Source organism: Salvia splendens, chromosome 13, assembly GCF_004379255.2.
Source record: "Salvia splendens isolate huo1 chromosome 13, SspV2, whole genome shotgun sequence".
Taxonomy (NCBI): Eukaryota; Viridiplantae; Streptophyta; class Magnoliopsida; order Lamiales; family Lamiaceae; genus Salvia; species Salvia splendens.
Window position 1 is genome coordinate 3,234,594 of NC_056044.1, and position 129,341 is coordinate 3,363,934.

General features: G+C 39.4%; 12 protein-coding genes across 17 annotated transcripts; 10 read left to right on the plus strand and 2 right to left on the minus strand.

Annotated features, from left to right (window-relative positions):
* Positions 1–6,515: 6,515 nt before the first annotated feature.
* LOC121760283 (mitochondrial import inner membrane translocase subunit TIM17-2-like) lies at positions 6,516–9,215 on the minus strand. Of its 2 annotated transcripts, none has more exons than XM_042155932.1 (3): positions 9,044–9,215; positions 7,124–7,887; positions 6,516–6,869 (listed from the first exon to the last, which is right to left on the minus strand). In XM_042155932.1, the coding sequence occupies exon 2, from the start codon at positions 7,814–7,816 to the stop codon at positions 7,139–7,141; it is 678 nt and encodes a 225-aa protein (XP_042011866.1). In that variant the 5' UTR covers positions 7,817–7,887; positions 9,044–9,215; the 3' UTR covers positions 6,516–6,869; positions 7,124–7,138. The 2 variants fall into 2 exon arrangements, with proteins under 2 accessions (XP_042011866.1, XP_042011865.1); XM_042155931.1 differs by having other exon boundaries at positions 7,124–7,930.
* Positions 9,216–10,681: 1,466 nt separating this feature from the next.
* LOC121761484 (XIAP-associated factor 1-like) lies at positions 10,682–15,564 on the plus strand. The gene is made up of 6 exons (XM_042157128.1): positions 10,682–10,903; positions 11,112–11,186; positions 12,215–12,350; positions 13,850–13,987; positions 14,058–14,179; positions 15,204–15,564. The coding sequence occupies exons 2-6, from the start codon at positions 11,140–11,142 to the stop codon at positions 15,367–15,369; spliced, it is 609 nt and encodes a 202-aa protein (XP_042013062.1). The 5' UTR covers positions 10,682–10,903; positions 11,112–11,139; the 3' UTR covers positions 15,370–15,564.
* A 355-nt stretch (positions 15,565–15,919) lies between these two features.
* LOC121762284 (probable rhamnogalacturonate lyase B) lies at positions 15,920–20,298 on the plus strand. The gene is made up of 15 exons (XM_042158109.1): positions 15,920–16,132; positions 17,000–17,070; positions 17,210–17,331; positions 17,470–17,526; positions 17,606–17,725; positions 17,801–17,926; positions 18,005–18,146; positions 18,225–18,395; positions 18,466–18,621; positions 18,690–18,796; positions 18,884–18,974; positions 19,088–19,386; positions 19,493–19,609; positions 19,780–19,906; positions 19,967–20,298. Exons 1-15 carry the CDS (start codon positions 16,084–16,086, stop codon positions 20,201–20,203), a joined length of 1,992 nt encoding a protein of 663 aa, XP_042014043.1. The 5' UTR covers positions 15,920–16,083; the 3' UTR covers positions 20,204–20,298.
* A 618-nt stretch (positions 20,299–20,916) lies between these two features.
* On the plus strand, positions 20,917–27,981 carry LOC121762440 (probable rhamnogalacturonate lyase B). 3 transcript variants are annotated; one of them, XM_042158317.1, is made up of 16 exons: positions 20,917–21,031; positions 21,849–21,903; positions 23,524–23,645; positions 23,949–24,008; positions 24,364–24,483; positions 24,555–24,674; positions 24,927–25,068; positions 25,171–25,341; positions 25,534–25,689; positions 25,795–25,901; positions 26,146–26,236; positions 26,371–26,512; positions 26,651–26,807; positions 26,914–27,030; positions 27,302–27,428; positions 27,521–27,981. In XM_042158317.1, exons 1-16 carry the CDS (start codon positions 20,934–20,936, stop codon positions 27,764–27,766), a joined length of 2,031 nt encoding a protein of 676 aa, XP_042014251.1. In that variant the 5' UTR covers positions 20,917–20,933; the 3' UTR covers positions 27,767–27,981. The 3 variants fall into 3 exon arrangements, with proteins under 3 accessions (XP_042014251.1, XP_042014252.1, XP_042014253.1); XM_042158318.1 differs by lacking the exon at positions 20,917–21,031 and adding an exon at positions 21,050–21,069; XM_042158319.1 differs by lacking the exons at positions 20,917–21,031; positions 21,849–21,903 and adding an exon at positions 23,174–23,188.
* Positions 27,982–34,195: 6,214 nt separating this feature from the next.
* LOC121759941 (putative late blight resistance protein homolog R1B-16) lies at positions 34,196–37,115 on the minus strand. Its single transcript, XM_042155522.1, has one exon. It carries the CDS (start codon positions 36,979–36,981, stop codon positions 35,008–35,010), a length of 1,974 nt encoding a protein of 657 aa, XP_042011456.1. The 5' UTR covers positions 36,982–37,115; the 3' UTR covers positions 34,196–35,007.
* Positions 37,116–51,862: 14,747 nt separating this feature from the next.
* LOC121761488 (cell division control protein 48 homolog C-like) lies at positions 51,863–59,113 on the plus strand. 2 transcript variants are annotated; one of them, XM_042157131.1, is made up of 10 exons: positions 51,863–52,801; positions 53,654–54,207; positions 56,446–56,598; positions 56,996–57,124; positions 57,223–57,321; positions 57,782–57,856; positions 57,959–58,023; positions 58,131–58,332; positions 58,696–58,818; positions 58,899–59,113. In XM_042157131.1, exons 1-10 carry the CDS (start codon positions 52,024–52,026, stop codon positions 58,968–58,970), a joined length of 2,250 nt encoding a protein of 749 aa, XP_042013065.1. In that variant the 5' UTR covers positions 51,863–52,023; the 3' UTR covers positions 58,971–59,113. The 2 variants fall into 2 exon arrangements, with proteins under 2 accessions (XP_042013065.1, XP_042013066.1); XM_042157132.1 differs by lacking the exons at positions 58,696–58,818; positions 58,899–59,113 and having other exon boundaries at positions 57,959–58,019; positions 58,131–58,260.
* Positions 59,114–59,542: 429 nt separating this feature from the next.
* LOC121762785 (probable rhamnogalacturonate lyase B) lies at positions 59,543–66,424 on the plus strand. 2 transcript variants are annotated; one of them, XM_042158776.1, is made up of 16 exons: positions 59,543–59,743; positions 60,502–60,556; positions 62,822–62,943; positions 63,025–63,084; positions 63,182–63,301; positions 63,390–63,509; positions 63,694–63,835; positions 63,936–64,106; positions 64,192–64,353; positions 64,447–64,553; positions 64,630–64,720; positions 64,828–64,969; positions 65,045–65,204; positions 65,495–65,611; positions 65,688–65,814; positions 66,069–66,424. In XM_042158776.1, exons 1-16 carry the CDS (start codon positions 59,673–59,675, stop codon positions 66,321–66,323), a joined length of 2,022 nt encoding a protein of 673 aa, XP_042014710.1. In that variant the 5' UTR covers positions 59,543–59,672; the 3' UTR covers positions 66,324–66,424. The 2 variants fall into 2 exon arrangements, with proteins under 2 accessions (XP_042014710.1, XP_042014711.1); XM_042158777.1 differs by lacking the exons at positions 59,543–59,743; positions 60,502–60,556; positions 62,822–62,943 and having other exon boundaries at positions 63,061–63,084; positions 63,171–63,301.
* A 749-nt stretch (positions 66,425–67,173) lies between these two features.
* Positions 67,174–68,164, plus strand: LOC121760350 (putative germin-like protein 2-1). The gene is made up of 2 exons (XM_042156032.1): positions 67,174–67,288; positions 67,650–68,164. The coding sequence occupies exons 1-2, from the start codon at positions 67,174–67,176 to the stop codon at positions 68,162–68,164; spliced, it is 630 nt and encodes a 209-aa protein (XP_042011966.1).
* A 1,818-nt stretch (positions 68,165–69,982) lies between these two features.
* LOC121761708 (putative germin-like protein 2-1) lies at positions 69,983–70,948 on the plus strand. The gene is made up of 2 exons (XM_042157341.1): positions 69,983–70,097; positions 70,267–70,948. The coding sequence occupies exons 1-2, from the start codon at positions 69,983–69,985 to the stop codon at positions 70,779–70,781; spliced, it is 630 nt and encodes a 209-aa protein (XP_042013275.1). The 3' UTR covers positions 70,782–70,948.
* Positions 70,949–89,439: 18,491 nt separating this feature from the next.
* LOC121760351 (putative germin-like protein 2-1) lies at positions 89,440–90,274 on the plus strand. Its single transcript, XM_042156033.1, has 2 exons — positions 89,440–89,554; positions 89,760–90,274. The coding sequence occupies exons 1-2, from the start codon at positions 89,440–89,442 to the stop codon at positions 90,272–90,274; spliced, it is 630 nt and encodes a 209-aa protein (XP_042011967.1).
* Positions 90,275–93,630: 3,356 nt separating this feature from the next.
* Positions 93,631–104,316, plus strand: LOC121761172 (NADPH-dependent aldo-keto reductase, chloroplastic-like). The gene is made up of 8 exons (XM_042156773.1): positions 93,631–93,713; positions 94,499–94,630; positions 95,002–95,052; positions 103,150–103,226; positions 103,307–103,394; positions 103,487–103,762; positions 103,836–104,078; positions 104,214–104,316. The coding sequence occupies exons 2-8, from the start codon at positions 94,511–94,513 to the stop codon at positions 104,298–104,300; spliced, it is 942 nt and encodes a 313-aa protein (XP_042012707.1). The 5' UTR covers positions 93,631–93,713; positions 94,499–94,510; the 3' UTR covers positions 104,301–104,316.
* Positions 104,317–116,865: 12,549 nt separating this feature from the next.
* Positions 116,866–118,847, plus strand: LOC121761186 (NADPH-dependent aldo-keto reductase, chloroplastic-like). The gene is made up of 7 exons (XM_042156794.1): positions 116,866–116,997; positions 117,344–117,394; positions 117,481–117,557; positions 117,635–117,722; positions 117,839–118,114; positions 118,205–118,426; positions 118,621–118,847. The coding sequence occupies exons 1-7, from the start codon at positions 116,878–116,880 to the stop codon at positions 118,705–118,707; spliced, it is 921 nt and encodes a 306-aa protein (XP_042012728.1). The 5' UTR covers positions 116,866–116,877; the 3' UTR covers positions 118,708–118,847.
* The last annotated feature ends 10,494 nt before the right edge of the window (positions 118,848–129,341 follow it).

Here is a 129,341-nt window from a genome sequence, read left to right on the forward strand (position 1 = left end):
TGGATGACTTCTCAAGAAAAGTATGGCTCTATGTTATGAGGGAGAAATCTGATGCTTTTGTGAAGTTTAAGATATGGTGTCAGGAAGTTGAGAATGAGAAGGGAAAGTCACTCAAATGTCTGAGAACCGATAATGGTTTGGAGTTTCTGTCAGCTCAATTTGATGAATTTTGTAAATCAAAGGGGATCAAAAGGCACCGCACGGTTCCAAATAATCCACAACAAAATGGTGTGGCCGAGAGAGTAAATAGAACCTTGCTTGAGAGGATAAGATGTATGCTCCTTGGTTCTGGAATGCCCAAGACTTTCTGGGGAGAGGCTGCTGCCACTGCTGCTGTCCTCATAAATAAATGCCCTTCATCAGCCATAGGTTTCAACACACCAGATGCTAGGTGGTATGGTTCACCCGGTGATTACAGCAAGTTGAAGGTGTTTGGATCAAGAGCTTATGCGCATTAGAGATAAGGAAAGCTGGAGCCCAGAGCCATCAAATGTGTCATGTTAGGATACCAAAGGGGTGTGAAGGGCTATCAGTTATGGTGCACTGAGCCAGGGAGAAACAAGGTTGTGATTAGTAGGGATGTCATTTTTAAGGAAGATGAGATGCCATTCTTATGCAAGAAACCAGAGATTACTCAGTTCGAGGTGGAGCCAACTGGTGCAGATGGTTTTGCTGATGGAGAGTCAGATGATGAGGAGAAATCAAGTGATGAAAGTAATTCACAGCAGGGGACTGCAGAAACTCATGGACATGAAGTCAGAATCCCAACACCAAAGCCAAGTAGGCCAAGGAGACAACACAAGCTTCCAGCAAGATTTGCAGACTATGATATGATGTATTATGCACTGACTGTGGCTGAGAGCATCGATTATCATGAGCCCTCTACTTACAAAGAGGCAGTGAGAACTCCAGAGAAGGATAAGTGGCTCAAAGCAATGCAAGAAGAGATCGACTCTTTGTACAAGAACAAGACATGGGTGTTGGTTCTCAGGCCGAAGGATCAGAAACCAGTGGGTTCAAAGTGGGTCTTCAAGAAGAAGATAGAGGCATTTCAGAATGATAATGTGAGATATAAAGCCCGTTTGGTTGCAAAGGGTTATACACAAAAGGAGGGAATCGACTACAATGAAGTATTCTCTCCCGTGGTCAAGCATAGCTCCATAAGACTTCTGTTGGCTGTCATTGTGCAGAGGAATTGGGAATTACACCAGTTGGATGTCAAAACGGCATTCTTGCACGGTGACTTGGAAGAGACCATATACATGGAGCAGCCCGAGGGGTTTGTCAAGAAAGGAGATGAAGAAAAGGTATGCTTGCTCAGAAAAAGTTTGTATGGTCTCAAGCAAAGTTCCAGACAGTGGTATCTGAAGTTCGATGAGTATATGCTGAAGATTGGTTTTGAGAAGTCCAGGTATGATGATTGTGTTTACATCAGAAAAATGAATGGAGAGGTGTCAACTTATCTGCTGCTCTACGTCGATGACATGTTAGTAGCAGCTCCTAATTTAGCTGAGATAAAGAAGGTTAAAGTCCAGCTGCAAAAGGAATTCGATATGAAGGACCTTGGAAATGCCAAGAAGATTCTGGGCATGGACATGGTTAGAGACAGAGGCAGAGGTGAGTTGAGGCTGACACAGAGAGACTACCTAGATAAAGTGCTGAAGAGGTTTCAGATGCAAGACTCGAAACCAGTCACACTCCCTATGGCACAGCAGTTCAGGCTCAGCAAGGAGCAATGTCCAGCTACTGATGCACAGAGAAAGGAAATGGTCAAGATCCCTTATGCTAGCATTATTGGAAGTATAATGTATACGATGGTTTGTACCAGACCTGATGTGGCCCATGCCATGAGTGTAGTGAGTAGATTCATGGCTGATCCCGGGATAGAACATTGGCATGCCCTTAAGTGGTTGATGAGGTACCTAAAGGGGACAACAAATTATGCTATAGTGTTCAAAAAGGGCAAGAGTCAAGGTGGAGATCAGTTGATCAGTTTCTCAGACTCAGATTATGCAGTGAGTTATGACACCCGAAAGTCACAATCTGGGTATGTGTTCACTCTAAATGGTGCTGCTGTGAGTTGGAAGTCCTGCCTTCAATCAGTAGTGGCTCTTTCTACTACAGAAGCAGAGTACATAGCTCTTGCTGAGGCAGTGAAGGAGTCATTTTGGCTGAAGGGGATCCTTGAAGACTTTGGGATTAAGCAAGATTCTGTGGAGATAAAGTGTGACTCTGCAAGTGCAATCTGCCTAACCAAGCACCAGACCTTTCATGAAAGGAGCAAGCATGTGGATGTGAGGCTTCATTTCATACGTGATGAGGTGAATAGAGGAGCAGTGAGGGTGACAAAGGTGTCAACGGATGACAATGCTTTAGACATGCTAACAAAGGTAATCCCCAGCACCAAGTTGAAATATTGCTTGGAACTGATCGGATTAGAGCAGAACTAGAAGAGGGGAGGAGAGGAGGCGACTAGAACTCGTTCACCAGTCACAAGGTGGAGATTTGTTAATGCATGGTGTGAGCTGATTGAACAAGTTATGAAGCTCGGGGACCTACATGCAATTAGCTATGTGAAGTTAGTTAAAACGGTTAGAATCGGAAGTGAGCTTTGTGTGTGAGCTAAGCCATTCACCGTGTAGCTGGGAGAATATATATACAAGATCCTAGCATAGCATAGTTAGTTAGAGAGTTACAACAACACACTATCTTTGTGAGATCTTTCTCTACACTAGAGAGTTCCGAGAGTTGAGATCTTCTCAAGGTTGAGTAGGGAGATTTGAGTGTGATCATTGATTGTAATTCATTGAAGCTCTCTTCTTGTTGTTGAGTGAATATAGTAGATCGTCTCCTCCGTGGATGTAGGTCTATTTACGGCCGAACCACGTAAACTCCGGTGTGTTCTTCATCCTTGTTTATCGCTTACTTGCAATTCTCCAACACTCGATCAACTGCAATCACAGATGAAAATGTGAATTTTTAGGGGAAAAAATTGAAAAATAAATTAAAAGTGGAGAGATAACGGATATAATTTTTTGGGAAGTGGATAAATATTTTTTTAATAGGATTTTTTAATTAAAATCCATTTTTTTTAAAAAAAAAAAGAAAATTGCCAACGTTATTGTCGTTGGCCAATCAGAGGAGGACACGTCAGCTGCTCGCTGGCACGGACGTGCTCGATGCATCGAGCAGCGCCGTGCCAGCGGCGAGAGCGCAGAGGCGGACAGCGGGTGTCGTGCCGTTGGCACGGACAGACTGACGTCATCCTTCAACCGCTGCGGATGCTCTAAGAGCATGTCTTGCGGAAGAACACGGATGTGTGTGTTGTGCTCTTGCGGAAGAGCAAGGAATTAAAAATGAATAAAAGTGGGTCTGGACCCACATTCCGTGCTCTTGGAGAAGAGCACGGATGTGGATGCTCTAATCAGGTCCAACCATGATACTCCTTCGTCTGCAATTGATAGTCCCATTTTGACTCGACATGAGTTTTAAAAAATTATTTGACTTTATAAATAAAAATGGAAAAATGAATTAAGTGAAATATTGAACTCACTTTTATATATTAATTTTATAATAGAATATGAGTACAATGAGTTAGGTGAAAGATGGATCCATCTATTTACAACGGAAAAGGGAATGTAAAAAGGTGAATGAAGAAAAGGATATAAAAAGCAATGTGGTTATCACTCGCATCTATTTCACTTTCTATAATGGTCGCCTCTCCCAATTGGGAAACACAATCACTTGCTGTTCTAGTTATTATCATAGTTGTGGTTGTGTCACTAACTAGGCACCATCGGATTCATATTTGCGTGTAATATTATCCGGGAATGGTACTCGCGCCGGACGAGCGATCACCATACAACTCTCCAGCGATTTAGAGACGCCGGCGGATACACTCCTCTCCCTAGTTGACGTGATTCTACGAACGTCGTCGGATAGGCCATACTAGCCAGCTTGGCCATGTTATACCTTTGCAAAGTCTAAAAGAATCATTATCTGTTTTCTTTGGAGAATTTACCATCCAAATGCATCATATATCATCACTTTATATATAGTTCTCCTCATTATGTGCATAGTTTATTTATTTTATATATGTGCTTTCAAGTGTTCTCTAGTTGTCAGGCCTACAATAGATGAATGATGTATTATTAAGCTAAACAGTCAATTATGTGTGTGTTTGGTTTATTTCTTCTATTAAGTCATTTTCCTCAAGTTACAATAAGCATTTTCAAATTCTGCACCTAAAGCCATCAATTTTAACCAAATTTTATAGTTAGTAACACGTGTTTGAGGTCACGATTGCCATAATATGAGATGTTCCAATTACAGGAGAGTACTATACTTGTTGAACTAAGAGTGCATGCTATGTTAGCAATGAAAATGCTCTCTTATTAAGCATGCTGCGTGCAGATTAAAAAAAATAAGTATGTTATGTAGTTTTAATGTCTTGTGTGGAAGATGTCCTGTCCTTTTTTGTCGCATATTGACTCAATCACAATGAGATTGGAGTGATGAAATCAATGTAAATTGGGTTATCATTGTACATCCTATGTTAATAATGATTGTAACAAAACCGGCCGATGACAACATGAGTAGTTGGCTGTCATAAAAAGCAAATAATGAAAAAAAAAGTCTGTCTACTTTGTTTGAATATCCATATATATGAGTCGACATCTCTCAAGCTTAATAGAATTAGGAAGAATGATTGGAAATGCATCAAAAAAGAAACTCTATGATGCTGTTGTAGGACATGGAGATGCAACAGTACTGCAAGAATGGCTGAACAAGAATCCGAATCTTGTTGGTGAAGTTTCATTTGCATGTTCACGAAATCTTCTACACGTAGCAGCGATGCATGGGCACGAAAGCATCGTTCAGGTGTTGAGATCCCGCGAAATTCGACACCACTTCACATTGCAGCTGCCAACGGGAGTGATTTTGTAGCCACAAACTTGTTATTAATGGCTCCTGAGACTTGCTGGTGGCGAGACTGTCGCGGGTTCATATCGCTGCCATCAATGGACATGTCAATATCTTGGAGAAGTTGCTTCGAATTAACTCACCTTCTTCCATGGAGAGGGTGCATCGTGGAGATACCTTGCTGCACTTATGCATTAAACACAATCAGTTGGATTGCTTCCAAGTTTTTGGTGGACAAGTTGGGAGAGCTTGTGTGGGCAAAGGATGATGATGGCGACACAATTTTGCATTTGGCTGTTAGATTCAATCAACTCGGGGTAACACAAACTCTATAACAATTGGTGCTTTCATTTGAATTCCAAATTGCAATAATCATTGAATAAAACCATTCCTTGATGTCTCAGACCGACCGATACTTGGTGGAACATACTAAAATCGAGAAGCAGGCACGAAACTTGTTGGGAAAAACAGCGCTCCAAATCTTGAACGAGAGCCCACACAGAATATACTATTCAGAAATGAAAAAACTATTGAAGATCCCGTCAACAAATAAAATATCAAAGGTATTCCCCAACCTGACCGACACGACAATGGTGGCCTGATAGCCACCATGGCATTCCAGGCCGCCATCAGCCCTCGGGCGGGGTGTGGCAAGAAAACACGACATCACACAAGGCTGGCGATGCAGTGATGGCATATACTCACCCCAAACTGTACAAACAGTTTGTTCATGCTAACAACGCAGCCTTCGTTTCATCAATCATCACAACCCGACAGCCATCTGGACGCATTCTTTTCTTGTTCATCTCCTTGTTTGCAATGTGGGTGTCGCTCGCATCTATTGCACTCAGCTATGGAGCTTCTATAACGGTTGTCTCTCCTAACACAGAAACACAATCACTTGTTCTTGTTATAATCATAGTAGTTGTTGTGTCGTTAGGCATCATCGGATTCATATTTTTGTACTCCCTCCGTCCCGCACTACTCGCACTTATTTCCTTTTTGGGCGTCCCAAGTTACTTGCACTCTTTCCATTTTTAGTAAAAATTTTCACCTACAACGGTCATTTTTGACTTTCCTATACACTCATTCCTTAATCTCCGTGCCGGAAAGGAAAAGAGAGAGTAGCCCGGGAAGGAGGGAGTATAATATTATAAGGGAGCGGCACTTGCATCGGACAAGCAATCCAGCTGCCGGAATATTAGAGACATCGACCAATAGAGTCCTCTCCCAAGTTGGCCGTGTTGTTCGAAGCTCGGATTCTGTAGAATTAGATTGGGGAATTATCAGTTAATTATGTTTATATACTATACTACTCCTATCCTTTCATTAGGTTTAAACTTAATTACTTTTTCATTCTTACTCTTTTACTCGATGACAACTTCGTGTATGTCGTAAAACGAAAAATATGAATATAGGTATTAGGTTTTAATATCATTGCGTGAATACGGATCAGGGATCAAATTAAACTTAGAGCCAAGAAACATTTTGACGAATATATATGTTGCATTAACTTTCGAGCTAAAATCACTTTAAACATATGATAATTGTCTTGAGCTATGTAAATCATATACTTCATATACTACTATAAAGGAAAGTGCAAAGTTTTTTGTGGATTAGTCGGCAGAATAAATCAGGAAACCAAGACAACAAAAGTCTCTTAACAAAATTGGGGCAACATGCCCTAAATTTCGCTGCAGTAGGATCTCTATCATGTCTTAAAAACTTTCAGGCAACTATGGCAACTACAAGAATCTAATTCACGAAGCGAAGAGTGTCGAGTTCCTTAGACGAAAGACTCATTCTAAATCCATACTATAAAATGCCTATGAAGAGGCAACAATAGTCGATACCAACAAAAAACTGAGAAGGAGCTTTTATTATCACCAATCTCCAAACTCGCGTACATCTCAATGTTGAAACCCGGTTGCCATTAGCAGATAGTCCTACAAAATCATACAAGACAATCAAGATATATCGCAATAGCACCATACTATGAATAGTACATGATTGCCATGTTTAAAGCAGTGTATCGACAAAAACTTGAACAAACTACTTTGTCCTACGAGTTCAGTATTTCAGATGCCAATCATAAATTCATAATTAATGCAACAATGCAAGATCAAAGCCAAGTACCAACCAATTAACAATTTCACATTATAGATGCTAAAGTAAAATGACACTTAAATATCCCACCAACCAGATAGTCCTCTCTTCATTTGTACTCGAATGATGGAGGAGTTGGAGCATCAAAGCTCTCTAAGACCTTTGTCTTGCTTCCATCACTAGAAGTTGTCTCCTCCTTTCCACCAAAAAGGCCTCCAAACCATGAAGAAGATGATGGAGACGAAGAAGAAGATCCTGCGTCCATGCTCTCAACATTTACTGAAGGTTGACCAGGAAATTGCCCCATGGGGTGTCCAGGCATACCAGCCACATTCGGAACAGGGTCTTCCATCGGAGGGAAGTTCTGTTGTGCACTCATAACTTTGTTTAACATTATCCCAGCTCCTTCGATCAAAGCAAGTAAAACACCACCAAACAATGCTGACCGTGAAGCAGCACCCATTCCCTGACGCATCTGCAGAAAACCGCCAGTTGCTGCACCTGCTATGATCGAGTTCCAAGGATCCTCTTTCTGCCTCATGTAGACCATTGTGCAGTCGAAGGTAGAAAAGAGCCCACCCCATACGGCAAAACTACCACCAACACGAGGAGCATTCATGCGGACTGCTTGAGTACCCCCAATCAAACGCTCACCTTTAGGTGAGTTATAGAGTCCTTTCAAGAAATGGAAAGCTCCACCACCAACAGCACCCATCCCAAAAGCTCCACCTACGTCATCAAAGATACGGTCTGGGCAAGGTTCTCTAGATGTTTCTGGGGTGCCCATGAGTCAAAGCCGGTAGGAAGTGAGACAACAGATCTTGTAGGAGATAAAAAGGTACGCAAATTAACTATTCTCTGCACTTGTTCCAAGGTATTCGGAATGATCACAATCAGCTCCCTTATAAACAGCAGAAGAATTAGAGAAATTGATTTGAAATCAATTTGGATGCTAAAATATAGTGTTAAATTACAACTGTCTAATGTTTATTCAGAGTTAACTATGTCATTATTCTGGAAACAAATTCAAATTTGTCAGAATATAATTCTTAAATTATTTTCTGCCAAAAATGTAAGGCAGCATTGAGCAAGCACTGCCAAAAAGGCATCACTAATTTGATACATGCGATAATCAGAACAAATACAATACAATGAATAGATTACAATTTGGTTAGTAGAAGTAGCATTCCAAATTCAAATTTTAGAAAGTTATTTTATGATGTAGTATTATCATAATTTCATAACAATTTTACACCATCGGAAATTATGCTATTATTTTACTTATTTGCTTGTGAAGGGTAGAAAGTATTGACAAACAAAAGAAACTTCTAACAAAGCTTTTCTGGAGAATTGACAAACAAAACGGTCCTCATGTGATTATGAGCTCTGCTAAACCACTTTGCCTGACGGTTATTTTACTTATTTGCTTGTGAAGGGTAGAAAGTATTGACAAACAAAAGAAACTTCTAACAAAGCATTTCTGAAGAATTGACAAACAAAACGGTCCTCATGTGATTATGAGCTCTGCTAAACCACTTTGCCCGACTGTGCTACTCATAAATAATAATTACAAATTCTGCCTCCTCCTTCCAATCAGTATCCCAAAATCACACAGTGAGCTTTCATCTCTCTTCATTATCCCTCAATCACAACTCAGACAACCCGTATTTCTATGATTCTCTTGTCACCAATCAAATAATTGACTAAATAGACATGAAACAGAAACACATACACATATGATAAAACAAAAACAAAGATTTATAATCTCAGCTCATACTCCTTCTCCAATCATTTAGGGACAAAAAACGATTGCATATTCGTACATGACAACGAAATCAGAGGTTGTGTAATTCAAAATTGAATTGAGATCTTGTCAGAAAAAAAATCATACAAGAATAGCCCCCAAAAAATTAAAAAGAAGACAGAAATTGTCGCATACCCTTTATTTCTGCGTGTTACAGAAAATCGAAAAATTTGACTAACATACAAATTTGAGAGACGGTCACTGACTCACCGGAGGATGCGTCGAGAAATGAGGCAGCGGTAGGGAGATCGACGGCGATTGGGGAGGAGGAGGTGGTGGCGGCGGTGGCGGTGGCGGTGGCGGCGGATGCGAATTGCTAGCAGGGCTAGGAATTAGGAGTCTCGTCTTTCGCTTCTTGTTTTAGGGAATACCGAAATACTACTATTGAAATAAAAGATTTATACGTATTTAATTCTTTGAAAGGAAATTAAAATTATAATTTTTCGAGGAGAACTAATTTTAATCGAATGCCTTTCTTATTGCACAAGCTAGTGTTGTACTGTTGTTTAAGGATTTAAATTTAAATTTCAAATGCGACCTTAATTTTCTATATAATGGAGTAAATTTTACTTTTTAGTTTGCAAATTATTAATTTACTCAATTTTATTTCGTCGTTGTTGCATTATTTAAGACGTTTACTCAATTTTATTTATAATTAGATTAACATATAAATTAGTACTCCCTTCGTCCCTATATAGTAGATAAATTTCTTTTCGTCACGAGGTTTAAGAAAAATTACTTTAAATGAGTTAAGTAAGAGGATAATAAAATATAAAGGAAAAAGGTAGAGAGATGAAGAAAGAGTAAATTACTTTTTTGCCAAAAAATGAAATGGCACAACTACAGTGGACAACCTAAAAAAGAAATACGACTCAGCTACAGAGAGAGGGACGAGACTACCTAAAAAAGGAATACGACTCAGTGTTAGAGGAGGGACGGAGTGAGTACATTTTAATGTTCTTCTAAGAAACTCTCATTTGAGGTCAAGTTTCTATAATTGTTTTTTATGCAAATAATCAATTTAATAAAAGCTGAATCAACAATCCGCAAAGTAAAATAAAGCAAAATACTACTACAGTACTATATAAGATTAATAGAACTTAAGGCCATCCACAATAGGAATAGCCCAGCAATAGCCCAGCCATAGCCTAGCCACTGCCACATCATCAGCACTAAAAATCCTCCTGCCACATCATAAATAGCCCAGCCATAGCCTAGCCACATCATAAATAGCCCAGCCACATCAATAACCACATCACTAATAACAATTATATAAAAATGAAATAATTAACAATCACACAATATACGGAATTTAATTTACGAGACATATACGAGAAACATTAATAATACTATCCACATCACTATTAACAAATATATACAAAATGAAATAATTAACAATCACACAATACGCGAAATTTAATTTACGAGACATATACGGGAAAATGACGAACAAAGCGCGTATATATAGTGTTTCGAAAAAAAAATTTTATTTTTTCGCGCTAGGCGGTGCGCTGGGCGATCCGGGCGCTGCAATAGCGCCGAACGGACCGCCCAGCGCACCGCCCAGCGCCACGCGACCGCCCAGCGCTGCGCGGTTTCTCTCTCCAATCACCCGCTGGGCGGCTGCAATAGATCGCCTAGCGAACCGCCCAGCGCCGGCGCTCGGCTGGGTGGTCGCTGGGCGCCTATTGTGGATGGCCTAAAGCCCTCCCCTCTTCTTTAAAGCGAGTGATATATATTCCGGATCCCTTCATTTATGAAATAATAGAACACATTAAATTAATAAGATAATGATGGTAATTGTGGTTATAACCTATAACTATAGTAATACGGCCCGAAATTAAATCATACGACTTGGTGTAAAACACACTTTCTCTCTCTACTCTCACTCCATTTCTCTCTCACACTAGTTCTTGAGGTCCCCCAAAGTCTATACGTATATATTGGTAGTAAAACCTAAAATCCTCTCACCTAATTTCCTCTACATTAATAAATTTCCGTATTTTGCGCAATCTGTTTAACCAATTTTCCTACCGCTCGATCTGATCGTCCTTACACTCGGAGCGCAAGGTTGTCAATTCTTCTTCTTCCTCTGATCATTCTCGGATTTTGTTTCTCATATTTTCCCGTGCGATAAGTGTAATCATATTACGATTCAATTGTGTTAACCTAATTTTTCGGTGATAATTGTATCGTTGATTTTGATTTTGATTTTGATTTTTTTTTACATTTCGTGTATGAATTTTGTTTAAATTGCTACTTCTTTCATGTGCGACAGTGCTTTCCTGTTTTCGAGAGGGGGAAAAATGGCTGGAGTTTCTGATGATCACGTCACTAGCGTATGCGGTCACTGGTTAGTTTCACTTCCGATTTCCTTCTTGTTTTTTCGAGAGATTTGCCAGTTTCTTTTGTTTAATGATGATTCCGAGTTTTATTTATGTCATGGTCAATGTTTTTGTAGTGAATGTGGAAAATTGCATATTATGTGGTCAACGTTCGTCTGATTGTTTCGTAGCAGTACATGAAATGTCGAGATTAATTGTGCAGCTGGAAAATTGTGGCTCAATTGAGTAATTACCGAATAAGTTTGTGTCATCTGCCTCGAGCTGTATCATGATTTATGTTACTATATCGCAATGCTTTGCTCTTCACTTTTTGATTGCCGAATTTGAATGCTAGTGTGGACTCTCGGTGAGTCTTTGGTCTGTGTCATCTATGCTGGCACGTATATGCGATATGTGCATGTAGATATTTATTAGCTGATTGCATTGATATTATGTTATTCACTTATTCCACCTTATATTTAATCATCACTGATCTTTGGCCTTAGCCTGACGTCTAGGCTCCCTTTCTAGCTAGAGAAACCATCACTATTGGTTGTACTGGCATGCCGAATCTTAAAACGTTACTGAAAACAGTACCTCAATATACTATCCCCCGCAGAATTCTTGTCTCTTCAACTTTTTTGCATTATTCCCTCATTGTTCTGTACATAAATATGTCCAAGCTCAGCATGTTTTGTATTAGGTGTGGTATGTCACGATGAAATAATTTGTTTTGAGTATTATCAATTATGTACTTGCAATTGCGTAGTACTGAGCTTGGATTTCCTAGTTTGGTGTTTTAATCTAACCAGATTGCGGTAGATAATCCAACAATCCACTACCCTTGACTGCTGACTTAAGGCTTTTGAGTTGCCTCTCTGTTATATTTTCTACCTACTGTTTAACAAGCATCAATATTTTCACAAACTGTCAAATATGTATTGTAGAAGTATTCTGGTTCATTTGCATCATTCATGCATGATTAGGTATCTTTATTTTTAGTTCTGTCTATTTCAACTTTTGAAATACCCAATTTTGCTGAAATTATCCATTGCAGTGACAGAGCTATTCCAGCTTCCAATATTGACTTGCACTTTGCTCATTGCTCTCGGAATCTGGAGAAATGTAAAGTATGTGATGATATGATTCCCCGTAAACACGCAGAGGAGCATTTTCTGAGTACCCATGCCCCGGTATACTAGTTTTTTTCTGCTGTTTAAATTCTGTGAAATTCATTTAGGAAATACTATACATAAAGAGCATGCATTAATTTTCCTTTCTGCAAAGTACTTACATTTTGTTCTTGAAGGTTCTATTGGTGTAAATAGTTTCTATGAGAGAACAAACTCAGTTTTCTTGATGCACTTGTTTTATGTAAATGCCTTCTTGGCATATTCTTGCTCATGGATCAATTGCTTATACTCTTGGATCAGTTGCATGCTAATCTACAAATGTGGTTTCCTGGATGTATTTACCTCTAAAGTTGGCAATAATTTTGATTGGTGGTTTTACTCTAAGGACTTGTTCATGTTTGTTTGCACAATTCCTTGTCAAGTTCGCATCATTCATCAAATTGCAGGTCTCTGTCACATTTTCTTCAAGTAGTATATTTCATATGATTGAACGATTCTACTCTTATGAACTTTTAGTGCTGCCACAGACACCAATATAAGTAATTCATTTGTAAAATTAGGGTGTAAGGTTACTTCTGTTAATTTGAGTATTAGACTTTGAACTGATGGTGACATATATATGGGAAGAGTTTAAGATACAGAAATACTTGTCATGAAGCACTGCAATTTTGCTTTCACAATCATGGATTTTGGGTTATCTGGCACGCTAAGTAAACTTTTGGGATTCATACTTATCTGCATACCATGCCATCAAAAACAAGTAAACTATGGATAGTAGCGCATATTCATGTTATATACTCAACATGTGCTTAATCATCATGCGATTTAGTAACTAGACCAAAACTTATGGAATTAAAAAGCAATATCACAGCTGAAGCATGAGATATCCGAGGTGGTTCATGGTGGTGACAAACAAGAACGTTGATGTTGGGCTAACTCAATTAATAATATTATGCTTATCACTCTATGTTCGAGTGTCTAAATAGATGCTCAAGTGAGGGCTCACTGATGTCATGACAGGGCAAAGGTCACAGAAGTTGGACTTGTGATTAGTACAACTGTGTCAAGTGTTCAATAGGGAAAAAGTCATATAAGTCGAAATGTTTGATATTGATTTTCTTTTGGAACATTGGACATTCAAGCGATTGCGGCTTTAACATGGAAATGGTTTAACTCCTTGTCTCCTTCATCATATTGCATATATGGGTGTGACGGATGAACATAATATTGTATTTGAAAGAATGAAAATCCCCTTAAAAAGATAAATTGAACGTTACGGGAATGAAAAACTTGAGAGGGAGAGTCTGAGAATTGGACCAGATGCATATTAATAAATCTACTATAAATGTGAGATCAAGCAGATCTGCAGAACTGCAATACAAAATTTCTTTGGTAATTGAGTCTCAATTCATGAAATCAAAATATTATGCATTGGTATCTCAACATGTCCTCTACATGCAATGTTGATCTTCATTCTCTTATTTTAATAACTTTTTTCCCGGTTCATATCAAATGTATAATATACTAATTGTTCTCATGGTGCTTCAATTACTTGGCAGGTCTCTTGTTCCCTGTGCAGTGAGACTATGGACCGCGATAGTTTAGATGTTCACAAAGGAGAGAATTGCCCTAAAAGAATTGTGACTTGTGAATATTGTGAATTTCCACTGCCTGCGATTGATCTATTGGAGCATCAGGTAGTAAACTGTTAATTTGATTTGTGGTATTCTTCATTTGCTTTAATGAGCTATTCATCGGTCATTTCAGGAAGTTTGTGGAAATCGGACAGAGTTATGTTACATGTGCCATAAATATATAAGACTTCGAGAGATGCATAACCATGAAAGCAGATGCACTGGTGATGTTAGTAACGCAGCTGAATCATCAAGGTAAGAAGAATCTGTTTTTAATTTATTCAGCTTTTTACTTATGTTTCGTTAGTAAAGTTTGTTTATGGTATATTGAGATATAAATTCATTCCACCTATAAGAGGCATGTGGAAATTTGACCTTAGTGATTACTGCAATGACTTTTGATTAGAAGCTAGTCCCAACAGATAAATGCATCACAACTAAAGAAAAACAGCTAAATGTACCGAACTTGATGTACGCTGCTTTACATGTCTTTTTATACTAGGAATGCAATGATATGAAATTACTTATGTAAAATTAATTGGGCAAAGATACATTTTATCCTTTGCCATCTCTGGCTTTTAATTGCTTTTGATCTGCTGTATTTCTTATTCGATGTTTGGTTTTTTTTTTATGACTTGAAAATTATTTTCCAATTTTGAGGCAGATAGACTGGATAGATAGATATACTTTGTTCAAAAGGCTACCCTACTTATGTTACATGTGGCAAAAAAATCATTGAGAACATAATTTTTTTTCTTTTCTTTAATCATCATGAAACAAGATGATGAACAAAGGGATTTTGCTTTACAACAATGGGGCTTGAGTTAATGAAAGGGAATATTATCAAGTGTCAATAGTAATCTGTGCTCTTAAATCATATTTTCTATGGTTAAAATGTATCTTGGATATTTTATTCTGGATGGTTCGTTTTTTGAGAGGAGGGATTATTCATGCCACCTGAATCTTCCCTCGAAAATCATCTGAAGTGGCCACAAGGTTTATCATGGACCATCACGAAAAGTAGATGCATTACCAGGCTAGATAGTTTTGTTTATCTGAGCTACTGAAGAAGAGAATGTTTAAGAAATCTTCATATATTTGTTGCAGTTAATACCTCAGTTAAAGCAAAATTGGGTGTATAAGTTTGTCTTTCAAATTATATCTAAGTTGTATATGAGTTCTCTCACAAGCATTGCGGTTCCTTAAGATTGTCAGTTGTGGTTTGTTTTCTGTTTGATTGCATCACATTTATTGAAAAAAGGATATGCTATCTTTGCAGGAACGTAAGGGCACCGGACAGGGAAAGGGGTGCAGGTGCCCCAAGGAGGCAGCCGCGTGAGTTCTCACTAAGGCGCCTACTGTTTACCATTGCAGTAACCGGGATCGCTGTTCTGTTAGGTTCACTTTTCCTCCAGAGGAAACCAGACCCGACTCCGGTGAACTAAGAATGCATTTACTGATTACACCCTCTTACTGTATGGTTTTACAAGACGGTCTAATGTTGGTTGCGCCTGTATGGATCTTTGTATCAAATGAGAGAGTTATTGTTCCATTCGGTAAATAGGTTTATTTTGTAAAGAAAGGGAAACCGAATCCCATTTGAACTGGGAAAGAATAAAGCATTCGTTCTTCTTCCAAAATGCTTACCTCTTGTCATTTCTTATTCAACTTATGGCTGAATCTTTAAAAATTGGCACTTCCAAAATGTTCCCATTTTTGCGGGATTCCAAATTTCGAATTGTTTCCACGTTTTTTTTCTATGTCGGCAGCAAGTCCACAAATCTTGATTAATATCAGCAACTGTCTGATTTCTCATGTTGTCTTGAAATTTGATTTTTGGGTTTCTATCAATTTGAATAAAGAAAATTATGAAAATTAATTAAAAATTTTACATGCCTCTCTCTCTCTCTCTCTCTCTGGAACAATACAGTGGTTTTTGTGGTGCTAAATATGAGTGATGGTTGGTTTAAAGCATTATTAAAAGTTGGAAGAAAGTGGTGGGAGAGTGACGGTTGTTAAAGTGGGAGTCTGAGTTTCCAAAGAGAGAGTATGAACAATATCCAAATCTGTAAAAATCAAACATCCACAAACAGAAATTGAAGAGTAAAAGAAATTATATCTCTCTCATCTCTCTCTCTGGAATACTCACGCCCTTTTTTATGGGTAAATTTAAGAAAGCAATCAAGAAACTTTGGAGGTGTGCGTCAGGTAATTATATCTCCACTACTAATTAGTAATTTAGTATACCTTCACTTCTACGTTCATTTTTATTTCTTTTCTTTATACCCACCACCATACTTTTTTTTTCCTTTGTAATTATGTGGAATTTCTTCTTCATTTTCTGATCGTTAAGGAATTTCTTTACATTTTCTCGTTCCCAGGTCTTGCTATTCATTGCTGTCACATGCAACGTCTACAATGACGAATTATTTGCTTTTCTTATTCCCTTTTTAAGATTGCTAAAATTGTATACCAACGAATAAAGACAATGCTGATATGCCGAGGAATTGAATTTCTATGACTATAAAATGATTAAATCTATATATCCTGGATTACTTTTGGATTTTCAGTGTTGGCTTTTTTGTAATATGGAAGCTTTTCTCTTCCAAAGTTGAATAGCAGCTTCTAAAGTGTAGAAGAAAACCGATTACTTGCAGTTATTAATGTGAATAACCCATATTGATATAGTAAAAAAATTATCAGTAGAATCTATAGTGAGATTTCAGAAACTTGACATTTGTAATGTAGTCCAGTTGACATGATTTCGCATAATGGCTTGATTTAAAAGAGATCAAAATTCTTGAAAGCTATATCAAATCCACCAAACTAAAGCTTAAGGTTTAAACATAGTGAATGGAAGTGCTTTCTTTCTTGTTAAGTGAAGCCAAAGCCTTTTGTAAATTGTAATGTAGATGGTGATATTACAATACATACACAAAATATATATAAATATGTGTGTATGTGTCTGAGTTATATATTCTGATAAGTTTGATAACTGGTTAATAATACAACATAAGAGTCAGGAAGCAAAGGGCGGCCTCTTTTGTAGGATAAAGTTGTCATCTTGCTGTGTAGGGACTTCGGAAGCTTGTGGAGTCGGAGTCATGTCGCCTATAGGTTGTCGTTGGTATATTCAAGATAATCACGTAAGTTCCGTTTGGTCTCCTTTCTTGTTATCAAATTGACTAAGACTTACAAACTGCTTGTTTGCTGTTTAAATGCCTTATTCACAAGCACGAAGAAATGAAATTTCTTATCGATGTTTTTGTTCATGGTCTATCTCAGGTGGTCCTGGATAATGGCATACTTCGAGTCACATTATCGAACCCGGATGGGATTGTCACGGGTGTGTGTTATAACGACATTGACAATATGCTAGAAGTTCTCAACGATGAGAGTAACCGAGGGTAAGCAGAAGCATAGTGATTCTTGAACCACTTTTCTTATGTGTAATCTTTTATGGTGGATTCACTGTCACGAAGGATCATATAATTCCAAGATCACGAATTGACTGTTGAATGTTCATTTTCGATGAATGTATGTAGGTACTGGGATGTCGTATGGAATGCACTAGATGGAAGCCGGGCAGGAGTCTTTGAAGTGTACGTTATTGTTTCACGTATAGTATATGGTTTTGTGGCATTTATACCCGTTTTAAACAGCTTCTGCACGACGATATAGGATCAAAGCCACAACTTTTAATGTTATTAAGGAAACTGAGGAACAAGTAGAGGTGTCTTTTTCAAGGCCATGGGATCCCTCTATGCAAGGGAAGCTTATTCCCTTAAACATAGACAAAAGGTATTTCTTGTCGCCTGTGCACTAGCTTAGAAGCACTATTACATGTAATGTATGATGAAATTGATGATTTCGTAGGTTTGTTATGTTACGGGGCTCCTCAGGATTCTACACCTATGCGATATACGAGCATGTTGGTTCACCTGAATGGCCTGCTTTTAGCCTTGGAGAAACCAGGATTGCATTCAAACTTCGAAAAGAAAAGTGAGGTTTTTAGCTTCTATTAGCTGCCTTGATCATTGATAGTAGACAGACGATGATATGATGCATCGACATTTGCAGGTTTCATTACATGGCTATTGCAGATAACAGGCGCAGATTCATGCCCCTACCAGATGACCGACTACCAAACAGAGGCCAGCCTCTCGCCTATCCGGAGGCGGTCCTACTGATCAATCCCGTTGAGCCCGAGCTCAAAGGAGAAGTGAGCTCATCTTCACTTTCTCTTTTAAGTTCTGCATCATGTTACACAAACATAAACTTGATGTTTCATTCATCCTAGGTCGATGACAAGTATCAGTACTCGTGTGACAACAAGGATCTGAAGGTCCATGGCTGGATCTCCATGGATCCTCCTGCCGGATTTTGGCAAATAACGCCTAGTGATGAGTTCCGTTCAGGCGGACCCCTCAAACAAAATCTAACATCTCACGTGGGACCGACAACGCTGGCTGTAAGTTACCCCCTTTTCCATTCCATCAATGTTAGAGGTTAAGATTTCTACATGGTTTGCACTTTTGCAGGTTTTTGTTAGTGGTCACTATGCTGGGGACGATCTGAATCCGAAGTTCGATCAGGGAGAGCCATGGAAGAAAGTGTTTGGACCCGTTTTCATATACGTTAACTCCGTGATGGATGGACAAGATCCACTCTCACTGTGGGAAGATGCCAAAAGACAGGTTCACATGTTTAAGATTGTGTTTGAGAAGCTAAATATCAAGTTAACAGTTCTTACATTCATCTTTAGATGTCGGTCGAAGTCCAAAGCTGGCCTTACAACTTTCCGGCATCAGAAGATTTCCAAAAGGCAGACCAGAGGGGTAGTGTCAGCGGTAAACTATTCGTTGCAGACAGGTAATACTCCCCTCCTCGTTTATATAGACGCCTATACGTACATATATACGAGCGTGTGCTCGATAAATGTGTACTTTTTAATCACAGGTATGTCAGTAGTGATAACATTCCAGCAAATGGTGCTTATGTGGGATTAGCACCACCAGGAGATGCTGGATCATGGCAGAGAGAATGCAAGGTTTCTTTCTTTTCTTTCTTTTTTTCTCAGATATCTATAAATTTGGCCAGATTTCAAGTATCTTGAAATTATTTGCTATAAACTTGCTTGCTGCTTGGAATGTGTATGGTTAGGACTACCAATTTTGGGCAAGGGCGGACGAGACGGGCTATTTTTCCATCAACAATGTCCGGACCGGGAACTACAATCTTTACGCATGGGTCCCCGGCTTCATCGGAGACTATAAGAATGAAACTCCCATTACCATTACATCAGGTGGTCAGATCGACGTGGGAGAGATAGTATATCAGCCTCCTAGAGATGGTCCGACCCTCTGGGAAATCGGGATCCCTGACCGTACTGCTGCAGAGTTTTACGCCCCGGACCCTGATCCCAAATATGTCAACCGGCTCTTCATCAACCATCCAGACAGGTTAGTCTAAACTCCTTTGCTTGCTTTTGTTTCTCCTATGTTATGATGATGCAACATGATCAGTTGATCGATGAATCCGTGTTTTTGGAGTCGAATTCGTGAACAGGTTCAGGCAGTATGGACTCTGGGACAGGTACTCGGAGCTGTACCCGAATGAAGACTTGGTTTACACGGTTGGAAAGAGCGACTACACGAAAGATTGGTTCTTTGCACAGGTTAACAGGTCCGGTTCTAACTTTTCTATAACGCACGAAAATGTCCCAACGTTAAAATTGTAGTGCCCGGTCTTAACATGCTCTAACGTTGGGACATTTTCGTGTATCATTGCTGAGTGAGTACAATGTACATGCTGCTGATATGTTCCGGTTCTTGCATACCGTGTCATGTCTGCAGGAAAAAGCCAGACAACTCGTATCAGGGGACAACGTGGCAGATCAGGTTCGCGCTAGACACTGTCATTCCAAACGGAATCTACAAACTGCGTGTGGCGATTGCATCTGCATCCTTAGCTGAGCTACAGGTAAAGGATTGGGATCATGGCTGTTGTGTCGAATCAAACTGAGTCTATTCGCTTTTGCAGGTTCGAGTGAACAACCCAAAGGCGAACAGACCGTTGTTTTCGAGTGGGCTGATCGGGAGGGACAACTCGATTGCTAGGCATGGAATCCACGGGCTGTATTGGCTGTACAGTGTGGACATACAAAGTGGTGCACTTGTGCAAGGTGACAACACTATATTCTTCACTCAACCAAGAAATCAAAGCCCTTTCCAAGGCCTTATGTATGATTACATTCGACTCGAAGCTCCTCCACAATAAGGCGTATAAGTTTTCGTATTTTTTTCCGGTGTGTAAATGTTGATGATGCACTCGAATATTTCATCAGATATACTACTCCATCCGTCTCTACATTATTCTCTCTTTTACTATACTATTTCTTCACTTTAACTACTTATTATCATTTTTATAAAACGAGTGCAGTAAAGTCAACAGGACTCATAGTGTGGGACCGGGGAAGTAGTATTTAACTTCACACAACTACGAATTCAATACTTTGTGAACTACTTACATGCCACATTTTAGTCATTGTGATTAATGAATTGTCTATGCCTATTGTATTTGCCAAACAAAAAATGTCATAATTCCTCTCGATTTAATTCAAAAATTGATTGCAAATCAATCACAAAAATAGACTGTGAAAAATATGAAAGGATAAATCAAATTTGCTCATATAATAACATCATTTCCGTTTTTAGAACCCACATATTCAATAATTAATATCATCAGATTTTTCATTACTTTTGTCAATCTTTTTTATCCAAGAAATTCCCTACCGTTGACTAATTAGATTTCTCATAACTAAACGGCAAATCACAATAAAATCAATTAGTATATGAATACTTATTGCAACCAATAGCATGATTGTATTCTTGATTTTTTTTGTTTGTTTGAATTTTCATCAAATAAATAATGCGATGCAGACTATATTATACATGAAGAAACATCATTAGAGAATTTGGGAAGATTGGAAGCAACGTCAAGTGTGAATATGCTACACATTATTTTTCTTATGTTTTATGGTTTTGTTAGATGTTTTGTGAAGCAACCTGCAGCAATATATATTATCCTCAGCTTGTGGCTATTAAGGTTTGTCATTTTTCCATTCTTTATCTTCATTAATCTAGGTAATTTTTGGGAGATTATGATATCTTTGTTATTGTTTTGGCAAAATATTAGTTTCTCTTCTTTTTCGATTCATGGGTGAAGAGAGGTTGAGCTTTTATTCGAGAATAAATAATCATATTTCCGTATGTAAATGCTTAGGAATTTTTGTGGCAGAAAATATGATCGTTGGAAAATAGCTTAATAGCATTGTTTGTTGTCCTTTTATGGCTTTGCCTAACCTACGAAATTATTTAATTTAAGCTATTTATACCCTGGAATTTAAGCTTATTTCGTGATAATTAAGCATATTAATTAATTATAAATACAAGTTTAAGGGAAACTTTAATCAATATTTGGGAATAAAAAGATACATCTAAACATAGAATATTACTAGCTAGTAGAGTACATAATATGATTGTTTTGAGAAATTTTTATTTTTACAAACCCAACTTTTGCCAAATTCTAGTTTTATACAATTATAAAATATGCATGTTAATATTTAACTTGCGATTTAGTATATATTTAGCTCGGATTAAAACTCCGACGAATATTACTTGCTAGTTGCTAGCTAATTGATGTCATATCATTTAACTAATGTCGCATACTCACTATTAACAAGTCATGCTAGTACTAACCGGATTAAATGAACTCAAAATTTAGTAATTATCACAAAATATTTTTAAATGAACAGTACATGAATAATACTGGATTTATTAAATTTAAAAATTTACATCCAAATTATACTAGTACTAGTATATATCAAATTAAAATCAAGATTTGATAATTGTTTGGTTGACAGGCTGGATAAGATGTCTGGAAATGGGGATTTGGAGTTACGCATTCACGAGCATCATGTAAGACTCTCTCGCCAATGAAATTTATTTAGTACTGTATTCAATGACAAAAAATATGCCCAAATCAAAGTTAGTATAATTCCAAAATTAATCAATGCATGTATTTTCTGAGAAATAATATCATTTTCTATCATTATGCTACTCTATACACACTACAGTGTTGAAATTCTTAACCAGGACAAATATTTCGTTACTTGAGAGTTGGATATTATAATTGAGAATCATCATAGAAATTCAATTGATTTTTTTGTGTAATTTCTTTATAACCATGTCAAATTAACGATGATTATACTCACTTTTGAGTAGTAGTAGTTCATAAAAATTTGCATACTACTCCCTCCATCCCCATTAATTGTCTATTTTTGCAATTTTCGTCCATCCTCATCAATTGTCTATTTTCACTTTTTTACCATAAATGATAAGTATGCATCACATTCGACTAACTCTTTCCACTTACATTTTATTATAAAATTAATATATAAAAGTGAGACTCATATTCCACTAACTTTTTCAACCTATTTTTCTTTACCTTTCTTAAAATCTGTACCGGAATTAAAGTGGATAGTTTTTGGGAAACCGAGGGAGTATATTTTAAGTGTTAATTGATCATAAGTTAATAATTCAATATATATTAGTAGTTGAATTTGCATATACTATTATTGTAAATATTTTTATTTCAAAAGAAACTTACTAACAATTCAATATATATTAGTAGTTGAATTTGCATATATTATTATTGTAAATATTTTGATTTCAAAAGAATCTTACGAGTATTTGAAAAAACCGATCTGTGCAAACTATTAGGTGGAAGATAATTGATAGATGGAATAAAAAATGATAATTACACACAGATTTCGAAGGATTGGAAATAATATCATTTTTAGTATCTCTTTATAGAAGTAGTGATATCTTTGATTTGTTCCACTCAGCAGTTATAGGACTTGTCTTTACAAAATTTTCCAAAAAGTAGTGATATTTTTAATTGACTTGTAGTGAGTTGAAAGTGATTGTACAAATTTACTAATCCCAAGAAGAAATAGATTAAATAAAAATTGTTTTTAGCACTAAACCATCTATACAAATTAAATTAACTTTAATATTACTATTACCTTGCAACTAGAAGTACAGACCATAGAACAAAAATTGATTTCGAGTGATATGTAGTTTTAATTGATTATTAGGTATAAACTGAGAGCGAAATCAAGTAATACTGCAAAACAAATCAGAGCTAAGCAGCATCGTGTAGAAATTTGGAATTTAGTATTGTCATCTCTCCAAACAGTTGGTGAGCAATTCGAAAATTTCATGGATGCTCTGCTTATAACAACACAATTTTTGTTTTTTTGGCATAGTTTTTGTATTGATGATTTAATAGGCTTAAAAGTGTGCTGCATTTCCAAACGTCTTGTTTACATTTTGATTGTTTCCTGTGTTACTGTGATGAATAGATTCTGAGTGAAAATTCTCTCAACTGTAACTTTGCTTGTATACATTATTTTGTCGGTATCATGCTGCTTGAATCTTTGACAGCAGGAAGAATAATGGTTCTTGCTGGTTAATCCTGAAAATCAGATGCATTTTTAATTGTAAATGAGTGAGAATTTGGTGTGTATAATGCAGATAGTAATTGACAATGGAATACTTAAGCTCACTCTGTCGAAACCGGGGGGACTTATCAGAGCCATACGATACAATGGAATCGATAATTTGCTCGAACTTCGTAATGAAGAGCTCAATGGCGGGTATACCTCTTGTCTTTCACAACATTTGGTTAGTCGAAACTTTTCAGAGTTGATGGCTATGGTTTAGAGTAAAAACATTGAGGAATGTGGTGAATTCCTTCTTTCTTGAACACATGCTCACTCTATAGTTAGGCTTGTGATGTTTCTGCATCTAATTGCTTATCTATTTTAGCATCTTAACATGCCAGAAAGTTCATCTCCAATCAAACCGATTTGCTGCAATTCTGTTTTCTCATGCTGTAGATGTATTTTGGTAAGTTCATAACTGAGAAATTTGGATGAGTTGTGACTGGTGAATTACAGGTTTTATGACCTCAATTGGAGTGAAGAAGGGGCTAACAAAACAAGGGGACAGTTTGATGTGTAAGTCTTTGACATTTCCTCTATACTTTGTGTTGAAGACTAATAATAAAGAATGCATAGTCTTACTCTCTTAGCGAAAATAATTCGTTCAGTAAAAGTATTGTGTTGATTTGAGATGTATAATAGAATCGTCACTACGTCAACTACATTCATAGGAGGCTATTGAATGGAATAGTTGCAGACTAATTTTAATGTTTTTATGACCACTCTCTTAAGAGGAAGAGCAGGTTTTCTGCACATGATTCCTCCTTATCAGTGTGCACTAAATATTTTCCAAATTTTTAGTTTGGGTTTGCAGTTAGAGACACACTGGCTATATTATATCTCTAATTGAGAAGCTCTGTTCTTTGTTTAGGATTCAAGGAAAACACTTCAGCGTTGTCGTAGAAAACGAAAACCAAGTAGAGCTTTCCTTCACAAGACCATGGGATCCTTCAGTTCAAGGAAAACAGTCACCACTAAGTATAGATAGGAGGTTCTCTATTCTCACTCACTATGTTCCTATGTCTTTCTTATTGAGGATGGAGTAATCAAGTTCAATTTCAGGTTTGTGATGCTCCGTGATCACCCAGGATTCTACTCTTATGCCATATTTGAACACGCAGAGGACTTTCCTGGTTTCAACCTCAATACTGCCAGGATTGCATTCATGCTCAGAAAAGACAAGTAAGATCCCGTTTAAATAGTATTTAACTGCAATTGAGTTCTAAATGGTGATGTATGGTTATCAAAGTAGCCCAATAAAGTTGATTCCAGCCATTCAATTAGGAGTTATTCCTGTCAAATGCATCACAAAGTAGTTAACAAATGGCCTGATGCACTAACTTGAGTTTCGGAATAGAGAAATCATAAGTTTGCAAAATTGATATGTAGAACTTGATATACGTATAATTCATGAAAGTCTCTTCATGCTACCAGGTTTCATTACATGGCTGTGGCAGATAATAGGCAGAGATATATGCCCCGACCAGAAGATCGACTACCCGGAAGAGGTCAGAACCTGTCATACCCAGAAGCAGTTCTCCTTGTTGATCCTGTGGAGCCTGAATTTAAAGGAGAAGTACAGTCAAACAGCCTCTTCCTCAAGAAAACTTCTGAAGGCTATGTTTTCTTTATGCCGAAGCAGTACTGTGTCTTATCCTAATAAATCTGTTCTGTTCAGGTCGATGATAAGTACCAATACACATTGGAAAACAAAGATAATAAGGTGCATGGTTGGATATGTTTTGACCCACCTGTTGGCTTCTGGCAAATTACACCTAGCAATGAATTCCGAAATGGAGGACCCTTCAAACAAGACCTGACCTCCCATGTGAATCCTACCACTCTTGCAGTAAGTAAATGCTATTTAAAGAGATTCCTGGTAAAAAAAATTTGTATGTTCAGAATTCAGATAATCATAAAACTTCTATATAATTAACATGTTTGTATACTGAAACAAAAACTAGTGAAACAACTAGAGTATTGCTGATTATTTTTCTCCATTTTTGTAAATGATTAGAACTTGTTTTAAATTTCATATCAGATATTTGGCACATCACACTATGCGGGAGTGGATCTGTTACTAAAATTTAAAGATGGAGAAGTATGGAAGAAAGTTTTTGGGCCAGTATTTATATATCTCAATTCTGTTCCAGAAGGAGAGGACCCCATTTCCCTTTGGAATGATGCCAAGGAACAGGTAACTAGTTGAACCTGAAGGAGATAATAATTGAACTGCATATCATTCTCTGGAATGCTTGTATTATTATTTTGACTTATTATCTGAATTTATTTTTGTTCCTAGATGAAAAAAGAAGTGGAAGCATGGCCCTACGATTTCCCAGCTTCAGAGGATTTTCCTAAATCTCACCAGAGGGGTGAAGTAAGGGGTAAACTGCTTGTATATGATAGGTACCTTTCTTTATAACCTCTTTTCCCCAAATGTTGTTGCATGTTGTCCTGCAATTTTCGCTCCTCGTTACTTAAATTTAGTTGTTACACGGCACACATTCCACTGACCTATAGTTTCAACCGAGACGATATGAAATGTCTTTCAGGTTTAACCTTGATAATCATATTCTGAACTTTTACTTTCCTCTCATACATCACTTATTTTCCTTTTAATGCTCTCTGTTGTTTATGTGAACTTGTTCAGGTACATTAACGAGGACAAAGTACCAGCCAGAGCAGCCTATGTTGGTGTGGCACCACAAGGGGATACGGGATCATGGCAGAGGGAATCCAAGGTAATGATGTTACTTTCTCTAGGCTTTATGTGGAAGACAAAAAAAATAAGAAATGAACATTTGCCTTATTCCTTTCTCTTTAACCCCATTTTCGCTATTCCTTCATTAAAATTGTATCACATGATATGATGCAGAGGTATCAGTTTTGGACCACTACTGATGAGAAGGGTTACTTTTCCATACCTAATATAAGAGCCGGTGACTATAATCTTTACGCATGGGTGCCTAAATTTATTGGAGATTACAAGTATGAAGTAGCATTAAACATTACCCCAGGTTACACTTCTTGCTAAAGTTTCCAGTTCAAAGTATAGTATATGCAATCAGTAATTTTTCAGTAGTAGTTTCGGGAACTGAATTCCTAATGTAAGTTGATTAGAAACAAATTCTTCTGACAGTGTCTTCTTAATGCAGGGTCTTTCATTGATGTTGGTGAGCTTACATTTGAGCCACTGAGGGATGGTCCTACTTTGTGGGAAATTGGAATCCCTAATCGTACTGCAGCCGAATTCTATGTTCCTGATCCTAACCCAATGTACATCAATAAACTATATGTAAATCATCCAGACAGGTTAGAAATATTTTCCTTGATTTACTTGTTCTAGTTAGGCTATAAAAACTATCCCTTTTATACCTTTGCATGAATTATTTCTTTCATTGATGTTTTGTCTTTGCAGGTTTAGACAATATGGACTATGGGAGAGATATGCTGATCTGTATCCAGATAAAGATTTAGTGTACACGGTCGGAGTAAGTGACTACACAAAAGATTGGTTCTATGCTCAGGTCACAAGGTAGTTTATTCAATATGTAATTTTGCCATTCTTATTATTCACATCTATATAGTTTTGCACACATATACAGCAAGTGAAACTGTTGTATTTCTGAGATTAATGTTTCTAGTTATTTGGATTATTTTCATGTATTCAAGTGGATTGTTTGTAGTGTTATTGAAGGATGTTACAGAGAATTAGGAATAGCCAATAAAATCTTTCATCTGCCTCAGATGCTATGGTTGTGTTTTGCATTCTGTTTTCTCACTGCTTTTCAATCTTCCTCGAGCAGGAAAATCGGAGACAATGAATACACGGGCACAACATGGCAAATCAAATTCAGCATTGACTGGTTGATTGAAGGAGGTATCTACAAACTCCGGCTGGCACTTGCATCAGTCCACAATTCTAATTTGCAGGTTTGAATTCAGAAGCATCAATGACTATCTTTCAATATGATGATTGCCATACTGTATTATTCCTCAACAAATTTTGATGGAACTCTTTCCAGGTTCGTGTCAATGATGCTTCTGCAAATCCTCCCTTGTTTTCGACTGGAGAAATCGGGGGAGATAATGCAATTGCTAGGCATGGGATTCGTGGAATCTATTGGTTGTTTAGTGTGGACATACCAGCTGTTCAACTCATACCTGGGGAAAACACCATATACTTGACACAGACGAAGAGTGAGAGCCCGTTCCAAGGCATTATGTACGACTACATTCGTCTCGAAGGTCCGTATCACATAGATTCTTAGTTGGCTCGAAGCAGAATTCGAGCCGTCCTTTCAATAACACTCGAGTGGTTCGATGCATTCACCACTGTCCCCTCTCCCCTACTCAGCTCAAAATTATGGTGAGCAATTCCAATTTGTTTGGATTCATGTAGAGAATAATCCTGCCTGGTATAATATGCTCTAGTCTTGTTTTCCATTTGAGATCACTTTATTGGAATATGAAATTTGTTTTGATCCATATGGTGATATAGATATAGGCACAATCATTAGCATGCATGTAACTAGAGCTTAAGGGCATCCGCAACACATACCCTTTTTCCCTTTATAGTGGGATGAGCCGCGTGAGGGCCACGTTGCGGGCGCTGGAGGTGGGCACGACCAGATGACACACGATGATGTGCATTGTCTCATGCCACAGGCCACATGCGAGTGCGCCGTACACAAGCCTCCAACCAATGGTGTCGGCACGCAATAAACGCACATGTTGGCTAAATATTAAATACCAGTACATGCTTATTTGTAAATCTGTATCTATCTATACATATATAAAATGCGAGTTTTAGAAGTAATAACATCGTTGGGAATTTTAAAAAAAATCTAATGGAGTATATAAATTATTAGGATCAAATAATGTAACATAAAAGAAATATTAATACGGCTCTTCATTTCGTGTATGATTAATTGTTCACTAAAACATAAGGTAATATTAAAGACATTCACTACCACTTTTATCATTAATCACCCACTAACCTATTAACTTTGAACCGCCGAAAATTCACGCTCCACTTCAAACGATGCCAAAACTACATTCTCACTATTTCTTGCCGTGAAAACAATTGAATCGTATCGCACGGGTGAGATTAGGGGTGGGGAAACGGTTCTCGGTTCTTGGTTAAGTTTTAGCATATCAATGGAAACAAATACGAACTTTTGTACATTAGTTTATGTTATGTGTTATACACGGATGGTAGACTGAAATTAATTAAAACTTCTTCTAAAATGGAGGATTTTTCCACTATACCATATACAAACTGGGATGATGTCGGAGGCCTTCAGTTGTTGAAGTTGGAACTTGAACGTCGCGTAGTTAAGCGTATTAAGTTTCCAAAAGTTTATACGGTAGTTCCCTTTACTTTTTGTTGAGCTAATTTAAATTTGGAAGTCTTCAATTACTGTCGAAATTACCATCATATTGTTAAGGGCATAAATATAGTTTCTTAACTACATAGAGTAGTTCCCTTTCCTAAATTACTGATTTTTGGTCGTCTCATTTAGCAATTTGGTATGTCAAGTTTTTACATACTTGTATCTTCAAGTCTTCCTGTATCTTATGTTTGCTCTCCTGTCAAATTTGCACAATTTTACATCATATATCTTGTGACTAGCCAGCTAAAAATTGTTGAGAATAAAAGCTTGGTTAGATAAGATCTCCCAAATATCTTTTTTTCTTGATCAATTCTCGGAGCTTAGCATTTTCTAAATAAGCTATCTTTTTAGTCTCTTGGGGAAATCGGGGTGAAGAACTTGCCGAACTCTTTTTTCCTTTATGGTCCTCCGGGTTGTGGAAAGACATTGATTGTCCAGGCTTTGGCTAAAGAAGCAGGAGCGCATTTCATGCATATCAAGGTTCTCTCTTTTGTTACATATTTGATCTGAATATGGTTGGTAACCATTATTGATCATTGCTTCTTATTGTCTTAAATTCTCCATATAGGGCACTGAACTATCAAAGTTTTCCTGGAACAAGTTGATGGTGGAAAATATTTTCAAATGTGCAGAAACTCACCCTCCATGTATAGTGTTCTTTGATGAGGTACTTTCTTTTTTACTTTAAGTTCCAATCTTGGTGATAATGGTATTGTTCCCGAGGGCTATTCTTAAAGGGATGACTGCCTTAAAAGTCATAAACTTTCACCAAATTCCGGTTTTTCCCACAACCTATAAAATTGGTGTGTAAAGTCACAAACTGCTGGTATCTCCCATTTTGACCCGACCCTGTGTTTTCCGGTAAATAAGTGTCCTATGTGGCATGCCTGAAAGTTGACATGGATGTCATCGGAAAATCGTAAAACGACATCGTTTTTAATACCTAAAACGACGTCGTTTCATCGTTAAGTTTGCAATTAGGTGTAAATTCTCAAAATCAAACATAAAAATTGAATCATCCTACAAATCGCGATTCATCCACCCACTTCAATCTAGATTTTTCTTCCCTCTGTGGCGAACGATTCACCCGTAATCACGTGGGCAATATCAATTCATTACCATTTGTTAACAAGGTAAGATAATAGCTTCCATTTTAGGGCTTGAAATCTCGATTTTTGAGACATCACATTTGAAATCCCGAATTTTGAATATGCGATTTAAGGTTCTGTTGGTTTTAGGGTTCAATTTTTCGTTTCTGGATTGAATAAACTTGTTTCCCGATTTGTGGTTGGATTGAGGGATTTCGAATGTGCACTTGGTATAATAGTTCAGGACTGTGGTTTTGAATATGCAATTGGTTTAATAGTTCAGGATTGTGGTTTTGGTGTAGGATGTCCCCGACTCCGCAGTCTTCCGAGCAGAATGACTTGGTCGAGGTTTGAGGCAGTGGTCTGTGATCACGGTCTTGAAGCTGATGTGGTGACATCAAATACAGATGTCAATCCCGGACGACGCTTCTATCGTTGCCAAGTTTGGAAGGAGGACGATTGCAAATTCGTTCGTTGGATTGATACATCGTTGTCACCGAATCAAAAGTACTTTTAAAAAAAATTGAAGATGGATAGGGACAGCGTGCAAAGAGCATTGAGAGATAGAGTTGCTATGCAGGATGCACTTGACGAGAGCACCCATTCCAAAACCGCTGAAGTTGAAGCACTCCAAGGTGTTGTCGCAGATTTGCATCATCAAAACCGGAGCTTAAAGTTTGTCATTTGCATTTTATGTATCACCATTTTGATACTGACGTAGCTTATCCAACGATTGTAGTAGACTATGCAAGTTGAACTCCAATGTAATACACTATACAGAACCAAGAATATTGTAGTGATTTTTCCTCTATGAATGCATTGAGTTATGAGTTCAAATATAACTTATTGTTACTCTGTCCCTTTGTTACAGCATTTAGTAATTATTTTTCTCTATGAATGCATGGAGTTATGAGTTCAAATATAACCAGTAAGCTATGGTACATTAAGAGTTCCGTCCAACAAAGAAGAAGAAAAATAATAGCAAGGGGAAGCTATGGTGAAGCTTTTGATGAAAAATATGGAATTGACTTCAGTTTAGTACCCAAAACACCTTGTTTACACATAATAGTTTGCTGCCACAAAACACATGGTTTACACATAATTTAGTACCCAACCACATATAGTTTGGTGTTCACAAAACACATTGTTAAGACATAGTTTGGTGCTCACAAAAAAACATTGTTTTTTCTTCCAAATACACATTCAACATCTTCAACCATTGTTGTTGCTTTGCTGCGTGGGGATTGAGCCATCACCTCCTCCAGAACGTCCTCCAGCACGACCTCCACCACCGCCTCCTCCATGGCCTCCCCTTCTTCCAGCTCTCCCCGTAATAGCGGTGGTACCACTTTCGGCATTAGATGGTGTCCCCATCCTGGCCTATAAGTTGAGTAATTGCAATGTTAGTAATAACTAGTAATAAAATAGAGCGTAAGTTGATTAAAACTAGAGTTTAATACCTTTGGCTTATGTTGCACTTCAACTGGATCGTTTTTGCAAGTTCTAGAGTTGTGGCCTTCTTGGAAACACTTATGGCATGTCATCACACATATCTTCCTCATTCTATTGGGTCTGGCTGGATCTTTCTCGAATGGATCCCTCCTTCTCACCTTCTTGGGCCTTTTGGACATCTTCCTCACAGGTGGAAGTACAACAGGGTACCCCTTAGCAGGAGGCCTGAGCTTCTCCCCATTTAATGCTGGCAACCCATATCCATAAGCCAACTTGTACTTGATCAATGAGAAGTATTCATGGGCATAATCATCAACATTCTGCTTGAGTAAGTGAATAACAGCGCATGCATGAAGACAAGGGATGCCAGTCAAATCCAATTTCCTACACACACATTGCCTTAAGGAAGGAGTCACTACAAACCTATCCTCAAAGTGACCAACTTCAAATTCCCCCCTACTGCAGGAATGGTGGTATAATTTCTGCTTTCATATACCATAGCTTCAATTTTTGTCCTCACTTTTGGACACACAGTTGAATTGATCCCAACACTCTCCATTTCTACACTCTTTCTATAAAGTCTCTCCATGAGTGTGATTCTCATTTCATCTAACATGTCTAACACATGTTTACTCTCCTTGCCTCCAGAATATAAGCATTGAAACATTCACAAACATAGTTAAGAATGGCATCAGAGCATTGTACAGGTGTTAGAAAAGCCTTACAGAATCTGCTTGGGTTCTTGTCCATTAAATCAACAAATGCAATCTCATATTCTTCCATATAAGTACTTCTAACCAACTTCCAGAAAAGCTGCTTCAAAAGTGAACCTTTGTGAGTTTTTTTCCAGTTTGCATAGATATGTCTTGCACAGTTTCTATTTTCAGCCAATGGAAGTAGACTCTGTAATGCATTTTCAAGTCCCTATCAAGCAACATTGTAAGTGACAACATAACAAATTAGACAACAATTGCAAATAATACATACATATAACTGACATAAATAATAAGTTAGCATAGTATATACCTTTTGTTGATCACTGATAATGGCAATTCCTACTCCTTCACCCAATGTGAACTCTTCAACAAGAATTTTAATGAACCAAGTCCAGCAAATCTCATTCTCAGCTTCAACCACTGCCCAAGCAATGCGATACATTTTATTGTTTCCATCAATTCCTACAGCAAATAACAATATTCCACCAAGATATGTCTTAAGGAAAGCACCATCCAGACCAATCACTTGTCTACATTCCTCCTTGAAACCTTTCTTAGACAACTGAAACCAATGTACACAACCTTAAATACAACACATATATCTACATGTAGTTCAAACCGCCCTTCTCCGTCAGACCTACCCAACTCCAGCATATAACTCCTCAGCTTTGCATAATGAGCTCCCACTGTTCCTTTAGCATGTCAATTGTCTTTCTCTTGGAATGATATAACCTCCACTTGACTGCATCAAATGCAAACCGCTGCATCAAGTCCTTACCCAATTCCTTACAACTGAACTCTGGTCTAAGTCTAAACACATGCAAGTATTTTCTAGCAACCCAATTAGATGTCACAATCTTGTTTCTCATAGCCCCAGGACATGTGTGCTCCGGTTCAAGTTTCTCTATTACTACAGAACCATTTATCTTCACAAAACTTCCAGAACAGAACCATTTGCAAGGACTTTTGCATTCTGTCTCAAATGCCTTCCTACTTGCTCTTTTCAAGTGAATTTCCCAACCATTCTAAACTGCATTGTCTGTCAGAGCATCTCTGGCTAGAAAACCATCAATAAATCCCATTCCAATACATAATTTCAAATGCTTATGATCACACCTTGGATCATACATCACTTTAGCATGTCTTTCCATCTTTCTTCTCCCTTCATCCTGAGAATCATTTGAGCTAGAATAGATATCACCTTCTTCTGAATTCTCATACTCAAACACATAGTCACTTCTTCTGCCCTCCACCGACTAGGCCATATAACATGTCATCAGTAACAACAAACTCTTTCTCCTTTATTTTCTTTTTCTTTCTTCCTTCCCTGTGTGTATTCCTCATCCTCAGACACTAACTCCTCAACCTCCATGTCATCATCAATTTCTTCATCTTCAGAAGATGGTATATAACTCTCATCATCCTCACTATCATATCCCATACCCACTCCCATACTTTGATCAGACTTATCTCTCACACTCTCATCAGGTCTAACTCTCATTCCCACATATACACTTGGAGCTCCATCAGGTTTCCTACCTCCTACATCCTCACCCAAATTCTCAGCATCAGAATTCCTACATCCCACACTCTTACCTAAGTTTGAGGAAGTTGATATGCTCGGATTTTGTACTGAGTGTCAATGTTGCATTACATATCCATTATTTGCACATTTGATCTATTTTGGTATTTTGACGTGTTTTGCGATAAATGTGCAAAATAAAGCCTAAAAAGATAGCAAACGGTCAAGTTGGAAATTTGGAGTTTTCGAGCCAGCCAGCAATCCGCTGCACCTTTGCCAGCGACCGCTGCCCCTGTAGCGGTCCGCTTCGGAAAATAGAGCTGAAGAGGAGAACACGCCCAGCGAACTTCGTAAAACGGTCATGGGAAAAAAATAAATTTAGTCTAAAATTAAAAAAAAAAAAAAAAAAGCTCAGACCACCCCCCACCCACGCTGTGTGGCTCACCCTTGCAATGAGCGTATGGTGATATTTAACTCATAATGTCTTGAAACACTTTATAAGCAAAGACACACCTCAAGGAATGTATTTAGATTTCACGAAAGCACATCATGATATTCAATCGAAAATGATCAAACAGAGATCTCATTAACACAAGCATAGACTAGTGTAAACAAATTCTAGCATAGACTCAACTTGTGAGAGTATAATTCCATGCAGTAGAAAATACTAAATCAATGAAAACACATAAACAAGTTGTGCACATCAACTCCCTATCCCATTCCATAATTACTCATTCCTGAATTCGGACAACTTCTAATCATCACGTGAAGAATGGAAGTCGACCTGAACATATCCTCTACTCAGTCGAGCCACCTTTATTTCTTGAGCAGATCTCAGAGCAGATGCGTTGCAATCAACCAATTCTATCGTTTTAAGTGTAGTGATATTGCCAATTACTGCAGGGATCTCTCGCAATTTGTAGCAGTGCCTAATAACCAGATTTGTCAGCCTAGGGAAATGTCGTCTGCCGGCTTTCCACCACTGTATACCCAAGTCTTCAAGCAGCAAGAATTTCAGCTGTGGGAAATCCTGGCCATCTCCCTCCTGCTTCCACTCAGCCCCGCGGAAGGCATGCCACCTCAGTTTAAGTGATTCAAGCTTCGGTAGAGTGGCAATAACCTTCATATTATCCCACGAAAGCCCACACCCACTCAAAGACAACTTTGTAAGAGAGGCAGGGAGAGAGGGGGTGTGAGATGCTACTTGAGACGCAAAATCAGGACACATAACCACACATTTGAAAGATTCAAGGCTTTCAAGATTGGCAAGATGACTGAGAAAGCTGAAGTCTTCAGCACCATCCAATGCTGGTGATTCAATCCGAACTCCTAATATTTTCAAGTTGGGAACTCTCTTGAAAATTTCTGGGTGCAGCTATGAGAGCTCACATCCAGAAGCGTTACAAGGTTTTCTAGCTGTATGATAGTTGTTGAAGGATCCGGCAAGTTTCTCCCCATTAACTGGAGATGCCTCAGTTCACTCATATTCCAAATTTCTAGCGGCAGACGCAACACAACCTCAAAGGTTTTGCTGCTGAGATGTCGGAGGATAATCAAGAACTGAAGGTTCCAAAGCCCACATATTTTGTCTGGGATCTCACCAGAATAGGTGAGAGCAAGGTACCTCAAATGAATTAACTTGAGAATCTCATCAGGGAAGCTATAGAACTGGATTTTAAGAGCATCCAACACCCTCAGCAACTTGAAATTGAAGTGCACCCACAACGGATACTGCTCTTTTGCACCATTAAAGAGCAGAGACCTGACTGGTTTTTTCAACTTCAACTCATATTTCCCCTCAAATTGGATGTTTTCACGAATGGAAAACCGTCCGTGTGTACAAGTTTCATCAGGGAAAGAGCTGGTGTAGTCATTTACGACATGAAAGAATTTCTCCTCCTTAGCCTTCTTCTTTAGAAACTCATAATAAACCCCATCTACTCGACAAGTACTGATCTTGCCAAGAGGACTCTTCTTAGAAACCACAACGAAACCTCTTTCCACAAGCATAGACAAACACCCTTCCCCCATTTTCTCCGGGCTATTGAACTGCTCATTACACTCAATAAATCCTTCAGCAATCCACAATTTGAGTAGCTTCGAGAGGGGTATGTCGTAATTATTTGGGAATATCCCCATATAGAGAAGGCAAGCTTTAGCATATTGGCGCAAGCTCTTGAAACTCAACGACAAGACTGCGTCTATGAGCTCATCACAGTCGCCACAGTCATTGAGAGAAGAAGCTGCAATCGCCCAATCCTTGGGGCCAGCCTCCATCAAAACTCCCCCAATAGTTACTATTGCTAAAGGGATACCTTTGCAGTTTGTCGAGACGCGCTTTGCAGTTGTCACCAACTCCTCTGGGCATGCCTTGTAGCGAAAGACCTCGCTTTGAAGCAAAGCCCAGGATTCTTCTCCATCGAGGGGGAGGATTTTCATGAAATCCCCTCCATTCTCAGCCACTTCCTTCATCCTCGTGGTTAACATGACTCGACTTCCTATGTAGTAATCTGGGAACAACTCCTTGAGATTGTCCCAGGCCTCAGGATCACATACTTCATCCAACACAATGAGATACTTCCCCAGCCTCAGATTTTTGAAGAGAAGCTCTGCCAAGTCGTCTTCTGCAATCTCTTGACCTTTCCCACTGTCAAGCTTACTCATCGAGCGCAGAACGCCCAGCAGAATTTCCTTTTTGCTATAATCTTGTGATACCTTAACCCAAGCACGAAATCTGAACATGTTTACAATCTCTGGATCGTCATAGACAGTTTGGGCGAGACGGGTCTTACCAATCCCACGAATCCCATATATAGGAACCGCTGCGAGCTTGTCAGATCCGCCCGTGAGCCGAGATTTTAGATTGGTTAAGTCATCCTCACGCCCCACAATCAAGTTCCTGCGGCTGACTTCTGGTGTTGGCGGCATCAGCAAGGGGAGGGGGCGCTTGACGTTAGGGCTGATCTCCTTGGCCTCTTTCGCGATTGAACCAACTGTATTGTTTACTTTCTCCAAGGCTCGAGAGAAACTCCGCATGTAGTTGTCTTCTGCCCATCCTGAGCTTTCTGAATTGGGGATGAAATTCAAGAGATTGGAATCTAAAGCGTCTTCAGCATCGTACATCGCCACTCTGATTAGGTCTTCCAAATATCGGGCTTTGGGGGAAATCGTTTCGAGGAAGTCTTTCAAGAAGATGAGATTCTCTTGGAGATCGCGGACTTGGGATCCAGGATAATCGATTTCTTGAAATGGAAACGGATGTTGGAGCTCGACCAGAGTTTTCAAAACAGAAATCACGGCAGCGTAGGCCATTCTCTGGTTTTTTTCTCCCTCTTTCTCCCTCGCTTAAATGGAGTGAGTTTTGTTCTTTGACTCGGTGGCTGCTAGCTTTGAATCCAATTGCTGCAAGTGTGAAAAGAGCCTAAGATATGTGGTGTACCCCAGAGTAGCATAAGTTGAGGGGAAAAAACTATTGACGATTACTTGACGGACGTTTTTCACTTTTTCATTTGCATACGGCTATTTTAGTCTATTTACATAATCAAAATTTATTTCTCTCTCATGTCATGACACCATAATTCTCACTTGGAACGTTTCTCTGTCTCTCGTGGCATCATTAACCCCGTCCCCATTTCCGGCCCCAAGTCCCCTCCACATCATCATTCCTTTATAGGTGCGGCCTGTCAGTTGCGGCCCAGGCCCCAACTGCTGTAACCCTGCAGGTTGCGGCCCGAGCCGCAACTAATAAATGACACTATTCACAACTCCAACCTATTTAACTCGTAAACGCAATTCGTTGAACAATTGAAATCGGGAAAATGCATTGTTCATTAGAAATTAACATTACATTACTAGACGAAGCAAATTTGAAATACAAGAAACCCGGGCCACGACTACTACTTCTTCATTTGGGCGCGAAGGTAGGCGATCATCTCACGGTGCAACTCGAGCTCCTCGTCCGACATCTTCGATGTATCCCTCGATGTCAACTCCGTCAGCTGGCTCATCCGCCATGTAATATTCATCTCCGACAAAGTGTCGGCCATCTTATCCAGAGACGGATTGGTCGGCGGTGGCACCATAGCGGAGTTGCTCGCAGCTGCCTTCCCCTTTGCTTTCCTCTTGGCCGCCTTTGTTCCTGTCGGGCGGCTCTGAATGCTAGGAGAGGAGTAGAAGACATCGTCGTCCGTCACGTTGAGGTCGATCGCCGGACCTCCTTCGCTCGAAGAGTAGTTTCCGGAGGCGGAAACTTTGGTTCTCTTCGCCGCCCCAGTTGCCGCCGGCTCGGCACCGCTGGTGTACTTCGGGCTCTTCTCGACGAGCTTCCAAACTTCGAAGTACTTGAAGGTCTTCTTCCCGTCAGTGAAGAACGCCTCCTTCGCCTTCTCGACGAGGTCCGCCTCGCTGTGCCCGCTCGGCCACATACGGACTACGTTGGCCCACTTTCCGTTCCACTTGCTCATATCCGCCTGGACCCGGCCCCAATGCTTGCGCAGCTTCACGTAGCTACGCTCGCTCGACCCTTCCGGACGGCCAGCGTTATATTTCTGCGCAATCCGCTCCCAAAAAGCCTTGCCGGTCTGCTGGTTGCCGATGATAGGAACGCGGGATTGAAATGGATGGAACGCATGCTCGTATTTATAGACATCGAATTTTAAAAAAATACAAAATTGGATTTGCGTCCCGGCCCGAAGACCGTGTAACGCTAGGCCGGGACGCGGAACTTGCGGCCCGTCACCGTGCAACCCCGTCCCGGGCCGGGACGCGGGACGCTCCCCAGGCCGGGCACGCGTCACCGGGACGGGCCTGAGCCGTGCCGCCCTTCCGTGTAATGCATGGGACGGGCCGGGACTCGCAATTTGCGGCCCGGCCCCAAGGGTTACAGATGCTCTTATTCTCAACCTTCACTTGCTTATATTCCTCTCATCTCTCTGCTTTTTTTCCAATTTCTCCGCAATTCAGTCGAGTGTTAAAAGAAGATGGCAAAGGTGATCCGGCCACTGTGTGCAATGTGAAGTTACCGAGTCTTGATGAGCAATGTATGAGTGCTGCTTGTGGTACATGAGAGAAATCAATTAACAACCCCACACGAGTTGAACTTGTGAATGTGCCAAATGTGACAGCTAAGGTGGAGGACCACCCTTGTACTTGGAGAGACGTGTTGATCAAAGGATTGAAGAAGAAAGATGTTTTGCGGAGTTAGTTTTGATTAAGGTTGTAAACATGTTTTAATCTTGTACTGAATAGATTAGAGAAGAGTTCTAGATAGTTCGAATGAGGAGTATATGTATGGGATCTGTGAGCATTTGTTTTCAGGTAATGAAATAGCAACCTTTCTCTCAAACTATTTTTAGCATATTTCCGTTTCACTTTCTTCTTCATGAATTCCACAAGATGTTTTCATGGTATCAGAGCAGGATCATTTTGATCATGTCTCTCCTACCCCTCTAGTCTAGTTTCTTTGTATCTTTTCTAAAAAAATGGCAGAGGCCAATGAATCCATACCTCTGGCAACACCGCCACCAATCTTTTCTCAGTTACCTCCCATTTTGATTAAGTTGAGTGATGGAAATTTTCTTATGTAGCAGCAACAAGTAGATGTTACAGTTTATGGCTATGGCCTTCAAGGATTTATTACAAGAGAGACTGATTCTCCTCAGTAGTTCATCTCATACCAAGATGGAGAGTCAATGGTGTTAAATCCAGCCTTCATAACTTGGCAGAGGCAAGATAGGAGAGTAGTTGGGTGGCTCCTGTCTTCATTGTCTGAGAATGCTCTAACCTTGGTGGTAGGGCTCAGATCTGCCAGAGATATATGGAGCGCACTGGAGACCAACTTTGCAAGCCGTTCCACAGCCAATGTGATGCAATACTGACAACAAATGCAGATATTAAAGAATGATGGAATGTCCATGACTGAGTATTTGGGTAAGATGAGAATTTACTTTGATTTACTTGGATCTGTTGGTTGTAGAATCTCAGAAGTTGATCAAGTGCTACACATCTTGAGAGGACTTGGCCAAGATTATGATCTTGCAGTGTGTGCAGTGACTTCTAGATCAGATCCATGGAGCATTGGAGATGTTAGTGCATTCTTGCTGAGTTTTGAGTCCATAATGGAATCAACTAGGGCTCATTCCATCAGCTCAGATGCATCTCAACCTACATTAAATCTGGTCCAGCAGTAGTCTGGACAGAAAAGGGATCAACAAAATTTCAACAACAAGTTTGAGCCAGGAAGTGGAAGAGGATTGGGAGGAAGAAATCAAAGAGGTGGTCGAAGTGGAAGAGGCTATGGCAGAGGAGGTAACAAAATTGTTTGTCAGCTGTGTGAAAAGCCCGGTCATTCTGCAGCAAAATGTTGGCATATGTTCGAACACAACTATACACCACCTCAAGTTCAGTTCAGAGGAAATGTCCCCCCAACAGCAACAACAAGGATTTTTTAATCCTTCAGCTCACCTGGTTCAATCTGTGCCAAGATCTCATTGGGTTCCTTTTCTGTTGAAGCTCCATCAGAGTTCAGTAATGGCTCAAATGCCTCTTCAAGCTGGTATCCAGACTCAGGAGCGACGCATCATGTGTCTAATGATCTCAGTAACCTCAACATAAGTACTGAATATATTGGAGGTAAGAATCTCTTGCTTGGTGATGGAGCTGCTGTTAACATTGCAAATATTGGAGAAAGTGTTTTTAAATCTCACTCAGCTAGTTTTTCCATAAAACTTCATCTTAAAAATCTCTTACATGTTCCTAACATCACTAAAAACCTCCTAAGTGTCTCTAAGTTTGCTCAAGACAATTCTGTCTTTTTTGAATTTCACCCAAATTTTTGTTTTGTTAAAGATCTGTGCACCAAGGAAATTGTGCTCAAAAGAACCCTTGAGAGAGGCTTATATCATTTCCTAGTAGATCATACCCCAATCAAGCGAAGCACTATCTCCATCTCACCTTCCAGTCAAGAAAGTCCAGTTGTTCATTCCCTGAGATTGGTCAACTCCAAATCCAGCAGTAGTTCAAGTCATTCTCCTAGTCTAGATTTGTCTTTATGGCATAGTATATTAGAACATCCTACTCTAGATGTAGTTAAACTTGCTCTTAACAGTTGTAACATTCCCTATGATGCAATGAAAGAATCTTCACTTTGTTATCCTTGTTGTATATCAAAGGCTCATAAACTGCCATACTCTCACTCTCTTTCTCAGTATCATTCATCTCTTGAGCTTGTTCATAGTGACCTTTGGGGACCATCTCCTGTTAAATCTAGAAATGGATATTCATATTATGTTTCCTTTGTTGATCATTTCTCTAGATTTACTTGGATTTTTCTTCTCAAAAATAAGAGTGATGTTACTGTTGTTTTCAAGCAGTGCAAAGCCATGAGTGAAAACCTTTTAGGAGCAAAGATATAAATTCTACAGTCTGACTGGGGAGTGAGTTTCGAGGTCTAGTTCCTTTCCTCAAAGAGTTTCCTGCCCTTGTACCTGAGACGCTCGGATTTTGCACGGTTTACGGCCATTATTTGGTCCGTTTTGAATGACAGGGTTGCATTACATGTCCATTATTTGCATATTTTGTGTATTTTGGAATTTTGACATGTTTTGTGAGAAATGTGCATATTTGAGCTTAAAAAGGGAGTCAAAACGCGAAGTTGGAAAATATGGAGATTCAGGTTGCGTCCGGCGACCGCAGCAACACACCTGGCGACCGCCATATCCGTAGCGGCCTGCTCCGGAAAATCATGCATGGACTGAAGACACGCCCGGCGACCGCCGGACAATGCGTGGCAACCGCCACCCAAGAGTCAGAAGCTTCGGGCGATGCACGGCGGCCGCTGGACCTGTTCGCGCGCAGCAGTCCTAGTTCAAACCCATTTTTCTGGCGATTCTGAAGTTCGATCAGGGCGTTCTACATGTCATTCACGTTGTTACCAAGATGAAAAAGGATGATTGGGAAATCATATCTCACCTAACTTTTATTTTCGATGATTTTCAGCTGACCAGTCACAAGATATATGATGGATGTAAAATTGTGCAAGTTTGGCAGAGGAGCAAAAATATGATACAGGAAGACTTGATAATACAAGCATGTAAAAACTTGAAATATCAATTGCTAAATGAGACAATCGACCATCAATAAATTAGGAAAGGAACTACCTTATGAAGTTAAAAAACTATATATCCTTAACTATATAATGGCAATGCTCACAGTAATTGAAGGCCTCCAAATATAAAATAGCTCAACAAAATGAAAGGGAACCACCTCATAAACTTGTGAAAACATTATAAGCTTAACAATGCGGCGTTCAAGTTCCAATTTCAACAAATGAAGGCCTCCATCATCATCCCAGTTTGTATATCGCGTGGTGGAAAAATCTCCCATTTTAGCATATGGCCAAACCGTCTCATTAGCCTCCTGCCATAATGTATATACAATAACCAATAGGAGTATATAAAGTTCATATTTATCAAGTTTCAGGGGGAATTTGGAAATTTTGGGAGATACACTATGAAAATAAGGTTGCTAGATAAGACAATGTTAATTGGACAAGGTGAAACCTTATGTTATTTTAACAAAACAATATGACACCGAAAAGCATTAAACCATGCACAATCCAACCAATTAACTCAATGCGATAAGCTAAAGAAGTTAGAATTGGCTATCTAGTTGTCATCACACATCAATAGATCCTTCTCATATTTTTACATTACTCTTGTCAAGTAACTCAAAGAGAGAAAAAAACTCTTTTTTAGGATACCAAAATAAGAAACAAAAAAATGGGAAATTATAAATTAATCAAACATCAATACTGATATAATAAATGAGGAGAATATGGAAAATTATCTACAGAAAATAAGGAACACAACAAAACCACTGAACAAAGAAGAAAGACTCTAAATAGCACCTCCGCCACACTTTACTTTTGAGTCATTTGTTTTGGGCACAGGGATTTGGAAAGTGGTGTTTAATGGTTAAGTACAATTGAAAATAAAGTATGAGAGATAATAAAGTAGGAGAAAAAATAAAGAAGGGAAAAGAATAGAGAGAGATCAAAGTATGTATTTTTTGGCATTAATGGAAATGGTTGAAGCAACATGGAACCCAAAATGGAAAAGAATCCAGTAACATGGGACAAAGAGAGTATAATACTCCCTCCGTCCCATAAAAATAAGGGCGTTGGGTATGACACGAGAATTAAGACAAAATTAGTAAAGTAAGAGAGATGAAGAGAAAGGTATGGTAAAGTAAGAGAGAGGATGAGATGGTAGTTAAAGTAGTGCTAGTGGATAGTGAGACCTACATTATTAAATTGATATAACTTTCCAAACATAAATGCACATATTTTTGTGGGACGGACGGAAATGGAAAGTGCACATAGTATTTTTATGGGACGGAGGGAGTATAAAATAATAGAAAGTAATTACTCCAAGATAATGCCTTCAGCATGGCCACACCTCCAAGGAGGGCAATACACAGCTTGGGCCAGCAAAACTCTACTAATATCTGGAGGCTTTAAACTGAGAAACATACTCTACTAAGACTCCTTTTGAAATAAAATTCTGAAAAACTAAACACTCCTAAACCTACTCAAATTTGGAAAGGATAACTAACAAACTAAAAGATAAATTTGAAAAAGTCTGTAGAGAAGGCATGAACAAGGTGTGTATCAAATACTCAATTCTTTTTTTACCAACTTGTAGGGAATCGTCGAGTGTCAATCCGAGATCCTCCAGGTCTTTCCACTGAAAATGGTTTCCCATAAGCTTCATACCCATCTTCAAAGCCCCTTTTTGTAAGCTCTCATTCTAATGCCATCATTAAAAGAAATCATACGAGACTTATTTACTAATTCTACAACATATCCTGCTACAAAACCCTAAGTCAACCTAGCTAACTCCTCAAAACCAAAATCAACTTCGAACTTATATTTACTGTTAGAACTGATAGTATGCCATGCCCTTGATATTTTTTGGAACATCAACATCTAAAAGAAATTCACGATCAAACCGCTTCCTTAAGGCAAGGTCAAGAGCATTAGGTTTAATGGTTACTCCAATAGTCAGCACACAGCCACCAGGTCCACTATTAGATCTTTCAGAATCAGAACCGTAAGTCACAGGTTGCACTGCCACGAGCTTTCTGATTCTGAAGTCAATGCATCAATTTCATCAATGAACACAATAGATGGTGCTTTCTTGTATTCTCTGGAGAACAACTCTAGGATACCTGAACATGGTTTTAAAAGGTCAAATGGGAAAGAAATGGAAACAGTGGATTATACAAAAATCTAGAGATTAGGCTGTAGAGAGTAAGAAAGCTTAGTGACACAGTGGATTAGCAAGAGAAATCGAAGTGAATCAGAGGAAGTCTTAATAACAAAAATGAACTAGAAAAGTTAGCCTGAGTGAAGAATTTAGTTTATTCACTGAGATTAATTGCACTCATGTGATTTCCGATATGGTGAGCACAACAATATATAAGAGAGTGAAACCAACTGAGTTGTGTTTGGTTGAATACAATTCTACATACATTCAATTTTGCAAACAGGCATCCCAATCACATACAGAAGAACCAAGAGTCCAAGATAGTATATAACCCTGTTAAGAGTGGAATCTCCTAACGAAGAATTCAGTGAGCAAGAAACACGTCGGGACGATCCGGCGCCCAGGAGGTCTGGGTCGGCGGTTGTTTCCGGCGGCAGCTATACGCGAGCGAGAGTCTCGTCGTCAGCGATAGGGTTTGCGTTCCTTGTTGCACACGGTTGGGCCAGAAAGTTATGATTTTTATTGATATCTCATAATGAACGACGTGGCCCTATTTATACTAAACCCTAGGGTTGATTCGACCTATCCTAAACATTCGGGAAAGAATCAACGAAGAAAACCCGAACGGGGCTTATAATTCGCCCGACGCAATTACAATAAAATAATCGATAATTCCTACTTAATAATAACGAAAAAAAAGAAAGCAAAAGAATTAAAGAAAACAAAAATACTCTACTGTCTAATGACGTCTTCTACTTCGCGACGTAGTTGATCAGCTTCTGCGGAGGTTTGATGCGGTCTCTTGGCCTCAACGATCTTGCCTCCGCGTTAGTCACTTCCCTGTTCTGCTGCCTCTGTTTCCCGGGCCTCTTGGCTGTCTGTGGTACGTTCGCCTCCGCGGCCACCTCCGCGGAGGGTGGTTCTTCTCCCTGTGTTGTCGGGATATCCCTATCAACTCCCCCCCGGTTAGCAGAATCCTTGACCTCAAGGGGGATGTTCGGAAAACGTCGTTTGACTACGTCGAGGGGCTCCCATGACGGTGAGTCCGTCCCGTCCGACCATCGCACCAACACATGCTCCGTGGGTTTCCCTTCGTGCCACATAACCTGGGAACCCACAACGGCTATAGGGGTCGCCACCGGCCTGCTGCCCATGAACGCCTCCGGCAACTCCCTGCGGGGAATCGACTCCTCATCACCCGCGACGAATTCACGTAGCAAACTGACATGGAAAACGTCGTGAATTCTACTCCCTGACGGTAAGTGACGGGCCCCACGCGTTGCAAAACTTCAAAAGGGCCGTAGAAGCGCCTGGCCAACTTGGCCGAGAGCGGTTTGGCCACGGAGTGTTGGCGATAAGGTTGGAGCTTCAGCCACACCAAGTCCCCAACCTCAAACTCCACATGTCTCCTGTGCTTGTTCGCTTCCGCGCACATCCTCTGTTGAGCTTTAACCAAATTCGCTCTCAACTCGGTAAGCAACTGCCCGCGTTGCTGAATCAAATCCGCCACTTTAGGAGGCGTGGCAGCTGACGGCGGGGAGGCTACCAGCAGTGGCGGTTGACGACCATATAGTGCTCGGAAAGGAGACGTCCCTAGCGCCGCGTGGTGGAAGCAATTTAGCGCGAGTTCAGCCCATGGCAGGAAATTGCCCCACTTAGACGGTCGATCTGCCGCAAATGCCCTAAGGTACTGCTCGAGGCCGCGATTCCGAACCTCTGTCTGTCCATCCGATTGGGGATGATATGCCATTGAGAAATGCAACTTCGTTCCACTCAAGCGAAGCATTTCTTCCCATGTCGCATTCAAGAAAACGGAGTCCCTATCCGAGACCAAGGTCTTCGGAAACCCATGATGTCGGACCACTGTAGTGATGAAGAGATGTGCGACCCGTAAGGCGTCGAACTTAGCCGGCAACGGGGCGAAGTGTGCATACTTGGATAGGCGGTCCACCACGACCATAATCGTCGAGTATCCTTTTGATGGTGGCAGACCGGTAATAAAGTCCATCGACACGTCTTCCCACACCTGCGACGAGATCGGCAGCGGTTGCAACAGACCCGCTGGCTTTTGGGTCGAATACTTGGTGGATTGGCACACCGCGCACGCTTCGACGAATAATTTGACATCCTTGCGCATCCGCGGCCAATAGAAGCCTGCCGACAGGAGACGGAAGGTGCGGTCACTGCCCGAATGTCCCGCCATTGGAGTACAGTGATGCTCTGTGAGCAAAATTCGCTTCAGCTTTGAATCCGGACTAAGGAGGATCCGACGATTGAAATAAACCAGCCCGTCGACGAAGGACAGGTGTGCGGGGGCCGTGTGCGCCGCGATCTGCGCTACCAGGCCCTGCAGATCCGGCAGCTTCGCGGTCTCTTCCCGCAATTGCTGTATTACCTCCGGAATAGGGTGGGTCATTGCTGCGAATAAAGCAGCCACGGACTGCTGCCCTTGTTCCAACTCGGGAGCGGGTTCAGATAGGTCCCGGTCAGAAACGTGTTCTCGATCATCGTCACGTCTCGAGAGGGCGTCTGCTGCTTTGTTGGTGCTCCCTTTCTTGTATTCGATACTGAATTTAAACCCCATTAATTTTTTGATATAAAGATGCTGATCCGGGGTCTGCACTACTTGTTGAAGTAGATCCTTTAGGCTCTTCTGGTCGCTTCGGATAATAAATTCCCGGCCGAGGAGATATTGGCGCCATTTCTGCACTGCTTCTACTATGGCGTAGAGCTCCTTATGATAAGTTGAGGCTACCCGGCGACGTGGCCCAAGCTTCTTACTGAAATAGGCGATGGGATGTTTATCTTGAATCAACACCGCCCTTATGCCGACATCCGAAGCGTCGGTCTCGATGCAAAACGATTTATCGAAGTCCGGTAAGCTCAAGACCGGAGCCGTTGTCATGGCCCCTTTGAGAGCAACGAAAGCTGCCTCTCCCGCCTCCGACCACCCAAATGCTTCTTTCTTTAACAGGTCGGTTAGGGGTGCCGCGATCATGGCATACTTAGCAATGAAACGTCTGTAGTACCCTGTTAAACCTAAAAACCCCCGCAGTTGTTTGACCGTTTTTGGTGTCGGCCACGAGATCATGGCCTCTATCTTCGCGGGGTCGGCCTTAAGGCTGCCGTCTGAGACCAAATGACCTAAGTATTCCACCGTCGTGCTGCAGAATGAACACTTGGACAGTTTGACGAAGAAGTGATGACTCTTTAATAATTCCAACACTTGATCCAAATGAGTGCAATGTTCATCCAACGTGGGGCTGTACACGAGAATGTCGTCGAAGAAGACGATGACACATTTTCGCAGTAGGGGTTGAAAGATCCCGTTCATGGCTGCTTGAAATGTCGACGGGGCATTTGTGAGGCCGAATGGCATCACTAAGAACTCGAAGTGACCATCGTGTGTCCTGAAAGCCGTCTTAAACACGTCTGCCTCGTGCATTCTTATCTGATGGTAACCCGACCTCAAATCCAATTTAGTGAAAAAATGTGCACGGCCCAACTCATCAAAAAGTTCATCTGCTGTCGGTATTGGAAAATGATCTGGTACTGTTGCCATGTTCAATGCTCTGTAGTCGATGCAGAATCTGAACGAACCATCCTTCTTTCTAATCAACAGGACTGGCGAGGAGAAAGGACTTTGACTCCTTTGAATAATCCCTTGTGTGAGCATGTCTCGCACTTGTCGTTCGATCTCATTTTTCTGAAAATAAGGATATCTGTAGGGTCGCACATTGACTGGCTTCGCATTGGGGAGCAAATGGATCCGATGGTCATACTCGCGCCTTGGTGGCACCCCCGTCGGTACCTCAAACACCTGGCGGAATTTTTGCAGAACCGCCTGGATCACCGGCGGTGTGTCCTGGGGAAATTCCTCCGCCGGGGCTGGACCGGTGTCGTTCATATCAGGGTCTAGGTGGACTATCTCGTAGAATTCGTTAGCCGTGGAATGGGCAGCCAGTACTGCCAACGACTGCAAGGTTATGAGCCGCGGAGAGGGCTGCACCCCACGAAGTGCCACCTGCACTCCATCCCGGGAAAATTCCAAGGTCTTCCCCACAAAATCAGCCGAGATTTTCCCTAATGATTCCAACCAATCCATCCCTAGCACAATATCTGGGCCATGAATCTCCATGATGTGCAAGTCTAGCAGGAAGTCGATGCCCTGGATAGAGAGTTTGGTCCTTCGTGCTATGTGAGAACAAAGCAACGATGCACCGTTGCCCACATAGACCCTAAATGGCCGAATCGGGGTCAAGCACAACTGGAGCTGGCTCGCCACGCGTGGATGGAGAAAGTCATGATTGCTCCCTGTATCAATTAAGATGCTAACTGTAGTCGCGCCGATTGTACCGATGACGTTGAAAGGGCGAGATTTGCCAGACCCCGTCAAAGAATTGAGATGCGAGAGGTCCGCTGTGATCACCGTTTCCGGGTCGTCGCCGAGGTCAGAATCATCCAACTCCACGGTCCCCTCGTCCTCGCCTACATAACACAGCATTTTAAGTTTGCACACGTGCCCCGGCACCCATTTTTCCGGACAATGGTAGCATAGACCTTTCCTTGAGCGCTCCGCTCTTTCCGCATGTGAGACCCGGATGGGTCGGAATCCCGGCTTTGCTATCTCCTTATGCTGCGCGGCTGGTGGCAGGCTGGTATGGTCAGCCGTGGTAGGGTTAGCGGAGGCGCCCGAAAAACGGGGTTCCCGACTGCCCCACTTGCCTCGGAACTGCTGTGAATGGCGCCCTTCGTGTGACGCTGCCAGCCTTAACGCCAAAGCCATTGCTTCCGCCAATGACGATGGTTGTTGTAACTCAACCTTCTCCTGTATGGGTTCCTTGAGGCCCGTGATGAATATCGGGATGAGGGCCTCCTCGGAAATTCCTTGCACCCTATTAAGGTAACGATCAAAAGCATCGTGATACTCCGCGACGCTGCCCGTCTGTACTAGCTTCGATAAGGGTCCCGCACAATTACGGAAACTCTGTGGGTCGAACCTGTGGCGAACATCCTCCAAAAACTCAAGCCACGTGACAACCGGGTTGTTAGTCCTGTAATTAAAAACCCATTCTGCGGCCGGGGGCTGGAACAACATCACCACATAGTGGAGGCGATCTTCATCCGGCATCTGTAAGTGGTCGAAATAATATTCGACTCTAGAAATCCAATTCGAAGCGTCTGACCCATCGAAGCGCGGGGCCTTCATGTCCAGGTCCCGCGGTGTGTCCATTCTGCCCGTGTTGTGAGTACGGCGGTGGGAGGGAGAGTCCCAAGACGTCGACTGACGATACCCACCAAAACCGCGATCCAGCTCCGGAGGAAAGCGCGACGTCGGTCTCTCCCAAGCCGATCCGTATCTAGAGCCTGGACGTCCGTGACGATCAGGAATGCCCTGATGCCGAGACGCCATCAATCCTTCCCGCCGCGGTTGATCCCGAAAATCCACCCGTCGTCGGCGGATGTCCCCACCACGAGCGCGCCGGCTGTGGTTGAAAACCGAGGGACATCCCCGTCGGAAGCCATGACCTCGCGATGAGGGCGATGCGGAATCACATCCGTATCATCCGAGAAATATGGTGGATCCGGATCCGGGAGGATCGGAACCTCCAAATCGTCAACCCGTCGGTCCGTTGCCTCCAAGCGACATTCTAATTTGTCAAAGCGTGCCATAATCCTCTCGAATCCTATGGACATCGGATCAGAGGAGCCGGAGCCGCCAATGTGTAGGGAGCTTGATTGCGGATCTGACGGAGGCCGTACGCCGCCGTTGCCGCGGCGAGGAATCGACGCCTCGCGATGGGGCTGACCTGCCAGAATTTCTTGAGCGTTGCCGCCGGTCAATAGGCCGGCCGGTGGAAGAACAGAATCGGTAATATCCATGGTGAGTACGCAATGAAAGACACCAGTTGTTAAGAGTGGAATCTCCTAACGAAGAATTCAGTGAGCAAGAAACACGTCGGGACGATCCGGCACCCAGGAGGTCTGGGTCGGCGGTTGTTTCCGGCGGCAGCTATACGCGAGCGAGAGTCTCGTCGTCAGCGATAGGGTTTGCGTTCCTTGTTGCACACGGTTGGGCCAGAAAGTTATGATTTTTATTGATATCTCATAATGAACGACGTGTCCCTATTTATACTAAACCCTAGGGTTGATTCGACCTATCCTAAACATTCGGGAAAGAATCAACGAAGAAAACCCGAACGGGGCTTATAATTCGCCCGACGCAATTACAATAAAATAATCGATAATTCCTACTTAATAATAACGAAAAAAAAGAAAGCAAAAGAATTAAAGAAAACAAAAATACTCTACTGTCTAATGACGTCTTCTACTTCGCGACGTAGTTGATCAGCTTCTGCGGAGGTTTGATGCGGTCTCTTGGCCTCAACGATCTTGCCTCCGCGTTAGTCACTTCCCTGTTCTGCTGCCTCTGTTTCCCGGGCCTCTTGGCTGTCTGTGGTACGTTCGCCTCCGCGGCCACCTCCGCGGAGGGTGGTTCTTCTCCCTGTGTTGTCGGGATATCCCTATCAAACCCACACAACCATATACGCCAATTTTTCAAAAAAATAAGAGTCCATAGGCAAGAAGTCAGGAACATTCGCTTAAAACTGGTGGTAACCTATTTCTTAGGTCATGAGAATGAGAACCCATCACTGTTCTTGGCATTCTTGTCTTTTCCTTCAAGATCCTTATAATTTCTAAGAGATTCCTCCCAAGGGAATACATTGGCGGCCCGGGAAGGATTCGATGCTATTGGCTGTCCCAGTCTCACGACGCTTCAGAAATGTACTGCAGCAATCCGCCAGTTTGCTACTGGACAAACAGTGGATTTGTTCGACAAGTACCTGCACATTGGGTACAACACTGGGAGACTGTGACACTAGGAGACTGTGTTTGATGAACTTCTGCAAAGGAGTCCGGGCAACCTTCACTGACGAATATCTCTGGAAGCCAAACACCGCAGACTGTCAGTTTCTGCTCCAACTTCACGAAGCCCGGGATGCTTGGCAGCGTCGATTGCATGCATTGACAATGGAAGAATTGCCCTGTGGCGTGGAGGGGATCATACACGAGCGGCCACAAAGGCACCCGCCCCACCGTTATACTCTAGGCCGTTGCCGACTACTGGCTATGGATTTGACAAGCATTTTCAGGCTCTCTGGATCGAACAACGACATAAACGTACTCAGTCAATCCGACCTCTTTAGCGAAGTTTTGAATGGTAAAGCGCCAACTATCAACTTCACCGCTAACAACCGCTCCAATATAAAATTTGGTACTATCTTGCCGACGGTATCTATCCGATGGCCAACCTTCGTGAAGACGTTCAATAGGCCGATAAACGAAAAATAGGCTCTTTTTACGTAGAAGCAAGAGGCTGCTCGCGGAGATGTGGAGAGAGGTTCGGGGTTCTACAAGCTAGATTCCACATTATCAAATCCCCGACTCGTACATGGTTTATGAAGACTATGATCGACATCATGTATACATGCATAATCTTGCACAACATAATTGTCATCGACAAAGGACCTACTGCGGAAACTTGATTCGACCCTGAAACTCCGGCAGGCTCTACCGCAAGTAGTCCGCCTTGCAGTGGAGTGCATCCTTCTTTGCAAGAGCGAATGTGTGTTCGGGCAAGGACACGTGATTCTATCGCCACGCCCAACTATAGGAGGATCTAATGGAGCACATTTGAGCAAAATTTGGCAACCGTTAGACGATCTCCGCATTACTTTCCATGATTATGCAGATTTCAATAAGTTGTAGTATTAAGATTTCAATTATGTATTTTTCGTATTTTCGGATGTTGTAATTTCTGTGGTTTTTAATGATCTCCGCCGATCATCGGCCTTCAACACGTGATTTTTAATTTTTTTATTCCGTAATTTCTACAACAAGTGCATCACATTTTTTTCATTTCCCGCCCCAACATATTTTCTTCCCTCGTTTTTCTCCAAACTTTTTCTCTGACGAGAACCCATTTGTAGCCTGCATAGTACAAAGCGTCCTGGCGGAACAACGCCGGCGAGAACGGCAGCAGGAGGCGGCCAAATTACCACACACTACAACTTGCAGTGACCTAAACATGGGCTCCAGTCACCGGGAAACTCCTATTTCCGGCGAACAATTGAGCATGGCCGGATTAAGCGACCGAATCGCCAAGTGTCTCCTTCAATGTCAAGACCAAACTCTGCGCTGTCTCATCGAGTCCGCCGCCGCCGGAGCCAAAAACCTCAGCGACGCGCAAATCGTGCAGCTCATCTGCTCCACCTTCCCTCTGACATTCTCCCACCCCAACCGCAACCTCCTAATCGAACGCGTCGCGAAAATCACTCCGCTCTGGTGCAGGAGAGTGAGCGCCGTGGACGAGCCAGCAGCGAAAAGGCCAAAATTTGACCAAAGTTGGAATGCGAATCGGCAAATTGAGGTAGCTAAGGCTTCTGCTTCAGCTAGTTATTCTGATTCTAACGGTCAGGAACTTGATTCTGCTAGGAGTTATAGATTTGGTGGTTGTGGGAGGGATAAGGATGCGAATGAGGATAATATGGCGATAATTGGGGATTTTGTGCAAGGAAATAAATTAGGGGTTAGCATGACAGAGGTGAAGAAGAATGAGGTTAAGTGGCCAATGTTTAGGGATATTGGTGGGCTGTATTATATATTGGACTGTTTGAAAGAGGAGGTGATTGCCCCGATGTTCCAGATGAAGCTACTGTGTCACTTTGGATGCAAACCTACAACCGCAATTCTGTTACACGGTCCACCGGGCTGTGGGAAAACCATGCTTGCTCGAGCCATTGGCAATGAGACCCGAGTGCCGTTCTATGAAACGTCTGCTGTTTCGTTGAAGTCTGGAGTTTCAGGTATTGTGTTTTATGTCAAGATTGCCGCATTTTGGAACTTAATTGTGTGTTTTCTGTAATGTTGTTGTTGGAATATGAATGTCTATTTGGGGTTGCACTGTTGGACATAATCATGTGAATTGTGTGGTGTGTTTGCTGGAATGCTGGTGTCTATCAAATGCAGTTTATTTGGAGGGACTGCATTATACGGCTTATGTTTGCAAACTGTGTAATGCTTTTGTTGGAACACGGATGGCCACTGAATGCAGGTTATTTAGAGGGATTGCAATTGCATCCTATGACTTAATTGTGAAAATTGTGTGATGTATTTGTTGGAATGCTGGTGTCTATTGAGTATTGAGTGCAGTTATTTAGAGGGACTGCAATGTATGGCTTTTCTGTGCGATGGTGTGATGTGTTTTCATTATTGTGACACGTTACTGTCAGCCTTAAGCACATGTTCTTCCTTATGGAGTCTTATTTGTTTAAAATTGGCTTATATGGACGTGTGGGTTATATACTTATATGCTATCTTGTTTTTTCTACTTATATACCAAAAACAGCTCAGCTGGCTTCACTCTCTTATACATTTCTGTTCACCATATCCGGAATCACATGAATGCAATTAATCTCAGAGAATCATATGCTTAACTTTGGCTAACTTTTGTACTTGTTCATTTTGATTAAAGAAGCTTCCTTTCACTTCGATTTCTCTTTCTAAACCACTGTGTCACTAATCTTTCTGACTTCTCTACATTTTTAACTCTATATTTTTTTATAATTCACTTTTCTAAGGATAGTGTTTAATCGAATTAATCCTCAACCATCATACTTTGCATTCTTTCCCATTTGACTTTTTTGAACCATGTTCAGGTATCCAAGAGTTGTTCCGCAGAGCATACAAGAATGCACCATCTATTGTGTTCATTGATGAAATTGATGCATTGAATTCAGAAACGGAAAGCTTGTTCCGATGCCCAGTAAAACATTTGATTGCTTGCATGAAGGAACCTGTGAATGACGGTTCTGATTCTGAAAGATTTAATATTGGACGCGATGGCTATGTGCTGACAATTGGAGCAACCAATAAGACTGATGCTCTTGACCTTGCCTTAAGGCAGCGGTTTGATGATGAATATCTTTTAAATGTTCCAAGTGAAATTGAACGGCATGGCATACTAACAGTTCTAACACGTAATGATAAGTTTGAAGATGGTTCCGATCTTGGGAAGGTAGCAAAGTTTACTCAGGGTTATGTAGCAGGAGATTTGGTAGAACTAGTAAATAAGGCTCGTATGATTGCTTTCAAAGATGTCTTTTATTCGAGAACTTGCAGAAGGGATTTTGAAGACATGTATGAGGCTTATGGAATACCATTTTCAGATGAACAAATAGAGGAGTTCGTATTAACCTTGGAGTGTTTTATGGTAATCCTCTTGTACTCCCTACAAGTTGGTTCAAAAGGAATTGAGTATTTGATACGCATCTTATTCACTCTCTCTACGGACTTTTGTCTAGTATTTTTAGTATGTTAGTTATCTTTTCCTAATTTGAATTGGTTTAGGAGTCTTTAGTTTTTTAGAATTTTGTTTCATTTAGGAATCTTTAGTAGAGCCTGTTTGTCGGTTTCAAATCTCCATAGAATTTTGTTGTCGCAAGCTGTGTGCTACTGCCGATTGCCGTTTGTTGCCCTCCTTGGAGGTGTGGCCCTTCTGAAGCTGTTCAATCATTTTCTATTCAGTTATGTTATACTTCCTCGTTCCGATGTTACTAGAGTCGTAATCCATTGTTATGTTCCATGTTGCTTTAGTCATTTCATTTCCATTTATGGCAAAAAATAACAAATTTAATTGTTACTTTGTTCTCTGTCTTACTTTATGCTCTCTCCTAATTTTTTTCTCTTCTACGTAACCATGAAACACTATCTCTTAAATCCCATACCCAAAAGAAATGACTAATGTAACGAGGGACAGAGCCAGTACTCCCTCTGTCCCACTCAAGATGTCCACATTCTTGAGTGGCATGGGATTTTAGGAGTTGTTCGATGAAGTAAGTAGAGAGAAAAAAGTAGTTAAATACTCCCTCCGTCCCGGGTTAGTCGCATGTTTGCTTTTCGGCACGGAGATTAAGGAATGAGTGATTAGCAAAGGCAACAATTGTGGCTGTAGGTGATAATTTTTACTAAAAATGGAAAGAGTGCAAATAACTTGGGACGCCCAGAAAGGAACATAGTGCAAGTAACACGGGACGGAGGGAGTATTTTAATGAGAGGGAGAGAGAGGGATTTATTTCCAAATATAGAAAGTGGACATCTTGGGTGGGACAAACTAAAAAGGAAAGGTGGACATTTTGAATAGAACGGAGGTAGTACTATTTTGGTCTTTAGATTTCCCGTTTAGTTGGCTGTTGTGTTCCTTATTCTCTATAGCCGATTATCCATCTTCTCCACCTTTACTCCTATCAATACAGATATGTAATTAATTTATAATTTTCCACTTTTTTGTTTCTTATTTTTAATATCATAAAAAGAGTTTTTTTTCTTTTCTTCTAAAACTATAAGTACGGACCATTGCACCCCCTTTTATTTGTGTTACTTGACAAGAGTTATGTTAAATATGAGAAGGAACCATTGGTATGTGATGACAACTAGATAGCCAATTCTGTCTGGGCTTGTTGCCTTGTTGGTCAGTAATATGTTACACCCTACCTTCATGCTATTCTATTTGGCGAGCAGACGAGAAGTGTAATATATAAAAACCATCATTCTGTTTGGTTTGATGGGTGAGGGTAGAGGGTAGAGGGTCTAGGGAAGGGGGCAGGGGAGTACATGCCTTGATATGTGTATTAACCTAGGGCATAGGCAGAATTGTGGATAAACAATAGGCATATTGATAGGGACTCGGAACAGTTACTCGAGCCATCCAACCAAGCCCGCCCAATCAGCTCGGCAACAGCAACGTCAACAATCTGCCTTTTTTCCTATTTACCATATCTTTAAGATTTAGCATATCTTTTATAATTTCATTGAGTATTTTATAGGTCTTCTAGATTTAGATTCCTCTCCTATTTAAAGGAGATCTTGCAAACAATGAATCATTGAGAAATAAGTATAAACTTATCTCATTCTTGGTTCTGGTGGAAATCTCCCCCTAGCACCTCAGTTCGTGGTGCTTAGGCTCGATAGGTCAAGGACCTATCACATATGGAGGGGTTTCATTTTTGCTACACTTTTCAAAATTCTTCATGTTTCTTGTCATGTATAGGCATTCGCATGGATGTGTGACAAGATTGCCGTTTTTCTTCTCTAAAATAAAGTACCTTCCCCTAACTTGGGTCTGGTGTTGGTCTTTTTGTTTCAACTTCTTTAGCTTATCGCATTGCGCTAACTGGTTGGATTATGCTCGGTTTAAAGCTTTGATGTGTCATATTTTTTTTGTTTAACTTACATACAGCTTCTATCTTGTCCAACCATCATTTCCTTGTGTAGCTACCTTCTTTTCATAGTGTCCGTCTCTCAAGTTTTCCAAATTATCCCTGATAGTAGATTTTTTTTATTCTTGTTAAGTTTTGGCATAGGCATATCCCTTCAGCGAGATCTTTTGTTCATGTTAAAACTTTTTACGTTTCACCATCGGGCATAATAATTGAAAACAAACTTATGGCAGGAAGCTAATGATAAGGTACAACCAAGTGCTGAAATGGAAGATTTTAGCCCCACACCATATAAAAACTGGGATGATGTTGGAGGCCTTCAATTGTTGAAATTGGAACTTGAACGCCGCATAGTTAAGCTTATAAAGTTTCCACAGGTTTATGAGGTAGTTCCCTTTCCTTTAGTTGAGCTGATTTATATTTAGAGGCCTTTAATTACTGTGAGCATTACCATCATATGTTAAGGATTATATAGTTTCTTAACTACATAAGGTAGTTTCCGTTTCTAATTTATTGATAGTTGATTGTCTCATGAGCCGTGACTCTCATCTAGCAATTCCGATTTGGTATGTCAAGTTTCTACATGCTTGTGTTATCAAGTCTTCCTGTATCATATGTTTGCTCTTCTGACAAACTTGCACAATTTTACATCATATATCTTGTGACTAGCCAGCTGAAAAATCATTGAGAGTAAAAGCTTGGTGAGATGAGATTTCCAGATTATCCTTTTTCTTGCTCAACTATCCGAGCTTAACATTGTCTAAATAAGCTTATCTTTTATAGTTTCTTAGGGAAAGTGGGGTGAAGAACTTGCCGACCTCCTTTTTCCTTTATGGTCCTTCGGGTTGTGGAAAGACATCGATTGTCGAGGCTTTAGCTAAAGAAGCAGGAGCGAATTTCATGCATATCAAGGTTCTCTCTTTCCTAACATTTGATCTTACTATAGTTGGTAATCAATATTGATCATTGATTCCTTATTGTGATAACTGATACTTTTGTTCTCAATATAGGTGGATGAACTTTTGAATTTGACGTGGCCCGAGGTGCTTGTGGAAAATATTTTCAAACGTGCAAAAAGTCAGCCTCCATGTGTAGTTTTATTTGATGAGGTACTTCGGTTAATCTGTTTTACTTAGTCCCGAGCTTGTTGGTAATGGTATTATTCCTACTGTGTAAAAGCTCACCCTCCTTGTAAAGAAACTTATTATAAATGACATGCAATCAACCTAATAAAATAGAGAGATAGTATCCGTAAAGGCTTTGTGGTTTGCTTTGTATTTGAACAAGAAAAAAGGGACATTAAGCTGTTCTCAAGTAATGAAATGTTCACTTAGGTCTCCTTAGTTGATACAAAGTCCTAGCATTCCTAAAATCGCTAAGATTTATCTCTGGTCTTTTTGTTTCTTTGTCTCCAGCACTAGCATTTTACAGGTCTTAGATATGGCGTCCTCTCTTTTCCTTTCTTTTTCTAAATATGTTGGCTAAAACATGCTCAACTCAAATGCAATTTATGTCTCGGTGTTCATTGAATGATATAGATCTCTTATGACCAACATCCTTTTCCATCAGTTGGACCTACATAATCTCACAGACAAAGATCTAGAGAGGGACAAAGATGCATGGAAGTCGGAGATATATGATCTGGTCCGTAAATGGCACTTTGCAAATGTTTTTGCTATTAATGTATTCATTATTTAGCAAATCTACGTATTAAGCTAATATGGATGACAATATCTTCTATTGCAGATAGAATGTTATATCAGTGATATAAGAAAAGAATCGCGTGTTTATGTGATTGTAACATCAAGTAGGTATGGGGTTCTTCATGGTTGCAAAGGAAGAAATATTTTGCTCAAAGAGTTTATCCTCTTTTCATGGGCCCTTATTTGTCATCTCTTACCTTGCTGACATATTGCAGGCTAGAGAATCTGGAGCGTATCTCGCTCATCAAAGAAGATTTTGGTAGGATTTTGTATGCTCCTCTTCCTACTCCAGAAGAAAGAGGAGAGATATTGAAGATTCTTGCTCGAAACAAGCCAATAGATCCCGAAGTGGATCTGATGGCTCTAGGAAAAGACGCCGCTTGTGAAAATTTCAGTGGCTCTGATCTATTTGCATTGGTAAGTATCATTCTTGTCAACTCCTTATGAATGACGAAAATTGTTATTGTTCTTGTTTAACTATAATAGCTGCATAGGTTAAGCAAATAAAAAGGAATAAAAGGGGAACATTGCACATCTTTTATGTGGTAAAATTTCAAATATACTCCATACTATGGGTATTCCGTAATTCTATCATGAACTATCGATGTAATATTAGTTGACCAATTTGCAAAGACAGTTTGAGATTGTTCTAAAAAATGTGATGATTCATGATACATTTGTCTAATTAGTTAACATCAGTATAATGTTTTGGCAACGATTTTCTCTCATATGTAGTAAGAGGGGAATAATGATAAGTGGCATTTTTTTTAAAAAAAACAGGTGGCAGAAGCTTCTAAGTTCGCCATTGATCGACCATTATTGTCCTGTGGGGGTAACATGACCATCAAAAATGAAGATTTTGAGGCTGCGTTGGCTGAAGTCTCCCCTTCTCTCTCAGCCAAGGTGCTGCTGGATTGCTTCTATGTTTTCCTCCTTTATCTACACGTTTCTTCGCATCACGTCTTTGATATTTTTGGGTCCAGGAACGCAACAAATGGGCGCTACACGCAAAGAAGATTGATGTTGCTCATGGCGCATCTGCGCTGGACTGGTAGACTTATGTTAACTTATTTTTGTGTGCATGATGTGAGATTCCTTCTCATCTTTTGTTGCTTGTTAGTAACATCTTAAAAATGTATGTCCATGTGAATCTAATCTCATATTTATTGACATATAGTACTATGTAATTTTGTTAGCACTAAACTTGTATAAATATCATTTAGTGCTTCTTGGCTTGTCCGATAATCTCTAGTTATTGAGAATGTTGGTGTCGATATTGGAGTCGAAGATATCGAAGAAAGTATGTCAATTCCATAGTCGATTGGATGTGTGCACTTGTGGTCGTTGGTGTACGCATTTCTCCATGCCGTTGGACAATATTTTTGTTCACAATGCATTCAGTCAATGCTCCCAAATTTGTCTAGGAAGTCATGACCTGCCTCGTATATATGGAGCAGTTGCTGATAATCTTTGACGACCTCATATATTAAGCACTTAATGTACATCTCAAATGGCGTGGCAGAATCATTTCAAGTATACTTAACAAAATTACAAAAAATCTCTTGAAAATTTTCAAAATTGATGAAGTAAGTCATAGGCTATAGCGTGTATCCGTGACTATGTCCATGGGAAAGGGTGAAATTTTAACACTTAGCGTAGCTTCAACGATTTGAAATTTCAAATTTGGTTAAATATCCCTTTAGCCACAAATATAGAGTATATTTATTTGATTTGGATTTATTTAGCCACAAATAAATATGCTCTCTATGAGCTGTTTTGTGAAGCATCGGTTCTCTGCATTATACATTATCACCTTTTGCATTTTAAGGTAAGTAATTATGAAAATGTTGTTATTGTCTAATTTATCATTTTTATCTAATTGGCTGAATATTGTGAAACGATTTTATATTAGATATTATCAGTTTTTTGTTATGTTTTTTAATCTGTTATGCGCTTGTAAACCCGTTTATCCAATGCTTCAATATTCAGTAGGTAAGTTTGTGTTATTATTTCAAGAATTATTACAGAGTGTGGCTACCATTTCACAAGTTGCCTCTAAATTATTTATTTACCAAAATTACATATATGGATGAGATTAGGTAGAAGATTTTTTCATTCACAATCATAATTAAATCCCAATCTATACTACTGGTGATTTGATTAAACAGATGGTCATGATTTATTTTCATGCTGTTAAAGATTTCTTCATGATAATTTCTTTTGTGTCAATTCCTTTTAAAGGTAATTCTAATATTATAAAAAAGCAAAATATAATCATTCTAGCTAATTTTACGACAAATAGATAATTTTGTTCTTTTAATTAAATATTTACCAGTTTTCTAAATTAATTTCGAATGATATAAAAGTGTAAAAAATATTGTTTATATAACATTTTTGTTGAAACATTTTCTCAAACATTTGGGGAGCATAGCTCGATGGTCTTGAATCTTTAGAGTGGCCGTAAATTAAATTGCTAAAACTTTATGATCTCTGATTAAATACAAATGTAATCAACTCTCAACTCTTAATTCGTTGTATTAAGGATTGAGATTGAATCATAATTTAGAGAATGTTTTTGGTTAACAGCTTGCGGAAATCATCGGGCAATGGGCTACTTCAATTAGAGGTTCAGCAAGATTATGTAAGATTTTATTTTTATGTTTATTTCTAGCACTAATATTTTTTAATTGAAGTTTTATCGAACTTATGTCTTGAAATATAATTAACCCAATTCAATAAGGATGTTTTATTCAATACGACTATGCAGCCTAACCAAACTATGTTTGTAAATAATAATGATAATGATAATAATAATAATAATAATAATAATAATAATAATAATAATAATAATACTTATATATATTTATCATTTTCCATTAATCCCGAATAGAGACTATGGCCATTAATTTATTTATTTATATTCCTTTCACGAAAACTATTTTGAAATCAAAATTAAATTACTATTTCATTTTTATTTTTTAATAATCTATCAAATATTTTTAGATTTTTGATGTATTTATTTTTTAGAAAGTGAATGGAATGGATGGGCAGATCGTCAAAGTGTAGTTGTTTAACATTACTAGTTTTTCTTTGGAGTATTTATCAACTTTGGAGTTTTCTTTTGCGTAACAATATAGAAGTTGCCGTAAAAGGAAACATTATTAGTTGGCATACATTAGTCAATACATGTATGCTTTCAGCAACAATCAAAAGTAATCTTTACTTTTTATTGCAGCAAATCTTTAACAAGCATGAAAATTAATCATGACCATCTATTTAATTAAATCACCAATTACAATTAATCTTTAACAAATAATCATAACAGTATAAGTGGACTATATATCTCATTTTCTCACTAAATTAAATAGCTGTAAAGTAGAAATAAAAACACAATCGTGTCTGCTTTTGAAGGTTGGATTATTCCTTTATTCAATCTCTTATTTTGGTTAAATGCGTATTTGTAGTTTAAGTAATGAATTAGAGATCATAGCGAATAAATTTTTTTATGACTTTATATTATACCAAATGCATTGGTGTAAAAATGTTATTAGTTCAAACATATTATCAAGTCGTATGTCAGTCAACTATAATTACAAAAAAAAAAGAAAAAGAAAGAGATTGGATATAATATTTTTGTAATTGAGATTGACTAGATATACCAGCTAGCAATATATTCGGACCACTAATTTTACTCGTAGTAGGAGTAGCTTATATGACCTCATGTACATATTTACGAAATAATTTGACACATTTTAACACAATAATCATTTTTCGTAGTTGATAATCTACAAAATTTTATTTACTATGCTAAGTTGCTAATCATGGGCGGACCCAAATGGAGGTGACTAGGGGCTAAAGCACTTAATGAATTTATTTTTTAAACATTTTTCTATATATTTTTTGTGAAATTTATTGATATTTAATGTAAATTATTGTGTAACAGCCCTTACAAATGATGAATATTGTTTAAAAATATACATTAAAAAAAATAGAAATCCCAGCCCATATCGATGTATATTTCTGCGTCCGCTCCTGTTGCTAATCACAATGTCAATCTGTATATGACTACATTTGTGTTAATTACATATTAAGTTGAAATTAATTTCAACACGTGAATTTCTTTTGTAATTTAAATAAATGGATATTGACATCTAATATCATCAAACTTTCAAAAAGTTGGTTTTTCCCACGAATTTTAAAATTGGCAAATAATATCACGAACTTTACCCCTGAGTTTGTTTTTTCCCACGAATGAAAAAATTCCCACAAATAATATTATGATACGGATTTTTTTTCGTAATTTCAACAATTTTGAGAGCTTCAAGTTTTTCAATCTTTGAAGATAGTTTTTCTTGAAGCACAACCTCCATAATTGTTCTTCAATCTATTAAAATAACATGAATTTTTTCATTTGTGGGAAAAAATAAACCCGAGGTAAAGTTCGTGATATTATTTGTCAATTTTAAAGTTTGTGGAAAAAATCCAATTTTTTGAAAGTTTCATGATATTAGATGTCAATATCCCTTAAATAAAAGATCCCGGAAAACACAGCCAACTATTTATACTCCATATTTTTTTACCAATTATACTACTCCATGATTTACGTAAGTGAAATGCATATATATAGATTTATATATTCTTTAATATTTATGTATTCTTAATTTAAAACTACATGCGATACACATTACTATTATTTATAAAACGTTGGCGAAATTTAAACTTGAATACTTGTAGTAACAAATTACACTTACTATGGCCGTCTAATATTTCTACGCATTGTTTGTTTTAAGGTGATCAATGATGGTTACTCATTTATTTATCTGGAAATGCAGAGACTTAAATGAGAGATGTTTTATAAATTAAGCTGAACTATTTTTGTCGTACTTTTATATATATTTAATTGCAGGTGGTGTTAGATAATGGATTGCTCCAACTTACCTTCACAAAACCAGGAGGCCATCTCATTTGCATACGCTACAATGGACTCGACAACTTGCTTGAGCTCCACAATCCACTGCTAAATGGAGGGTATACAAAATACACACACACAAATATATAAATTTTAAGTTATTCATTAATATAATCCAAATGACATATGTGTATATGCAGGTTTTGGGACCTTAATTGGAGCAAACCTGGCACTTCAGGCACTCGAGGAGAATTTGATGTGTATGAAATTCTAATACTTGAACATTATATGCATATGCTCGAAAATAATAAAATTAATTATGTAATATGAATTAAAATCACCAAAGTTTGGGTGTAGTGCTAATGGAACAGATTTCCAAGTTGTGGTACAAAATGAGGAACAAGTAGAGCTATCCTTCACTAGAAAATGGGATGCTTCCATGCTAGGACAGTATGCCCCTTTGTCTATAGACAAAAGGTTTCATTTTTTCCAACCTTTTTTTATCTATCTCTGTCTTGATTTTCACATTATGATGCTATATGCTAAATTGTGTGGTGATTCTAAGGTTCATAATGCTGTGCGGCTCGTCTGGTTTCTACTCGTACGCCATCTATCAACGCGATGAGACCATGCCAGCGTTCTACTTGAACGAGGCCCGGATCGCCCTCATGCTCAACATAGAAAAGTAGCACTCATTTTCTTGCGAATTCAAAAGTTTTAAGATCCTCTGTCCCTCGCACTCAAAGTGATACATTTCTTATTTGGCACAAATTTTATGTGTTAAGTCGCGTTTCCATAGAAATATGTCAATTTGAGTGGGATAGAGGAGTACATAGATATGATGTTAACTTGTTGGGGTCAAATGCTAGGTTTGTGTACATGGCCATGTCAGACGACAGACAGAGGCGTCTGCCACGGCCCGAGGACCGTGTCCCTCCACGGGGGAGGGAGTTGGCATTCCCTGAAGCAGTTCTCCTAGTTGATCCAATAGAGCCAGAATTCAAAGGAGAAGTAAACAATAAATTAAAATCCATTTTGTCACATGTTATGTTATACTACTATATATGCACTAACATTCTAGCTAAAATGATGCTGTTGTATACATACATAGGTGGATGATAAATACCAATACTCATGTGAAAATAAAGACAACAAGGTGCATGGATTCATATGCACTGATCCCACTATAGGGCTGTGGCAAATCAGCCCAAGCAATGAGTTCAGGACTGGAGGGCCTATCAAACAGGACCTCACTTCTCATGTCAACCCGACCACATTGGCCGTATGTTCGTCTACTCTGTTGAAAATTATCATGCATGTTATATGAAAATGTCCTCAAACCACACTGCCTCTGTTTTTTATTGCAGATGTTCGTGAGCACTCACTACGGAGGGGAGGATCTAGTGGTGAAGTTCGGAGACGGGGAAGAGTGGAAGAAAGTTTTTGGACCAGTTTTTATATACCTTAACTCAGTGTCTGATTATACAAATGATAGTAATGCTTTTTTGTGGAGTGATGCTAAAGACCAGGTTTATTGTTTGTTGTCTTTCTACTTAGCTCATTTTTTCCATTCATTTATATATATGAAATTGAGACCTGTATATATGTGTGTGTGGATCCAGATGAAGAAAGAAGTTGAGAAATGGCCATATAGCTTCCCTGTTTCAGAAGATTTCTTACATGTTGATCAAAGAGGGAGTGTTTGTGGTAGATTATTTGCTCAAGACAGGTTAGTTGGATTTGGTCTATGATAATAAAAAAAGATTACAGATTTGGAACTCTTGAATTGTTACTATAAATGTAAGGTACATTTCTGAGGGGAAAATAGCAGCAAAGGGTGCTTTTGTGGGGCTGGCTCCACCAGGAAAAGATGGATCATTTCAAAAGGAAGCAAAAGTATATACTACTACATATTTTAATTAATAAATGAATATCTGTATAAGATATATCCCCTGTTTTTGAAAAAATATGGTGAATTATGTAAATTCATAATGTATTTTCAGGGATACCAATTCTGGGTAAATGCAGATGATGATGGTTATTTCAAAATTACCAATATTAGGCCTGGAGTTTACAATATCTATGCATGGGTCCCAGGCTTCATTGGTGATTATAGATGTGACAAAGATATAGTTGTGGCACCAGGTTTAAAATTAATTTAATTATTTTTTAAATTTAACTTGGTGAATTATTAATCATAGATTAGATCTGAACTTTCAGGCAGTTCAATAGATCTGGGCGATCTTGTGTATTTCCCTCCAAGAAATGGAGCAACACTATGGGAAATCGGCATCCCGGATCGATCTGCAGCCGAGTTCTACGTTCCTGACCCCGACCCTATGTATATCAACAAGCTACTTGTAAATCTCCCTTCACACAGGTTAGATATTACTAATTTACGTTCGTAACCTAGCACGTTATCATCAATGCATGTCACGTGTACTTGAGACTATGCTTGTCGCCAAGTAATTATTTAAATTTTCGAACTAGCACGTTATAATCAATGCACGTCAAGTGTGCCTGATTCTATGTATATCAACGAGCTACTTATAAATCTCTATTCGTTTAAGTTAAATATAATTACTATATTTTCGAACTGGCATGTTATTATCGATGCACGCCACATGTATATACACGATTATGATGCAAATGAATTCCTAATCACTGCAGGTTTAGGCAGTATGGGTTATGGCAGAGGTATGCAGATTTGTACCCAAATCAAGACTTGGTTTACACTATTGGCACTAGTGATTACAAGAAAGATTGGTTTTATGCTCAAGTTACAAGGTGCACTTTCTCAAACTAGACATATTTTGCAACATTTCATAAAAATTTCTAAGTTTGTAACACGAAAATGTAACAGAAAAATTGGAGAGAGTGCATATAAAGCAACAACGTGGCAGATAAAGTTCGAATTGGACGAGATCGCAGAGAGTGGTAAATACACACTGCGGATCGCTCTAGCATCTGCAACTTTCTCCATACTAGAGGTAAGTTAAGCCATTGGCAATTCTATCACTATCTTTATCTCGTCATTTGTACTATTCATGAGTCTTACTCATCGTTTTACCTCTAATTGCTTAACACCCGCAATCATGTTATTGTCTCATCTCATTACTTGTACTAATATATGCAACATTTTATATACTAAAGGTACGAAAGTAATGTATAGTAGCTTCCCACGGGGATTAGGTACGATCTCGTTCTAAACAGCGTACTTGATACATGAAAGGGGTGATCGCAGGTGAGGGTGAACAAGAATGGGCTAGGCGAGGCGTTGTTTTCAAGCGGATTAATTGGAAGCGACAACACAATAACAAGGCATGGGATTCATGGGCTTTATTGGCAATTCAATGTGGAGATGGAAACATCTCTTTTCAACGAAGGAGATAACACAATATACCTCACACAAGCTAGAAATTTCAGTGCTTTGCATGGAGTCATGTATGATTATGTTCGACTTGAGGCTCCTTCTTTCACCTCCAACAAACTGGCTTGAAGAGACAGAGAAAAAGAAAATAAATGTTCTAAATTATCTCCTTAATTTCTTATGTTTTGAGTGAACACTAATAAACTAATAATCATTTTCAGTTCTTAGTATATGAATTTCATTTCAAAAGTTGGTGCTAAAGTATCCATACCTACTAAATGCTGCATAATCTATTTATATTCAAAAGGTTGAAATAAAAATTCACCGACAAAAAAATAAAAATGATTTTTTGTGAAATATTTGAAGTAGTTGAAGAATTAAAAACATTTGAACTAGAATGGAGAGATGGCTAATCTAATTAAGTTGAATAGTTTGATTCTCTTGCCAACTTAAAAAATTACCTCACAACTGTTAACAGCGGTTTGGACCTCATCATCAAAATTCTGTTGCTTGTCGGATGTAATTAAGCATGCAATATATTAAGTTTTGTTTGACCATTTCTTAATAAATATGGAATTAATCTTTAATAGTACTTCATATAATGGAAGCAAAAAAAACTTTTGACCATTTTTTTTAATAGTAAAAATGGAATTAATCTTTAACAATTCATTATTCATATTATGGAATCAATAAATTAATTCAATATTCCATCGTGGCATAATGGAACTCGAAGCGAATGGTTTTTACTTTCATATAGTTACTTATTACCTTCGCACTTATTACTTATTACCACTTAAGGTTGCATACAATTTAGCTTTTATTGATGTTAGCCAATTTTATTTGGACCATTTATTTTATTAATTAAATTTATTTTATATTTTCAAGATAGAATCTTGAAAATATAACAACATTTTGATTATCTCACCTATAAATAGGTCGTTTTATCGCTTATACTATAATAAAAAAGAAAATAAAAAAGATGACTGGAGTTATAGTTTTATTCAGCACTTTAGCCCTTAATTTATTGTGTTTGGCTTTTGCTTTTGATCCTTCTCCCTTGCAAGATTTCTGCGTGTTAGATGCCAAAAGCCCCGGTAAGCATTGTCTCACTTCTATATATCACTATATACTTTTGGACAAATTGCCGAAAAATCATGAAATTTAGTTAAAGTACGCTCCTCGACTTTTCAAATCAACCTACGATTTTAACATTTTATCAAATTTTCTATAGCAAAATATTTTGGTTTTCCATTAGTAATATGTTATTGATTTCGCGCAAACACGTTTCAAGCTGCTGAATTACTTCGTAAGTATATTGCGAAAAATGATGCCCTCGTATAAAATTTTAGGGTTGGTGGATAGATTGAGAAAAACTATCAAAATTCATTGTTTATACATCATATTTTTAAAGTTGCGCAACAAATCAGAATTTGAACAAAATTAATGTTTGTCTAGGATGCAAGAAGCCGGAAACTGTTACAGCCGCCGACTTCTTCTTCAGCGGGATGCATTTGCCATCCAACACAACTAACCCATATAAGGCCGGGCTGAAAGTAGCCGCAATCCCGGGCCTGAACGGTCAAGGGCTGACGCTGGCCCGCCTTGACTTCCTACCAGATGGCATCATCCCACCTCACTATCACCCGAGGGCGGCCGAGATTCTCACCGTTCTAGAAGGTTCCATGGAAGTCGGATTCGTGACCTCATTCCCTAACTACAAACACTACCCTAAGGTTCTTAACAAGGGCGATGTCTTCGTCGTCCCGGTTGGGCTTGCCCACTACCAGCGCGGCGTCGGGAAGGTCAACACGGTGGTTCTGTCGGCGGTCAACAGCCAGAACGCCGGAATTGTGGAAGTTGCCGGCAGTATGTTTGGCGCCAAGCCCGCGATTAACAGTGATTATTTAGCAACGGCTTTTAGATTGGATAAGAAAACCGTGGAGCAGCTTCAGTCCAAGCCTTGGGCATGAGTGTCGTAGAAATAATTACTCTAATAAAAATAGTGAACTAGTTTAAATTTTGTTTGGAAATTGATATATTGAGATTGCGTATTTTCGATTCCTAATTAAATAAAGCCTTAAAAAGGCATAATAATATCTCTCATTCTCTATCACAAACAGTCCTCCCTCATATCTCTTTCTTTCTCTCCCATAAATTAACACAATAGTCTGTCATTTAGGAAGCAAAAGAAAGTGTTCTAAGTTGAGGATAAATTATTGAATTTTTCTTTGCAACTCTGATCCTCTTAAACCAACTGCGCTGCCCCTTGCAGACAGAAATTATTTAAACTTTTGTTTTGCTAGGACGTTTCTATTTGTGTCGACCTTTAATTTTAGTTGAGACACCAAGAACTAAACCACTTTTTAAAGTGTTGGTGATATAGTTAGAAACATAAATTACCATCTTTATTTGTATTAAAAAATATCTTTATCCATTTTTTTTCTTCTTGTAGTATTTATATTTTATGTGTAGCGTGAAATTCTTAACTCTCAATGGTATTCAATTAAAGCACAATGCAACCTATCATCCCCAGACTACGTACGGTAAAACTAAAATCAGCAATCACATGTTGGGGTAATATTAGTTTTTCCCATCTTAAGTCTCATGAAATTTAATTAATGCATTTTCATGAAGTATTTCAAGAACTATTGATGAGTTCTAGATTTCCCTCGTACTTAAACTTAATTATGAAAATCATGAACTTTGATCCTGTTTAGAATTTCCAAAATTAACGATTATGACGAAATCGAATCATGTGTGGCCTTTAGCAATTCACACATAGCCTTACCAAATCGAATCATATTGAAAAAAAGTAAAAAATGTACTACTAATAAACAGACTAACTTGGCCACCGAACATTCAACCATAAATTTTGTCTAACAACATGATGAAATTTATACGCTCGTGAACTATAGTTTTATTTTGGCTGAGGTTTAATTGCAATATTTCACTACAAAAAACTTAAACTTCAAGGATAAAAAAATTGAGACGGAATTACTAGCATTTGATTTTTTTTTAAGAAATCATAATTTAGGATGCAAAAGAAAGCGTCCCTAAATCGAGTACAAATTATCTTAATCTTTTTTTTTCTATGAGCTTTTATTTGTCTTTTATTATCGTTTACATATTCGATCGTTGATTTCTAGTCTGATTAGTCCACCTAAATTATCCGACGAGCAACTTATGATTCGGTTTTGCTAGAATCGCCAATTGTAGAAAAATTCAGAATTCAGATGTAGTTCATAATATTAGCAACCTAGCCCCTTTCACCAATTAAAAATATTTGAATTGAAGGTAGACTCGGTTAATCTAAAGTTGAGAATTCTAAAATCGAATCCGAAGAACATACATGCATAACGGTCGGGTGTGATTAAGCATTATACTTAACTTTTGACCAATTCTTAGTATATATGGAATCAATAATCTTTAATGATTATTACTTATTTCCATTCAAGGCTGCGTACAATTTGGCTTTTTTGGTGTCTGTCTATTTTATTTCGGTTTCCTAATTTTTCTTTATTAATTTACTACATTTTGTCCGAGTAGATTAATCTTTTCGTTTGTTGTTCAAGGATTTTTCTTTGTAATCTATTTATTTATAGTATAAAAGCCAAAGTCAAAGAATTTATTTATATGGAAAAACGTTACAGTCAATTATTATGGAAATAACGTTATACTATCTTTGACTATGGGATGAGAGTTGTGTAGGCGTGTAGCATATGATTTTGATTACCACCCTATAAATAGGTTGTTTTATCCCATAAACTACAATCAGAAGAAAAAAAAAGATGGCTGGAGTTGTAGTTTTATTCTGCACTTTAGCCCTTAATTTATTGTGTTTGGCCTTAGCTTTTGATCCTTCTCCTTTACAAGATTTTTGCGTTTTCGATGCCAATAGCCCCGGTAAGTATTGTCCCACTTGCATATCACTATATAATTTTAGACAAATTACAAAAAATACATTAATTTTAATCCATGAATTTTAACATTTTTCTCAATTTTTCCATGACAAAATATTCCGATAATTTTCTATTAGTAATATGTTGTTGATTTGGCGCACCTATGTTTCTAGGATGCAAGAACCCGGGAACTGTTACAGCCGACGACTTCTTCTACAGCGGGCTGCATTTGCCAGCAAACACGAGCAACCCCTACCGGGCCGGGCTGAAAGCAGCCCGTATCCCGGGCCTGAACGGTCAAGGGCTGACGCTGGCCCGTCTCGACTTCCTGCCAAATGGATTCATCCCGCCCCACTATCACCCGAGGGCGGCTGAGATTCTCACCGTTCTAGAAGGTTCCTTGGAAGTCGGGTTCGTGACGTCATACCCTAACTACAAACATTACCCTAAAGTTCTCAACAAGGGCGATGCCTTCGTCGTCCCAGTTGGACTTGTCCACTACCAGCGCGGCGTTGGGAATGCGAATACGGTGGTTCTGTCAGCGGTCAACAGCCAGAACGCCGGAATTGTGGAAGTTGCCGCCGGTATATTTGGTGCCAAGCCTGTGATTGACAGTAATTATCTAGCAAATGCTTTTAGATTGAATAAGGGAATTGTGGAGCAGCTTCAATCCAAGCCTTGGTCTTGAGCTTTTAGATTGAATAAGGGAATTGTGGAGCAGCTTCAATCGAAGAACTTGAAACAATTTATACACTCGTGAACTATAACTTTTATTGGGCTGAGGTTAAATTGCAATGTTTACGTGAATGACATCGATTACATCTATTCGAAATGACATCTTTATTTTCCTTGTCATATTTGTCCACCTAAATTATCCGATTAGCAACTTATGTTTTTTCGACCAATTTTAAAGATCATGTGAAAATTCAGAATACCAATTTTAAAGATGATGTGAAAATTCAGAATACGTCTATAGTTCACTACTTGGAATTCTTATGTAATATCCAATTCCACAATATCTTATAATTTTGTTACTATATTTATTTATAGTGACATACAAATTATTTTCTAAAAATATATATTTAACCAACCATGTAAAATATGCAGTACAAAAATTAATATATAACATATGAGTCTATGAGTCGAAGAAAACGTACATGATATGAATTGGAATATATTAAAGAAGCCTAAAACTAAAGACGATTTGAATTGAATTAAACGGAAAATAGGAAAAAGAAGTTAACGCAGTCTTAAGGGCCTCGGCAGAGCCATCGATACTCAAATCCGTTGCCACCCCGACCACCGTCCCTGGACCGTATTTGCAACTGCCACGAGTCCAATAGTTAGCGGTCAACTCCAACCTCAACCCCACAGTTGATCCATTGGAAATCACTCGTCGCGCATCATCTGATACGATTATATCTTCCGAAATATCTTTCATATATCTATTATTATATTATCATATCTTTTTCATATCTTTATTATCTTGTTCACCAAGTTAGGTTATTCATAGGAGTATTATAAATAGGACCTATTGTTATTCTCATTATTCAATCAATGAAATCATAATTATTGTCTTTTATCTTTATTTAGTTTTTCCGTTTAGAATTTCCGATTGTCGACAGAGCACGGTTTCTCTGCGACTTTATTTATCTTTTTTCACTTGATAAGGGTTTTTCCCTTATCAACTGATGCTTATATTGCGATCTCACCATGACTTCCAACGATGAAATCTATCTATCTTACCTATGTGACCAGATAATGGCTGCCTGCAACAGAATACACAAGAAGTTGGACGAGATTGATGAACAGCAGCACGCATACCACGAACAATCCTCCGATTGGCCGGTTGCATCTGCTGTCCCACAACCACCATACGACCGCCGGCCATTAGTCGACGCAGGGTTTCACCCACCGCACACTCAACCGCCCGACCCCCCGGATTGGCAGCAGCCATACCAGCCTTACAATTGTAGCGCAATTGATCAGACCTTCTGGAATCCCCGCCCACAACAACAACCCAATCCTGATCCACCAGATTGGCATTGTCACTCACCGACCAACAATCAGCCCACATATACGGCGCCACCATACGACCAATCGTCGTTAGTTGATGCGGGATTTCACCCACCGCCTGACCGGAGGATGGAGGTGTTTGTTGAGATGGAGTCTCATCTTGCTGTCATCGACCGTCGCGTGGACAGCCTCCATCCGCCTGATTTTCCTGGGCCGGAACCACCGAATGCTCACTCGGATTGGCAGCAGCCCACCTCAGGACTATTGTCGGGGTTCAACCTACCGCCACAGAGCCAACCGATTTACCCTCCGGTGGTTTTCCCGCCGCCACCACGAGCCCCGATGATTCCTCCGTGCAGCCCCGAAGACCAACGAGTTTCATCTTGTGAAGTAATCTCTCCACCGAGTCGACAACGCTCACCAACGGCGCCGCTGCCGGCCGCTGAGGCCCCGCCTAACGCTGACGACACCCAACATCCATTGCGTCTACATCTCTCGTGTTCAATGAAAAAGGAATGGGGAAGGGGATCGCATGACAGTGATGGTGAATGGAGATATTTTCTAAAGAGACATTGTAATGAGAAAGATGATAAGTTGGTCGAGCAGAAAGAGAGTGTCTGTGAAGTTGAACAGAAGAGGACTGAGTTGTTTTCTTTAAACCTAGAGAACAGAGAAGATAAAAAGGATTTTGATGTAAAGTTCAAGGGGGTAAAGGAAGCATACAAGGCCTTGAAATTGGAGGTGAGGTATCTAACCTCACTTAGACGAGCAGGGCTAGTGTATGAATTGACTAATGCTTCAAAACCCGGCTTGACTCGCATCCAACATGGTCCTTCCTTAGTAATTTTTGCTGGAAATGGTGAATGGAGGTGTTCAACTATTCGGTGTATGTTTGACCTAGGAGGCTTCCTTGACGCTCATGGTTTCCACCTTGAGGACAAGGTGGATTTCAACCGTGGGGGAGTTGATACGATTATATCTTCCGAAATATCTTTCATATATCTATTATTATATTATCATATCTTTTTCATATCTTTATTATCTTGTTCACCAAGTTAGGTTATTCATAGGAGTATTATAAATAGGACCTATTGTTATTCTCATTATTCAATCAATGAAATCATAATTATTGTCTTTTATCTTTATTTAGTTTTCCGTTTAGAATTTCCGATTGTCGACAGAGCACGGTTTCTCTGCGACTTTCTTTATCTTTTTTCACTTGATAAGGGTCTTTTCCTTATCATCATCCCACGGCGAGTCACGGACCACGACCACCGTCGTCCGATGGACAGTCTTTCGCTGGTTGAATTGAGGGACAACGCTGTGGCCGATGACGGAAAAGTCATAATACAAATTAATGTTGATATCATCGTAACAGAGAGGAACTAAGGATAATACTCTCTTGAATTTGAGGTCTATGAAAATATAGGTATTATTGGGGTTTGTGGAGTTTATAGAATTTTCTCGAATATGTAGTTGTTGTATATAGAATTGAGGCTCTACGCCCATGGAAAATAGGGCTGTAAGTGCAGCCACCAGGGAGAGGAGCAAAGTAAAGCCCACGATATTGATGATGAGAATGTCTCTATCCATGGGAATCGGAGAACAAGGGTGGAAACCTAATACCTTTAAATTTAAAATGATTGATGAATTTTATACATTACATATTACCCTTACAGGATCCTTTTATAATGCTTATGTAGGAAAGAAATCAGGAGAATGATACATAATTGATACATAATTGATATATAAGGATAGTTTTCCATAGATAGATGTACCAATTAATGTAAATTAGGTTTACCATGATTCATGAATTTTATACATTACATATTACCCTTACAGGATCCTCTTATAATGCTTATGAAAGAAATCAGGAGAATGATACGTAATTGATATATAAGGATAGTTTTCCATAGATAAATGTACCAATTAATGTAAATTAGGTTTACCATATATTGGGTAGAATGTAGCCTATATAAAGTGTATGATCCATCTACATTAAAGTGAATAAGAATGAAAGATATTACCGACTTCTACAGCTTATAACACCATAGTTCAAAACTAAGACTAAATCTACATCATTAGATTTTGAAATGAGTAGATGAGATTAAAACTCACAAATTTCAATAAATAGTAAACAAAATATCAACAAAAAGGTAATATCGTCATTATGTTATCATATGATCATTTTCGTGGGTGTTTTTTTATATGAACATAGTGTATTACAAATATCAACAATATGACATGACATTATCAACACAAGTACAAGAAAATATCAACACAATTTTATTGATATTTTACCTACACTATATTGAGATTTTGCATACACTATATTCAGATTTTGCATACACTATATTGAGATTTTTTTGGCATTTGTTGATAAAATCTGTTTATCAACATGTACGAAAATTGAAATATAATTTATCAAATTCCATCACCCGAACATCGTCGGAACATATGCAATTGAGATCTCGTTGGAATCCTTATAAAATTATCTTTAATTGGATATTTTTTTTGTGAAAAAATAATTTAAATCGAAAGAATTACGTAAATTTAAAGTTTTAAGATGATTTTGATGAGAGAATTGATATTAATACCCTTTAAGTTTATTTAATAATTTTTTTAATTTAAAATATAATTCTTGTGGATTATTTCAACCACTAGATCTCCTAATCTAATGGCTAAGATTTGCTCTTAATTTGTTATTGCTAATTAGTTACCAATTGATCACTCCCCTACGTTTACGAGAAAATGTTCTCTAGTCCGGACATACCACTCAAGATGAGTTGGTATGCCTAACCATTAATATTCTGACAATTGGATCGACAAAGAATTACTTACAATAGAAATTGAATTATGTATAGAAAGTTTTTGAAATATTGCAATCATCAAATATATTTGTATAAGTACAAATTCATACATATATTTTGCATAATTTAAAGATAAATCATAAAATGTCATGACATTTCATCCTTTAATTTTTCCTCTTTCATATTTATATGTATACATATACGAAAAACACTAATTTAATGTGTTATATTTAAATTTTATCAGCGTATTAATTATTTTCTGATTTATTTCAGCAGTTCTAAACTTGCGTTATCATTATTAATCATCCTATAAACCTTAACAACTCTACTTTTTTTCCTTAACAACTCTACTTAATCAAAAGATAAATTGTTTGTCTACTAGTATTATGTTTTCAGAATGTATAAATAATCCATTTTGATATTTTTAAATATTTTATTGAATTTCTGATATGTTAAAAAAATATATTAAAAATTAATATTAATTAATTAATATACAAATAAAATATAAGACATAACAATTTTAGGAGACAATAATATCGTCGTATAACGATAAAATGATGAACTACATAACAAAGTAAATAAAACAATAATTCATAAGTTCTGAAAAATAATTTTACTTTATTTGTAAACAGCCTTAAAAGTACATAAATAAGAATAGTAAAATAAAGAAAATAAAATAGTAAAACAAAAACCCAACAAAACACTCACCATCGGTTGTAACTTCTCTCCCCTGCTTATTTATACCGGAAAGGCCGAAACTATCATTGACTCTTTACCTCAGCCTTAGTTTCCTCTTTAGTCTCCAATTTGATGATTTATGTACGTGCACATAAAGAATGTGATATTTTATGTTCTTTGTCTTCGTTGCTCCCTTTCGCCATTTCGTTGACTTTGGGTGTTTTCTTTGCATGAAACCTATGGAACTATAGTTGACTCTTTACCTCAACCTTACTTTTCTCCTTAATCTCCAAACTAATGATTTATGTATGTGCGCAAAAAAAATGTGATATTTTATGTTCTTAATATTCTTTGCTCCATTTCGCCATTTCGTTGACTTTGAGTGTTTTCTTTGCATGAACCCTATGGAAGTTGTCGACAAACGTACAATTTTAGCTTCCAAATGTTATAGACAGTCAGCTTCTGTGATTTCATTATTTGAGAAAAATAACTATTATAGCTAAAGTGGAAAATATTCAAACAAAATTAACTAAAAATAAAACAAAATAACAATAAGAAAAAACTTAATTATGAACTAAAACACTAAAATAGAGAATGATCCTCAAAATAAGATTTAAAAGAGCTCCCGTCAGCGACAACTGAAGTTGAATCCTTTGAGAAAGCAATTTTTGAAATTTATCTAATGTTTGCACTGAAAAGATAATTTTACAATGAAAGAACATGTATTTATAGTGAAAACTTACCAATAATCCTAAAACCTTTTAGATTCCACTATACATTATAGAAACAAAAATTACATTTTCTAGATAATCAATAATAATTAAAATGAATATTAATTTATGATTTTATCAGTTGGATACATTTAGTCATAGATTTGAAAAGTCAAAACAAGCATAAATTGAAAACTCCTCATAAATCATTAAATTGAATTATTTAGCTACACCGTAATGTTAAGAGTGAACTACATAAAAAGTCTCTGACGTTTCCATTTGTTACACTGCAGGCTCCTGATAAAAAAATATTGCCACAAAACTCTGATCTAAAACATAATTACATATCATGTTTTTTCTGACTAAAAACCATTCGTCCCTAAAATGACATTGTGAGCATATCAAATGGAAATCATGGAAATCTGCAGTGTAATGCATGTATTGCGTACTGCTAATTACTGGAAAGGTTCGATGCACATCCAAAGTCAAAAGTGCAATTTCGGTAAAAATATAAATAAATACAAAAGTGATTTGCAATTTCATTTCGTGGCCAACTGAGCTCTTCTTTGTATACAGTATCACATTAATAATTAATGGGACGATAGTTTTTGCAACAACAAAAGGAAAAAGAAGAGATATCTGATATGAACCCATATTATTATTATTATTTAGTTTAGATATTATATGAATTTAGCATATCTTTTTCTATATCTTTGTTTTCTTATTCATTAAGTCAGTAGTAGCATTATAAATAGGATAGACTGTTATCTTTTCTATTCATTCAATCAATTAATGAAATATTTTCTCTACCAAAGATAACGTGTATTTTCCAATCCTAATTTTAATTCCCTCCGCCGATCCTAATTGGACGCCGGAGTATTCTATCAGCCGCCGAGTTATCTGCCAGACGGGAATGACTCCCGCGCACAGAAACTCCACCATCATCCGCCGAGCATGTTGGCCGCCGGAAATTTATCTCCACCGCCGAGCGAAACTCGCCGCCGGTGCTTGTTAAGGGAAACACCCTTAACAACTGGTGCTTTCATCGTGATCTCACCCTCCCACCATCTCGAACCGAAGCTACACCGCTGCCCGACGGAAAACATTCCGCGCACAGCAACTACTTTGGTTGCCGAGTCCCGCCTGTCCGCCGAGCTCTAGCCGCCGGACAACTCTACTTCTGCAACGCCCGACGGGAAGGATTCCCGCGTGCCGCGTCGAAGTCAGACGATCATCACCACCATTTCTACCACAACCACGATTCAGTCCGTCGACATGTCATACGACTACGCCGGCTATTGCCATCGTAAATACAATTTCCCTCAACCCGTGCAGCCGTTTCACCCCTGCCACACCCGACAGCCCACTTGCTGGGACCCACCCTGGACCCGTCGGAGAGAGCCCACTTGCTGGGACCCACCATGGACCCGTCGGACCACTGCATATCAGCATTCTTCATCCTACGAGCTAGATATGTACTCGCCATCACCGCCCAAGCGCCGACCTACCTGTTGGGACCCACCTGTCTATCGAGACACACCAAGGCAACGCCCCTTCAACAAGGTCCCGGTGTATGATCAGCCGCCACCCAAGTACAGGCAGGAACCCGTTTCCAGTAAACTAGATCGCGTTTTGGACAGATTGGACAAATTCGAGGCTTGGAGAGACAACACAGATCACCGCTTCGAGAAGCTTGAGGAGTATCTGAGGCGACACCAACATCTTCATAATGGCCGCGCCAAGCAGCCTACATACCGGTCACCGCAGTCCGACCGATTTCTGAGTCACGGCACAGCTCCGTTGACTACCGTTGCCCCGCCACGGTCCGGCGTCACGCATCGGCCACAACAGTCCAGCAAGTTTATTGATTCGGGGGAAGCAGTGTGGTCTACCCAATACTCCCAATCTCATGGTTCGATCACTCACTCCTGTCCAACAAGCGGCCTTAGACGATTACAACGAGAAATTACGTATTTATAGGTTAGAGCAAGCCGCTTTGCTCGCCAGTTTGAACGGGTCGTTTGAGGAGAACATTCAAGATGAGAATTTAGCCGAAGAGAAAACTGATAATACTCCCACGATAGTATTCGGTGATGAGTTTCCCAATGACTACCGATGTTCACAATGATGGCCCTCCTCCTGATGTTCCAAACAACGAGTCCCCTGGAGAGTTCCTCAAGAACAAAGGGATTGTCAAGAACGACAATGAGCCACCGCAAGTGCTCGTTGGGGTATATGATGAGAAGATTGGTGAAAAGGAGGAGACATTGCTAGAAGATAAAGAGGAGGATGGTTCTATTGGTGAAGTGGAGAAGATAATCGCCTCACTCAATGTTGTTCAAGTGTCATCCAAAAATGTTGTTGGAAATTGTTGGGGCAAGAAAAGAGATGGTGCTTATACCGATTTGCCTGTAATTGCTTGTGTCAATGTGGATTTGAATGTCCGTGATGTTCCAAGTATGAATCATCGATCAACATCGTTCGACAAAGATGCAAGGTTGATCCCTCCGAGTAATGACATGCCATGCTTGGGCATTCTGGAAGGCGTGGACAAGCTTTTCGATTTGGCAAGGAATTTTTTCGACAAAGTTGGGTCTCCTTTGTTGATTTTTTATGGAAGTGAAAAAGGGAAACGTTCATCTGTTCGGTGTGTGTTTGATCCAGGAGGAGTTGCCTCGCCGAAGCTTCTGCTTTCAACTCTCCTTTTTACTTCGTTGTTCCCACCTTGAGGACAAGATGGATTTTAACCGTGGGGGAGTTGATACGAACCCCTATTATTATTATTTAGTTTAGATATTATAGGGATTTAGCATATCTTTTTCTATATCTTTGTTTTCTTGTTCATTAAGTCAGTAGCATTATAAATAGGATAGACTGTTATCTTTTCTATTCATTCAATCAATTAATGAAATATTTTCTACACCAAAGATAACGTGTATTTTCCAGTCCTAATTTTTGATTCCCTCCGCCGATCCTAATTGGACGCCGGAGTATTCTATCAGCCGCCGAGTTATCTGCCCGACGGGAACGACTCCCGCGCACAGAAACTCCGCCATCATCCGCCGAGCCTGTTGGCCGCCGGAAATTTATCTCCACCGCCGAGCGAAACTCGCCGCCGGTGCTTATTAAGGGAAACACCCTTAACAATATCATACTATATACTCCTAATATGCTGACTTCAGCATTTGGTTTTGCTCTAAGTAACGTCGTGACTATTTTTTATTATGCTGCTAATCATTATTAATTAGTTAATAATATCTGTATAATTCAAAATATATGTTACACTTGTCAAAATAAAGACAGCCCCCTTTATGGAGTGCATAATTATTCAAATTTTATTTCTTAAAATTTCACCACTCTCTTGTTAGTCGTGATTCTTGACATATCACTTAATAATAGCAACGAAAATTAAAATAAAACAATATTCCATATGATTTGGATTCGTAAGTCGTAACTGTTTAATTAATTAGTGTTTACTCAGCTGAAAAAAAATCTACACGTAAAATTTAAAATAGTGAAATAGTGTTTTTCTAAGATAATATACTTTATTCTTAATCCGTTCAATAATTAATGGAGTAGTTATATTATTCTATTAAATTAATTCTTTGATATTGTTAATGTTTAGTATTTAATGCTGTTTTTTATCAACTATCATAAGATTCAAAATTATGGGTAGTGAACAAATAGAATATGACGAGCCCATGAATTTTATTCCTTATTATTCAACGAATGTTTAATATTAAATTTATTAGTAATAATTTACTGAATTTCAGACAATAAAATTTACCTAATTCAAAATTAGAAGATCATAATTTGCGAGTTCAATAAATTATGCAGCAGGTTTTTATAACTGTATATGTTGCAATAGTAAAAATAAGTTTCACGAACTCAACATAAGCAGCTAAACATAATAATCTACTCCATATTTATATAAATAAATATAATAAAGGTGAGAATCAGTAAGAACTAAAATGTTCGAAACAATAGATGCAAAAGCGTAGTTTGCATAAGTGTAGAAATTCTTTTTCACATGCACATACAAATTTCTCAATATTTTCATTCTCATCTAGTTATCTAAACTAATGCTATAACTCAAATGTGGAAATGACATGCTCCACTTTCAACCATGAGGTAGATTATTCAATATATTTTAAAGTAGAAGCGAAACATAATTAAATCTTCATTTGTTAATCCTTGGTAATAAACTACTGGTAGGGTTGCAATATCGAGTATTCATTTGAACTTTGAAGTGCATCATTGTTGCATGAGTAGGTGGACATTGATATTTGATAGAACCACTATTCTCAATAAGACTTAATTAGTTATTTATTTCATTTATTTGTGAATCGTGGTTTGACAAAAGTGCATGTACTGATTTGACAAAAGTGCAGAGCTAATGTATGCAAAAGTGTAGGTGTGTGCAGAGTAGGCCTGCAAGTGTCGGTAACATAACTGAAATGCCCTTCAAGGCATTTGGGCATTTTGGTCTGAAAAATGGCTACAAATATACGATATGTGATTATGTTTAAGGTCAGAGTCTTGTGGCGATATTTTTTTTATCAAGGGTCTGCAGTGTAACAAATGAAAAGGTTAGAAACTTTTTATGTAGTTGCTCTAATGTTAATGGTATTCACATTAATTTGGTCATAGATTTCAAAAGTCATCAATTTTAATTTTTTTCCCACACCATCAGCAGTTACATATGCCTACATTATCTTATAAGTGGCATTTACTTTAGGGAGTCATTATGTGATTTAATAAAACGTTATGTAACATTTTACAACCATCACCCAAAATTTCCAAATTTTCAAGATATTGCCCAAAACTTATAAATATTTAAAATGATAGTCAAAGCTCGACTTATATATATGTATAATAGATAGATACAATTCCCTAGTAATTTGTTGTGTACAAGGTTGCGTACAATTTGGCTTTTATTTGTGTCTGTCTATTTTATTTCGGTTTCTTAATTTCTCTTTATTAATTACTACATTTTGTCCGAGTAGGTTAATCTTTTCTTTTTTTTCATTTTTTTAGATTAGTCTTTTCATTTGTTATTTAAGGAGTTATCTTTGTGATTGATTTATATATAGTATATAAGCCAAAATCAAACAATTTGTTTATATGGAAAAACGTTATATATACAATTATTATGGAAATAACGTTATACTATCTACTACACCTTTGAATATGGGATGAGAGTAGTGTAGCATATGATTTTTATTACCACCATATTAATAGGTTGTTTTATCCCATAAACTACAATAAAAAAAAGATGGCTGTAGTTGTAGTTTTATTCAGCACCTTAGTCCTTAATTTGTTATGTTTGGCCTTGGCTTTTGATCCTTCTCCTTTACAAGATTTTTGCGTTTTCGATGCCAATATCCCCGGTAAGCATTGTCCCACTTGAATATCACTATAATTTTGGGCAAATTGCAAAAAAAAATGAATTTTAGCCAAATTTTGGTCCGGCAATTTACAAATCAACCTATAAATTTTAATATTTTTCTCAATTTTCTCATGATAAAATATTCTGCTTTTCTCAATCAACCTATAACATCTTGGTGATTTGGTGCACCTATGTTCCTAGGATGCAAGAGCCCGGGAACTTCTTTTACAGCGGGCTGCATTTTCCATCAAACATGAGTAACCCCTACCGAGTCGGGCTGAAAGCAGCCCGAATCCCGGGCCTGAACGGTTCTCATCCCGCCCCACTATCACCCAAGGGTGGCTGAGATTCTAACCGTTCTAGAAGGTTCCTTGGAAGTCGAATTCGTAACTTCATACCCTAACTACAAACTATACCCTAAAGTTCTCAACTGTCAAATACCAAGATAAGAATTGTCAAATACCAAGGTGAGGAAAACGGCTAGTACCAAGTACCAACCACTTGATAATTACATTACATTTATTAGGTAGTATTTACCTAGGCGTACAATTAAATAGTGGGAGTTTCTAAGAGTTGTAATCTCCCTATAAAAGGGAATGACTTGTATCAAACAAAACACAACAAAAAATACAATCTTAGCTATTCCTCAATCTTTGCCACCATGTTCTATCTTCAATACAATGCCTCTCTCGATTACCATCTTTAAGATGGTATCAGAGCAGGTTGCAACGGTGTGGGACTCAGAAAATTCTCATCACCGCCCCAGATATACCTTTCCCGGCCCTTTTTTAAACTGCAAAATCAGAAAAAACCATGTCAGAATCTGACTCAGAAGCTACAAACACCAACCAGCCACTGATGAATTTTTCAGGAGAGTTCGCTGCCCAATTGGCCGAATTCCTTAGGCAAATCAGTATACCACCAAAAGCTCCAGAACAGCCACCTTCACCCTCAAACCATCTTGAATCATTGGGGGAAGTACATCTCCAAAGCAAATTGAATGGAGACAATTACTCTCTATGGACAACCCTAATGGAACACGCAATCGGAGGGAAGGGTCTGTCGTCTCACATCGATGGAGTTACAGATCCTCCTCCAACGAGTGATCCTGGTTACCCGAAATGGAAGCAAAGAGACCATTGTTGCTTCAACTGGATTATAAACAACATCGAAGCCAATCTTGTCAATGAAGTATCACAATATGCAATGGCTCGAGACCTATGGCAGGGTCTGGCCATTACATACGGAAGTGGAACCGATCCTTTCCAAGTTTCAGACCTACATCGGCAAGCATACAACATGAAGCAGGGAAATATGAGCCTCGAAAACTTATGGAATAAGTTCCAGAAGCTCTGGATTTCCATCGACGAAATGGATCCAAATCCGATGGATACTCCATCAACTATTCAGAAATACAACAACAACACTCAGAGGCATAGATTATATCAGTTTCTATGGGCTTTGGATGAAAGATATGATACGATAAAGAGAGAGATCTTAAACAAAGATCCATTGCCCACTGTACAAAGTGCTTACGAACTGGTGAGACGCGAGTCGGCCAATGAACGGGTTTACAAACCCTCAGGCGATGCACAGGAAGGCGGAATAGGTGCCGGATTAGCAGCAATCAACCGAAACCGACCACCACCGCCACCCAAATCCTCTGCAACTCCGACCGACAAGAACAAAATGACGTGCAGCCACTGCGGTGGGAAGAAGCACACCGCTGATACCTGCTTCCACCTCCACGGATTCCCCGATTGGTGGGAAGACATGAAAAATAACAGACAGAACCGGAAGCGGAGGAGGCAGAGCAACGGCGGCGGTGACCGTGGGGGGCCGAGCTACCAACGCCGAGAACTCGGCGGGCAACATCGGTCAGTCCAACACGGCGGGGAACGGCGGCGGACAGCTCAACAGGCCCGGGCACCACGGTTTTGTCGCAACGGGAAACGGCGGCGAGGAGAAAGCCGTCGCTTCGGTCTCGGTCGCCAGGGTCTGGTCCGAAGGTAACCCGGCGTCGAGTTTCATCGGCACCGACGGAACATCGACAGAGAGGGAGGAGGAATTGAGGGCTGGAGAGGAGAAATGGGTGGAGGCGGATGAAATTAGGGTTCATAGGGGAGGATTTTCGATTTACACCCCCAAATCAAATATTTTGCATTTCCACCCCCAAAACCCTACTAAAATCCAATTCCCCCCATAAATCTTCTAAATCCCCCCCCCCCCAAAACCCCGCGTTATCCACTTTACCCGAAACCACCCCCATACCACCACAAAACCCCTTTTTCACCCCAAAACTTTCGAAAACTCCACAAATACCCCAGAAAATTCCAGAAAATTCCCCGTCGAATCAGACGATCAGTTTTTTCAACCTAATATCCCGTGTCACAACTCGTTTAAAGTCTTAGCCTTTACCTCATCCACCATAGTCAAACAAAAGGAAACTCAATGGATTTTTGATTGTGGAGCTACTGACACGATCTCCTTCGATCCAAATGACTTCTTCACAATGTCCAAACCAACCAAAACCTATGTCCAAACAGCCACGGGGGATTTCGCTCGAGTCGAGGGGGCAGACACTATCAATATTTCTCCAACTCTCCGGCTCTCTAACTGCCTCTTTGTCCCAACTTTCTCACACAAATTATTATCCGTCAGTCATGTGACAAAAGAGTTAAATTGCAAATTACTGATGCAACCCTATTGTTGCGTGTTACAGGATACCAAGACGGGGATGATAGTTGGGCGTGGCACTGAACGAAGCGGACTGTACTATGTGGATGCGATAGCTCACCAAAGTGCGGCGTTACTAACCCGTGAAGCAACTACAACAAAGGCTTGGCTTTTACATCGTCGGTTAGGGCACCCTTCTTTAGGATCTGAAATTATTGTTCCCTACGATGATCTCTAGTGTGCACTCTCTTGATTGTGAAACTTGTCATTTGGCCAAAAGCCATCGTCATTCTTTTAAATTAAATAATACTTGAGTGTCTACCCCGTTTTCTCTGATTCACTCTGACGTTTGGGGTCCTGCTCCAATCACTGGGGGTCAGGGTCTCCGTTATTTTCTCCTGTTTATCGATGATTTTTCTCGTATGACTTGGGTCTATTTCTTGAAAAATAAGTCTGAGGTTTTTGGAAAATTCACCCAATTCTACAGTATGGTCCAAACCCAGTATAAACAAAATATCCCAGTCTTACGGTCCGACAATGGAGGGGAGTATATAAATGGCAACACGAAAACCTTCTTTCTGGAAAAAGGGCTTATCCACCAAACGTCTTGTGTATATACACCTGAACAGAATGGGGTAGCAGAACGGAAAAATAGGTATATCTTAGAGATCACCAGGGCTCTCCTCATTGAGTCCAAAATCCCCACATCCTTTTGGCCAGAAGCTATAGCCACCTCAGTGTACCTTATGAACCGTCTTCCCACAGGCATCCTCAACTTCAGAACTCCCATTGATACATTTATCAACCATGAAGCCATACAGAAACCAACCTATCCCACCCTTGATCCAAAAGTCATTGGTTGTACAGTCTTTGTCCACATCCCAAAACATTAAGCACATATATACTACCATGAACTGTGATTTTGTTGAGGGTGAATACCACTACAGCCAATCTAGCGGTCAGGGGGAGAGTCAACCACATAGTCCAATTAACGACCCACTAAATTGGCTATATATCCCAAAGGATACAATCCATCATCCCGAACCTATACCAAGGGAAACCGAGCAAGGGGGAAATGAGTCAAGGGAAGAGGAACCCACTCTAGGCACAGAAATTGTTCCATTCGAGGAAACAAGCCATATCAACAAGCTATCAAAATCCACTAGTCAGGCCGCAGAGTTTGGAGACATCACCCAACCATCAAATCGGTCTTCGAATCCTGAGGTAAACGATTCTGCAGAACTCAACACAGTTCCATTAGAAATCACTAACACTAACAGGATAAACCAAGAAGGGGACAATGAAAAGCGGTATAAACTACCACACAGAAGTACAAGGGGAATCCCTCCCAAAAGGTACTCTCCAGATTGGAAAGGAAGGAAGACAACATATTCAATAGCAAACATAGCTCAAGGTCACCTCACAGAGATGGCACGAGCATTTGAGGCGGCCCTGTATGAGGAAGAAGATATCCCTCAATCTTTCCAAGAAGCTGTTAAGCACAAACATTGGAGGGAAGCCATGAAGAAGGAAGTTGATGCCCTGATCAAGAATGGAACGTGGGAGAAATGTAATTTACCAGAAAGGAAGAAACCGATCGGATGTAGGTGGGTTTTCACCATCAAAAGGCGTGCAGATGGATCAATCGAGAGATATAAGGCGCGATTGGTGGCCAAAGGATATACTCAAGTGTATGGAATTGATTACGACGAGACTTTCTTCCCAGTTGCTAAACTTGACACGATCCGGGCATTACTGTCAGTTGCAGCATGTAAGGATTGGTCGCTACATCAATTTGACGTGACTAATGCATTCCTCCATAGAGAATTAGGTGAAGACAAGGAGGTCTATATGACAGTTCCACCTGGATTCGAGACCGAATTTGGTTCCAAGCAAGTGTGTAGATTGAAGAAAACTTTATACGGCTTGAAACAGTCCCCAAGAATTTGGTTTGAAAGATTTTGCCAAGCTATGGTCAAGCATGTGTTCAAACAGAGCCTTTCTGATCATACACTTTTCACTAAAACGAGAGGAAATAAGATAACTTGTCTCATCATTTATGTCGATGACATGATCATCACATGGGACGACACAGAAGAAATCAGCAACCTCAAGACCAATCTGTTTAAAGAATTTGACATGAAAGATCTCGGTCCTCTAAAATACTTCTTAGGAATAGAAGTGCTAAGATCTAATCATGGAATATTCTTAAGACAGAGAAAATACGTCCTCGACCTGTTGGCAAAGACTGGCCTCTTAGATTGCAAACCTGCCGACACACCAATGATACCGAATCATGGGTTAAAAATTGTTGAGGGAGCTGAACCTGCAGAACGAGAGAAATATCAGAGGTTAGTTGGGAAATTACTCTATCTATCACACACCAGGACAGACATTGCATATGCAGTAGGGATTGTCAGCCAATTCATGCACCAACCGCAAGAAGAGCACATGAATGCAGCCTTACGAATAGTAAGGTACCTCAAAGGCACACCAAATTATGGGGTGTTTTTAAGAAAAGGGGAGGACCTTGAAGTAGATGGCTATACAGATGCTGATTGGGCAAGTAATCCAGGCGACAGAAAATCAACCGGTGGGTACTTTACCTTCATAGGAGGTAACCTAGTTACTTGGAGAAGCAAGAAGCAAAAGGTTGTAGCCTTATCAAGTGCTGAAGCAGAGTTCTGAGGTATCAAGAGTGGACTCATGGAAATCATATGGCTAAGGAGATTACTTACTGAGATCGGTTTTCCCCCAAATCGGAAAAGTAAGTTATTCTGCGACAATAAAGCAGCAATCAACATATCATAGAACCCAGTACAACATGATAGAACCAAACACGTTGAAGTCGATCGCCATTTCATTAAAGAAAAATTGGAAGGTGGAATCATAGAATTCCCGTTTGTTCGATCTGAGGAACAATTGGCGGACATCTTAACCAAAGCAGTGAATCCCAGAATTTTTAGAGAAGTTTTGACCAAGTTAAACATCGGGGATACCATCGCTCAACTTGAGGGGGAGTGTCAAATACCAAGATAAGAATTGTCAAATACCAAGGTGAGGAAAACGGCTAGTACCAAGTACCAACCACTTGGTAATTACATTACATTTATTAGGTAGTATTTACCTAGACATACAATTAAATAGTGAGAGTTCCTAAGAGTTGTAATCTCCCTATAAAAGGGAATGACTTGTATCAAACAAAACACAACAAAAAATACAATCTTAGCTATTCCTCAATCTTTGCCACCATGTTCTATCTTCAATAAAATGCCTCTCTCGATTACCATCTTTAAGATCAACAAGGGGGACATCTTAATTTGTCGTTCCCATCGGGTGCGTGAACACAGTGGTTCTGTCGGCGGTCAATAGCCAGAACACCGGAATCGTTGAATAAGGCTTCTAGATTGGATAAGGAAACTGTGGAACAGCTTCACTCCAAGCCTTGGTCTTGAGCTCCGATCCATACTTATTTAGTTCTTATGATTAATGCTGTTTAATTGCGCTTTATATAATTTTTGAAGCCGTCTCGAACCACGTTCGTTCAAATATTGATTTTTAGTACTATTTTTGGCGAGTGACTTCACGTTTTACTAACTCACTTCATTTATATTTTTACTTAATTTGCATGTCCCATTAAGTATGAAATATTTGTTTTGTGGCATGAAATTTTAGTTAATGCTCATTTCCATTTTATGAAAAAAATAGTATATTAGTTTTAATGGGACGGTCGTATCTGTTATGAATTCCACACTTCAAAGGTTTGGCGATGCCACTAGGCCCGAAAATAGGGGAAAGAGACTGAAACAAGATTTAAACTAATGTGGAAATTAAAGTTGGAAATAGACTGAAATTAAAGAAAGCAATTAAACTGGAATACGGATTGGGCAACTCAGACATAGTCACAGTGGTGAGAAAAATTAACACTTGGTGAAAATTAATTTTTTCGAAAAATAGATAGAGTGAGAAGGAAAGATGCAGTCTTTGCACGAACATTCTCAGCCAAATGATGCAAAATGAACTGAGTTAAAGCTACTTAAACTAAATTCCAAAAGAAAGCTAGAAACTAGGAATGTGACAGCAAAAAGGTGGTCTCAAAGCTTATCTAATACTCCCTCCGCTCCACAATAAGAGTCACTGAGTTTTAAGAAATGAAAAAGTTAGTGAAATATGAGACCCATTTTTTATATTGATTTTATAATAAAATGTGAGTAGAGTGAGTGTGGGACTGACCAAAATGACAAAGTTTGACTCTTATTGTGGGACGAGGGAGTAGATAAACTAAATAACTCCTAAATTTTGTCTAAGAACTTGAAACAATTTATACACTGGTGGACTATAACTTTTATTGGATTGAGGTTAAATTGCAATGTTTGCGTGAATGACATCGATTCATCTATTCGAAATGACATCTTTGTTTCTTGTCATATTTGTCCACCTACATTATCTGATGAGCAACTTATGATTTGATTTGGCGGAATAAGATTATTATTTTTTCGATCAATTTTATATATCATGCGAAAATTCAGAATACGTCTAAAGTTCACGATATAAGCAACCAATAGCTCCTTAGACAAACAATATTTGAACTAAATTGAAATGGTTAATCTAAAGTTAGAAAATTTCAAACATGGAATCCGATCAACACAATCAAGAATATATGGATAACCTTGAACACACATAAACGGTCGTGTGTGATTAAGCAATATACTTATAACTTTTGACCAATTCCTAGTTAATATGGAATCAATTTTTAATGATTTATATAATTCCATAGTAATTTGTCCGTATTTGTTACATATCACCACTCAAGGTTGCATACAATGGCTATTATTGGTGTCTGTCTATTTTATTTCACTTTCCTAATTTTTAATACTTAAATTTTGTTCGAGTAGATTAGGATATTAGAAAACGTTATATTCCATTATTAGGGAAATAACATTATGCTATTTGATTATTAGATGAGACTGTGTAGGTAGTTTAGCATATGACTTTGATTATTCTATCAAACACGCCTATAAATAGGTTGTTTTATCCCATAAACTATAATTAAAAAAACAAATGAAGATGACTGGAATTATAGTTTTATTCAGCAGTTTTGCCCTTAATTTATTGCATTTGGCCTTGACTTTTGATCCTTCTCCTTTACAAGATTTCTGCGTTTTTGATGCCAAAAGACCCGGTAAGCATTCTCCCACTATCATTTCACTATTTAATTTTTGGCCAATTGAAAAAAACATGAGTTTTAGTCAAATTCTGGTCAGTGCTGCGATTTTACAAAATAATCTATATATGAATGATAACATTTGCTCAATTCTCCCACGACAAAAAGTATTCTAATTTTCTATTAATAATATGTTGTTGATTTGGCGCACTTATGTTTCTAGGATGCAAGGACCCGAGGATTGTTACCGCCAACGACTTCTTCTACAGAGGGCTGCATTTGCCATCAAACACGAGTAACCCCTACCGGGCCGGGCTGAAAGTAGCCGGGATCCCGGACCTTAACGGTCAAGGGCTGACGCTGGCCCGCCTCGACTTCCGGCCAAATGGATTCTTCCCGCCCCACTATCACCCGAGGGCGGCCGAGATTCTCACCGTTCTAGAAGGCTCCTTGGAAGTCGGATTCGTGACGTCATACCCTAACTACAAACATTACCCTAAAGTTCTTAACAAGGGCGATGTCTTCGTCATCCCGGTCGGGCTTGTCCACTACCAGCGCGGCGTCGGGAGGGTGAACACGGTGGTTCTGTCGGCGCTCAATAGCCAGAACCCCGGAATTGTGGAAGTTGCCGCCGGTATATTTGGTGCCAAGCCTGTGATTGATAGCAATTATCTAGCAAATGCTTTTAGATTGAATAAGGGAATTGTGGAGCGGCTTCAATCCAAGCGTTGGTCTTGATTGTTTTAGAAGTGATTACTCCATTTGTTTATTTTCAATAACATGAAATAGCTCCATGATTTTTTTCCTACTTTCATATTGCCATTTTCTTCCAAATATAAATTCAGAATGTCGACTAGTTTTCTCGAACCAAGTCTGTTACAAATGATATTTTGAGTTAATATATAATCTGTTTTTTTTAAAAGAATCATTAATCAAATTAAGACGAAAATTGTCTTATGGTTAATTACTAAATTTTCGACGGTTTGCACACAGCAGCAAGCAACCCACAGCTATTTGAGGATCGAAATATATTCCACTTTGAAGATAAACATTTTTTAGGGATCGAACAAACAATAATTCGCAAAAAAAAAAGGAACGTCTATTGACATTTTTAAATTTAATTAAGGATATTAATTTGTATTTTTAAATATACTACCAACTAGCTTGTTCAAACTAAATTAAAGGGATGCAAATGGAAGCGGCTTATAAAAAGAATGATTAAGACATAGTTGACAAATTAGTCATTAACTTAATGTCTGTTGTTAGATCACACGGGATCATTAGAAGATCACACGAGATCACCACAAATCAAGGGAGATTATTTGGAAGAATATTGGACCATAAATAGAACATAGCAATAATGTTAGTTTAGGTTCACCTTATTTGTAATATCATAGCCTATATAAATCTGTGTTCATTATACGATGAATAAGAATACCTTTTCCCTTATTGAGTTTCAACATGGCATCAGAGCAAGTTGTCGAACTTGGCTCAGAGAAGTCTCATCATAGCCGATAATCAACATTCTATATAAGTAATCACCTGAATTCAATCAACGCTATAATCAACATTCTATATAAGTAATCACCTGAATCTGATATCATTCCTAAAAATATTCATTTCCTAATCAAAATCAAACACTGAAAAGCCATTGCTAAAATTGAGGGGAGAACACTACAGCTCTAAAACTCTAACCAATTAGCATAATCGAAAGAGTAATAGAACAAAGGAATGAAGATATTCACCTCGATCTCAATTGAGAGTAAAACGAAGTCAGTGAGAGGAAAAACCGCTGGAAAATTAAATTAATTCAAATTATGACTGAAAATAATGAAATTAAAAATGACAGTCTGTGAATAATAAATGCTCAATTATCCAAAAAGGAAGGACGGCCAAAAAAGTTCATAGGATCCCTTAATTCATCAGGAAATGAATGTTTTTTTGGATATTCTAATTTATTGGAATATGAATTCGGATAATATAATTCTTGATAAAATATTTATCTTGTGTTTAGAAATATCAAGAAAAACTATTGAGATTTTGAAAACATAATAAAATTCATTATTATTATGATTCATGATTTTATATAATTCAACTATAAAATTGAAAATGCAGTTGGCATCTTCCCCGGCCCCTTCCCTTGCGCTTGGCCGCCTAAAAAAGGAAATTTTAATGTCAGAAGTTGTAAATTTTAATTTTTTTAGAATTTGTAATATTTGTGTTTTTTTATAAATTTTAATTATTTATATATTTCAATTTTACAACTATTTAAATTGAAAATAATGTAAATTAGTTGAGACCACCCAAAAAGAGAGAAATAATGATATGGCAAGGGGTGAGCGATGGATAGTGGAATGGGTTGTCGATGTACCTAATTAATCTTTAAATAATTTGAGAAGAGGAATGGTTTGTTGATGCTTGACATAGTAGGAATCCTTAATTAATCTAAAAATAATTTCAAATTAAATTTTATCAGTGACGTTGTATGTAACCACTAGCAACATATAGGAAAGTACTTGGACTCCCTCGTCGGCTTTCAGCCCATAAAGATAGGGCCTCCTTATGGGCCAAACTAAGTATTTTTATTTTATTTTACTTATTTTTAACTATTTTATTTATGTAGACAAATATTATGCTCCTAGTAATTAGTACATATTACTCCACCGGGTCCTATTAAGATTTTGCTAATTTTGGTCGGTCCCTATTAATTATCTCCTTGTACTTTTATTATTTTAATTTATATATCTTAATCCGATCCACTAACTCATTATATTTGTAATTATTAGTCTTTTTGTCTCATAAAATTATATTTCATTTTTTTCATTTATCTCATAGATATAGTCTATAATCATTCATATATAATTTTCCATATAGATAAACACTATTAATAATGTAGATTTTACTATCCACTAATAAAATTATATTTTTTTCTTTTTTATTTTTAATAATTATACATTAAAAATCATACGGTTCTCAAATTTATCTATTTTTATGATACACTTATGGAATAATTAATGAATATTTTCAATTTTTAATAAGTAATTAAATATGTAAGAATTTTAAAATTAAAAAAAGAAATGTATAAAAAAAGTAATTTAAAAAATAATACTAATATTATTTTTATTTTAAAAATTAAGTCATTTTCCAATTTAATTGAAATTCAAAATAAATATAAAATTTTAAAAATTTAGAAATTAGATTACTCTTTTTCTTTAATAAAGAAAGATAGTTCTAGAGAAAACTGGAGCTCGACACGTTACTAACGAACGTGGCAGTCTACTCCGTATATACACGAAAGCTTTCTCTCTCAGTATAAACACGCAACAAAGCAGCAGCTTTCTCTCTCCTCAAATGGAAGAATCGCCGCCGCCGCCGCCGCCGCTGCTGGAGCGGATGAAGAAAGGATTAGTGGGGTTTGGTGCGTCGTTGGGAGAAGGGTTCGGGTACGCGAAAGCCGCCGTGGTGGGCTTCACCAAGAAACTCACGGCCAAGTCGGAGGAGGACGCCACCGCTGCCGACCTGCAGACGGCCAAGATGCAGGTCGCCGCCGCCGACCACGCTGAGGATATCAAGAGGAAGGCTTGACACCTTTAATCTTCTCATTCTTCATAGTATTTTATATATTTCCATCTATACTTCGTTTTATTTTATTTGTACATATATGAGTGTATGCTACTACTTTCTTTCTTTCTTTTTAAATAAAAACTCTTTTCTTTCTTTTTCTTGATTCGTTTCTTAAAAATAAAAATTATTCATTTTAAGAAATTGACCGCATTCCATTTTAGATAGTTTATTCATTAATTTATTATCCTACATAAAATAATTTTCATGAAAATCAAATATTACGAATAAATAATAAAGCATTAAGAGTGTAATTTCGAAGAATAAAAAACGTATCCATTTTGGTGGAGACCTGTGTAAGAAGTTGTAAAGTTTTGACGCACTACACCCGCAATTGTTAATGAGTAAAATTAAAACTTAATTAATTATTAATGAGCATCACTACAGAATTAGAATGTTAACTAATACACGGTTAAGATTTATTGCGAATACCAAAATTGCGACATTTTGATTACTCCATTTAACACTACACTCTAAAAAACGCTCTCTCTCGCTTTCAAATTCGTCGCAAGTATCTCCGATTATCGTCTTAATTCATTGATATCTCCACCTTCAAGTAAGATTCTCGTTTTCTCTCACTCTTGTGTGTTTTAGAATATAAATATTTTTTCGTCATCTGTTAATCAGCAGTTGTTTGGAATTGGGCTGGATGAACTGAAAACAAATTTACGATTTCTTTAAGTTTGTGTCTTTGAGATTTTTTTTGGTAAAATGTGAGATATCGATTTGATTTTTTTATTTAGTTTGATTGTGGTGATTCGCGACTGAACTGTTTTGGACTTAGGTTTATTTCATGTGTGTGTTTGAGTGGAATTGAACAAATGTATATGCATATTTCCCCCAATTTCATTTGTTATGCATTAATAATCACTGAAGATGCTGCAAAATCCACGAAGAATGGAGTTTTAGTCCATTTGCAGAATTTAATTGATATTTTTAAACAGTGAGGAGCAGGCGTTAAAACGTCTTACTTGTATCATCAATGAAGAAAAAGAGAATCTTTAAACATAAGTATTTGTTACTTATTTTGATATTAATTAATGCTTACTAATTAAATACAATCGGTAACTTTTTAAATAATGCTCTGTATTGTTTACATTTTTAAGTTTATTGTACTTTCATAACTAAATTAAAATTTTAGAATAAAATTAACATTCGTGATAATATACATATCTTTTCATAGTATTTATTTACTCCGATAATAAATTAATTATTACACATTACTACTTTATTGTGTGAATCAAACAGAAAATTTGAAATAATGACATATTTTCGAATATTTAATAGAATTTAAAGAATCATTTTCCAATAATTTTTTCTTTACACTCTTGAAAAAAACAGACACTAATTCGAATGGCGGAATCGATTCGGCATTTCGAGCTGAACAACGGCGCAAAAATCCCGTCAATGGGACTCGGCACATGGAAGGCTGATGCTGGAATCGTCGGCGACGCCATCACCACCGCAATTAAGGTTTCTGTTGGATCTCATTTTTTTATATTATTTCTCTTAACACAACTCTCCCATAGTAATGCTATAATATCTAAACTGTGCTAGATCATTTTTTTCTTCCCATAGCATGTGCTCTAATTTGGTGTTCGATTAGTATGAAAACCTTGCGCGATTTAGTTAGAAAAGTTGAAAAATAAATAGAACATTATTTATCTCTCCGTTTAGAACCTTAGCAAGTAGCAGTATAACTCTATTAGGAGTAGTATTTTAAAGGATGACTAGTTCAGATTCTAAAAATTGTAGTAATACATTGGCATTAAATTTAATAATTTGTTCAATTTTGTGTTATGAAGTAATGAAACTAATATCGAGGTATAATTATGGAAATGCAGGCTGGGTATCGGCATATTGATTGCGCTCAAAGATATGGCAATGAGAAAGAGGTAAACCTATATTATTGGGAAAATCGGGTTTATGGGGCACTTTACACTAAAGATTACGTAAATGTACCCATTTTGTTATCTATTCCAAAAATGGGAAAAACGCCAACCACATTGGCGTTTCTATTAGTAAAAACGCCAACCTCATTGGCGTTTATCTTCGCGTCGTATTGGAGGTGTATTTTCGCCAAATACAGCGACGGGAAAAAACGCCAATGAAGTTGGCGTGTATACCAGGTAAAACGCCAATGTAGTTGGCGTGTTTAATTAATAAAAACGCCACTGAGGTTGGCGTGTTATGCTTAAAAACGCCAATTTGAGCGGCGTGTTTCTGTTGAACCATATCCTTATCAGATCTCCCCCAACATCGCGACCATAAACACTTTCCCTCCCCAAAACGCGAAAACCCTTCCCAAACGCATAAAAACCTTTCGCTCGGGTCGACCCGGTGGTGGATTTAAGCGTGGATATTTTGAATTTGGCTAATTCTTTCAACCATTAGTCCTTCTAATCGGTTAGTATATCAAATTTTAGACTCATTCTTCTAAACATTAGTCTTCCAATATTTGATTGATTGTTGTGATAATATATATTGTAGTGTAATTAATATAATAGTTTGACCAATTATTATGGGTACACTAATATTTTGATGGATTATTATGATAGTATATATTTTAATGGAAATATTTTGACCAATTGTTATGCTATTATATGTTATAGTATATTTTATGGATTGTTATGATAATACATATTGTAGTGTATTTAATAGAATTATTTTGTCAATTTTTTGGCTGACTCTACATAATGATGAATGTAAAAATAATACATATTTATTTGTGTTTTACATTATTGCAGATAGTATGACGTGGTGTGTCAATTTATATTGGGGTGGAAAGATAATTCCCGGAGCAGTTATTTCGTATGATCCTCCTTTTGCTAAAGGATTCATTATGTTGGATGAAACAATTTCGTACGATGACCTTGTGGAAAAAATTTGTGAAAGGATGGGGATAAGCATATATGAAAACAATATTCAAATAATATGGAAACGTACTATATGCTTTGGATCCGGAGTCACGTTTATAGGTGTTCAACTAGAAGAAGTATGCATGCAACTAATGTTTAGTGAGAGTATGGTTATTGGAGGTGTAATTGAATTATATGTTGAGTATTCGGCAATTACTCAACATCATAGTCATCATGTCATAAGTTATGATGCTGGTACGTCAACGAGAGCCCAAGAACCATATTTTGCTGCAACACAAGATTTTGATGTTGGTACGTCTACGAGAGCCGAAGAACCATATTTAGCTGCAACACAAGATTTTGAAGCTGGAGGCGTGCATTTAGGGGATCGTGACAATTGTGATGTGGTGGAGGACATAATAGGTCCTGATAAAGCCGACTTTCTTGATCCACAATCACCTTATAATTCTGAAGATTCCGACACGGTTAGTACAGACTCAGATGGTGATCCGTCGGATGATGAACAATTTGTTGCTTCAAGACCATCCATTCCACTTGGAGAAACAGCAGTTGGAGAAACATCAGTTGGTGGAAGGGCAGTTGGAGGAAGAGTAGTTCCACAGTTCCCACAGCCTGGAATCAACTACTTTCGCACCTTACCAGGTCCATATGATAGTTTTGATCCCAAAAACTTTGAGCGTGATGATCCCAGTGTGCATTATTGGAGTGAAAAGGATCCTACCAATGTCGGTTTGCATACTAAATTTAGAACGAAGTTGGAATTGAAGGCAGCTGTGACTCATTGGCATTTGGAAAAAATCCGACAATATACAGTTGTTGAAAGTAAAGGAAAGAGATGGCATGCAGTTTGTAAGTGGCCACAGGGAAATCCGAAAGATAAGTCCTTACCGCCATGTTTGTGGGAGTGCCGAGCAACACTGAGGAAGCATGATGAACACTGGCAAATTAGAGTGTTCAGCACTGCTCATACTTGCATGGGGGATCGTAACTATAATGGTCACGCTAATCTTTCGTCGGGTATGATAGCGTTGAGTGTTCGCCATCAGATAGAAAACGATCCTTGCTACAAGGTAAAAGCAATTGTGGCGGATATTGAAAATAGATTTCATGTCAAAGTTAGTTACAAGAAAGCATGGTATGCTCGGAGGACAGCGATTGAGCTTGTATACGGTGGATGGGAGTGGTCGTTCAAAGTTTTACCAACTTATTTGAATGAAGTGCAAAGACAAAATCCTGGCACAATTGTGGAATGGATGCACGATGACATATTAAGCAATGGTATGAACAAGGTATTCAAGTACGTATTCTGGGCTTTTGGACCAGCTGTGGAGGCTTTTCAACTATGCAAACCAGTTTTAACGGTTGATGGAACTCATCTACGTGGACGATGTCGAGGTAAAATTCTTATTGCCGTTGGATTTGATGCTAATAAGAAATGTTTGCCTGTTGCATATGCCATTGTTGATGAGGAAACCAAAGAAAGTTGGAATTGGTTTATGGAACGCATTAGACTTCATGTAGCAAAGCATGAAATATGTGTCATATCTGATAGGCATGTGGGAATCATAGATGCAATGAATTCTCCCATATGGAAAGAAGAACCCAATGTGGGTCATCACAGATTTTGCTTGGTACATGTTAGAAAGAATGTTTTGCAGAATCACAAAGGTATCATGGTCAAAAGACTTGTTTGGAAAATTGGTATTGCTACCAAGAAGCGCAAGTTTAAGATCAGACGTCGTTTACTTCGAAACGTCAACAACGAGGCTTTGCAGTACCTTGATGCCGTGGAGTTAGAAAAATGGAATCTGGCGTATGACAAACACAAAAGATGGGGTGAGGTTTCCACTAATATGGTGGAATCTTACAACAATGTGTTGAGAGGCGCAAGACAACTCCCAATTAAAGCTTGCATTGATATGATATTCTGGAGGACAATAGAATGGTTCAATGACCGGTCAATTGCATCAACACAGTGTGCCACACCACTTACCCCGTGGGCGCATGAAAAGGTGTGCAAAAATGATGCAAAAGGTCAATTGCATAATGTGAGAGCACCCAACACAATTGCAGGGCATTATGTGGTTCGAACAAAGCGTCGAATTGGTGGAAAGGGCGCTAATAAGTGGAAGGTAAAGTACTTGGACTCGCACTGCAAATGTCAAAAGTGGCAGATGTGGAGACTTCCATGTTCACATGCAGCGGCAGTTGCGCGTTTTAGAAACGACAACATGCTGTCGCTTGTTGATCCCGTATACCGCACAAGTGTTTGGGTACACCAATATTCTACGGTGTTCAATCCACCCAGACACCAAGATTATTGGGCCGTGCCTGAATGGACTTTGCAATGTTCACGAGCTCAGTTAATGCCTAAAAGTCGCGGTCGATACCGTACTACTAGGATTCCTAATCAGATGGATGTCCGTGAAGCTGACCAGCCACGAGCCCGACGCCGATGTAAACATTGCCGTCAACCAGGTCACGACAGGCGCAACTGCCCGAATGCTCATTCAAGGATGGATACTCAGTTGGTAGATGATGCCGCTGACGATTTTTTGCATCCACCTCCACCAAGGATGGATAATCAGTTGATAGATGATGCCGCTGACGATTCTTTGCCTCCACCTCCACCAAGATATGCAGTTCGAGGTCGTCATTCTGTCAGTCACACTGATGATGTCGATCACGATTTTATGCCTCCACCTCCACCAAGATCTGCAGTTCGAGGTCGTCACTCTGTCAGCCACACTGGTGGTACAGGCGAACACATCGGTCTCAGTGATGTCCCACATTCTCCACCTCGGTCTTCTGTGCGAGACGAATATTTTGGGGTTGATTTAGAGAATGTCGTTGTGCGAGAGACTCCTCCGTCTAGACTCTCAACCGCCAGAATCGGGAAGGGGATCCGTAGCTTTTTTACGCGGAAAAGGCGAGACAATTGAACGTATGCATTGTGTAATATTGGATTTCTGTATTTAGCAAGATTTGGACTAATGTATAGGGTAATATTTGTATGTACTTATATATTGAATAATGATGAAATGATTAAAAACTCTTAGCTGTGGGAGCGTTTTTTTATAGGACACGCCGATGTGAGTGGCGTGTTTGAAGAGACGCCTACTTAATTGGCGTCTTTTCACTTTAAAACGCCAACGTGAATGGCGTGTTATTACTGAAACACGCCAACGCGACTGGCGTGTTTGTTCAGAATGTCCGCTTTCGGCGTAGAAAAAACGAGCAACGAAAAAACTAACTTAAAAACGCCAATGCCGTTGGCGTTTTTAAATAACACGCCAACGGCAATGGCGTCTTATTAAAAACGCCTCAGCCGCCTGCTCGGCACCTCAGCCGCCTGCTCGGCACCTCGGCCGCTGGCTCGGCATCTCGGCCCCCTGCTCGGCACCTCGGCCCCCCTGCTCGGCACCTCGGCCCCCCTGCTCGGCACCTCGGCCGCCTGGCTCGTTCCGTGCACACTCACTTAAAAACGCCAACGGGAATGGCGTTTTTAAATAACACGCCAACGGGAATGGCGTCTTATTAAAAACGCCAACGGGAATGGCGTGTTTGTTCAGAATGTCCGCATTCGTCGTAGACAAAACGGGCAAAAATATAAACTAACTTAAAAACGCCAATAGCATTGGCGTTTTTCACAAAGACTTACATTCACAAAAACGCCAATATCTCTTTATTTGCCTGTTTTCATTTTCATTTCTACTAGGAAATAATAATTCAGACATCCAAATACTTAATCATAAAGACTTAAAATCAATGAGTTCAAATCAAATGAAAAAACATCAATATCAAATTACAGTAATATCAAGAGTTCAAATTAGTTCAATCGTCACGACGTTTCCGCATAAACAGACGCCGTATCCCCTTCCCAATAGTAGATGTAGATCTAGGGATCCTTGAGGGAGGAGTATCTTGAACAACAGCGTTCTCAAGATCCTCCTGCACAGACGACCGCGGTGGAGAAGCGGGGACATCACTGAGGCCAATATCTTCTCCGGTACCACCGGTATGGCTAATAGAATGACGGCCTCGAAGTGCAGAGCTCGGTGGAGGTGGGTCCTCAAAATCGTCATCGGAGTCGTGTACGAACTGAGATGACGACTCTCCGCGGACGGTTTTCTGCTTGGTTCGTCGTTTTGCCTTTTGCCTTATGGGTACGTCCACGTCTATTGCAGAGCGCTGCGAAGGAGGGTAGTCCATCAGCTGAGGCTCCCCGGATATCTGCAGTCCTTCTTCAACCATCCTCGAAATGGTTTCCATATCCGGACAGAAATGTCCTGTCGCAGCTCGACCACTTAGATAGTGACGTATTTTGTGAAGCGTCTCCACCTACAATTTTTCAAAGTTAAGTACATATCATAATATGAATTTGAATAAGTAATCAGGGTTTAGTTAAGTATGAATAATGTACCGTAAAGTTATGAGAAGATGCGGTTTCGTGGAATCCCTCTTCAGCATGCACGCCGGGTTTGGTTAAATACACCACAGTGATCTGGCGAAACCAATTCATATATTCTTCCGTTGCAACAGGCTCAGTACTGTCCTCCAGATCAGTCCATATCGTAAAGTGTCTGTTGTCCCACTCCTGTATATAATTGGCGTGCCATTGAACCCAATTCCGACCAGCTTTTCCACGGCGATCCTGTTTCAAAAAATCAGAACCGTGGAACCGGGGGAGATCCGGGATATACGGTTGGACAATCCCGAATTGGCGCAACACTCGGTGTGGCAGGTGTGGCTCAGCCAGATTCCAACAAATAAGCGTTGTGATCGACATCCATATAGGACGACCGGCATCACAACTTTCCGGCAACTCCCGGTGGAGATAAGGCCTCCAAATAAACTACATGTGATACAAATTTTTCAAAATAATTTCCATAAAAACAAAAAACAAAAAACCAAAAACATTTTATAAATATATGAAGTACCTGATTAGGATGCATCATGGAGAACTGATCTCGGAAATTTTCAACACAATGTCCGGGTGCTTTTACATATGACGCCGGGCCATTCCATCTAAAAAATTTAAATTATGAGCGAAGAACACGAAAATTGATGAACATTAAGTTTAAAAACGCAATTAATGAACAACTTACGCGCTTGCACATGGTAGATAGTCTGTATGCACGGGATCTAGCATCCTCGGTCTAATATTTGGGATTCTCTCCCAAGCCCAAAGTTGTAATAGAGTTAAGGCTCCCCCTACATCCGTCCTCTGACCAACGGCCGCTTCACACAAATTGTGGTACAAGCAAGCAAGCGTCGCCCCACCCCAGCTATATGTAGAACACCGTTCTATATCCATGAAAAAGTGTAGGTAGAAGAACGGAATTTTATTTCCGGTGGCGTTGGGGATCATCAGACCACCAAGTAATAGCAGACAATAGATACGAGCCCGCTGAGCATATATGTAGTGTTCGTGGTCATTAGACAGCTCAATCCTCAATTGGCGCGATAAGCTCGTCTGCTTAAAAGCCATTTCCTTCAACTCGGATGCTTCCGGTATGAATCCTAGAAAATCCATACACCTGTCCGTCCAATATCCCGCGTCCGTCGGGGGGATGTAAGTTGTCAGAGCCTCTCCATCAACTTTCAGGCCCCATAAGACCTCCACGTCTTCCAGTGTCACAGTCGCTTCACCGACTGGAAAGTGAAACGTGTGAGTCTCTGGCCTCCAACGTTCAATCAGAGCTGTGATAAGATGGTGGTCAATTTCTTTTGGTTTACCACACCTTAACATACCCCCAAACCCCATCTGGTCCACTATTGTCAAGACATGTTGCTGGATGGGAACATCCCAAATTTTTCCTTCAAATCGTCGGCAGCGTACATCTTCGGATGGAACTCCTGCCCATATGTTGTTAGAGACGTGTTGTCTCTGAAAATATAATACAGATGGATCCGCAGGACCACATGCAAGCCGACGACGAGAGGTTGAAGATGATGCCATAATTTACCTACATAATTCAAATTCAACAATAACCAACCATAACATTTAATCCAATTTCATAAACCAAATTCAACAATAACCAACCATAAACCATTTCAATAATTAGATACAATTTAATCCAATATCACAAAATTGAACACCAACATCAAATAAGCAAGTTACTCAACATTGCACATTCAAAATCATAAACCAATTCACCTACACAAAATTAACAATTTCAATTAACAATTCGCCCAACCTACCAATTTCAATTTTGCCTAACCTAAACAAATTTAACAATCTAAACTAATCAACCAAAACCCACATAAATCAAAACAATTTGCCCAATTTTTTAGCTATAAAAACCCTAGGGTTTAGGCTTATAATCAAATTTATACACAAATTAACTTAAACCCAACACAATCCAACATAATAATCAACAATAATATCATTCAACCAATCCAAAATGCATAATATTTCTACTCAATTCACAACCCATTACAAACCCTAGCTATCCACCAATTACTATAATTATGTAAAAGGTAAGCATACTAACCGAATAAAATAGATGAATTTGGGGGAGAATAGCACCGATTGATGAATGTAGGCCGAAATCACGGAGAGAAGGCGCGCAGCTGGAGAAATCGCGAAGGCTGTGTGTTGTGAGGTTTTCGCGATTTGGGGGAGGAACGCCTGGTATATCAGTCTGATTAAACACGCCACTCAGAATGGCGTTTTTCATGATTAAGTAAATACGCCACTCCGGTTGGCGTCTTTTACAAAACGTCAATATGTTCGGCGTTTCAACAAAGAAAACACGCCATTTACAAATGCGTTTTTTTATTTATACACGCCAACCAAGTTGGCGTGTTTAATCGTAATTACAATCCGAGAGCATACACCCAAAATACGGCACAAGTATAAAACGCCATCAGCGTTGGCGTATTTACCTTAAAACACGCCAATGACGTTGGCGTATTTACTAATAAAAACGCCAATGTGGTTGGCGTTTTTCCCATTTGTGGAATAGATAACAAAATGGGTACATTTACGTAATATTTAGTGTAAACTCCCCCACAAACCCGATTTTCCCTTATTAGATACCCATTTTGTTGTTATAGAAGCAAATTGTGTAAATATATAACACAAATAGATTAAATTTCTTGTTGCAGATTGGTAAAACCCTTAAGAAGCTGTTTGAAGAAGGAGTAGTGAAGCGCGAAGATTTGTGGATTACTTCCAAGCTCTGGTTTGATATACCTGCAAATTGTTCTGATATATTATACCAAAAATGAATTCGAATCACCCTTCTTAATCCCAAATCTGCAGGTGTTCTGATCATGCTCCTGAAGATGTACCTTTGGCCTTAAACAGAACCTTGAGTGATTTGCAGCTTGACTATGTTGATCTATATCTGGTGAGCTTCGGTTAATGTTAATGTTATGTTATAAGCTTCCACTTTTAATACTGAATTGTTCTAATTTTGTCTGTGGTTGAATGCATATGAAGATGCACTGGCCTGTTAGCATGAAGAAAGGTTCGGTAACTTTTGATCCCGAGAATCTCACTAAAGTCGACATACCAAGTACGTGGGCAGCAATGGAGTCACTCTGCGATGCTGGCAAGGCCCGAGCAATTGGTGTGAGCAATTTCTCATCCAAGAAGCTCAGGGACTTGCTAGACATAGCGCGTATTCCTCCATCCGTCAACCAGGTGGAATGCCACCCTGGCTGGCAACAGCAGCAGCTGCATAGCTTCTGTCAATCCAAAGGGGTTCATCTATCGGTTAGTATAATTAATCACCTCTTGATGTACGTAGTTCTTAAAACATTTGATTTATGTATGTTGGTTTATTTAGGCATACTCACCTCTTGGTTCCCCTAGCAATCTTGGAAGTACTATGCTTAAAGACCAATTATTGAATTTGATTGGTGAGAAATTGGGGAAGAGTCCGGCACAAGTTGCTCTGCGCTGGGGTTTGCAGATGGGCCACAGTTTGCTCCCAAAGAGCACTAATGAGAAGAGGATTAAAGAGAACTTTGATGTGTTTGATTGGTGCATTCCTCGAGATTTTTGTGACAAGTTCTCCGACATTGAGCAGGTAAATTCGCCATAACACATCTAAAATTCATTCTCTATTGCAAAATTAGAGAATGAGATATATGTTCTTGACTACCGAGTACCTGTGTTTAAACGAAATTTGGAACTAGTGATGACTTTATGTAATTTCTTGCAGGTGAAGTTGATCTCTGGGAATACTTTTGTGCATGAGACTTTGGGTTACTACAAAAACATACAAGAGCTCTGGGATGGTGAAATCTGAGAGGGAAGTACTTTACAATTTCACTAATGTATTGGTTTTTTGGAGAATACGAAAGTGCTATATCAAAATAGCTTACTCTCATATTGCAAAGAAAAAACGGTGAATTTATTTGATAAAGTATTGTTTTGCTCTTAATTTGTTAAATTTGAAGCTGATGGTTTGCTATGATGAAATCTTAGATGTTTTTATTTGAGTAAACACGTAGGGGATGACACATTGGCTTAGTGATTGTAGATTGTAGTAACTAGTAATAACACTTTTTGTGTGTGATGATTTTTAGTCGTCTTTAGATTTAGTTGTCCATTTTTTTGTCTCACTGCATGTGCCATTTTATTTTTTTCATATATGTATTTGTTTAAATTCAGTTGTGCATGCTTTATTTGAATTTTGTATTTATCATAAAAAAATTACCGTACCTAATTAGAATATATAATTATTGTTTCATGCAATTATATGAAACAATTACAACAGGTGAAGTAAAGATGTTATATATTTATAAAGAAATATCTTGTTTAGTTCAAAAATATCGTAATATAATAGGAGTACATAGTAGGTGATCAATTTTTTTTGTCACTATGAAAAAACGAACAAACTTGAATTTCATAATTTTAAAATGACTGTTTGAATTGTGGAATGAACTTGCTTTCAGAATAAATTCAGAATATTTTACACAATTTATCATAATTAAGGAATAGTATTTACTAATGAATCATAGGAGTATAATTTTTAATAGAATAAAGAACGTTTTATTTTGTTCATATTTGAGTCTAATTTGATAAGTGACTAACGCAGGAAATGACATTAGTATATGGGTTATATTTTCAAAATTTTATCTAGCAGTTTATTTTTGAATAATTTGAATTATTAATATGGGATTTTGTATAATTATTTGTACAAAATTTGGAGAAATTTAAAAAATGTAATTAATAGATAAATAATACACTTAAATATTTAATTCATTAGGCCATCTGCAACGCTGTTTCTTATCCGTCCCTTAACCGTCTTTTAAATTACTATTCATGGGCATCAATGTATTTTTTTACCCCATCTCTTAACAAAGGGACAGAACCTACAACCCTCTATATCTTATCCGTCTCTCAACCATCTCTTAAATTACTATTCTGTCAATTTCATTTTTTTTTTTATTTCTAACAAATTCAATTAATAAAAACACACTTCATTAAATAAAATAAACTTACAACATAAAATAAAAATATAACTTAAAATTCAAAAAAATAAAAAAATACATAATTAAAATCCTAAAAAAATAAAAATTACATAATTTAAAATACAAATTTATAGAAAATAAAAAAACTACTCCGCCGGCGAATCATCCCCCGAAGGCGGTGGAGGTGCACTGAAGCCACTTGGAGGCGGAATACCAAGTTGTCTTGCTATAAACTCAATTCCGGCAAGATAGGCTTGGTATTGGGGAGGCGTCATGCGGAAGTGTCCGCCATTGTGGCGGTCATATACATGGACATTAGGGAGTTCGAGGGTGCCCCCGAGCCCGAGCCCGCCTGGCTTGATTCGCCTCGGCCCCTCCTCCCTCTAGCCACCTTCGCCGCATTTTTCCCTTGCGGCCGACGGCGCCCACTGGATGACCCCCCTGCATCGTCTGTCGTGCCCTCAACCTCCTACGAGGCAACCTCTTGTGCGGCGCTGTCTGAACCGCCCTCACTAGACGAGTATTGGCCACCCGTCGTGTGCTTTGTGCGCTTCGAGGTCGAGCCCGAGCTGGACCGGACACCGCCGGCCCACATTTCCTCTTCTTTGACGACCTCCCAAACATCGACATATTTGAATTGTTCGACGGTGTAGTCGAAGTAGACTCGCAAAGCCGACCTCAGAATGTCGGCTCCCGTGGCTCCGATTTGGTAATGAGCTGCTTCACTCTTGTAGATGACGCATAATTTTTTGACCTTTCTGTCGGCTCGGTCAAAGTGAGCGCGGAGCATCTTAAATGTGCGGCGGCGGGACCCCTTCAGCTTAATATCGTGGTAGACATCGGTGATCTTTTCCCAGAAGCACTTCCGGGATTGTTGATTCCCGATGATGGGATCGTACGAGACGCTGATCCAGGCGTTGTACACAACCAGTGTTTCCTTGGGGCTGTACGGATGCCGGCCTAGATCATCCCCCTCCTCCTCCTCCTCATCCGCCTCTGTCTCTGCCCTGGAGCTTCCTGTTAGGGTTTTGTATACTAGAAATCACCTTTCGAGTGATTGGATACTGTAAAACTCTAATGGTTATTTTCCAATAAATGCAACAGATTATTTTTGTCATAATGTTGTTATGTTTTACATTTAATGGTTGTTTATTGCATATTTAAATGTATGAGCAAATGTAACAAAGTCTAAGTCTTTGTTTTAGTAGACCGGTTGTGGGCGTCGTCCAATTTAAGGTAACACGGTCAGTTCTAAACAAAGAAAAATAAGAATTTCACAACCTAGATAGGCCTAGACTACCTATCGCGAAAGGTTGCAATGTCAGTCCGATTATTTCTAAACCTTATTGAAATAAGATGACGTTGGTGTGGTATAGCACTTAATGGATCTAACAGCAAGACGAGTCTTTATGCTATCTACTGAAAGACGAGGTCTTGAGAATTAATTTCTTAATCAATGTACGTTAGCATTGAGCATACGATATTGAGTATCCACTACTTTGACTTACCAAAGGTGCGGGTTTTTCGTAACCCAACGATCCAGGTATATTGGGTAGTGGTGACCATTATCTAGAGGTGCCAGGATTGCTATTATGTTGAAACGTGCGCGAGGAGAGTCTCGTTTGATAACATCCACAAGAGGAGCTCGAAACGAGGTTTTATTATTCGGAACCTAGCTAGTTGGAGTTTGATTACTCTATGAATAATAAATAAGAGTTTCTTGCTAAGTCCACTCTTGGAATTCGGAATATGTTAATTAATTAAGTCTATAGCAGACATTAATTAATTAATGGATGTTTCCATCTTAAGCGCGGGAATTAAATCAAATACAATTATAGGAAATTCGGAATACTTGTAATTTCGGATTTGGAAGGCAGTGCAATATTACTTCTGTAGTGGTTGCTCGTAATATTCCAATATAAGCTTATATTAAATTATGTGTTCAATTTAATTAGTAAAAAGCTAATTGGGTGAGGCATGTTCTAGATTCTTCCTTAGATCCCTGACTGGGCCCAATATGTGACTTAAATAAATGGGAGAATAAAGGAGACAGAAACACAACAATTAATTTGTCAAATTTTCGTCCCCCCTCTAAAGAGTGATTTTCGAAAATTGTGCTCTCCTCCGTGAGCTGAGTTCTGTCTTCCATTATTCGAGTCCTAGTACGTTGGTGAGATTTGCCCACACAAATATCAGCGTATAGTCCGGGACACCAGTCAGAAGGTCCGAGGTCTTGTATTGAAGATCTTCAGGTGGAGACGGAGCAAGCCATCATCGATTCTTGATTGAATTAACGAGGTAAATTGGCTAATTCCGTAATACGCATGTTTTAGGAATTTTATGTGCTAAAGCATGTTTTAATTCAAGTTATGAGCATGATACATGTGATAATTACGCGAATAGATTTTGTCTAAATAATCTGCTAAATAGATCAAATTCATGTGATCCGTTTTGTCCGCACGCTTCCGCTGCCAGCCCCTTCAGTTGGTATCAGAGCCAGTCTTTGGCTCTGATTATTTGGATTTAAATTTCGCGAAATTCATGTATGCATGTATTATTTGATTGCGAAGCATGTTCTTGGTGTTTTGTTTAATTAATTATGCATGATGAACTCAAGAACTATCGAATCAAAGAACTTGAATTGCTCGAACGCACCATGTGCGATCGAGATAGGGATGTCGAGACAGTGGGAGCCGGGAGCCGTGATCACGGGGCGACGCGCAAATGAGTGGGGACTCGTGCGCGTCGCCGGCTGAGACCACACGCACCAGACGGAACCCGGGTCAAGGTCGACACGGCGGTGACTGGCGCGGAGTGGTGGATCATCCGAGAGCCACCGAGACACCGCGAGACACCGGGCCGAACCCTAGGCGGAAGGTCCGAGCTAGCCGAGAGAGGGCGCGAGTCAGAGATGCTGGCCGAGAGCTCGCGACACCCGACGGCTCGGAGGGTCGAGCCGGGGGCCGAGACGCTGGCCGAGAGGCGCGCGCCACCGCGCGCGCGCCTGGCCGAGAAGCGTCGGCACCCGACGAGCCGAGACGCCGAGACAGGCGTCGAGCAGCAGGCCGAGAGGCGCGTGCCGCCGTGTGATTGCCTGGCCGAGAAGCTGCGACACCCGACGAGCCAGGCGGCCGAGACGCTGGCGCGCCACCTGCGTGCCGGTGTCCGAGACGCTGCATGCGTCGTGATTCGACGACGAATTCGTCGGATCTTCGTCGTTCATCGTTCGTTCGAACTTCGTACGATGAGATAACGATGAAAGATTATTTTAATGATTATTTAATTATTTTATTAAAAGATATCATTAAAATATTATTATTTAATGGAAATAAAATCTTTTTGGAAGATTTACCTAGATTTTAGGAATATTTTTATTATTATCTATATCTATGGAAATAAATAATATTATTTTATTCCTAGATGATATAGATGAGAATAATTTAATAGTTTCCTAATATTTATCTAGATTTAAGGAATATTTTTATTATTTTCTATATCTATGGAAATAAATAATAATATTTTGATTTCTAGATATATGGATAAGAATAATTTAATAGTTTCCTAATATGTATATATCTAAGATCCTAAAAGGGATAGATATGTATGAATACATTAAATAATGAAATATCTCTTCCTAATCTTGAACATGGAATTAATTTGAATTTAATTTTTCATGTCTTATTAAGAATTAAATAATTTGTTTATTTTAGATATGCCTTATAGTAGACATGAATAAGAATTATATTCTAGAACAATAATTTCCTAAAGGAAGATACCAATTAATAAAAGATTTAATTATCCAGTAGGTTAAATACCAACAGAATTTAATTAAGCCTTAAACTGACTCAAGGCTAAGGATAATTAAAGTAAAACCATAACCCAAAATATCTAAGCTATAATTACGAACTCAACGTTTGTATATGGTCTCCATCAATTGGTCTGCAATTTATGAAGCATTTTTCTAATATTATCGCCACCTGCTCTGTGGGGACAATAATCCTAAGAAAATAGCTAGTTCATGAGGGCGGGCTTCTCAAATATAAATAGTATGAACTAGAATGTAGTTTCCAATATTATCGCCACCTGCTCTGTGGGGACAATAATCCTAAGAAACTGCGAGATTCAGAAGTTCACACAGGATTTATGAGATAGCTTGATCTTGTTAGCAGCACACAAGCATTGTTATGGGAGTGTGTTGTAGAAATGAGACTCTGTAATGCTAAATTCGGTGGTCTTGCTTAGGCAACATTAGGAGGCCATGCCACTCTGTGGTCTCTGGACTATTCGTCGGTGTTGTGACCAGTAAAATTGTATGATTTTAATGCGTATTGACTTCCTCTCGAGGGTACAAAATTTTAATTTTACAGTTGTAAGATTTTGAAAAGTTTTATGGTTAATCTAATCAAACTTCTTACATAAGTTTATGACAATAGTAAAATACTCTGTTTTGCAGTGCAAATCAAATCGTCAATATGTCATTCAATCCTCTTTCCGCAATTCTCAAAGAAAATAAACTCGAGGGCCAAAATTACATAGAATGGAAACAAAATTTGGACATCGTTCTCACAGCAGATGAGTACATCTTTGTGCTCACCACCCCGCGACCTCCAGTGCCGGCGGCTACCGCTGCGGCAGGAGTCAGAGATGCACACAGACGGTGGCATAAGGCGAATGAGATGGCTAAGTGCTACATGTTGGCATCTATGTCTTCAGTACTCAAGCATCAGCATTCAACCATGGAAACAGCCGCCGAGATTATGCAGAATCTAAAAAAAAAATTGGTACTCAGAATCGAACGGCGAAGTCTCAAGCCTTTCGGAGTATCATGTCGAAGACAATGAAGGAAGGCTCGTCTGTGAGGGACCATGTCCTCGAGATGATGGGCCACCTCAACCAAATTGAGGTCTTGGGAGGGACGATCGATCCCGAGTCCCAGGTGACTATCATCCTTCAAAGTCTTCCCCCTAGCTTCCAACAGTTCAAGCTCAACTTCGAGATGAACAAAAGGAATTACACCTTGGCAAAGTTGTAGACTGAACTTCAGTCGGCAGAGGACCTTATGGTCCAGGCTAAGGCGGCCATGATGACTTCGGCGCCTCGTTCCTCTGGCTTAAAGCCTAGCAAAGGAAAAAGGCAGGCACCGAACTCAGGACCGGCCAAGATAGCTAAGGGAAAGAAGAAGAAGAGGGCTAACAAGAAGCCCACGGGGAAGTGTTTCAAGTGTGGAGAAAAGGGGCATTGGAAGCCAGACTGTCCTAAACGGGGCAAGGCTACAGGTATGCACCAAACTCTAGTTGTCGAGTCTTGTTTGACTTCGACATCAATTTGCACTTGGGTTATTGACACAGGAGCCACTGATCATATTTGTTTTGATCCTGACTTAATGCAGGTGACAAGACGGCTACATGATCGTGAGATCGAAGTCCAGCTGGGCGACACTACCAAAGTGGCGGCCGTTGCAGTGGGAGACATTTATTTGCGTTTTAGTAGTGATAGATTTTATATTTTGAAGAATGTTTTGTTGATACCTTCTTTTAGAAGAAATTTAATTTCAGTTTCTAAATTGGTTTATGATGGATATTCGATTTCTTTTAATGACAACTGCGTTATTAAGAAAGATGGTTCTTATATCTGTCGTGGTATCATGGAAAACAATCTGTACACAATCACTTCTACACAGTTTAATAATCGCAAATCAGAACTCAATACAATATCGAAAATTTCAAAGAAACGAAAAGAACCTTCAAATTCAATGAACGAAACGTACTTGTGGCACCTTAGACTTGGTCATGCCAATGAAAGGAGGATCCATTCTCTTGTTCAACAAGATCTTATCAAAGGTCTAGAGGAGGAACCTTTTCATAAGTGTGAGTCATGCTTAGAAGGCAAGATGACCAAGAGGCCTTTTAAGGCTAAGGGCAATAGGTCCAAGGAAGTACTTGAGCTCGTTCATTCCGATGTATGTGGACCAATGTCAACTGAGGCAAGAGGTGGTTTTCGATACTTCATCACATTTATTGATGACTTCTCGAAAATTGGATATGTCTACTTGATGCGTCACAAGTCAGAGTCTTTTGACAAGTTTAAAGACTTTAAGACACTTGTGGAGAAGTATCATGAGAAGAATATCAAATGCCTACGATCTGATCGTGGAGGCGAATACCTCAGTACCGAATTTTTGGACTACTTATCGGATGTGGGAATTCAATCCCAACTGACTGCGCCGGGCACGCCCCAGCAGAACGGCGTGGCTGAAAGAAGGAACAGGACCTTATTAAACATGGTTCGATCGATGATGAGTTATGCACGTCTGCCTATTTTGTTTTGGGGACATGACTTGCTTTCCGCAAGTCATATTTTAGACAATTTACTATCAAAATCCGTACCTAAAACTCCATATGAGTTGTGGACTGGGCGTAAGCCCAATCTAGCACATCTCAAGGTTTGGGGTTGCCCGGCTCATGTATTGAAAAATGATCCAACTAAGCTAGGATCTAGGACGGAGGTATGTTTGTTTATAGGTTATCCCAAAGGAACGAAAGGTTATGAATTCTTTAGTCTCCGAGATAAGAAAGTCATTGTGAGCACTCACGCGACATTCTTAGAGGAAGACTATGTAATGAATCATAAACCTAGCAGTGAAGTGGCTCTTGATGAGCTAACTTCAGTCACAAGTTCCATTAACCAAGAACAAGTACCAAGTGTACAAACAATTCCCGAAACTTCAACTTCTACTCAAAATATTGTAGTGCCGCGCCGCAGTGGGAGGGTCTCACATGAGCCCGACAGATACATTGGTTTGGGAGAATCTATGGATCACTCCTCGGACAGCAATGTATTAGATCCCTGGAACTTTGCGGAGGCGCAGGCAGATATTGATCATTGCGAATGGGTAAAAGCAATGGATTCAGAACTACAATCTATGATGGACAAAGACGTCTACGATTTGTCCGTCCTACCCGAAGGTTGTACTGCCATTGGGAGTAAGTGGATATATAAACGTAAACGTGGACCCGATGGACGAGTTAAAGTCTTCAAAGCAAGACTAGTGGCCAAGGGGTATACCCAAAAGGAAGGCATCGATTATGATGAGACCTTCTCCCCAGTGGCCATGCTCAAATCGATCCGGATACTGTTGTCTATTGCAGCTTATATGGATTGGGATGTATGGCAGATGGACGTTAAGACTGCATTTCTAAACGGCAGTCTTGAGGAGACCATCTACATGGAACAACCCAAAGGATATGCCATAAAGGGCAAAGAACACATGGTTTGGAAGCTTAAGAAGGCCATTTATGGCCTCAAGCAAGCATCCAGATCGTGGAACCAATGTTTCGATCAAACTGTTTGCAAGTTTGGATTCGAAAAGTGCCCAAGTGAGAGCTGCGTATATAAGAAAGTTGATAAGGGGAATGTGGTGTTCTTAGTTTTATATGTAGATGACATTCTTCTAATTGGAAACAATAAAAAGATGTTGTCATCAGTTTGAACATGGTTATCAAACCAGTTCGAGATGAAGGATATGGGAGACGCGGGACACATCCTCGGGATCAAGGTTCTTCGGAATCGAGAGAAGAAGATGTTGTGCTTATCTCAAGAATCTTACATCGAAACAGTACTTAGTCGTTTTAGCATGCAGGACGCCAAGAAAGGTTTCTTACCTTTTAGACATGGCATCCATTTATCTCAAGAGATGTGCCCTAAAACGCCGTCTGAGATACAAGCAATGAGAAGGATTTCATATGCTTCGGCAGTTGGAAGTCTCATGTATGCTATGCTTTGTACTAGACCAGATATTTGCTTTGCTGTTAGCATGGTGGCAAGATATCAGTCGAATCCGGGCCAAGGACATTGGACTGCCGTAAAGAACATGCTCAAGTACCTTAAACGGACTAAGGACTATGCTCTAGTTTACAATGCAGTCGAGCTCTGTCCTTTGGGATATACTGACTCAGAATTTCAAGCTGATCAGGACTCGAGAAAATCTACTTCAGGATATGTGTTCACCTTAGGAGGTGGAGCCATAATTTGGAAGAGTGTGAAGCAGAAATGCATCGCGGACTCGACCATGGAAGCCGAGTATGTGGCCGTATCAGAGGCTGCAAAAGAGGCTGTATGGTTCAAGAACTTCCTTATGGATTTAGGTGTGGTTTCGAATCTGCCCAAGAGCATCACTATTTATTGTGATAATTCTGGTGCTGTGGCAAACTCGAAAGAACCAAGAGCTCACAAAGCGAGCAAACACATAGAGCGGAAGTATCATATCATTAGAGATATAGTGGAGAGAGGAGACATAAAAGTGGTCAAGATTGCGTCAGATAACAACCTGGCAGATCCTTTTACAAAGGCTTTGGCGGTAAAACCGTTCGAGTGCCACGTTGAAGGGATGGGAGTTCGACTCATTCAAGACCTCAACTCGCTTTCAGTATAAGTGGGAGAAATTTAGACATGTGCACTACTATTTTGTATACTCGAAAGCTGTTTTGAGTATAAATGGGAGATTGTTAGGGTTTTGTATACTAGAAATCACCTTTCGAGTGATTGGATACTGTAAAACTCTAATGGTTATTTTCCAATAAATGCAACAGATTATTTTTGTCATAATGTTGTTATGTTTTACATTTAATGGTTGTTTATTGCATATTTAAATGTATGAGCAAACGTAACAAAGTCTAAGTCTTTGTTTTAGTAGACCGGTTGTGGGCGTCGTCCAATTTAAGATAACACGGTCAGTTCTAAACAAAGAAAAATAAGAATTTCACAACCTAGATAGGCCTAGACTACCTATCGCGAAAGGTTGCAATGTCAGTCCGATTATTTCTAAACCTTATTGAAATAAGATGACGTTGGTGTGGTATAGCACTTAATGGATCTAACAGCAAGACGAGTCTTTATGCTATCTACTGAAAGACGAGGTCTTGAGAATTAATTTCTTAATCAATGTACGTTAGCATTGAGCATACGATATTGAGTATCCACTACTTTGACTTACCAAAGGTGCGGTTTTTCGTAACCCAACGATCCAGGTATATTGCGTAGTGGTGATCATTATCTAGAGGTGCCAGGATTGCTATTATGTTGAAACGTGCGCGAGGGGAGTCTCGTTTGATAACATCCACAAGAGGAGCTCGAAACGAGGTTTTATTATTCGGAACCTAGCTAGTTGGAGTTTGATTACTCTATGAATAATAAATAAGAGTTTCTTGCTAAGTCCACTCTTGGAATTCGGAATATGTTAATTAATTAAGTCTATAGCAGACATTAATTAATTAATGGATGTTTCCATCTTAAGCGCGGGAATTAAATCAAATACAATTATAGGAAATTCGGAATACTTGTAATTTTGGATTTGGAAGGCAGTGCAATATTACTTCTGTAGTGGCTGCTCGTAATATTCCAATATAAGCTTATATTAAATTGTGTGTTCAATTTAATTAGTAAAAAGCTAATTGGGTGAGGCATGTTCTAGATTCTTCCTTAGATCCCTGACTGGGCCCAATATGTGACTTAAATAAATGGGAGAATAAAGGAGACAGAAACACAACAATTAATTTGTCAAATTTTCGTCCCCCCTCTAAAGAGTGATTTTCGAAAATTGTGCTCTCCTCCGTGAGCTGAGTTCTGTCTTCCATTATTCGAGTCCTAGTACGTTGGTGAGATTTGCCCACACAAATATCAGCGTATAGTCCGGGACACCAGTCAGAAGGTCCGAGGTCTTGTATTGAAGATCTTCAGGTGGAGACGGAGCAAGCCATCATCGATTCTTGATTGAATCAACGAGGTAAATTGGCTAATTCCGTAATAAGCATGTTTTAGGAATTTTATGTGCTAAAGCATGTTTTAATTCAAGTTATGAGCATGATACATGTGATAATTACGCGAATAGATTTTATCTAAATAATCTGCTAAATAGATCAAATTCATGTGATCCGTTTTGTCCGCACGCTTTCGCTGTCAGCCCCTTCACTTCCACCATCTCGGCCTCCTCCACCGCCTCGGTCTCCTTCTGGAGTGGGTTCAACCGAATAATTCTCCCGAATCTGGGATAATCCCTGCGAATACCTCGGGGCAGAGGGGCGGACGTATGCATCCACATCAAAATGGGGTGGTTGGTACCCCGTCGGCGTCGACGAACTCTGGGTTCCCGGCGTCGACGAACCGGAACCACCACCCAGGACATTGTACATGCCCCCCAGTCGCCGAACGCGTTGATGTCAAACCCGCCGGAGCCGCCACTGCCAGGGTTTCCGTCGCCTGACATTTTGTGATGAGAGGTTAGATGAAAATTGGATAGGAAATGGAGATGATTTTGGAAGAATAGTTGTGTATTTGTGTGTGAAATGAGGATGAAGTAGGAGTATTTATTGAGTAAAAAAATATTTAAAAAAAGAAAAAACCGTCGAAAAAACGGTAATATTACCGTTTTTCTATTATTTATTTATTTTTTTAAATTTAAAATTTAAAAAAATGATTTATTGCGTCAGCGTGACGATGCCCACTCGCGGGCCGGCGAGTGGGCGTCACGCATGGCGCCGGAGCGCGCCACGTCGCGCGGGCGCGTGGCGAGACGGCTCGCCATCCGTCTCGGCGGGACGGGACGCTCGGCGGGCTGGGGAAGAGACGGGACGCTGCAACAAGTCTCGCCTCCGTCTCATCCCGGCGTGACGAGTTACGAGCCACCCGCGTGACGCGTTGCCGGTGGGGGGCTTAAGCCCCTTATAGGTTCAATTTAGTTCTGCCATTGGTTTTGATCTTCAATCATTTACATCAAATTTGAATCCATTTTTACGTATATGATACACCAAAAAATAATTTTATTCCAATCTTTTATGCCAAACTCAAAGTTTACACCGTTTTGTGTATATGTTTCACAAATTTTTCGTCGTAGCTGCACTACACATTCATATTTAGTTTTGTCCAGTAGAAAAATGCAAAATAAATTAAGTTGACTTTATAATGAGATAAATTTTTAACACTCAAAATAAGATTTAGTGTATGGCCAATATTGGTCTAGTAAATTTTGCAAAACTGTAATTATTGCAATTCCCAAAGGTGACGTTTTATGACTAATATCATGAGACTATCCATCTAGGATTAAGTTGTGAGATTATTTTAGTGGGAGGGGGAAGGCTATGACTAATTATCATGAGACTATCCGTCTAGAGTTAAGTTAATAGTTCAATCTTATGAACCAAACCTGATATATATTTAATCATGATTTAATTTTGCCAACCGAACCCCTATTGAGGGTTGGTTACATAAATTGACTAATTATTAGGGGCTTAATTTATTGCGATTCTTTACTCATCCCGTGGCTCCCATGGCGGTACTACTCAAGAGTATAAGTTTCCAATAAATCATTTTCTATAACCAATTTATAAAACAGGCACTAATCTCGTGAGTAAAAAGATGGCGAAATCGAATCGACATTTCGAGCTGAACAATGGCGCAAAAATCCCGTCAGTTGGACTCGGCACATGGAAGGCTGATGACGGAGTCGTCGGCGACGCCATCACCACCGCAATTAAGGTTTCTCTTCATTCTCATGTTATCTCTCGTAACGCCAACTCTTCTATATTAGTAGAATCTAAACTCTGCTAGAACAACATTTTCTTCCCATACAATATCGTAATTTGTTCTAATTTGGTTTTGGTGTTCGTTTAGTATAAAAATCTTGCTCGATTTAGTTAGGAGAGTTGAAACATACTATAAATTGAACAATTGATCTCTCTGTTTAGCATCTTATGAAGGAGTACTACTATAGGCACAGCTCTCTGTTCAGATCGTAAAAATCGTAATGCATTGGCATTAAAATTCATAATTTGTTCAATTTCGTTTTATGAATCTAATAGTGGGTATAATTCTGAAAATGCAGGTTGGGTATCGGCATATTGATTGCGCTCAAAGATATGGCAATGAGAAAGAGGTAAAACTATTTTATTCGATATTTTCTTGTTGTAGATGCAAATTGTTTAACTATATAACACAAATAGATTATATTTCTTGTTGCAGATAGGTAAAACTCTTAAGAAGCTGTTTGATGAAGGGGTGGTGAAGCGCAAAGATTTGTGGATTACTTCCAAGCTCTGGTTTGCTATAACTGCAAATTGCTCCAATAATTGTATGTTTTTAATAAGAATCACCCTTCTTAATCCCAAATTTTCAGGTGTTCTGATCATGCTCCAGAAGATGTACCTTTGGCCTTAAACAGAACCTTGAGTGATCTGCAGCTTGACTATGTTGATCTTTATCTGGTGAGCTTTGGTTAATGCTAATGCCAATGTTATTGTTAATGTTAGTGCTAATTTTATTAGCTTCCAATTTTAGTAGTGATTGTGCTAATTTTGTTTGTGGTTTGATGCATATGAAGATGCACTGGCCTGTTAGCATGAAGAAAGGTTCAGTAACTTTTGATCCCGAGAATCTCACTAAAGTCGACATACCAAGTACGTGGGCAGCAATGGAGTCACTCTGCGATGCTGGCAAGGCTCGGGCAATTGGTGTGAGCAATTTCTCATCCAAGAAGCTTGGGGACTTGCTAGACATAGCTCGTATTCCTCCATCCGTCAATCAGGTGGAATGCCACCCTGACTGGCAACAGCAGCAGCTGCATAGCTTCTGTCAATCCAAGGGGGTTCATCTATCGGTTAGTATTGTTTCTGTGGCATGATAGATTTCATCACCTCTTGATATACTCTGTTTTTGAAACATTTGATTTATGTATGTTGATTTATAGGGATACAGACCTCTTGGTAATATGCTTGAAAATCAAGTATTGAATTTGATTGGTGAGAAATTGGGGAAGACTCCGGCACAAGTTGCTTTGCGCTGGGGTTTGCAGATGGGCCACAGTTTGCTTCCAAAGAGCACTAATGAGAAGAGGACTAAAGAGAACTTTGATGTGTTTGATTGGGCTATTCCTCAAGATTTGTGTGACAAGTTCTCCGAAATTGAGCAGGTAAAGTCGCCATAACATAGTACTCCGAAAATACATTCTATATTGCAAAATTAGGTTGGAGGTGCATTGTGAAATTGAGATATATTGATAAGATAGTATGTTGCTTGACTACCAAGAGGTTTTGTAGCTAGAAAACAAACCTGCGTTTAAACGAAATTTGAAACTAGTGATGACTTGTGTGATTTCTCTTGCAGGTGAAATTAGTCCCTGGGAATACTTTTGTGCATGAAACGTTGGGTTACTACAAAAACTTACAAGAGCTCTGGGATGGTGAAATCTGAGAGGGAAGTACTTTATAATCTCACTAGTAAGAACTATTAAACTAGCTAATCTCAAATTGCAAAGAAATAAGAGCATCTCCAATGGCGGACGTCCGGTCGGACGTGCGCGACGGGCGACCGGGACGTCCGCCATTATGGCAGGGGAGGTCGGATACGGACGTCCCGTGAGGACGTCGGGTGTCCTCGGACGTCGGCGCGACGGGCGGGCGGACGTACGCCATTGTGGCGTGGGTCGGACGTCTGGGTCGGACGTCCGATTTTTAAATTTTTTTTAATTTTTTTTAAACTCTATATATACGGCTCGTTGAATTTTATTGAAGAGGTTTGGACGCGGAAGGGTTGACGTTGATGTTAGTACTTTTTTTTGTTTTATTACTATGTAATTTTTTTTTCAAATCATGTATGTTTTTTTTAAATGAAGTTGTTAATTTTTCCCGTTCGTATTCATGTTGAAATTTTATTTCCGTAAACGTAAATTGTTTTATTTGTGAATTTGTGATTTTTTATATTGCGGGAAGTCCTAGTGGGAAGGGCGATGGGAAGGGCGGATTGTGAAGGGGATGTCCTAGTGACGTGGCGGGAGGTGTTTTCGGGATGTCCTAGTGGATGTCCGAGTGGGACATCCGCCCACTGGAGATGCTCTAATGGCCAACTTTTTGGATAAAGTGCTCATGGTTTGGTATTATGGTTTTGAAGGCAATTCACAATTGAAAATTGGTTTATCCTGAGCTACCCTATTCATATATATAATCATAATGTTTAAAATTGATGTCTATGGCTGTGATTCAAATGCTTTTACATAACTTGAGCACGAAAGAGTATAGACAATTTTTTTCTTTTGGGATAACTTTTTTACTTGCTAATGTACATCTCAGTTGATTAATGAATGCTTAAATCGAGTATATTTTCTTATGTTGTGTATCGTCCAAATAAATTTTGGTTATATGTAGTGACTTATTCCAACATCTACATTTTAGAGCTTTGATGTATATCTCTTTCCTTTATATTATGCACACATTTTCACTTATAAACTCATTTGCAAAGTAAACGAGTAGGAGATGACATACCATATTGGAAAAAATGAAAAAACAATCAAAAGTAAAACATACCAAAAATATTAGCTGTTGATTTCCTCTACCATATTGGAAAAATGATATCAATCAAAAGTAATTCTCATCCAACCCATTACAGTAGCCCTTGGGATTTCAGTAAACCGAACCATAAATTATACTATTCCAAATCATAGTAATAATTTTGTTACATTATCATTTTTCTTCAATTTTGTGTCGTACCACAGCCCCAACAATCCATACTCCAAATCAAAATCTGTATCATACCACAACTTTATTATTTTATTTCATCTTTTTAAATTATTATACATTTTTTAAAATTTTGTTATATGTAAAATTAAAATGAATAACTGAGTAATAAAAGACCAAAACTATAGAGAGATTTTTAGAGCAACTTGTGTGTCGATCAACTTGCAATCTAACATTTCAATTCATAATAGAAGATTCAATATGTACTGATTCTGGTTCATAACAATTCATTTCTTTAATCTGACTACTTTAATGCTTCCCTGTTCTTCATCTCAAACTGGTGATGTAAATTCATCACCTCAATATCAATAATAAAAATAGCTCAATTTCACACAACATTTTTATTATTTTCACTTCATTTTTCAACCAGACATGGCCAAAAATCGAATTTTCGAGCTAAAGTTAATAATACCTTCTTAATCCAAAGACTCACACGTTAACACACCAACCAACCAATTAAACACCATACCTTACACAAAAGTACCAAAAATTTTTTTATTTTCTTGAAAACCTACTTAAACACTCTACTATTCCTCTTCACTAATCTCAACACTCAAACACACAAACAATGGCCATGCTTATAGGTTGTTTCCTCGTACTAATCTCGTTTCCACCGTTTCGCCGTCGTCGGGTGTTTTGAATGAGACAGAAGGAGAGTAAATAGGTAAAAGATGGATGTTTTCAAGGTTTTATTGAAACTCTTCATTCAGTGTACCAGCTTTTGTGAAGATAGAGTTATAGCAACTCTTACGTTTGTAAACGGTGGGAGCGTGTAACCCTGTTGGATTATACCGGATCTTCACTTTGTGTTTCAAAGCTACCAATCACGTGTTAATGGGTTAGAGCTGTTGCTTTTTCATGGCCTATTCGAGCTACCATTCAAGCCCTTAGAGTTAAAATACTATCGGATTTAAATTTGTTTAGGTATTAGGGCATTCACATTGTGGCGGACGATAGGCCGCCCGATGCCTCAGGCGCGCCATCGTCCGCCACTGTGAGTGCACGGACGATGGACGACGCCCTAAGCTTAGTCCGCGGACGATATGGCATCGTCCGTGCCATCGGCCGCCCACTGTGGGCGACGCGGACGATGCAACGCGTTTTTGATTTTTTTTTTATTTTTTAAATTCGAAAATTGTGTTTATATAAATACTCCTACCCCACATTTCATTTGTAACCTTTCGATTCACCGACGCCAGTGGTTACACGAGCAGTGAAAGCGGAACTCTTCCGGTGGAAGAGAGTTCCGACACACCGATGTCCTCCCGGCGTTAAGGCTGCGAAGAACAAGGGGAAGACGAAGGCAACATCCTCCTCGCAAGCCGCCTCCCCATCGCCGATCCCGACCCCGGTGGCACTTGCCTACCCGGAGTTGGCAACGGTCTCGATGGCGCGGACGTTATTGGACACGCACAACGCCCTCATGAAGTGTACGGATCTGGTCAGAGCCGAATACCTCTAGGGGTTGATCGATGAGCTACGACGGAAGTTGGGAATTTTGTCGAGTAGAACTTTTTTTTTTTATTTCTAACCCATGTAACTTTTTTAATCAATGTAGTATTTGCCGTTTTTCATTTAATCGTTGTGTTTTTTAATTAGTTTGCATTTATATATTTGAAAACATTTAAATTAATTAACAAAACAATAGCAAAACATATTGGGCGCGCCTTAGGCACCCACTGCAGGTGGAAGGGTAGGAGGATAAAATGCTGACGTGGCGATGCATAGGGCGGGCTTTAGGGCACCCCACTGCTGCTGATGCCCTTAGTATTACATTCAACCTCGTAGTACGTGATTCACATAGTGAAGTGCATGGTAAAAATTATTCTCTAATCCAAACATCTTTTTTGTAAAGTATACTCTCTTTATTCCTTTATAGTTGAGGCAAACTTTTCAGCATGAAGTTTATGAAAGTGATGTTTAGTTTGTTAAGTGGATGGATAAAAATGTAAGAGAGAGAAAAAAATAGAGAAAATAAAATAGAAAGTGAATAAAGTAAGAAAGAGCTAAGTAAATTAGATAGATAAAAAAGTAAAAAAAAAGAGAAAAAAATAGAAAAAATTAGAAAATGAATAAAGTAAGAAAGAGTAATAAAAAATAATTCAACTAGGAGAAAAATTTTAAAAATGATAAAAAAAATGACTCAAAAGGAAAAAAATGACTCAAAAGTATAACCAATTGAATCAATGATGCATCATGATCATGTAGCTCATATATCCCGTATTTATTGTTATAAAAAGATTATGTGTATTACGTATTTCTAGAATATTCCTTTTTATGATACTAGCATTGATGAATCGGCGAATTTTCGACGGTGATGAATGCAGGAAGATGCAGATCACGACACAGAGATTTTACGTGGTTCGATTTACTGAGGTAAATCTACGTCCACGGGAAGAAATGAGGGCAGAGTTGTATTGCTTGATCTGTTTTCTTACAGCTTACAATACAGACTTGCTATTTTGTATTTGATCTCTAGAAAGCGAGAGAGTCTATTTTGAACTTAACCTATCTATCTGATCTAGGTTCTATTTATACATTGAACCTAGATCGTGGCATGCAGCCATTTACTAGGTAGTGGATGTCGTGGAGATCGTGGCGATCTTGCATGGGTCCACTATCCTGCATGAGTTAATGACTGCTTGACACCACTAAATAGATTGTGGGTGGTGGAGGTGGAAATCCTGCATGAGTCCATTATCTCCTAGTTTGGTCGAATACTGAGACCGAACTGCTGAATTATGGCCGAGCAGCTTTTGCCGATCTGAGAGTAGAGCTTGATGCCGACCTGAGAGCAGAGTTTGATTGGTTGGCTTTTACCGAGCTGTAGGCTGGGGCCGAACTCTTTGGTTGTGCCGAACTGAACTCTGATACTCTTTAGTCATGCCGAACTGATACTCTTTCTTGGGCTTTAGGCTGATGGGCTTTACTGCTGTTGGGCTTGTTTAGTACGTACTCCATCACTACCCCCCCCGGAAAGCGAAGTGAATCACTTCGGCATTCTGGATAAAGGTACGGGGTAAGTTGATGTTTGTCCTCGGTCTGATGAAGTGAACTCTTCTTTGACTGGACTTGGTTTGCGTCCTAATTTGGCGAGTTTTATCGCTCGGATCGAACTTTCCGTTGTCCTAATTTGGGGATCGGACTTTCCCTTGTCCTAATTCGGCGAGTTTTATCGCGTGGATCGGACTTTCCCTTGTCCTAATTCAGGCAAGTTTTATCGCGTGAATCAGACTTTTGTTGCAGTTCGTTTCAGACGAAGTGCTTGATTTTTAAGCCGAATTGTGGTCTTGTATCCTCTTTAGAAGCTTGGACTTCACAATCGTTGGCTTATTGCAGTTCGTTTCAGACGAACTGCTTGTTTAAGCTGAATTGTGGTCTTGTATCTTCTGTAGAAGCTTTGACTCACAATCGTTGGCTTGTATATGTTCTAAGAAGGGGATCAGCCTTCGAAGAACAAGATACCTCAGTAACATTTGTAAGAGACGACACGCACAGAGACAGACAAAAAACACAGACAAAACGCACAGAGACAAATAAAGACCAAGTAAACCAAATAAAGCACATTGACCGAACAGGACTCAAGACTGACTGACCGGACTGTCTCTTACAAATGGAACTTTTTGAGGTTGGAAATGTGCCATGTTCGGGGTACCGGTTCTCCTGACATGTGAGCCAATTTGTAAGACCCTTTGCCGAGGACTTCTGACACCCGATACGGACCTTCCCATGTGGGTTCGAGCTTGCCCAGCTTTTCTGCTCGGCTTACTTCGTTGTTTCTCAAGACGAGATCTCCCACTTGAAATTGCAGCTTCTTCACCCTTTGGTTGTAATACCGGGCTACTTGCTCCTTGTACTTGGCTGCTTTTATGCATGCCAATTCTCTTTTTTCTTCGGCAAGATCTAGCTCGGCTCTCAGTCCGTCGTCATTCATTTCTGAGGAGAAATTTAGAGTTCGGGGACTGGGTACGCCGATCTCCACCGGAATTACGGCTTCGGTGCCGTACACCAGACTGTACGGAGTTTCACCGTTGGAGGTTGTGGGTGTAGTTCGGTAGGACCATAGGACTTGAGGGAGATTTTCTACCCATTGTCCTTTGGCTTGTTCTAACCGAGCTTTTAACCCTTTCACCAGGATACGATTTGTTACCTCCGTTTGTCCGTTTGCTTGTGGATGAGAGACCGAAGTGAACCGCTGTTGAATATTCAGCTCTTGGCACCAATTCTTGAACGTCTTGTCGGTGAACTGAGTCCCGTTATCCGAGATGAGGATGTGGGGTATGCCAAATCGGCACACTATGTTCTTCCAGACGAAATCCAATGCCTTCGAGCTTGTTATCGTAGCTAATGGTTCAGCTTCCACCCACTTCGTAAAGTGGTCCACGGCAACGATTAGGAATTTCATTTGCCGAGGAGCTTGAGGAAGTGGTCCCACTATGTCTATGCCCCATTGCATGAAAGGCCAAGGGCTTTGCATAGTGAATAGATCGGTCTGCGGCATCCTTGGGATATTTGCATGGATTTGGCACTTCGGGCATGTCTTGACGAGCTGCACTGCTTCTTGTACCAAGGTTGGCCAATAATATCCCCATCTTAGAACTTTTTTAGCTAAAGCTCTAGCTCCGATGTGGCTGCCGCACGATCCTTCATGAACTTCTCTGAGGATGTAGTCCGTCTCTTCTGGTCCTACGCACCGCAATAACGGCTGGAGGTAAGACTTTCTAAAGAGGACTCCTTCATGAAGTTCGTACCGAAGTGCTCGGCACGTGATCTTCCGAGCTTCTCTCTTATCCTCGGGCAATTGTCCTTGATCCAGATACTGCAAGATCGGCGTCATCCAGTTCGGCGAGCTGGACACTGAATGTACCTCGGCTTCATCAATGCTTCGATGCATTAATTCTTCCGTCTTTGAGCTCGGATCTGAGGCCAACTTACTTAAGGTATCTGCTCGGCTATTTTCCGCTCTGGGAACGCGGATTATCCGAAAATAGGAGAAACTTCGGCTGATGCTTTGCGCTTTGTCCAAATACTTCTTCATTCTCTCGTCACGAGCTTCACTTGTACCCAACATGTGATTTACTATGACTTGTGAATCACAATGGACTTTGAGAGATTTGACGAGCAGACTTTGCGCTAACTGGAGTCCGGCCAGGAGGGCTTCGTACTCGGCTTCATTATTAGTAGTGGGGAATAGGAACCGAAGTGAGTAGGTTACCTCGTGTCCGTCGGGAGCGACGAGTAAAATACCAGCTCCACTTCCCATCTTGTTTGAAGCTCCATCTACGAATCCGCTCCAGCAGTCTGGCGGCTCTACTTCGGATTCCAAGGGCTGTGCTAGTTCGGCATTGGTAGAATTTTTCTGTTCGGCAATGACAGGGATTGCTTGATCGAACTTGGCCTCTGCAAGAAAATCTGCCAAGGCTTGTCCCTTGATGGCTTTCCGAGGTAGGTACTCGATTGAGTGTTCTCCCAGCTCTATGGCCCATTTGGCGATTCTGCCTGATGCTTCTGGCTTGGTCAAAACTTGCCGAAGAGGCAGATCGGTTAAGACGCATACCTTGTGAGCATAGAAGTATGGCCGCAGTCTCCTTGCTGCATTTACTAACGCCAGAGCAATTTTTTCCAGAGGTTGATACCTTGTTTCTGGACCTCTTAATGCTCGGCTTGTAAAGTAGATGGGAAACTGCTTTAGGCCTTCTTCTCGTACAAGCACCGCGCTGATGGTTTGATCTGACGCCGCTAAGTATAAGAATATTACTTCGGCTTCGGTTGGAGCAGAGAGAATAGGAAGCTCGGCTAGATAACTTTTGAGCTCGTCAAAGGCCTTTTTCTGCTCGGCTCCCCACTCGAACTTTGGTGCCTTTTTCAACACCTTGAAGAACGGCAGTTGCTTTTCGGCTGCTTGGGAAAGGAATCGATTCAGTGCGGCTAGACATCCGGTTAGCCTTTGTACGTCATGTATGGACTTCGGCATTGCCATGTTCTGAACGACTTGAACTTTTGAGGGGTTTGCCTTGAGTCCGTCCTTTGAAACCCAACAACCCAGAAACTTTCCCGAATCTACCAAAAAGGTACACTTTTGGGGATTAAGTTTGAGGTTGGCTTTCTTGAGCACGTTGAGAGTGGACTTAAGGTTGTGCTCGTACTCCGAAGTGCTTTTGCTTTTGACGACTATATCGTCAACATACACTTCGACCTCCTTTCCAATCAGGTGCCGAAAAAGCTTGTCTACCATCCTTTGATAAGTGGCTCCGGCATTCTTTAAACCGAATGGCATCTTTTTATAAGCGAAAATGCCGAAATCGGTAATGAAAGCTGTTTTCTGAGCGTCACTCTCATCCATCAACACTTGGTGATATCCTTTGTATAAATCAAGAAAACAGAAAATTTCGAAGCCGATCAAAGCTTCTACTTTTTTATCTATATTCGGAAGGGGATAGCAATCTTTAGGACAGTGCTTGTTTAGATCGGTAAAATCTATGCACATCCGCCATCCTCCTCCTTTTTTCTTGATCATCACAGGATTAGCCACCCAAGAAGGATATTTCACCTCGAATAGTACATCCGCTTTTAGTAATTGGCGGACTTCGTCATGGATGACTTGGCTTCTTTCTGCCGCAAAGAGTCTTTGCTTCTGTTTTACTGGCCGTATTGAAGGATCAATATTTAACCGATGAGTGATTACCTCGGGGGGCACTCCGGTCATGTCCAACGGAGACCATGCAAAGACATCTTTGTACTCCTTGAGGAGCTGAATGGTCTTTTCCCGGAGTAGAGGCGTTCCTGCGAAGCCGATCTTGACCGCTCTGGATGGATCATCTTCGTATAACTGAACGGTCATTGAGTTCGGCTCTGAAGTGACTTCGGTCATCTCGCTTGCCTCTGACTCCGGTCGCTGTGATTGCTATGCTTGATGGTGCCGAACTGATTGCTCGGCACTTTTAAGCGCAATCTGCAGACATTCTTTTGCTCTCTTTTGATCACCTCGGATGACCGCTATCCCACCTTTAGTGGGGATCTTGATGGTGAGGTGATAAGTAGAGCAAACGGCCCGAACTGTGTTGAGCCAGTCTCTCCCCAGGATGATGTTGTACGGGGACCGAGCTTTCACCACAAAGAACTCGATCATCGTATTGGAGCTTGTAGGCGCTTTTCCCACCGTGATCGGAAGGCTGATAATGCCTTCAGGGCGGGTGTCCTCCTGGGCGAAACTTTTCAGAGGAAGTGGAGCCGGACTGAGCCGAGCTGGATCCACTTCCATTTTATCGAAACATTCTTTAAAAAGAATGCTGACTGACGCTCCTGTATCCACAAATACTCTGTGGATCAGTTTGTTTGCCACTCCGGCTTGAATGACAATAGCGTCTTGGTGAGGAGAGATGGCTGGGACGGGATCGGCATCTGAAAATGTAATCACTTCGTCTTTCTTCAGCCTTTTATGTGTTGGCTCCTCTTGATTGGAACCTCTGCGTTCTGCTTTTAGGGACGACTTAGTCTTCCCGGCAGGGAGAGCATCAATAGTCTGGATTACTCCATCATATTGCGGCTCGTCGTCGTCTTCGGGATCCTCATGCCTTTTCGGATCCTGAGGATTGCAGTTCGCACCTCTCTGCCTTTTGTTCTTTTTCGGCTGCTTGCTTTGGTATTTTTTTAACGTTCCTGTTTTCACAAGAACATCAATACCTGCAGCCAAATCTCGGCACTCCTCGGTATCGTGACCGTGGGTTTGATGGAAGGAGCAATATTGATCCTGAGGTCGCCGCGCGGCTGATTTCGTCATCCGCTTTGGTCTTTCGAACATATCGGAATGTAGTTCGAAAATTTCCGCTCTTGACTTGTTTAAGGGTACGAACTGAGCGGGCGACTTCTCAGGATTGAGACGTGGTCCCAATCTGCCTTGTACCGGTGCCCTTTGAATTCTTTCAAAAGGAGTTCGGCGAGGAAGCCTCTGATCGCTATGATCGGGCTTCTTTTCATCTCCTCGGGATGAGCTGTCTAAAGACCGTTTTCGACGGTCTGCCTCATCCGCACGGGAAAACTGGTCCGCAATGTCCCACATTTCTTGAGCTGTTTGCGGACCGCACTCCACGAGCTTTCTGTAGAGAGCTCCGGGCAGGATTCCATTTTGGAATGCCGAGATGACAAGCAGATCGTTGAGATCGTCTACTTGTAGGCATTCCTTATGGAATCTTGTCATAAAGTCGCTGATTCTTTCGTCGCGACCTTGACGAATGGAAAGCAGCTGAGCCGAAGTGATTCGGACTTCCGCTTTCTGAAAGAACCTCCTGTGGAAAGCATCCATTAGATCTCGGTAGGATCTAATGCTGCCTTGAGGAAGGCTGTCGAACCACCTTCTGGCGTTCCCGATGAGCAGCTCGGGGAACAGCTTGCACATGTGGACCTCGTTGAGACCCTGGTTCGCCATGTTATATTGATAGCGTCCCAAGAAATCATGAGGATCTACGAGTCCGTCATAGGTTATCGACGGAGTTCGGTAGTTCCGCGGCAAAGGAGTTCGGGTGATATCGTCGGAGAACGGAGTCTTTAATGCTCCGTACATGGCGAACCCGACATCTCTTCGGTACGGAGGAGATGGAGTTCTCCTGTGGTTCCGGTACCGAGGAGGAAAAGGAACATGTCGGGGTTGAGGATTCTTTCTCCTGGAAGACACGTCACTACTGCGGTAGTGACTTTCATGTCTGGATGAGGAGGGAGAATCCGCCGTCGTCTTCTCCGGCTGTTGGCTCTTCTGCAGGAAGGTTAAGAACTCCTCCTGCTTCTCGGCCAAGAACAGCTTGACAGCTTCATTTAAATCGGGCTGCTGGGAAGACTCGGTGCGATGACTCCTGGAGTGGCTTGTTCCTCCTTCGTGAGAACCGGAGGTAGATGTCTCCCGAGGCCGTTTTTCAGACCTGCGAGCTGGACTAGTTTCCTCACGGTGATCACGAACGGTATTACGAGTGGTATGTGATCTGGTATGCATTTTTTTGGGGTAAAAAAAAGGGTCAAAAATTCGCTTTATCACAAATTTGGTTCTCTGTTTCCCACAGACGGCGCCAGTGATGAATCGGCGAATTTTCGACGGTGATGAATGCAGGAAGATGCAGATCACGACACAGAGATTTTACGTGGTTCGATTTACTGAGGTAAATCTACGTCCACGGGAAGAAATGAGGGCAGAGTTGTATTGCTTGATCTGTTTTCTTACAGCTTACAATACAGACTTGCTATTTTGTATTTGATCTCTAGAAAGCGAGAGAGTCTATTTTGAACTTAACCTATCTATCTGATCTAGGTTCTATTTATACATTGAAC

What these genes read in the sequence shown, in the direction of transcription:
- LOC121760283 (XM_042155932.1), bottom strand. Translation starts at nt 7,816, where the DNA reads ATGGGCACCCCAGAAACATCTAGAGAACCTTGCCCAGACCGTATCTTT.
- LOC121761484 (XM_042157128.1), top strand. Translation starts at nt 11,140, where the DNA reads ATGGCTGGAGTTTCTGATGATCACGTCACTAGCGTATGCGGTCACTG. An exon ending in TTGATCTATTGGAGCATCAG is followed by an intron (nt 13,988 to 14,057) that starts GTAGTAAACTGT and finishes CGGTCATTTCAG; the next exon opens with GAAGTTTGTGGAAATCGGAC. An exon ending in AACGCAGCTGAATCATCAAG is followed by an intron (nt 14,180 to 15,203) that starts GTAAGAAGAATC and finishes CTATCTTTGCAG; the next exon opens with GAACGTAAGGGCACCGGACA.
- LOC121762440 (XM_042158317.1), top strand. Translation starts at nt 20,934, where the DNA reads ATGCTACACATTATTTTTCTTATGTTTTATGGTTTTGTTAGATGTTTT. An exon ending in TGAATCCTACCACTCTTGCA is followed by an intron (nt 25,342 to 25,533) that starts GTAAGTAAATGC and finishes ATTTCATATCAG; the next exon opens with ATATTTGGCACATCACACTA. An exon ending in AAACTGCTTGTATATGATAG is followed by an intron (nt 25,902 to 26,145) that starts GTACCTTTCTTT and finishes GAACTTGTTCAG; the next exon opens with GTACATTAACGAGGACAAAG.
- LOC121761172 (XM_042156773.1), top strand. Translation starts at nt 94,511, where the DNA reads ATGGCGGAATCGATTCGGCATTTCGAGCTGAACAACGGCGCAAAAATC. An exon ending in GATATGGCAATGAGAAAGAG is followed by an intron (nt 95,053 to 103,149) that starts GTAAACCTATAT and finishes TTCTTGTTGCAG; the next exon opens with ATTGGTAAAACCCTTAAGAA. An exon ending in TGGATTACTTCCAAGCTCTG is followed by an intron (nt 103,227 to 103,306) that starts GTTTGATATACC and finishes CCAAATCTGCAG; the next exon opens with GTGTTCTGATCATGCTCCTG.
- LOC121759941 (XM_042155522.1), bottom strand. Translation starts at nt 36,981, where the DNA reads ATGGCCTACGCTGCCGTGATTTCTGTTTTGAAAACTCTGGTCGAGCTC.
- LOC121760350 (XM_042156032.1), top strand. Translation starts at nt 67,174, where the DNA reads ATGACTGGAGTTATAGTTTTATTCAGCACTTTAGCCCTTAATTTATTG. An exon ending in GTTAGATGCCAAAAGCCCCG is followed by an intron (nt 67,289 to 67,649) that starts GTAAGCATTGTC and finishes ATGTTTGTCTAG; the next exon opens with GATGCAAGAAGCCGGAAACT.
- LOC121761186 (XM_042156794.1), top strand. Translation starts at nt 116,878, where the DNA reads ATGGCGAAATCGAATCGACATTTCGAGCTGAACAATGGCGCAAAAATC. An exon ending in CCATCACCACCGCAATTAAG is followed by an intron (nt 116,998 to 117,343) that starts GTTTCTCTTCAT and finishes CTGAAAATGCAG; the next exon opens with GTTGGGTATCGGCATATTGA. An exon ending in GATATGGCAATGAGAAAGAG is followed by an intron (nt 117,395 to 117,480) that starts GTAAAACTATTT and finishes TTCTTGTTGCAG; the next exon opens with ATAGGTAAAACTCTTAAGAA.
- LOC121762785 (XM_042158776.1), top strand. Translation starts at nt 59,673, where the DNA reads ATGCTCTCTATGAGCTGTTTTGTGAAGCATCGGTTCTCTGCATTATAC. An exon ending in ATCACCTTTTGCATTTTAAG is followed by an intron (nt 59,744 to 60,501) that starts GTAAGTAATTAT and finishes TTTGGTTAACAG; the next exon opens with CTTGCGGAAATCATCGGGCA. An exon ending in AGATTATTTGCTCAAGACAG is followed by an intron (nt 64,554 to 64,629) that starts GTTAGTTGGATT and finishes TATAAATGTAAG; the next exon opens with GTACATTTCTGAGGGGAAAA.
- LOC121760351 (XM_042156033.1), top strand. Translation starts at nt 89,440, where the DNA reads ATGACTGGAATTATAGTTTTATTCAGCAGTTTTGCCCTTAATTTATTG. An exon ending in TTTTGATGCCAAAAGACCCG is followed by an intron (nt 89,555 to 89,759) that starts GTAAGCATTCTC and finishes TTATGTTTCTAG; the next exon opens with GATGCAAGGACCCGAGGATT.
- LOC121762284 (XM_042158109.1), top strand. Translation starts at nt 16,084, where the DNA reads ATGGGTAAATTTAAGAAAGCAATCAAGAAACTTTGGAGGTGTGCGTCA. An exon ending in CGGGCAGGAGTCTTTGAAGT is followed by an intron (nt 17,527 to 17,605) that starts GTACGTTATTGT and finishes ACGACGATATAG; the next exon opens with GATCAAAGCCACAACTTTTA. An exon ending in AGCCCGAGCTCAAAGGAGAA is followed by an intron (nt 18,147 to 18,224) that starts GTGAGCTCATCT and finishes CATTCATCCTAG; the next exon opens with GTCGATGACAAGTATCAGTA.
- LOC121761708 (XM_042157341.1), top strand. Translation starts at nt 69,983, where the DNA reads ATGGCTGGAGTTGTAGTTTTATTCTGCACTTTAGCCCTTAATTTATTG. An exon ending in TTTCGATGCCAATAGCCCCG is followed by an intron (nt 70,098 to 70,266) that starts GTAAGTATTGTC and finishes CTATGTTTCTAG; the next exon opens with GATGCAAGAACCCGGGAACT.
- LOC121761488 (XM_042157131.1), top strand. Translation starts at nt 52,024, where the DNA reads ATGGGCTCCAGTCACCGGGAAACTCCTATTTCCGGCGAACAATTGAGC. An exon ending in CGAATTTCATGCATATCAAG is followed by an intron (nt 57,125 to 57,222) that starts GTTCTCTCTTTC and finishes TTCTCAATATAG; the next exon opens with GTGGATGAACTTTTGAATTT. An exon ending in GCTCTGATCTATTTGCATTG is followed by an intron (nt 58,333 to 58,695) that starts GTAAGTATCATT and finishes TAAAAAAAACAG; the next exon opens with GTGGCAGAAGCTTCTAAGTT.